General features: G+C 43.3%; 2 protein-coding genes across 5 annotated transcripts; one reads left to right on the top strand and one right to left on the bottom strand.

Moving 5' to 3' along the window:
- Positions 1–5,094: 5,094 nt before the first annotated feature.
- LOC147881887 (cyclin-A1-4-like) lies at positions 5,095–9,270 on the bottom strand. 3 transcript variants are annotated; one of them, XM_087402120.1, is made up of 12 exons: positions 9,119–9,270; positions 8,248–8,673; positions 7,821–8,121; positions 7,547–7,683; positions 7,361–7,453; positions 7,145–7,278; positions 6,935–7,010; positions 6,717–6,793; positions 6,570–6,603; positions 6,328–6,486; positions 6,004–6,138; positions 5,095–5,871 (listed from the first exon to the last, which is right to left on the bottom strand). In XM_087402120.1, exons 2-12 carry the CDS (start codon positions 8,530–8,532, stop codon positions 5,794–5,796), a joined length of 1,509 nt encoding a protein of 502 aa, XP_087258246.1. In that variant the 5' UTR covers positions 8,533–8,673; positions 9,119–9,270; the 3' UTR covers positions 5,095–5,793. The 3 variants fall into 3 exon arrangements, with proteins under 3 accessions (XP_087258246.1, XP_087258247.1, XP_087258248.1); XM_087402121.1 differs by lacking the exon at positions 9,119–9,270 and adding an exon at positions 8,897–9,107; XM_087402122.1 differs by having other exon boundaries at positions 5,096–5,871; positions 6,328–6,477; positions 9,119–9,269.
- Positions 9,271–63,208: 53,938 nt separating this feature from the next.
- Positions 63,209–138,436, top strand: LOC147881886 (MBOAT (membrane bound O-acyl transferase) family protein). 2 transcript variants are annotated; one of them, XM_087401548.1, is made up of 20 exons: positions 63,209–63,428; positions 63,519–63,589; positions 64,156–64,337; positions 71,170–71,218; positions 71,351–71,454; positions 71,593–71,657; positions 75,988–76,064; positions 76,183–76,242; positions 88,704–88,817; positions 89,051–89,175; positions 94,878–94,929; positions 95,179–95,241; positions 95,342–95,451; positions 99,606–99,698; positions 100,475–100,556; positions 100,638–100,715; positions 122,625–122,700; positions 123,676–123,725; positions 123,831–123,895; positions 138,305–138,436. In XM_087401548.1, exons 1-19 carry the CDS (start codon positions 63,278–63,280, stop codon positions 123,888–123,890), a joined length of 1,662 nt encoding a protein of 553 aa, XP_087257674.1. In that variant the 5' UTR covers positions 63,209–63,277; the 3' UTR covers positions 123,891–123,895; positions 138,305–138,436. The 2 variants fall into 2 exon arrangements, with proteins under 2 accessions (XP_087257674.1, XP_087257675.1); XM_087401549.1 differs by having other exon boundaries at positions 123,831–123,936.
- The last annotated feature ends 5,743 nt before the right edge of the window (positions 138,437–144,179 follow it).

Below are 144,179 nucleotides of genomic sequence, written 5' to 3'. Positions count from 1 at the left end.
ACAAGGATTGAATTTCATTCAAGAATGATAGCTAAAGAGATATAATGTGAGAAAAGTAACACAACTATTTTAAAATCACCAAAGGATATTTTATGAGCCAAAAAATAGTCAATGTGTGACTTTACATGGGTGGCATGTGTGTGCAAGAAATGTGCAACAATCCTGAATCTGAGGAGGAAGATCACTCCACCAAGTATCATTGATGTACGGAACTACCAAATCCAAGAGTATTGAGCTAGTCTCAGATGTACGAATATGGATACCAATGATAGAATTGCATGGACTGATGCTAATGGGAACTAATCAGGTGATATGGCAATGGCTTACTTGGCTTGGTGGAGTTTAATCTCCTCTATGGTTGTGCTAGTCTACAGCTAGACTACAAGTTGAAGTGCAAAATGCAGCAAATGTATTTTATCTAGATTCATTTTATGTGATAAGTGGTTGTAATGGATCAGGAGGTAGTTTTGATGATGAGTACTTAATGATGCTAACCTTTGAAAATGTCAAGTAGCACATCTACGATGCTCAACGTGCAGAGCACAATCTTGTGATGAATTTTTCCTTTTGAATCACCTCCAAATTCCACCTGGGTTAAAAGTTATGGCTCCCGAAAGGATGGCCAAACTTTGATCCCTAAAGAGTGGTCAAAAATGATGATGTGGTGTTCACTCTCTGGCAACAAGGGACAAAAGTACAATCTAGAACAACGAAGAGGAGATCATTGTGTGTGTAGAATAGCAACAAAGTTGCAGTTGTAATATCTTGAGCCTAAAAGATATGGGAAATCGTGAAGGATGAGGATAGCAAAAAATCTTGAAGGATGAGGATAGCCAAAATCCTCTCTGGAAAAGATCCAATCATACTTGCAAAATTAGGATCTAGAGAGAGAAATATTAAAACTAGAGAGAGAAATACTAAAAGCCTATACTTTTTTAGGTCCCCCCACTTTGTGTAGAGACCCAAAAGGTTCCCCCAATTTTCATGATGTTTGCCCACTTTGTGAGAGAGCCAAGAGGTCCCCCCACTTTGTGTAGAGGCCCAAGGGGGCCCCCTAAAAAGTGGAGGGACTCTTGTCCCAAAAGTTCCCCTACAAAAGAGGTTCCACCTAGGTACCTACAAATTGTGTAGAGACCAACATGTATAAATCTCTCTCAATGGAATGAATCTCCACTCTTGGGGTTCAGTGTTCACGTTCACTTTAGTGTTCATGTGCTTGGGTCCATGCTCCCTCAATGTGATAGCATGCTCTAACCTTGCAATCTCCCATCCTCCCCCCTTCCTCTCCTCTCCCTCCTCCTCCTCCTCCTCCTACTATCTCCTATCTCCCATCTCCTCCTCTTCCTCCACCCTTCTACTCCTCCCCCCTCCTCCTTCTCCCTTTATCTCCTTCTTCCTCCCTTAATCCTCCTTCTCAACCCTTTACCCCTTGAAGTCACGAAGGAGACTAGCTCCCCACTCCTCAACCCTACACTCCTCCTAAACCCTGCAACCCTCTCTGACCCATGGAACTCCTAATTAGTTATCTCAACCTGATTCCCCTTCTGAACCGCCGTGCACCCCCTTTATAAACCCTTGAACTCCCATGGAGTCGGGAGGCTCCACCCATCATTGTGATTTGATATAGCCCTCTTTCTCACCTATGCGAGTACAAAACATGCCTTCCACACTTCATCCTACACCTCTCACCAAATTACAACCCGACCGAGGACCTATGCTACACTTGTGAACATCTATACTACAACAAGCAACGACACAACTATAGGTGATCAACACCCTCGAAACTTGGACTTGGGAGAGAGAATGACAGCATGTGAATAGAGAGATGTGGCAGTCTGACATGGCATTGGTGGTCATATACTACTTAAAAAGTTGTCTATGTGGCATTGTGCAATGACATGGCATCGTGACGTGGTAGGTGATTGGGCACTACTGATGTGGACTGCCTACATGGCTGACTATACACAGTGCCGATGTTGCTTGGCTATTGTTGCTTGAATGTTGGCAAGCTGCTTGTTGTGGAGTCATAGGTCGCCAATCGTTGTCTTGTTGCTTTCTAGAGTTGGAGGGATTTGCAAAGTCTCAGTGAAGACTTTGAGTGGTCATCATCTATAGTAGAAGGTCGTTTGGACGGTTCAATCTATGGCTGAGAAGATCTATTGGAGTCAACGATGCTCCGCTTAGTCATCTCTGTGTTATGGGTAGTAGTGGACCTCTAGTTGAGATGTGGCTTCATCCAAGAGTTTGGAAAGGTATGTTGGCCATGTGAGGCTATAGTAGGAGCCTCTAACTTTTGAGGTGCTATAGCTACCATGGAGCTTGGAGGTCATAGCTTGCAACTAAAGTCGTGAACATTGGCTTTGAAGATAGCACACTCGAGTTGCACTTTTTGCAAGTCATCGAAGCCATGCAGTCTATGTTGGCTCCATAGTTGAATGAGGGTCAACGAGTCTTCCACAAAAACATTTGAGAGGAAAGTCTTAGCTTGAATCTTCTCCCTCTCACACTAGACTCTATTTACATATGTAATATTGGGATTTTCCTATTCCAATATCCAATTTGCATAAAAAAGCATTGGCTTATTAATGTACTAAGCGGTAGGCAACACCCACACGCACTAGTGTACTTTTTTTAATTCTTACCTTCTTCTCGAGCCCTTCTCAAACCCTTATACAACCTTGTTATCTAAGGAGGGAAAAGAGATGGCTAGTTTCTTTGCATTTAGACCTATTTATTTCCTCTCCAAACTCATAGGACATGCTAGCAATTTTGCTACGTCAAAACAAGTAAGAAATTCTTCTATATTTCTCCCTCTTTATTTCCTCTTTTTGCTCTTATATGCTCTTATTTTCTCTTTTCCTATTCCAATATCCAATTTGCATAAAAAAGCATTGGCTTATTAATGTACTAAGAGGTAGGCAACACCCACATGCACTAGTGTACTTTTCTTAATTTCTTCTCGAACCCTTCTCACACCCTTATACAACCTTCTTTGTTATCTAAGGAGGGAAAAGAGATGGCTAGATTCTTTGCATTTAGACCTATTTATTTCCTCTCCAAACTCATAGGACATGCTAGCAATTGCTAGATCAAAACAAGTAAGAAATTCTTTTATATTTCTCCCTCTTTATTTCCTCTTTTTACTCTTATATGCTCTTTTCGCCCTTCTACTAGCATCCTCTCTAGTCTCCCTCATTCTTTGTCCTCTTCTCACTACAAGGGGTGCATATTAAAGCAATAGTAATCAAAAAATTTCAACAATTACATTGCTCATATCCAATGTTGAGTGTTCAAACAATTAGAACCCTCTTTTGAGGTAAAGGAAAGTGAAGGTTACTTAGTTTGCAAAAGGGAATGTAATTGACATCTACACCATAAAGGTTGAGGATGTGAAAGGACAAATTGAGAGTGTATGGCAAGTAGCAACAACTAGAAGAGGCTACTTTGATTGTTTTCCATGGAAGTACTTGGCTTGTTGTAATAGAAAGATAAAGTCCCACAATATGTAGTAATGTTTTTTCTTGGTGAAGTAATATTTGCTCTTATTGCATGCTTTGGTCAATAAATATGGATGATCTAGCTCAAAATCATTGAACATGGTCTTCAACATACTTATCTAGCATGACCCCCATGCATGATCCATAGGGAAGGTTCCAAGAGATCAAGAGAATAAGAGAAATTACAACTAAATTTATTGTACTCAGAAGCTAGATCTAATTAAGGCAATAGACATGGATGATCTAGCACAAAGCCTCCAACAAGAACTTCAACATACCTATCTAGCATCATACACAAGGTCTACTATGAAGGTTACAAGAGATCAAGAGAATAAGAGTTATTCTACCAACTTTGGTGTACTTCAAGTAAGTTAAATCTATCCAAGTTAGCATCATACACATGATCTACTACGAAGGTTACAAGAGATCAAGAGAATAAGAGTTATTCTACCAACTTTGGTGTACTTCAAGTAAGTTAGATCTATCCAAGTATAATGTGAGCTTGACACAACCATGAGGGATTTCAAAGTTTCTACAGAAGAACCACTTTGTGGAAACTTATGTGGAGCAGTTATAAGGGTTTCATGATATAGGTTCCAAAGATTATTGTTGTGGTTGGTAGTGGATGTTGAATAGATTCAAATAATGTTGGCGGATGTTAAACAGGTTGAAATAGGACCATCATGCTTGCAAAGTACATTGTATAATCTAGTATTTTCCTAGCTTGAAAGGTGCATGAATGACTCACTACATGGACTTATTAATGGTTCATGGATGCCTTGAATATGCCTACAAGTTGGTTGCATGGATTGGCAAAGACACTAGTATGCAAGTGATGTAATGCTACAAGCGTCCAAGTTTCTTTTGATTATGTTCAAGATGATGCAAGTGGATGGGGTAGATCATCCCATACCTTAATGCTACTTAATAGAAATAGGAAATTTTGTTGAAGGGGAATTTGTTGGAACTTATTCACAAACATTCCTAGTCTATCCATATAATCAAGCATCACATGTATAGAAGCAATTGTGTTGAGTGAATCATGGGGAATTGGTGAGATTTTAGAGATGGTGTGACTTGAGATAATTGAGGAGAAATTTCTTGATCATGATTCTCAAGACGTATATTAGAGATGATGTGTAAGGATTGTATCTTGAGCTTATTTAAAGGGCTTTTCATTGGAATAAACTTTCTTGCTTTTATTTCAACCTTCTCTCTCACTCCTAGCCGTGTTCAAATTTTATCCTCCATAGCTACTAGTTGTGTTTCAAATTCACCTATGTTCATGATAACCCTATAAGTATGAATGCAAGCAATCAGCAGAGAAGAAAATGCCCTGAAATTGGCCATCCAATGCAAAGCATAGCACACTCTTTTAAGAAATGGTTTCTACATAATGAGCAAGCAAGGAAGGGAACACGGAAAAGAGCCATAGTAGATTGTCAACCAACATGAGGCAATTATGGACCTATTATATCAGCAAGTATCCTACAAGACAGGCGAACAGATAAATGTTATTTGCACAACCTTCAAGATCACATTGCACACATGAATGAAGGGCATAGTCTGAATGTCACTCCAAGTGAAATCTTATTATGCATCCCAGGAGTGGTAAAGTTAGAAAAACCTATCAGACGGTCGAAGTGTAGCCATGGCTGAGATTAAGATCATGTTGCATATGAGGGTCAAAGTCCTCTGATAATATTGAAGGACATGATTCTTGAGTAATCGCATCTCTCTTCAGGAAAACAAATCAAAGCTCATTCAAGCATTCAGCATTAGTCAAGCTAAGCAGAATTTTTTGCAAGGTGGAGAACTTGTTAGCTGATTAATGCTCAGAGTCAGATACCCCCCAGGCACGTACGCGTGCGCACAATCACTCACATAGAAGAGTTTTTCAGAGCATTCTGTAAGCTCAGTTTTGTAAATAAGAACATAGAGAAATGACAAACAGAAAGATTGTAAGGCTGCTTCCGAATTTCTTAAAAGCACATTAAAAGAAAACCGAGGGTAAGCAGCACTCCTTGAACTGCCATAAATATATGTTTTGAATGAAAGGGCTGCAAGCAAATACTACTCACCCTACTTGGGTGCTGATACTTGTTTGTCTTCTTGCACCACCGTTACTTCTGGGAATAAAAATAAGATAAGCTGTTAAATTTGACCCTTAAGGAGGTGACCATCGCAAATTGCCAGCCAGAGGTCTGACACCCCTGTTCTTACGAAACGGCAGGTGAGCATCAGGTTTTCATGCTCTGTGGGTGATCATCCAATGTTGAATTCCCTGCTCTAAAAGTTATGTTGTTCCCTCAAGGTCAACAAAAAATTCAGGTGGAATGAAAGCTGGAGCTTCAAGGGTTGCAACACATTTGAACTGTAAAGCCATCACACACTGCATATATTAAAATTTGTAAAAAATGAATTAAGAAAAGCTGTCAGAGCGTAGTCGACCTGAAATACCATAAACTTAGAACAAAGACCATGTGATGTTTAAGGGAAGGCAAACCTTGTGCTGTCTGTACTTTTCTCGGATTGCAGGCAAGGTACAGTTCTTCTTGTTACACTGTAATTCATGAATGGCTTTCACACATTCCTTCAATTCTGAGGGCCTGTAGCCTGAATAATGTTGCAAGGTTGAATTCTGTAACAAGACACAGTTAAACATGCTTTATAATGTAACACACAGCAGGATATCAGCACTCCTTACAAAAGATCATGATATTTTTCTTGGGGTTCAAATTTGATGTATAAACATTTCATCATAGGCTAAATGTGTAACTTTCTAATCGTTGCTCTTTTGATTCAACTCAACTCGTTAAAGGGTTCTTACCCAAGGCTTGCTTGCAGGTTCGAGTGTGGCTTTTGCCATAAATACCGTAGATCCAGCAATCATTGATGGCGGATACTTAAGGAAACTGTACTCCACTAAAGTCAACTCAGCTAGATAATTCCCAAGAAACTCCAGCTGTAGAGTAGGGGTCTGCACCAGCTAATCAGCATATTCATAAGAGTCAATTTACAAAGCACCAACATGCGAGGGAACCATAACATGAGAGATACATAAGAGACTACCTTATGCCCTGCTTGTGCAGCCCGAATGAAACGCCTGTACATCATAACAAGGACCGGATAATACGATTATATGATTTCAACGCAACGTCTTGATGCAGAAATTGAACCAACTCATGACTTGTTTGTGCACCAACAAAGAAACCATACCGCAAAAAGCTTTTGGTTGTTGGTCCTGTGAGTTCGAAGTGTAGATGGTTCAAAACCCGCCTTTCCATCTCCAGCACCTTCATTAAAACATCAAGAAATTGTGAAAGGTCACATGCTTGCACAGAGTGCAGTACATATCTTTTTATCATCTCGTTTGCTACAGCTTCTCTATGGGTATTCAGAAATGATGAAGGATGGGACAGTCGTATTTGAACTACCTCCTCTCGGTTGTACGTGTTGTCTGTGATATAGCAAAACTCCTCAACTTGTGGGGCACAAATCTCCTCGTATTTCCTGCAGAAGAAAATATTATGGATGCAAAAAGTCTTACTCAACCTTTAAAGATTGATACGGAATCATAATCCGATACATAGAGACAAATAAGCCGAGAGCGTGCAAATAACGTGGTTCCAGCAGAGTAGACCTACGATGCTATGAGCATGCATGAGACACCCAATAGCTGCAATCTCTGCCGAGTTACAACGTTCCCAGAGAGAAATCGGTCAATGTAGGAGACAGTTAGGTAAAGAGTATCTGGCACAAGCTTGTATTCCTCTGCAACCTGCACAGCTAGCCTACATTACGACCTTGTCAAATGGAACTGTGAAATAATCACTAAAGAAGGGACTTGCGCTCATAATCACCTCAACCAGCCAATCCACAAGAATCCCCCGCATGCTTGAGTTGATGTCCTGTTGAACAACTTCCATGAAATCCGTGCCAGGTCTTCGCTTCAACTGCAAAATAAAATCGCCCCCACAAGACGTAAGTCGTTCCCAATATTTTTACATGAAAGCTCAAAAAGAGGCTAAAAATACCCCTGTACGTACTTCTGCCATACGCAGGTGATGATAGATGTCTGTGGCATAAGAACTACACATTTGGGGGTCTTTGTGATCGTTGTCAATATCTGTGTAGTTCTGGCTGGACCATCCTTCACGTTCCACATGTTTCTCAAATAAATAGCCTGATGCAGACTTTGAATTAGAAAAATGGCGTTGCTTTCAGGACCTCATCGCTACAGGTTGAAGAAACAAATACTTGACTCTTTCACGACCCAATCATGGACATCCCCAGGGAAAGGAAAACCACGTTGGCAATCACCTTGCCTAATTCGAGGCTTTGAATCTTTCGAGATGTAAAGGTTGTCCTGCGTTTTCCGCTCCAATGATGCAAGCGTCTTGTTTTCATTGCAGCCCGTTTGGACAAGAGCGAATGTTTCAGATTTAGCTTCTAGAGCAGTTGGTATAGTCCCGGGACAAACATTTTCGTCGTTTTGAAGTGTGATGGAGTTATTTACTTCAGTCCCAGGATTTGGTTCAAATTTCACATGAACCGCTTCGACTTCCTTCACATGAGCAGCCGTTCGAGTTTTGCCTTTCACGGCACCAACTTGAGCCACAGCCTTCCCCAACAAGAACAGTTAGCGGGAAGCCTTCAGACTTCGACAACCATGTAGATAAGCTCAGATGTTGCAACATTTACGTGCATGATGGGCACTTCAAACAGCGAAATTCTTGAGGGAGCTGACCTGGGCTTTACAAATTTGACTGTTGTTGCGATTGGAACAAGCGTTTGAGTAGTTGGTCAAGTTCGCAAGAGCCGCACGTTTCTTAGCATGTTGAGCTGGAGCGGCGCTTGTCATTTTACTGTGATCGTCGATGGCGGCTCGTTTAGGTGCTGTCTTGGTGCGTCGGGGATTCTCTAGCTGACCTGCATTGCACGTAGCAGCAGCGAGAGCGGCGGAACGAGTCACGGGAGGTGCGGGAACTTCCCTTCCACGAAGCCTCCTCCCTTGATCGCCAACTCCTGCCATGGGCTTCTGGCCCGAGACCCAGATCCACCAAATTGCTAAGCAGCAATCAAAAGAAGCCAGCGCGGAGGCGCATGGCGCGGGCTGAGGGGTGCAGCTGCGGGTTGGGGGCAGGGGAGATGCGAGATTGGGAAGCTACATTTTCTGCAGGAGCAAAGAAAGTGTGTGAGCAAGCAGAAACGAAACGGAATGCAGGGAAAACGGGAAGCAAAGGGGAGGCGCGAAAAGAGGGAGGGAGAGGAGCAAGCAATGCGGTCCGGCGCGGATCATCATGCTATGCGGAGCTTCTGGGGTAAGCAAAGGATGCAATCCCTGGCGCTCACCGTCTACACGATCGCCACCTGCGGAGTTCCTACAAAGCTCCTACCTCTGGGACTGCAGAGAAAGGAGCTGCAAAGCGGGTCTGGATCACGACGCCCTGCGGAGCTCCTGCAAGCAAATGGTCTCCCTGGTGCTCCCCGTCCAAAGGATCGCTCGCTGCGAAGGGACTAAAGCTGGGGCTAAAGAGAGAGGAGCTTACGATTCCAGGAGACGGAGGGAGCGATGATGCAAGGGGTGGGGGGGGGAGGGAAGGGGAGGGGAGACGAACCTGGGGGAGGAAGAAGGAAGGGAAAGCACCATAGCCGAGCTCGGGGAACCCTAAAATGCAAAATGCAGAAAACGAAGAAGAAGAAGGTGATCAAGATGATGATACAACACCAAAAATTGAAGCAGAAAATGAAGAAGAAGAAGAACTAGAAAGAGAGAGAAAGCTTCTTCTTTTTTTCCCCTAGAGAGAGATTGCCCGTTTGAATTTCTCCTCCCGCCCGCCACGTTTGCCCCTTTTTCCCCTTTTTATCAACGGCCCTTTTTTTTTTTTCCCAAATAATAATCCGTCGAATGTGCCGATTTTTCATTCTCACCCCTTCTTGGGTGGTTTCAACCTTCCATCGTCTTCGGCTTGAGCATGGAAAGTTCCTCTTGTTACCATCGGGGACCTCCGTCGAAATAAGCATTCGAAAACTCGCAATTGTTGAAAATTTTGGAAAGCCCTGAAAATGTATTTCGTTCCCGACTTCAAAGGCCTGAGAATCATCAGCTTTGCATTTAGCATCGTGCGAATGTCCTCTAATATATATATATATAGGGGTCAATGAGGAGTTGGGAGCTTGCCATTAGGTTGTTTCTTTCTCATTCAGAGCCTCTTCACACCTACGACTAGCAACCGATTCCAAGCCCAGAGCCCCTCTCCGACCCATTCCAAGCCATTGCGACCTCATTATCAGATACACCCAATCAGATACACCCAATATATCATATGTTAATGCATCCACAGACTCTGATCCAACAAGGGTGCAAAAGGCGCAAGGTCCAACCCTAATCATGGATCATGGTGAAATAGAAGACTTATAGGCCATTTTGATGCACAAAGACCACCCAAACCAATTCAGAGCAAACATAATTTACTTGTGCAACTAGAGTGCATAGCCTCCTAGTGATAGCAATGAAACATCCCTATGGTGGTTTTGAGAGTAAGTCATCATATATAACTCCTCCCATCTGTTCCCCGGGACATGCAGAGGTCATAAATTGAGAGCGGTGTGTAATGGGGATCTTCCCATTGACAAGGGATTCCCTGACAAGGGGGGGAATTCGGCTTAGCACCCACATCATCCCACAAATTGTAGGCGTGGCGGCCAAGGGCACACGCATGCAAGGAAGCATGTATCTAGCCCCAATTGGCTGTTTGTGAGGACACATGGCCAATTGGCCTCGAGAACTCTCTTGTTTATTCCATTGTCATTAAGTATTTATCAAACCATAGTTGTACATCTAGAAGTGAACCGGGATACATTATTTGATTATGAATGTAGAAGATGAGGTCATGAACAAGAACTCTTGTTCCATTAAGCTACGCACTATGCCCCGATGATTGTTTAGATAAGTATCCTCATGTTTTTCTCTTTGATACAGCAAGAGCGAGCATACAATATTTCTCATTAGCACCTCTGGCTCTAGTTCAATAGATTTAAAAACTTGGAGTGAGAATACTCCGATCAATTGCATGCCATCACACCTAGAGGAGTAGATGCTGTGGTGTAATAGTCAGCCATCACCCTTTATGGGCTACTATCCTCTACAACTTTTAGGTATAACAAGCATATTGGTATGGATATAGGAGGTTGTCGGCTAGATACAAATTTTTAATCTATTATAAATTTTGTGAATGTATGAAATGGTGTGGGATATATTATCAAAAGGGTCAAAAGCTTACAACAATTCCATAGTCATGTGGATCCTTTTTAAAAGTTTTAGAATGGCATATTTTGGTATTCCCTTGACCACTTAAATATTTTATTAGTTTAATCTACAATAGAACATTTCTAAGTCTTTTGGTTATATTGTACTACTCTTTTAAGCCTCTTTTCAAAAATAAGTTAAGATGCCTTTCCTCATTATTTATGTTAGATTGTTTTACTTGAAAGCATGAGTATATATAATTTTTCTACCCTTAATGGTGAGAAATTATAGTGTTATAGGCCTTGAATTGTTATAGGTTTAAGCAGCAACTTCACTTTAAGGAAATAGAGTGATTTCAAATTTTTAACTATACTTCACTTAGAATTGCTCTTTTGTAACTCATTATGTTTTTAAGTTATCCATAATCCTTTCTACATAGCGGGGTCTTTAGTAAGTTTGCTATAACACTTTCCATGCTAGAATAGGATAAGATGAAAGTATAAAAGGAGTTAAATATTATGGTCACACACATTTGATACAACTAAACTATGGCAAAATGCTTTAAGTAATTAAGTACCTTTGAATTACTCCTTGAGAAAAAAAAGAGAGGATTCTTGATCTTAGAATTATAACACAACATTTCTAATTTTCTAGAAGCTTCTATGGTATTAGAAAGCCTGATTACCAAAGAAAAGAGACTTCATATGCCAAGATTGAAAATCGCTGACTATAGGGAATGTATAATTTATGTATGATGTTATGATTCCTACAATACTTTTTTATAGATTTGACAGGAGGTGTAAGAATGGTGCTCCAAGTTTGAAGGTTTAGTAGATTTATGTTTAGTGGAAATGTTACCAAGAATGGTATCTTAATTTTGAATTATTTTTTACCTTCAATAGTTTGCACCATTACCCTACCTTGCCCTTATTTGAAAAATAAGAGGCTTAAGGAAAAGAATATTCTTTTGGATTTTTATGCACTTGTGAACTTTCTTTTGGATTAGTTGAACTACCCCAATAATATTGGGAATTTGTAAATACAAAGATGTGATTATTGTATATATAATGGAAGGACATGGATAACAACTATGCATTGGTGATGAAGGTTGTTATCCCACATGACATGGTCTACATGTTCTAACGTGTCTATGTATGTGGGTGCAGGTGTGTCGATGCACTTTCACGGTACGTTTGCAATACAAAATTTTGGTATGAGGTTGGTAATAAAGGAAACATCATATTTGATCCAAAAGAGTATTACCTTTGATAGACTTTTTATGAACATATTATAAAAATTTATTTTGTAATTTCATGTATTTTCAATTAAGAATTATTTTATCCTAGAAATAAAGATCATGGGAAAATGGAAACACCATGTACTTTGAAGTCTAAACAAGATTTTGGTTTTGTTAAAATCAAAGAAGGAAGATGGAAATATTTTTTGATGAATTCAATCTTTCATACTTAAGTGTAAGGCTTTTCTAGACCCATGTTATTGACTTAGATCATGGAAGGAAGACTTTGCATAATGAAGATAACTGGTGCATATTATTAGAGACTATTCTTTTATCATTTTTAAGTAGTATTATTGACAATAAGTTAATGAGTTGGACTTTATATTGAAATCAAGATTGAAAGGAGGACGACTCTCATTTTGAATAATGTGAGAAGGGCAATTCCAAATGTTTGTACTTTGATTTACTTGGATATCGATTGTGAATAAGAAGAATTTGTGCAATTAGTATAGCTATAGAAGTAGTTAGATAGGAAAAACACACATTGGTAACCCTGTTGTAAGATAACAAAAGTTTTAGAACTAATGGACTTACCCAATTTTGTGACCAAGGATTTATTTGGCACCAAGAGCTTAGGGTTATGGATTATGCAAACCCTCTACCATCCCCTTCCCTTGGTTGCCAGGATTTAATCACTTCATTCAACAAGAAGGTACAAAAAGATGTCATTGCCCTCGTCCCACGGTGGCACCCCGGGCCCCTCAGTTCGGTCATGATGCGTGGTGCCCCGAATGCTGCTGCGCCTCGGCCATGCCCTGTGCAGTCGCACCTCCAACCCGACGCTGCCATGCCCTCGGCGATGCCTCGCGTAGCCACGCCTCCGACCCGATGGCACCGCGCCCCCGTCCCACGGTGGTACCTCGAGCTCCCGTGTCGAGTTGGAACGCGAGGAAAGGCCTCGAGCACCCGCGATACTGCCACATCCCTAGCCACGTCCTGTACGCCCACGCCTCCAACCCGACGTTGCCGTACCCTACCATAAGAAGTAAGGACTTCAACTTATACAATTTACAATATCCTCCACCAATTGATCTGAGAAATTTAACACTTTAACGTAATTTTTGGACTATTGGTGTGCTCACCCAATGGGTTAGAGAAATTTAACGCTTTAACTTAAATTTTGGACTATTGATGTGCTCACCCAACCGGTTAGAGATTATAGTAACATTGTGACCAACACAACTGGCTAGAGAGATTTCACATTTCAACTTAAATTTTAACATTGGCTCTTATTCACCATATGTGTGTGTGTGTGTGTGTGTGTGTGTCTGTGTGTCTGTGTGTCTGTGTGTGTGTGTGTTTTCCTTAGATAACTACATCCCTAACTTTCCCAAATGACAAAATCCTTCAAAGTTCAAACCAATCCCCAAGTGCAGTAGAGTAGAAAATCATATTGTTGCCCTTTTTTTAATGAAACACGAGTCATCCAATTATTAGAATGAATCCATATGCAGTTCATAACAAGACATAAATGATAGTGACATCTCAATCCATAGTGGAGGCCATAAGTACAAAAGGGATAAGAGTCTCCATTAGAGTGCTCAACTATACCCCATAAATTTCACTGGTAGTGCATTTCAATAGAGGTACTTCCTTACTTCCAAAAAATGGATTGACATATTCAAAATGCTCTCGTATAGTGCGGTTATGTCAAAGTTAACATTACTTCCAAATAAAATTTCTTACAAGGATTATGGATACACATGATCCTTCCTAAGCCATCATGTACAAAGTCGAGAAGTAGTTATTGGAGAAACCAACTCCCTTTTCTTTCCACTAGCAAAAAATATGCCAAAGACCTATCATTGCAAAACTGTTAGAGAGATGGGTCAACTCACCTACATCCATCCACAAACATAGCATGTTAGAACATGTACACTACGTACTATGGGACTGCAAGCTTCAATGCCGACCCATAATTGTTATCTATGTCACTCCCTCAGCTAAAAGCAACAATAAAGTCTTTTGGTTCTCTAATTTTTGCATGTAAATAGTAAAAAATGTGTGAGCCAAGCAACTTTGAATCATTGTTATTCCAAAAAGCGTTCTCTTTGCAAAAAGAGAATCGCAAATCAAATTCCAAATTTCAAAGATTATATGTCACAACAATTCCCTTTAATAAATCTGCAAGAAAATAGTAAAGAAGATACTGAGACGCAAGAGACAAAATTCATCCCTAACCCTTGGACGAGGTAATGGCCCTATAAGCCATAAATTTTGCTGCTCCTACGAGCCCTCTCCCTCCCTCCCGTAGCCTCTACCTCCCTTGCTCACCCCCGCCTCGGCCACCCTCACCCCCTCGCCTCTCTGCCCTCGACCCTCGCCTCTCCTCTCACCCCGCCCCTCGCCTCACCCCCCCGCCTTCTGTCTCACTCCTCGCTGTGCCCTTTGCCCCCCTGCCTTGCCCCTCCGCCTCACCTCGCCCCCTCACTACACCCCTCCCTCGCCCCTCGCCACGCTCCCCACCCGCCCCTCGCCACGCTACACCCTCCCCTGCCCCTCGCCATGCTACGCCCTCCCCACCTTGCCCCCTCGCTACGCCCTCCCCCGCCCCTCGCCACGCTACGCCCTCCGCCCTCCCCTCGCCCCCTCGCTACGCCCTCCCTCGCCCCTCGTAATGCCTTCCCTGCCCCTCGCCACGCTCCCCGCCCGCCCGCCCCTCGCCCCTCGCGCCCTTCTGCCCCCCCCTCGCCCCTCCCGCCTTTTCGCCCTGCCCCCTCCCGCCCTTCCGCCCCGCCCCACCCCACCCCAGCCGTCCCCCGCCCTCGCCTCTTCACGCCCCCCCCGCCCTCCATCCTCCGCCCCCACCCTCGCTCTCCACTCCCGCCCCCTCCGCCTCCCGCCCTCGCTTCCACCGCCATCCCTCCCCCTCACCTTCGACCCCCGCCTCCACTCCCGACTCCGCCCTCCGCCCTCCATCCTTCCCGCCCTCCGCCTCCGCCCTCGCCTGTGCCTCCGCTTCCCCCACCCGACTCGCTTCGTTTCGTATCGCCTCACCCTTCTTCATCACACCCAAGCTCCACCCCCTCGTCCATCCCCCCCCTTTTTTGGGTGGCTGCCTCTTCTTCATCGGAGGTCTCGCAGTTTGTCTTGGCGGTATGGCGGCTCCCTGCCCCCGGAGGCCCAGTCGGACCCTCCCTCTCCAGATGCCTACCGCGTTATCTTGACAGAGCAACAATCGTCTTGGGTTCAGGAGGTTGCCAATGACTTTGCCCTTACTCTGTCTATGGCAGAGTCATTGGACATTCCCCCTCCAGATCAGCCATCAGGGACTGCCACTCTCATGCTAGAGGACAGCCACATTGAGGAGGTGGCCCTTATGGGAAGGGGCATCTTCTAGCTTAAACTCTCCACTGCGAAAGCTGCGAGCAACCTGATTTCTGGTTCCCCCACATCTGTGGATGGAAAGATCATTATGATAGTCCCTTGGTACCGTGGATTCAGTGCAGCGGATTTTGATGCTCGTTTTCGCATACCTCGCCACCCAGTGACGCTAGTTTTTCCAGGCCTTGCTGTTGAGCTGCGGCCGATTGTCAGGGATCTGGGCTCCCACTTTGGCTGGGTTATGCATGACACTTTCGCCGACGCGGTTAGTACGGCAGGAGCCCCTCAGTCTATGTGGTTGTGGCAGACCCTACGACTCTCCCTGCAGTGATTGAGATCGTGACAGATGCTGGCAGCATTACCCAGAGCATGGTAGTCACAGGACAGCCAGGCCAGTGCCTGAGGTGTCACAGCTTTGGGCACCTGGCTGCTATTTGTCCACGATTCTCCAGTTCCTCTTAGCCCCCCCCGCCCCCTCCCCCTCCGCCCCCTCCCCCCCCTCCGAGCAGCCACGTCAGGAGGAGCGGAGGCAGCCGGAGTCCGGTCCAGAGATAGCTGGCGGTTGGACTGAGGTCAGAAGGAAAAGAGGAAAGAATAAGAAGATTTCCGAAAAAGGCAAGGAGGTAGAGGTTACCCAACCTGCAGCAGCGCCTCAGAGACCTGACAAGCAGCCGCCCCAGGGTCCTGGGAGAGCTTCTTCTTCGACGGTAGCCCGCCCTCCACAGCCTCAGGTCCCCCTCTCTTCCACTCCCTAGCCCCCTTCCACTCAGTCCCAGCCCCTTCCCCAATCGCACCCCCCTCTTCCCGACCCGCAGCGTCAGCCCCCGCCTCTTCCTCTTCAGTCTCCTCCTCTTCCTTCTCAGCCCCAGTCCCAGGTGCAGCCCCATCCCCCCCCCCGCCTCTCTCAGCTCTCCTACAGTGTCAGTTGTACCGATGGTTCCTCAGCCGCGGGCAGCCCCCACTCCCCCTCCTCCACCCCCCCCGCTAGTCGCCTCCATGGAGTCTGAGTTGTCTACCCCCCAGCCACCTCCCCCTTCCCCTCCACAGGCAGGACACCCTGAATCTACACCACCCCTGGAGCAGTCTTCCCTGTCTGTCAGTTGCAGACTCTGGTGGGCCTCAGCTTCAGGAGAGAGAGCTTCCTCGCAACTTCTACAAATCTAGCCCTTGGGACTACTTGGATGTGGCTGACCTTGGGACCTTCCCTACTTGTCTCGAAATCAGTATCTTCCTGCTCCGTAAAGGGGCAGATGGGAAGATCGCAGCCTTGGCCCCGAGGGATGGCCCTAGCTTTGCTTTCACATTCCTCAACGATGGCACCGAGACTTGGACAGACGACTCGGTCTGGGAGGCTCTCAAAGAGCAGACGCACGCTCAGGTTTGCTCCTGGGATAGGCCCATCCGGTGGACAGCTTCTCGAGACTCAGTGGTCCGAGGGTGACGTGCGCCTGCGGTGGCGTTGTGCCGCCAAACGCTTCAGATTGATTGTGATCCTCAGGCCCCCTCTGTCGTGGCCCCTCCCCCAGGATGTCAGAGCCTGGACCCCTCAGAAACTCTGAGGCTTCTACGGGATGACTACTTCAGAGATCTCGAGTTGGCTCAAGAAAGCGTTTGTTCATGGCACTGAAGGCCTTACGCCTTTGCTAAAGGTGAAGGATCCCAGTATAGAGCGGGATCAGTTGCAGTTATGGCGACTCGCGGGCCTTGTCAGAGCTCGATTGGGACCCAGGAAAGTGGAGATGGCCAGAGATTGTGACAGGTCAGGGGCCGACCTCTTTCTTCGCCTACAGCACGACATTGGGCAGGAGAGTTCTCGGGAGGATGCAGAGCCGCCCTCCCACTCAGCGGCCTTGTTGGTATGCTCAGGGTATCTCCAGGCTATTTCTGCAGGCCTTTTGGAAGGCCTTGTGGGAGAGCTGGCGGCCGCGGAAGATCTCCTACTTCCTTTGGCTTCTCGCCCACAAAGGTCTTCCAGTGGGGAGCTGGTTGCGGCAGGTTGGTCAGGATGGACGTTGTCAGATCTGTCATGAGGACAAGGAGTCACCAAAACACTGCCTATGGAGCTGCACTCGCGCCCAGGAAGTGTGGAGGTGGACCTTCAGGATCCTTACTCGCGCAGCACCGGAGTTAGGTTTGATCATTGCTGGTGCAGCACCGCACCTGGTTTTCATCACTTGTTTGAGGCATGTCCGTAGGACCCCACGTTCCTTATCACACAAGGGACGTGGGGGCTGCTCGAGAGCATTCCGCCGCACCTGGCAAAGGCTGGCACAGGATCTCAGGAGAGGCAGCCAGTCTGGGAGATTATTAGCAGCATCGCAGGATGGCACATTTGGACCTCGCGCTACGCGCAGATCCTCGGTGGCACCTCCCTTTTGACTGCCCAGGTCATGACTGACATCTGGAGTGAGATTATACACACCCTCAGAGGCCAGTGGGACCAGATACAGGGAGACTCCCGGGCTGGCCGGGAGAAGCGGAGATGTTTCCTCCGTGATTGGGACACACAGGGCCTCTTCTTCGAGCATACTTCGCAGGGCCTTTAGTGGTGCTACTCACCACCTCTCTGGCTGTTCATTCACACTCACCTGATCCCTCCATGAGAGAGAGCTTACTTTTTGTTTCCTTTTTGGGCTGCGTCCGATTTGTGAACGCAGCCCCATCAGTTGCAAAGCTGACCTCATGTATCTTGTTTTTGAAGTAATATAATCAGCACTGTTTTTTCGGCAAAAAAAATAAGCCATAAATTTTTCCCAATGACTCTCTCAACATATGGAAAACTATGTCCTTCATAACATACATATGTCTTGCAATATCTTTCTAAAAGAACATGATATAAACATATTTTTCCATTTTCTTTGGGCTAGAGAGAGGTTCTAGCACTTAGACTTGCATACAACTACATGCCAAAGCTTTTATTCTTAATCATGTGGAGCTAGATCAATAATGGAAAAAGAACTATATCCATCACAAAATGTCTTGCCAAATCGTTCTTAAGGAAAAATTAGTCAACATCCATCAATGCCCATCTATGTGCATCAAAACAAATCCTACAATAGCATGGTAAGAATCATCTCCCTTGTAATAGAAGGGTTTCACATCAAGTATTCCTACTCCTTGCTGAAGAAAGCTAAGCAATGGATGTAAATACAATCGTGGACAACACAAAACCATGATTGAAACTTTCATCTCTATACAAATGCGTGTCTCATGTAAAAGGGAGCATCAAAAGTTCATCTTGCTAGTAATCTACAACTCGTATGTAAAGAAAGGGAGATTTTGTTTTGAATGGCTCACATATAGTGTGACTAAGTAAATTTACAAAGGGCATCATTATGGTTACAAGTTAGCCAGCTACTCCCACAATCATCGACTTCAATACATAGCATGCAATATTCTGTCCGAGAGTTAAAATATAGTCTAGGAATAGAGCAGGTTATAGATTGCTAGTGCTATAGTGATGGCTCTCTCTTCCCCACAGGATCCACTATTAACAACCTTTCTATGAGTAGAGGTTAGTCTGGTAACTCTGCAAAGCTTCATAGAAACAATCATCCATTTATGATTTTAGGGAAGTTGGAAAGATGGTTTTTACCTCTAAAACCTATAGTGAAGGCAACGCTGAAAGCTAGCCTGGAGTGGGGTGAAACATACATTGAAAATTGATTCACTAGGTTGAGAAGCTGAGAAACTATAGAACCAAAAACACTATATGGAGCCTCCCCAAGTTGACAATAGATAGAGACTCTCTCGTTCAACAAGGTCTTGTAAGTGGAACTCAAGAACAAGTGCAACACCAAGTTTGTGTTGAGATATCGAGCTCCACTCGTGATATGCAGGGTGATCATTGTGCATTTTTGTCATCGACTTGTTAGCTGTAGATGCGGTTGGTACATCGCCCATGAATAATAGCTGGATGACAACTATCTTTATGTACTCTAGTTAGTGGCTCAGTTAGTATGCCACCTTAGTTAGCTAAGTTTGGTTTGAGACCCACATATAGGATTCACCTATTCTTTTGTACTTAGAGTTCTTTTGGCTTTCACAACTAAGAAGAGGAAAACTGTTTTCAGCCTCCACCTTTGTGTATATTCTCCCATTGTGTATGTAAGAAAGCTGCAAGTGAGACTCCTTCCTTCTCTCCCACTCTCTTCACATGGTATTAGAGCTTGATTCGTGGTAAGGAGCTTGAGAAAGCAGTGTCCTAGTAAGAGGATCAATGTTGCTTTCCTTTTTTTTCGAGTTTGGGAGTAAATCTCTGCAGGTAGCATAGCCAAAAAGTGCAAGAGTGCACTGTCTCAAATTGGGATGCCCTTTGCGGTGTGGCGAGAGGGCAGTATATGCTACGTGTGAAATTATTTTTTTGATTCGAGGCCATTTCGAGGCTCGTTTTGGTGGCGGAAGTTTTTCGCATGCACTTAGGAGCCCTGTTTTTGCTGTGCGACCACTGTTCTATAGGTCGGTGAAAAGTTATCGTAGAAATTACATCGTATGCCTGTGCACAAAGATATTGGGAGTGACAGAATCATTCTTATTGCATATTGATGGATAATCGTCACTAGGAAGTGACTGTGGTCAAATATCACTCTCGTCAATTTTGCAGATTTGCCCTTATGAGGCAGAAGTTGTGTCTTTTTGCAGTGGCAGAATATTTTGCAGTGTTCTGTAATGGCATTTGATGCTCTTTCACAGATTGTCACTGAAAAGCTTGCCAAGAACAACTTCCAAGCATGGAAGTTTAGAATGGCGAATTTCCTTAAGGGAAAAGGCTATTGGGAGTTCATTACTAGAGCTGAACAAGAACCAGTTATTCCTAATGTTCCCAATCAACAGGAGTTGCAGGCATTTAAAGGCAAGCATGAGAGAGCCAGAAAAGTTATGTACTGGCTGTCTATCAGTATTTCAGATTCTATGATTGTGCATATTCAGGATGCAAGCATGCCAAAGGAGGCATGGGATACTTTGACAAAAATGTATAGCACAAATACGCAAGCCAAGAAAATGCAACTTAAGCAGGAGTTGCATAATGTGTAGAGAGAAAATATGAGCATCAATGACTACCACATGAAGGTGAAGAAGATTGCAGGTGCACTTGCTTCCATTGGGTCGCCAGTGGAAGATGATGATTTAGTTTCTGTGACCTTGAATGGTCTAACAAAGGATTATGCAGGATTTGTGGAGACTGATGATGATACTGCACATCCTATTGTGCAAATTTAAAATTCCTTTGTCTATGCAAGATGGGAAAAAGAAATCTTGGTTTCTTATGTATCTTGGGTTTTTCTTGGTAAATTGACTAAGGGTATAGACTTAGGACCTAGACATCTTTAAAAAACTCAAAACCCAATACAATCATTTTAGGAGGACTATACATGGCGGTGTACCATTATTGACTAACACACACCACAATTTGTTTCATTCTTTTTATGCATAATGCAAGGGCAGAGCACCCAATGACTCACATATAGGAAATAAAATGTAGATCTCCCCAAGTAACCACCTGCACACAAGTGTGCACATTCCCCCGTGTCGGTGATGTGTCAATGAAGTGCATGGCAAGAATGCCCCAAAAGATATGTCCGTGAAGTCCATGGAAGCAATTACCAAGGGCACTCAGCCCATGCCTCTCAACGTGGCAAAGTGAGAGTCACCAAATGTCAGATAGAAGCCCAAATTTGAGTGAATGTTGCTTAGTGTAGCAAAATTCCCAAATAGCGGTTGAGTGAGTTGTCACAGGCAGAGCTTCTACTCAATCTTATGGAGAGCAAAACCTTGAGCTGCTAGAACTGGTTGTCCTTAGCTAGAGATAGACGTATCATGCAGATCCGGAGAGGTAGTTGGGGGCAAGAAAAGAGAGATGGAGTAGCAAACCCGTGGACAGATGGATCAACAAAGCATGGTAGCTCAACTTAGCTTCGTGGGCACCAACTGGAGCATCAAAAGATGGTGGAGTCGTGATAAAATTTGCAATAGTAGTTGGCATGCATCTCGAGGATAGGAGTAGAAGAAGTAGGCGGCAAAGGGTTGGTAGCTGGCGATAGTCCTGAGGGCAGAAGCGTGAGGCATAGTAGCAACAATCCCAAGGTGAGTAAATAGATGGCGACCAGTCCCGAGGGTAGCAGCTCCAAGGTGAAAAGAATGGAGATGTAGCAACAGCTCTCGTTCATGAAGATCAACTCCTTTTCACGTGGTGAGGCTTGGGTAGGAGAGAGGTTGAACTCAAGGTGGGATTGGAGAAGAAACTCCTCCAAGGGGAATGAGGGAGAGAGGCTTCAATGTCCTCAATCTCTTGCCTCAACCTCTTGGAAGGTAGCCTAGCTCTGATACCAAAATGAAGAGACATGGTGGTTGGGAGAGCACCAATCTAGCACTAGAAACTAGGAATAGAATGGAAAGATGGAAAGCATAATGGAAAAGGCAAGAAAGTACAAGGGCAAGGCAATAACCAAAATACTCACATATAGATGAAGCTTGATGTTGATTAATGTTTTAGCAATTACATAGGGCCTCACTTATAGGCTAGGTAACCTTCTCTTTTGACATCATAGGTGAGATCACTAGACCTCCACCTCACACACCTAGCTCACCTAACTCTAGGACTCTAGGACACCTTCACACCCTCACAACTATAGGACACCCTAGGACTCTAGGACACCTACTCTCACACACTCCTAGCATAGGACTCCTAGCCCTTAGGCACGCACACCCATACATCAATTTGACTCTACAAAATGTACTGAGAATGGTACCTTAATTTTTAAAATTTCTTTACAATCCATGGATTTTGCACCATTAACCTTCAAAGGTATCCACCCTATAAATATTTCCTTACCCTTCTTTGAAAAGAAGAGGGTTAATGGAAATAATTTAGTTTGGAATTCTCTTTTGGATCGTTTGAATTACCCACATAATCTTGGGACTTGTAAATAGAAAGATCTAATTATTTCATATCAAATGGAAGGACATGGATAACAATTGTGCATTGATGTTAAGGCCTGCTATCGCACATGACATAGTTTGCATGTTCTAACATGTCTATGTATGTGGATGGATTCTAGTGAGCCAACACACTTTTCTTGTACATTTGGAATATGAAGATTTTGGTATGAGGTTGCTAAAAGAGGAAGGGTTATATCCGATCCAAAGGAATATTACCTTTGATGGACTTTTGATGGACAAAATATAGAAAGCCTTTGTTTACTTCAATGTATTTTTGGTTAAGATTTATCTTATCCTAGAGAAAAAGATCATGGAGAAATGGAAACACCATGTACTTGAAGTCTAAACAAGATTCAAATTTGTTAATTAAAGAGTGAAGATGGGAATCTTTATTATGAATTCAATCTTTCATAGTCATGTGTAATGGTTTTCTTGACCCATGTTATTTGACTTAGATCATGGAATGAAGTCCTTGCATAATGAAGGTAATTGATGCAAATAATTAGAGACTATTCTCTTATCGTTTTCAAGTAATCTATTTGTTAATATTTTAGTGAGCTACAAGGATGAATCTCATTTCAAATAATGAGAGAAGGGCAATTCAACATGTTTATACTTTGTTTCACTTGGATATTGTTTGTGAATAAGAAGAATCTATGGAGTTAGTATAGTTACGGAAGTAGTTGGATACAATAACACACCCATTGTAAGATAACAAAAATCTTATAACTAATGCACTTACCTATTTTTGTGACCAAGCCTCTATTTGGCAGTAATAGCTTAGGAGTTATGGGTTCATGAATAAGAAGAATTTTCTGTGGAGATTTCTTTTGGAAAATTTCCCACTTTGGAATTTCCATTGATTTTTCTTTTGGGGAAATTTTTGCACTTTGGAACTTCCTTTTTGAAAAATTTTACACTTAAAAATTTCCTTTGGAGTTCTCTTTTAGATCAATGGAACTACCCACATAATATTAGAAACTATAAATACATCGATTTTATTATTTTATATCTAATAGAAGGAAGGATAACAATTGTGCATTGATTTTGAAGCCTATTGTCCCACATGACATAGTCTATAGGTTCTAACATGTCTATGTATGTGGATGGATGCAAGTGAGTCAATGCACTTTTCCAGTACATTTACAATATAAAGAGAGACATGTACCTTTGTAAGACTATAATATATCCAATCATACAAATTTAGATCTTTGTTCTAGAGTCCACAACCTACAATGAAAGAGAAGAAAATGAGCCAACAAGTTTTTTTGGAAAAAAAAAAGGTAGACATACCTAGCAAGCCAAGCAATGGGGACATCTTTAAGGGCTTATACAAGATGGACAACTCAATGAAGATCCTCTGCCTCCACTGTTTAGCTTTAGAGTTGGTAATAGAGGAAGGATTATATTTGATCCAAAAGAATATTACCTTTGATGGATTGGACATAGTATAGACAACCTTTTTGTACTTTGATGTATTTTTGGTTAATACATTTTTTATTCTAGAAAAAAAATCATGGAAAAATGGAAACACTGACAAGATTTTGGGATCATGCTAAGCTACTCTAATGCATGAAGAGCAAGATGATCAAGGTAGATCGAAGCACTATGAGAGAGACATAAGGTAGACAATACTCAATCTATTGCAATGTGTATTCAACAATACAAGAAGGCTACTTATATAGAGAGAGCCTCTAGAATAGTCAACACTTGTGGGATCCTCTAATCCACATCTCTCCTTATGGATGTCCTTGATCCACATCTTCACATCATGTAGTTCACATCCTAGGGTGGCCACTTTAATGCATTCCTACACCATACCTTTGCCTCTAATTATGTGCTCATAGCACCAAATTCCTCAACACCTCCCCTTGGTGCCATGATCAATGCATTCGCTATTTCAAGGCGGTCAAATGTGAGTTTACATTCCATCACCTCCCCTTAGTGCATACCTTGCTACTTAAGGTGGTCAGATGTGGGTATTACAAGATTAAATTCTCACCTAGATGCTTTCATAGCTGCACTTAGATGATCAGGTTTGATTTACAAACATGTGGGCTAAAGGTGGAAAGGCTTTTGCTTCTCAATACATGTTGTCGATGGCATTCTCTTCCTTGCTTGATGTAGCTTGATGCATGATGCTTTGTTCTTCCTATGCCTTTATAGATTTATGTGTGGATGCCATGCTTTGTTCTATGGTCATCTCATGCTTTTGTGCTTTTGGCATGATTTTTGCATTCATGCATTGCTTTACCATTTGTTACAAAGGTCTTACCATGAGCTTTGCTTTTCTTCAATGCTAGTGTCTAATTGCATGCAACAAAACTGACTTGACAGGCACTTAGAGCTAAAAAAGGTGATCACTTTTCCTTTTTAGAGTGAGTGCAAATTCTTTATGGATTGTAAGTTATGGCTTATTGAAGTTTTAATCAAGAAGCCATGTGGTAGTCTTCTAACCAAATTGAGTTAACAGAAGGCTAAACAAACTTGACCATGGTAAAATTGAGCTATCCTATCCTCCACGTGGCATTTTCTAAGGTCTAAGACCTTGGTGTGGGAAGGCCTGCAGCAGCAGAACAATGATGGGGCATTGCTCTTCTTCAATGATAGCACGGTGGAGTCTTCTTGGTCGAAGATGATCATTTTGCAGGAGTCTACTGCATGCACACTGGCTGGCTTGTTAATGTCAATTGTGCACAAAGGCATGTAGTTCATAGAGGCAGATGTAGATGGCCGGTTGGTTCCCACACAGCCTAGTTGAGGCGTTAGTTCATCGATTGTTGGCTGCTAATCATGTAAGTCGGCTGGTCGCTCTTGACTACTTGTGTGAGCCAAGCTTCTCAGGTCTCTTGTGCTTTGGAGTCAGCTCAGAAACTCTTCAATGTCGCTATGTCCTCCTTTGGTTGAGAGTTGTTGGAGGTCGATGGAGGTGTGCTAAGCTTGGAGGGTCAAAGCTGGTCGGTGAGCTACTAAGGATAAGTGTCGATCATTGCTGAAGGTCTGCATATTAGAAGTTGTTGCTATTTTGCTTCATGGTGGTTAGTATCTATCATGTTCAGTGCCTTTGCTATGTCCATTGGTCATTTGTGTGTTGTAGTTGCATTGGAGTCTACATGGCTAGTTGTAGTTGCTCATTGTTGGTGGCGTTGGAGTGTTGAAGTGCATCTGAATGGCTTGTTGGAGGAGGCACAATCAATTGTGCTGCTAGAGCTGGCCGCCTTAGAGTTTGCTTGAGCGAGTCGGGGGCTAGCATGAGTCTTTGGGTTGCTGCTATCTGTTGCTTTGTATGTTGTGGTTGCTTGGCAAGGTCTTCTACAAAACACTTGGAGTGCTACGTTCGTGGGCACTGCTTGTTGTACCTAACAACTTGGAGTGCTACGTTCGTGGGCACTGCTTGTTGTACCTTCCTTATTCTCCTTCGTAGTGTTTTGCAAACTTGCCAGCTCTCTCCTCTATGCCTTCGTCTAATTGTCTTGGCTCTTTGCTTTTGCCAGTCCTTTGGTGTTTGAACCGCAGGTTGTAAGTGAGAAACTACAAGTAGTGGTGAATGATTCATAGTTGCAAAAAGTGATATAATCCAAAAGACAGTCATAGTTGTAGTGCGTAGCTTGCTACTGGGGAGGGCCTAAGCTAGAAGGAGGTGTAAAAACTCGAAGAGTAGCCTTTCTCTCTCAAATTAGGATAGGATAGGCTTATCTCTCTCTCTCCTTAAGGATACAGTGGACTCTAAGATCTCTTTCTACCATGAATGGAAATGATCAGAACTCTCATGAATCTCTCAAGAAGAATGCTCACAAAGGACTCTCAATCACCCTAAAACTAGTCTAGGCTTAGCTAAACCTACTTTGATACCATGACAAGAGTTTGGGATCATGCGAAGCCTACTCTAATTCATGAAGAGCAAGATGATCAAGACGGAAGCACCATGAGAGAGACATAAGGAAGACAATACTCAATCTATTGCAATGTGTATTCAACAATACAAGAAGGCTTCTTATATAGAGAGAGCCTTTAGAATAGTCAACACTTGTGGGATCCTTTGATCCACATCTCTCCCTATGGATGTCCTTGATCCACATCTTCACATCATGTAGTCCACATCCTAGGGTGGCTACTTTAATACATTCCTACACCATATCTTTGCCTCTAATTATGTGCTCATGGCACCATATTCCTTGACAAACACCATGTACTTTGAAGTCTAAAAAAGATTATAGTTTTGCTAATTGAAGAAAGAAGATGGGAATCTTTTTTATAAGTTCATATTTCATAGATATGTAAGGGTTTTCTTGACCCATATTATTGACTTAGTTATGGATGGAAAGCCTTACATAATGAAGGTAACTGATGCGGATTATTAGAGACTATTTGTTTATCATTTTTAAGTAATCTTTTTGAGCTACAAGAGAGAGAAAAAGGTTTTTATTATGGACTTTATAAGTGAGATTGTAAAGAACGATGACTCTCATTTTGAATAGTGTGAGAAAGGCAATTTCACATGTTTATACTTTGATTCACTAGGATATTGGTCATGAATAAAAAGAATTTGTGGAGTTAGTATAGATAGATTAGATAAATAGGAACAACACACACACACACACACACACACAATTCTCCTTTTTCTTTTGCATCCACTTAATTTCTTAATTTTCCCTTTTCCTATTTTTTCTAATTCCTTTTCCTTCTATATCACAAACACTCCCTATTTTTTCCTAATTCCTCCTAATATTTTTTCCCCAGTTTCTTTCTTAAAGCTCTAAACTTTCCTCTCCCTCCCGCCCCCTCTTTAACCAATTTTCTCCTACTTTCTTCCCTATTTTTTCCACTTCCTTCCCCATAATTTTTCTTGATTTCACTTGATTTCCCCCCAATTGTTTTTATTAATTTTTAAAAACTAACTTTTTCCTTTTTTTCAAATTCTCTCTAGGCCCCTTCTTTTACACCTTTAAAGTCCACATCGAGATGTTTAAGTCTGTGTTTAAGCTACTATTTTATTGTGACCCTAATAATAAGGGAGGGGTGTTTATGACACCTATCTTCCCAATTAAAGTTAAGCTATTTCTTACCATGTTTTCTTGTTGGATGGTGGCAAGTATGCAGACTATCCTCTTCAATAAAAGAGATGCTTATCAAGACTTCACCAAGCTCCTCTTTTTTTTTTTTTGGCAAAAACATTATTGTCATTTCTTATCAAAGCTCTTATATACTTTTTATGCAGTTTCCTAGGTACTTTACCTACATACTCAAACTCTTCCTTAATTCTATAACGTTCTCTTTTTATCCTTTACTCTGACTCTTTTGTCTTTTCACTATGCAAAAGGGGTTGTTGTCTTGTCTTCCACACACATGTACTTTCCCCTGCAACTCTAGACGGTTGCACATAGTACACTTAAGTCATTTAGGCCTTTTTTGGCTTCTTGACTCCTTTCTCTAACTTGTGTCCTATTTTCCTTTCAGAATTTTTCATGGGAAGTTTTGTTCCAATCAAAAGCTCTCAGCAACCACCTTCCATCTCCTTCTCCCTCATCCCAAGCATCTTTGGATGGTTGCACTTATTACATTTAAGTCATCATGGCGTTGTCTTTTGACTCACGTCATTGCTCATCGAGCAACTTTCTCTTTCTTTTGGTTTTTTCTTCTTTCTAAGAAGCCTTCCACTCCAAACAATTCCAAGATTAGCCCACTCCATCCCTGTTATGGCTATCACATAAACTCTTTTTTCCCCTGGTTACTTGCAAAACCAATAGCTCCCATTGCTCCAAAATCGCATGTCTTACTCAAGCACTTCTCTTACTCTTTTTCCACTGCTTATTTGACACTTCTAAAACATTACTAGTCCTTTTTGGGTAGATAGTAGGTCATCACACTAGGTGATGACCTACTCTCTCACCTAATGTGTTGTATCCTACTGGCGCAAAGGTAAGTACACACACACACACACACACACACACACACACACACATACACACACACTATTCTCCTTTTTCTTTTGCATCCACTTAATTTCTTAATTTTCCATTTTCCTATTTTTTCTAATTCCTTTTTCTTCTATCTCACAAACACTCCTTAATTATTCTTGATTTCCTCCTAAATTTTTTTTCCCGGTTTCTTTCTTAAAGCTCTAAATTTCTCTCTCTCCCCTGCTCTCTTTAACCAATTTTCTTCCGTATTTTTTTCTCTTCCTTCCCCATAATTTTCCCTAATTTCACTTGATTTCCCCCAATTATTTTTATTAATTTTTTAAAACTAACTTTTTAAATCCTTTTTCCTTTTTTTCAAATTCTCTCTAGGCCCCTGTTTTTACACATTTAAAGTCCACATCGAGCTTTCTAAGTCTGTGTTTAAGCCACTATTTTATTGTGACCCTAATAACAAGGGAGGGGTGTTTATGACACCTATCTTCCCAATTAAAGTTAAGCTAGTTCTTACCATGTTTTCTTATTGGATGGTGGTACGTATGTAGACTCCCCTCTTCAATAAAAGAGATGCTTATCAGGACTTCACCAAGCTCCTTTTTTTTTTTGTTGCAAAAATGTTTTTTGAAAAACATTAATGTCATTCCTTATCAAAGCTCTTATATATATTTTTATGCAATTTTGTAGGTGCTTTACCTACATACTCAAACTCTTCCTTAATTCTATAATATTCTCTTTTTATCCTTACCTTGACTCTTTTGTCTTTTCACTATGCAAAAGGGGTTGTTGTCTTGTCTTCCCTCCCCACACACACACACCCCTCCCATTGTTCATAGTTTGTCCATCCCACCAATGCTAGGCTAATTCTGCTATCTATGCAACCCACATGGCAATCTACATGCTACCTATGTGGCAACCCTACCTTTTTGAGACCCATATGGTGCAGCTTCCCCATGGTCTCCTCATTTGGGGGCTCACAAATGGGGAGATGAACTTTAAACTCCAACACACATGTGCACACGTTAGCATGCATGGATTCCCACACACAATTTTTTATATAGTGAAACCATTGATTCAATTAATTAATGCAATTTGCAGTCGCCATCTTGAAGTGTCATAGCTAGAAGCACTGGGAAAACAATTCTAAAAGATGCAGAGAAATGTCACCCATATGATAAGCATCGTATAGGGATGTATGCAAAGAGTGCCTGAAGAATGCATAGGTTCTATCATGCCAAATGATCCAATATGCTATAAATCTAAGCCACAAAGACAAAGGGTTATAGTTAGCAAAATCACTCAAATATTTAGAAGTGCTTGGACAAACTATGCGAAGGGAGCCAAATCCAAAGGCCGACTAATAGGGTCATAAGGAGATCCTTGGTATAGTTGAACAAGTCCACAAGAGATGTAGAGTTGTTTCTCTAGGAAAAGAGCAATGCAGACAATGTGCAATTACAATATACGATGTAGAGCCATTGGCAAAACCCTGAGTAGACACTGCCACATCAAGACCAGGTACTTTAGAGAAAGTCCCAGGCATCTTGCCCGCCATTTGAGAGGTTTATTTAATCACCAAGCTCATTGGCATGATGATGTATCCACGGTGGGGGACTAAGAGCTGATAAGCTCTCATAGAGCAGCAATAGTCAATTTCATTAGCGGAAGGTTTTGGCAACCCTAGTCTCTGATCTTTCAAGTTTCCAATCCTCGAGTTGATCTTGCATCTAAAGACAATGAATTGGGAGGAAAGGCTAAATTAAGTCCCATAGCTTATGCCATATAGGCCTAGAGTGCATGCCCAAAGCATAATGCCTATTTGCTAAGGAAAAGGGCATGAAAGTACCATCATTTTGAATGATGTCCTACATATATTTGACACCTTTGCATGCATGCCTTCGAGACTCTACCACAACAAGAGGAGTAGGAAAGATTCTACTATAGTGTATACTTTCCAATGCCATATTCTTACCCATATCTAGTGAACGACCAGACCAACATAGATATTGCAGGATTACTTGCCAATCAGTGATCAGTTAGCCAAAGGAAGTGCTACCAAGGATGTTTCCTTGAAATAAAATACTAAAAAGTTGTCTCCTTGCTCCCAAAATCAAGTGTGCAAACCTTAATGCACATTCAAGCCAATATTTGTGTCCATGGCTCCTTTTGAGTCACAAAAGTAAGTAGCATGGTAGCTTTTCAAGCAGTCAAATGATATGTATGTTTAAAATGTGAGCCTCCGTGCATTTTTGGAGAGCAAACAAGCCCAACTTTCAAGAGACGGAGAGATTTCTTGTCTTTTCTTGTTTTCCAGACATATTCCATTACTTTGTGACATGAAGCCATCCCATGTTTTCTTATCCCATGCTATGAGTGGCAAGTAGAACTATATATAAGCCATAATGATTGCTTGTATGATTTGTAGACACACATGGAGCAACCAAGTAGAGAGTTCCTAGTAATCTAGTTTTTGTTGTATGTGTTGCATCACCCAAGAGGTTTCCTCCTTTAAAAATATACACCGACCAATCGGATAACCCAAGTGTTGTACTATTTTTCCTGGTTTCAAAATGTGACCCAGCCTCAATAGCTCATGCCTATCTTTTGCAATTAGAGGTAGAAGCTTTGACTTTAGAAAATTAATATGTAACCGAGAGGCCAACCCATATAATTCATGATGGAGCACGTGTCCACTTGAGTGTTATGCAAAAAGAAGAAAGGGTCATCTACATATGCATAAGCCACAAAATATTTGCCATTTGGTAGTTGCAGCCCATGCAAACTTCCCTCATTTATAAGTTTGTCCATGTATAACACTAATGGATTGGTAGCAATGCCATAACATGAACCACTGAGAGGGCATACTTTTCTCATTGATCTACCCAACATCCACAGGTGCCACCAATCATGTAGCAAGCAGTTCTATTTCGATGTAACCAAAAGATAGCATTGCATATTTTTGAACAAAAACCCAATCTGTGCATCACCTAAGCAATGTAATCCCTCTCCATACTATCAAAATCTTTAGCAATATCAACGTACATAATTAGCACATCTTGCTTTGTATATTTGGTGTGCTTGATGCCAATATATGCATTAGCAATGTTGTCATGTATTTGCCTTTGTGGCACAAAACCATATTGCCCTAGATGTAGATTCGTCTATTGACCAACACTTTTGTAACGAGCTTGTCGGCGATAACATGAATTATAGAGATGGGTCTTCACACTTTTTTTGGGGGGGACTAACTTAACTAGTCTCTCTTTCCATGTGGATGGAAGGAGTTGAATCTCCTAGCAATGATTGACCTTCGGGCCCTTAATTTTACCCCAATATGCATGAAATAATTCCATTGTAAAGGTGCCATGAGCACATAGATTAAAGGCTAAGGTATGGTATAGGAAAGAATTAAAGTAGCCACCCTAGGATGTGGATTACATGATGTGGAGATGCGGATTGAGGATATCCACAAGGAGAGATGTGGACCAGAGGATCCCACAAGTGTTGACTATTCAAAGGGCACTCTCTATAAGAGGCCTATCATGTATTGTTGATATAGCACATTTGGAATAGATTGAGTATTGCTTACCATATGTCTCTCTCATGGAGTTTCTTCTATGGTTTGATCTCCCTTGATCTTTTGCTAATTCCACAGCTCTGACAGTGCCAAAGCTCCTCTACGACAAAAACACACGACGGCTTCAGAATTGGCGACTCCCATAAATTGACGACGGCTTCAGAATTGGCGACTCCCATAAATTTGCAACCACAAACAGCAACAGACTCTACTAAGGCTCTTAAGCTAGTCGCCAACCAATGGGTTCCTCGCTGCCAACAGCTCCTCGTAGCCTACACAAGCAATGGCCCTCCAAGGCGCCATCCTCTGTTGCTCTAAACAGCCGACAGCAGGCTGTAAGTCCATCTCCAAGGCACCGGGCCTTCTATAACTTTGTAGCTCCCAACACTCCAATGCTTCTAGCCTCTAGCGTGCTCTCGCTCCATGCAAAGTAGCCTTCAACTACAACGACCAACCTTCTACAAGGCCATAGTGCCCAACGACTGGCCTCTCCAACAAAACAACCGACTCTAACCAGTGTGGCTTTTATAGCCTCCTATGCAATGGGCAACAAAGGCACAGTACACTCACTCTATCTATAAGAATGACCTGTAGCATCGACTTCAGCCCAACAACATGCTCTATAGCTAAAACAAAACGAGCAGTCTAGCACCGATACCAGTGACTCCTTAGCTAGGGAGGAAAGGAGGAACGAATCCTACCAAGGTCGCTCTCTAGCAGCAGCTCTCTACGACCTCCAGCAGCAGCTCTCTACGACCATCGCGTTGACCACCATCTGCCTGCAGAATTCTCTAAGAGAGAATTGCCACGTGGAAGATAAGGCCACATGGCTCTCCACAAACCACACCCAGGGGAGAAGTTAAGGCAGGATAGGATTTAACTGTGGTTAGATTGCAAGACAACCATGCTTAGGGGTGGTTCAGTTAATGAGGTCTGGGTTTAGTTACTTGAACCATAGTTAAGTTTGATAACCTTGGGTTAACTCATTTGGCTCATAAGATTGACACGTGGTAGAGTGCCACATACGAATGCACAGTCAGTAGTGCCACCTAAGCACATAGCCCTTATTACTAAGCACAGTCTGGAATTCAGCATATGAATCCATGTGCCACATCATCAAAGACCACCTCTTCTTCATAAAACTTCGACAAGCCATAACTTCCAATCCAGGAAGAATTTGCACGCACTCTAAAAAGGAAAAGTGATTGTCTTTTCGAGCTCTATGCGGCTGTCAAGTAGAAATCATTGTTAGCAATTAGACACTACCAATATTGAAAGAAATCAATTGGTAAGACCTTTGGAACAAATGACAAATCAAAGCATGAATGCACACATTGCTGTCATAATAATCATGCCAAAAGCACAAGTGTATGAGATGACCATGGCATCGACACATAAAGCATTAAGGCACATGGAAGAACAAAGCATCATGCATCAAGTTACATCAAGCCATGAGCAGAATGATAAGAACAACATGTATTGAGAAGCGACATCCTTGCCACCTTCAACCCATACGTTTGTAATCAAACCTAACCACACAAGAATAGCCATGTAAGCATCTAGGGGAGGATTTGATCTTGTAAAAAACCACACTGACCACCATAAGTAGCAATGCATGCACTAAGGGGAGGTGATGGAATGTAACTCACATCTGACCACCTTATAGTAGACAATGGATCATGGCACCAAGGGGAGGTGTTGAGATATGGTGCCATGAGCACATAGATTAAAGGCTAAGGTATGGTATAGGAAAGAATTAAAGTAGCCACCCTAGGATGTGGACTAGATGATGTGGAGATGTGGATTGAGGATATCCACAAGGAGAGATTTGGACCAAAGGACCCCACAAGTGTTGACTATTCAAAAAGCACTCTCTACAAGAGGCCTATCATGTATTGTTGATTTAGCACATTTGGAATAGATTGAGTATTGCCTACCATATGTCTCTCTCATGGAGCTTCTTCTATGGTTTGATCCCCCTTGATCTTTTGCTAATTCCACATTGCACTAGGAGAGCACGATCCGCACTTTAACATGGTATTAAATCGTAGGTCTAGAGCCTAGGTCTTGCTCTCATAGCTTAGTTTTTTAGTTCATTGTATCTTCATCAGGATTGCTCATGTTCTTCTCCTTCTTAGAGATGAAAATCTTGCGATTTGTATGAGAGTATAAGAGAAAGAGAGGAAATCCTGTCTCTGAGGGAATTGAGAGAGATAATGCATTGCCTTGAGCTTTCTTTAGTGTGAGAAAGAGTTGTGAGAGAGAAGCTAACATAGAGCGACCTAAGGCAAGCTTAGCTTGTCCTACCTCTATGACCTACTACAAGCAAAGCCTGCACACAGCTCCAGCCACCACGATAATTGATGGATGGCCATAGCAGTCAACCTTACAAGCAAAGGAAGGAAGCTACCACTTATCCACAGAGCTGCCTACACCCATTGATAGTAGCACCCGCTCAGCGACTCCAAGCTCCAATGGCGAGCTCCTACAGCACACAACTAGCTCCTAAGGTAGCCTATCAAACTATAACATCTACAAGTAGCTTCAAATGGGATAAGGTAACCCATAGTGCTCCACAACTCTGATAGCACCAAAGCTCCTCTACAGCAGAAACACACAACGGCTTTAGAATTGGCAACTTCGACAAGTCTGCAACCACAAGCGGCAACCAACTCTACTAAGGCTCTTAAGCCAGTCACCAACCAATGGGTTCCTCACTACCAACACCTCCTCATAGCCTACACGAGCAGCGGCCCTCCAAGGCGCCATCCTCTATGGCTCTGGATAGCTGACAACAAGCAACAAGTCCATCTCCAAGGCACTCGTCCTTCTGTAACTCTGTATCTCCCAGCACTACAATGCTTCTAGCCTCTAGTGTCCTCTCGCTCCATGCAAAGCAACCTTCAACTACAACGATCGACCTTCCTCAAGGCCATAGTGCTCGACGATGGGCCTCTCCAATAGAACAGCCCGACTCTACCAGCGTGGCTTTTACAACCTCCTACGTAATGGGCAACAAAGGCACAGTAGACTCACTCCAGCCATAAGAATAACCTAGAGCATTGACTTTAGCCCGACAGCATGCTCCATAGCTAAAACAAAATGAGCAGTTTAGCACCGATACCAGTGACTCCACGGCTAGGGAAGAAAGAAGGAAGGAATCCTGCCAATGTCGCCTCCTCCAACGAGTTGCACTACAAGTAGCTCATCTCCGTCAGCATCTCAATGAGCTTCTATGATGAATCCACCGAAGACCTCTAGCAGTAGCTCTCTGCAACCATTGTGTTGACCATCATCTACCTGCAGAACTCTCGAAGAGAGAATTGCCACGTGGCAGATAAGGCCACATGGCTCTCCACAAACCACACCCAGGGGAGAAGTTAAGGCAAGATAGGATTTAACTGTGGTTAGATTGCAAGATAACCATGCTTAGGGGTCGTTCAGTTAATGAGGTCTAGGTTCAGTTACTTGAACAATAGTTGAGTTTGATAACCTCATTTGGCTCATAAGATTGACACGTGGTAGAGTGCCACATACGAATGCACAGTCAGTAGTGCCACCTACGCACATAGCCCTTACCAAGCACAGTTTGGAATTCATCATATGAATCCATGTGCCACATCATCAAAGACCATCTCTTCTTCATAAAACTTCGACAAGCCGTAACTTCCAATCCAGGAAGAATTTGCATGCACTCTGAAAAGGAAAAGTGATTGTCTTTTTTAGCCCTATGCGGCTGTCAAGTCAGAATCATTGTTATCAATTAGACACTACCAATATTGAAAGAAATAAATTGGTAAGACCTTTGGAACAAATGACAAATCAATGCACACATCGCTGTCATAATAAGCATGCCAAAAGCATAAGTGTATGAGATGACCATAGCACAAAACATGGTATCCACACATAAAGCATTAAGGCACATGGAAGAACAAAGCATCATGCATCAAGCTACATCAACCCATGAGCAGAATGATAAGAACAACATGTATTGAGAAGCAACATCCTTGCCACCTTCAGCCCATACATTTGTAATCAAACCTAACCAGCTAAGAATAGCAATGTAAGCATCTAGGGGAGGATTTGATCTTGTAAAAAACCACACTTGACCACCTTAAGTAGCAATGCATGCACTAAGGGGAGGTGATGGAATGTAACTCACATCTGACCACCTTGTAGTAGCCAATGGATCATGGCACCAAGGGGAGGTGTTGAGATATGGTGCCATGAGCACATAGATTAAAGGCTAAGGTATGGTATAGGAAAGAATTAAAGTAGCCACCATAGGATGTGGACTACATGATGTGGAGATGTGGATTGAGGATATCCACAAGGAGAGATGTGGACCAGAGGATCCCACAAGTGTTGACTATTCAAAGCGCACTCTCTATAAGAGGCCTATCATGTATTATTGATATAGCACATTTGAAATAGATTGAGTATTGCCTACCGTATGTCTCTCTCATGGAGTTTCTTCTATGGTTGATCCCCCTTGATCTTTTGCTAATTCCACGTTTGAGTATTGTACATAACTGGGTTTAAGGCACAATGGCCTTTAACCCCTGCAACCTCCGACCTAAAGTCCAATGTGCCTTTAAGGGAGAAAAACTAGTGGACATACTATCCAATGCCCATCAATACACAACAATACTCAAACCTCTAACTATGTAGACTCTTTGTTAGCATATTTGCAAAGTTATCATCTGTATAGACCTTGACAAGCTCTATGTGCTTGTCCTCAAGTACCTCCCTAATGAAATGGTACTTGACCTCAATGTGTTTGGTCTTTGTAGGAAAGACCGGATTCCGTGCTAGCTGAATAGCACTGATGGAATCACTATGCAATGTCGGTACACTTGTATGAATCCTCAAATATCCCACTAGCCGATCAAGCCATATAGCCTCCTTACAACCCTCTATGGCTACAACATACTCGGCCTCTATAGTAGACAAAGCAATGAACTTTTGTCATGAGACATCCATGACATGGAGCCACCTGCAAAGGTGAACACATAATCAAAAGTGGATCTCCTGCTATCCACATGCCCTGCATAGTCTAAATCTGTGTACCAAAGTACGTGCATCTCTCCTCTACCAAGGCAGATGCACATCTCCTTAGTACCCTTCATGTACCTCATGATGCACTTAATGGCCTCCCAAGGCCTCTTTCCTAGATTAGACATATACCGGCCAACTCCCACTGCAAATGCAATGTCTGCTCTAGTAGTTATCATAGCATACATAAGACTCCCAACCGCTAATGCATAAGGAACCTTGGCCATCATGGCCCTCTTCTCATCTTATTTGGGACTATCAGCCTAACTCAGTTTCACATATGGAGGCAATGGAGTACTTAGTGCCTTCCCCCCCTCCATATTGAAATGTTGCAATACTTTTGTAACATACTCTTTATGTGAAAGCCAAAGAAGTTTCCTACTCTAGTCACATGTGATGCGCATACCAAGTATATGACCTGCATCTCCCAAATCCTTCATGTCAAAGGCCTCATGCAACTTGGCCTTCAATGCATCTAGCTCATAAGTGTTCTTGCTAGCCAATAGCATATCATCCACATAAACTGCCAGGAGTATTAGGCTATTATCCTTAGCCCTTTTAGTGTAGAGGTAGTGATCAATCTCACTTCTTTTGAAACCTTGAGACTGAATGAAAGCATCAAACTTCTGATTCCATTCTCTAGGTGCTTGCTTAAGGCCATAGAGACTCTTTATCAGCTTTCAAACCAAATGCTCTTTGCCCTTTTCTTCAAAGCCTTTAGGTTATACCATGTAAATTTCCTCATGCAGATCCCCACGCAAGAAAGGTGTCTTGACACCAATATGCATAAGTTCCATATCCTCTGCTACCACAAGTCCAAGTATGCATGTAAGTGTGGTCATCTTCACAACTGGAGATAAAATCTCATCAAAATATGCACCCTTCTCTTGCTTGAATCCTTTAGCAACCAAACGGGCCTTATACTTAGGCACATCATCACCTATGATCTTCATCTTGTAGACCCATTTACATGGCAATGCTTTCTTTCCATGTGGCAAAGAAACCAAGTCCTAAGTCTTATGAAGAAGCGAACTCATCTCTGATTGCATAGCATACTCCCACTTGCGCTGATCCTCATGCATCATAGCCTCTCTGTAGCAAGAAGGCTCATTAGTAATAAGCATCACATAGTCTGCCCCTGGAACAAATCTATCAAGCAGCCTAAACATTCTAGTTGATCTTCTCAAGGGCATTTCAACTAGTTGTCCTGCTTGCATATCAGCCACATTTGGTTGGGCTTCTTGCCACTCCATGCCTCTTCAAGAATACCACCATCCAAACTCTTATTAGGTGATCTATTGATCACATACACTGCAGTCTTCATTGCCTGAACCCAAAAACCACCAGAAAGACTTGCATTAGAAAGCATACATTGCAACCTTTCCTGAATGGTGCGGTTCATCTATTCTACAACTAGATATTGCTCTAGATACGAGGGGGCATAAGCTCCCTCTTGATCCCATGTGTATCATAGAAATGTTGAAAGTCATGAGAGAGATACTCTCTACCATTGTCAGTCCATAGGCATTTAAGTGTTCTACTTGACTGATTTTCAACCAAAGCCAACCATTTCTCAAATACCTAGAATACATCACTCTTTTGAGCTATAGCATAAGCCCACACTTTCCTAGTTGCATCATCAATGAATGTTACATAGTATTCAGCCCTGCCTAATGACCATGTAGGCATGGGACCACATACGTTCGAATGCACCAAATCAAGCTTTTCAAGCTTTCTCTTTCCCCTTCTTTTATGGGATGATTTAGTCTACTTCCCATAGAGACAATGCTCACAAAATTCAAAGTAAAAAATACTCAAATGCAGTACATAACCCAAACGGCATAAGAGTTTCAATCCATTTTTGCTCATGTGCCCCAACTAAAAATGCCATAAAGAAGTACTTGGTTGCTCGGTTATTGCTAAAATTTCCAACTCTAAGAGCCAAAGGTGGTTTGAAAACCAGCATCATTGCATCCCATGTTACAGAGGCTCTTGGTAGTAAGGCAACCCATAACCTTAGACACTAGCACACACATACAAAATGTTCAACTTGAGGAGGTCACACAACAATTAGTTTTGGTTTCTTCTTATGCTAACCTATATGTTAATAAGTGAAATATCAAGTATGTTGTGGTTGTCATTTATGTGGATGACATGATCATCACAAGAGATCATGAGCAAATGTTGCAGAACATGAGGAAGTTGCTAAGTGTTATTGGGCAAGACCATAGTGGGACAAATTGGACAAGGGATCATGATTCCTAGAAATTAAATTCTGGATATTGTTTATCATTTGGATTAAGAGTATTCTCTTGGATATCCAGGAACAATTTCATGGAACCATGTGGTTATTATTATTCTCATTGTTGATGTGTCTACATGATGCGACATAGTGCATCTCTTTAATTTTAGTCATATTTTTGCATAATGGGCATACCCCATGCTTGATTCGCCAAGAACGGCAAATGGTTTTGTGATGGGGCAACGAGGAAAGAGCCCAAGACATTGCAACATGTCAAGAAGAAGCAGATCCAAATGCAAAGGTAACCTGGAGTGTTGGCATTGTGGGAAGAAAGGACACCTAAAGAAATGAAGGAGATGGACAACAAGCAAATATGTCAAAAGCAAATGTAGTAGGTATTGTGTTGCAAGATGCCTTAATTATTTCATTGCATACTATCACTATTGCATGGGTAGTGGACTTAGGGACTTCATTCCATGCCACACCTCATTCCATGGGTAGTGGACTTAGGGACTTCATTCCATGATCTTGAAGAAGTTCATTTAGGTGATGATGAAGCATTGAAGGTTGCTGGGGGAAGTGCAAGGTGTTGATAAAATTGCCAAATAGAAAGCAATGGTTACTGAAGGACTCTAAGGCATGTTCTTGATTTAGGAAGACTTAATTTTAGTAAAACAATTTGATGATGAAGGCTGCACAACCATATTTGTGATAAATTTGTGGAAGGTCACTAAAGGGTTGATGGTAATAACAAAAGGACTCAAGGTAGCTATCTTGTATTTATGTACTAGTAATGCTTACTCCTTCATTTCTTTAGATTCTACAGGAGTGGATATAGCTCTATGGCATCATAGGCTTGGACACATGAGTGAGAAGGGGATGCATATCTTTTGCTCAAGAAAACAGTTGCTAGGTTTGAAGTGGGTTGATTCAGACTTTTGTGAGAACTATGTTTATGAAAAACAAAAGAGAAAAAGATTTCTACGAGTAGGGAAACAAAAGAAGAAATAAAAGTTACAGGTTGTGCATATAGATGTATGGGGTTGATGTACTTTTATTGATGATGCAACTATAAAAACTTGGGTTTATTACATTCAAAGAAAATCTGACGTCTTTGAAACTTTTAAGAAATGGAAAGCTTTGGCTGAGAATGAGGCAATAAAGAAATTGAAGAGTCTCAAATTTGATAATGGAGGCAATAACTGTAGCAAAGAGATTGATAGTTATAGTTCACACAATGCAATTCATAGAGAGAAAACTCGACGAATGACACAAGAAGATCTTGTGTCACAGAGGATGAATAGAACAATCATGGAGCATGCAAGGAGCATGATAATACATGCATAATTTCCCTTACAACTTTGAGATGAAGTAATGAATATAGTTGTTTACTTAATAAACAAATTGCCTTCAAATTCCTTAGATTGTAGCATTTCAAAAAAGGCATGAGCATGTAAAAGGTTAACTATTCTTTTCTAAAGGTTTTTGGTTTGTGAAGCATTTGCCTGTGTTGATAAGGAATTGAGAACAAAGCTTGAGGCAAAATCTAAGAAATGTATCTTTATTAGCATGCGGATATTGCAAAGTCATCAGCACAAAATTGAAAGATGTCAGAAGCCTTATTTTGGTTGAGAGTCAAGGATTCAAATATCATGTTGAAGTAGGAATGCTTTGCACTCCAGATGGGTGATGGAGACTCCTTGGGGACTCACCTCAATAGGATGCAGCCGGTTGTCAAACGGTTTCAAGCCTTGGGAGTGCGAGTGGATGATGACGATAATGCCGCAGTGATTCTATTGACTAGGCTTCCACCAAGGTACAATGAGTTGGTTAGAATATTGTTGGTAAATTTAGGTGCTCTTAGCTTTCAAGATATTGCTGCTGTGTTGCTTAGTGAGGAGAAAAGAGTGGAATTGAGCAATAGAGAACATGTTTATGCAATCAAAGGAAAAGGAAGAACAAAGACAATGGCAAGAAGGTCATGATAGTCTATGAATGTAGTTATGAAGGACATGAGGAGAAAAATTGTTACAAGAAAGCCTATAACATGAAGAACAAAGAAGCCAATAGCAATTGGAATGCTTGCATAAATGGTGAAGATTAGGGAGAAACATTATAGCTTTTACTGACAAGATCTTACCTAAAAATTATTTCCCATTATCTTGATTTGATCTATCATCTATACTCTTTTGAACTTATTTCCTCTTATAGAATTTTCTTCCTTTTTGGAGGAGCAAATGAGATTTCTAGCTTTGTGACTGAGCACCTCCCATGGCTTCTTTAAAAAAAACCCTTATTCTAGATTGGCATGTGAAGTTTTATTGGGCAAGTCATGCATGGTTTGATTCCTTGCCCTACATTTCATCTTTTGTGGCACCGCTGTGTTGCACTCCTTGAGTTTCCTTTTCATTAACACCTCCACTTCCTTCGAGTTCTTGTTGTTTCACCTACTAGAAACCTTGGTGTCTTTTTGTTGGCTTCATCTCTATTCCCTCTATTGGAATCCATCTTGATCTTCCTTTCTAGGCCAAGTAGTCTCTTGTGTTGGAACACTGAAAGGAAAGAGTAGAGTTGACACAAAATCAGAATACTTGCATATAGAATGAAGAAGAAAGAGGTCCTTAAGTAGGCACCTCATACAAGGTCACTAACATCACTGATGACCTCAAAGCTCCACAATCATCTCCTCAATCTGCTCCTAGATTCACTCAATCATCCTATGTGGCTTTTCCACCACCTAACTGTGCTTGTGGGCACCTAACTGTGCCTCTAGCACTCACACATAGAAACATAAGGTGTGCCTGAGGCATACACCTTGAGATATCCCAACAAACCCCCCCTCAAGGAAATGCCTCAGGCTATGTCAAGGATACATCTAGTCTCATAGTTTCTCATGCCATCTCATGGTGGTCAAGGATAAATCTATGGCTAGGTTCTCATGCTAGCAAGGGTTTCCTTGGGTGTAAGGTAAATAGAAAGGGATACAAACAGACCTTCCAATGGTTATCTCCCCTACATGTACATGCACACAATGTCTGTAGGAGGTACCATAGAACAAACATACACATGGCCTACATCATAAGGTGACCAGAGGTGTTTACAAAACACACAACACACAATAATTTATTTTCATTCATTTTGGAGGACTATCCAGGCTGAGTACCTTGACATAAAAAGAGAGATCTGGAGCATACATAGAGATGATTTAAAATGCATAATCTTCATGGGATGCCTCATCTTGTGGAGGCAAATTCACTGTAAGTAGATTTGCATTTTCTATCTTTGCTTTGTCTCTACAAAACTTCTCACTATGGTTGTTTTTGCCACAGTGCTTGCATGGATTAACTTTGAAGCAGTCCTTTGAAAGGTGATTTGTCTTTCCACAGTGATTGCAAGGAGAATACTTGCCCTTCTGGAATTTCATAACATAAGCAGTGTCATTGCCTTTCCTTAACTCCATATGTCTTTCTTCTTCTTGGAGAGCTGAGATAATGCCTTCAAGGTTTGGATTGGGAAGATTCTTCAAAGTGCTTACAATGTGATCAAAACTTTCAGGCATACTCTTAAGTAGTACTGCCATAGCATCATCAGGGGTGATAGGAGAGTTGATAGAAGCTAACTGAGTCAAGCTAACTGAGTCATAAGACTCCGCATATAGTTGACATGAGCAGCTAAAGTAGTATCACTTGCCATCTTTAATTCAAAGAAAGAGATTTTAAGTGATAGTTTAGATATGTGTGAGCTTGCACCAAAAATCAAATCTAGCTTCTGCCATGCTTCCGATGGAGACTCCAAGTCAGATATATGATGTATGTAATCATCACCCAAAGCTAAAGCAATTATACGATATGCTTTTTCTTCTCTTGCTGGATCCCTTGCCGGTCATGTCGGAGCTGAAGATTCTCCAGCATTTGAGGCCGTAGAAGAAGCAGTAGGAGTAGGTTTGACAAGTCCCCATAAGTTCTCCCGCATCAATGCAAATTTTACCTTCATTTGCCATGTATGGAAGCCCTTTCCATTGAACTTCCCAAGATTATATAAAGTAGCCATGAGAGGGTCTAACCCAGATATTGGGCAGTGTCTATCTCTCTTACAAGGCAAAAAGAACTGAAATACTTCCAAAGTATAGGCACTTGTTGTAGCAAATAGTAGTGACTAGTTTTCAAACAATGATGCTACTTTTGCATGCTTCATAGGAGTGAATGAAATAAACACTTTCCAATCACAACCAGGTCTAGCAAGTCAAAACAAAACTGAAGCAACACTTGTAGTGAAGTTATTAAAAACTTCAAAAGACCAGAAATGCTAGAGTAGCATTTTATGTAGCATCATTTTCAAAAGTATGTCAAAACTGTCAAAACTAGAGAGCTGAACTTGGAGGGCTCATATCACACTCTTCAAAGCAAAAGAAAGAGGGCTTTCTGAGGCAAAAGAAAGCTGGTATACCACAGTAGATCCTCTGGGAAGAAGAGGTGAAAATATGCGTCAGGTTGCCTTCACCTTCTTGAACAAAGTCGACTGGTTTTTCTCTGTTTTCTCCTTCAATATATAGCCATTGCTGCTCAGATTTCAGCACAAAGTAGCTCTAGGTATGGAGAAGCTTGCCCTAAAAGGAATTAGACAAAGACAAAGCAGGCGCAGAGAACTTGCAGGAAGAATATTCGACGAAGTTCGCGCAATGACGACCAGCAGAGCAGGTTATTCTCCAATTGCTTGCAGCCCGAAATTCGCCCTAATAGGAGGGATCTCCAGCTAGAAGGGCGTGGGAAATGGGTGAGAATCAGAGGAGAACAAGCTCAAGCAAATTTTTGGAAGAAGAGGGAGAGATGGTGAAGAAGAAGAAGAGGAAGAAGATGATGATGTGGCAAAAATGGGCTCAAGGGGGATCAAATGGCTCTGATACCATGTTGGAACACTGAAAGGAAAGAGTAGAGTTGACACAAAATCAGAATACTTGCATATAGAATGAAGAAGAAAGAGGTCCTTAAGTAGGCACCTCATACAAGGTCACTGACATCACTGATGACCTCAAAGCTCCACAATCATCTCCTCAATCTGCTCCTAGATTCACTCAATCATCCTATGTGGCTTTTCCACCACCTAACTGTGCTTGTGGGCACCTAACTGTGCCTCTAACACTCACACATAGAAACATAAGGTGTGCTTGAGGCATACACCTTGAGATATCCCAACATCTTCGAGGAAAGACTATGTTCATGATGTTGTAGGCCTATTTAGCTTTTGTCCAGGAAGCCTCAAATAGTAACTAGCTTCTTTCATTTCCTACAAAGTTCCTTCTCCTCCAAGTGTAAGGTGAACCTTGGGAAGAATATGAACTACCTTAGCATATCACCTTGTTCCCCCATTACATCTCTGTAATAAATATCTTCTGGCACTTATTATATAATTCTAGGTCCTAAAATAGCTATACATTTTGACATCAAAGATCTAAAATTGGTGCTCTCTTTCACATTCAGCCTCTTCTCTACCCATCCTATCACTTACACCCCTATCACTCACGGTCGTATTACTCACAACTCCCTTACCCTTCTTATTACTAAGCTTGCTATCATCCATCTTACCAATAATAACAATCCCATTGCTCAATGAGGCTGCTATCCCTCTCAGCTCTTAAGAATCATAACATGATAATGATGGCATGCCTTTGATAATATATATCTTGTGAAAATTAACATATTTCACACACAATTTATTTTTCAGTTCATCTTGTATGTGCATATATGCAAGAGGGTAAAATCCTCTCAAATGACTGACTGCAGCCTTATTCCCATGAAATCTTGTATTGGATTTATCTTTTACAAGATTATCATTCTCAGACTATGGCTCATTAAATAAATGGATATTAGACATGCTTCTCCCCACTAACGAGAAGAATTCCCTTCTCATTAAGCTTGCATTTGGCTAACTTTGGAATAACTTTGTTTATGCAAATCAAAGAACACCTTTAAATTGTTATCTGATAAATACAAGTCTTGTCCATATCTGTTCCTCATATTATAAGCTTGGTTAAGGTCGTGGAGGTGACTCAAAGATTCAATACTTTTGGCACATTCACATCTCTAAATTTTCTTAATTAGCTTCCCAATTATAGTTGCACTGTGCTTTGCATTGATGGCAAGAATCACAATGGACCCCATCAATTAGTCAAGCTAGGCACTTATGAGTAGGCAATAGTGTGTATTAGTTGACTTCTATAGAGAATTCAAGAGAGCAACACCCTAGTCAATGTTTTTCCTATCATCAATTAGGTCTTGTTGTAGATGTTAGGAAATAGTGCATGACTTAATCTTGTAGACTCAAGGTCAATAGGTTCTATGGAAATCCTAAAGATATTGCAAATTCAAAATATAAAATCCATTTTACAAAGCCCATGTATGATGTTGAGATGGATGTATCTGAAATGTATTAGACATTCCCACCTACCTGGAAACATCAAAAACTTCATGTGAGTCTTCTATAAACTTGATCTTGCACTTGCGTTATGGTGAGTTATTGGATTGAAGTAAAACTCGAGAATGTATTATAAATTCCCATCTACTTGGAAATATAAAAAATTTCATGTGAGTCTTCTATAAACTTGATCTTGCACTCGCATTATGGTGAGTTATTAGATTGAAATACAAGTCTTGTCCATATATGTCCATCATATTTATAAACTTGGTTAAGGTTGTGGAGATGACTCAAAGAATAAGTTTGACACATTCATATTTTTAATTTTTCTTGATTATCTTCCCAATCATAGTTGCACTATGCTTTGCATTGATGACAAGAATCCCAATGGACCCCATCAATTAGTCAAGCTAGGCACTTATGAGTAGACAACGGTGTGTATGAGTTGACTTCTATAGAGCATTCAAGAGAGTAGCAGCCAGGTCAATGTCTTTCCTATCATCAATTAGGTCTTGTTGTGAGATGTTTGGAAATAGAGCATAGCTTAATCTTACAGCCTCAAGATCAATAGGTTCTATGGAAGTCCTAAAGATCTTGGAAAGTCAAAATATAAAATCCATTTAAAAAAAACCATGTATGATGTTGAGATGGATGTATCCAAAATATATTGGACATTCTTATCTACCTGGAAACATCAAAAACTTCATGTGAGTCTTCTATAAACTTGATCTTGCATGTGTGTTATGGTGAGTTATTGGATTGTAATACAACTCAACAAGCAAAAAGAAAGGGTCAAGATGAGATTACAAATGATAGGATTGAGGACCATTAGGGAACTAAAGGATGACAGAAGGACATCACAGAAGGGCATGTGAGAAGAGACACAGATATGTTTGGCATACTATGAGGTATTACAAAACTATAAGGATTCTTTGATGTTTTCTAGTAGCTTACTAATGGGCATAAAAGTCTTGAGAGCTACCATATGAAGTGAACTAACCTTTAATTTGGAACCTTAATTGATATTAACTAATTTAAGACCTTAATAAAAATTTTGATAGAATAGCTAGTGGCCATCATAAAAGTGCCAAAAAAGTGCTCCATTGTTAACCCTACATCAGCAAGGACTTAAGCAGCACAAAATGTGTGTGTAGAGTAGTAGCAAAGCTTTGCTTGTACTTACATGTGCCTAGAAAAACATATCAAGTACCTCTCTTATAAATCCTATATGTCCATCCTATATGTGATTCCTACATGCAATTCCTATATGCACAGCCTACATGTGATTCATATATATGTGCATGCTACATACAATTCCTCCATGTGCCTCCTACATGCAATTCATATATGTAGAGAGAGACAGTCCTACAGTTCCTACATGCAGAGAGATAAGATCTCCAAACTTATATAAATACCTCATAATGGAATGAAGCCTACACTCTTTGGGGCAATGTGTTCAATTCAACTTTGACGTTCTTGTGCGATTGTCTCCAAGTGCCCGTGCTCCCTTGCGCTATCAACATCTAATAGCATGTCCTATCCTTGTCTCCCACTCCCCCCTTCTCCAACCTTGCAACTCCTCTTCTCCACTCTCCTCCTCACTTCTTCTTCTTTCTCTCCCCAAACCCCTTTGCTCTTACACATTCCATCTCTCCCACTCCTACCCTTCCACAGAACCCCTATGCTTCTAGGCTATTTTCTCAACCCTTATCCTCCAACATATATGAGGGAGATGATTCTCCACCATGTACCTTATCCTAAACCTTGAAACTTCCTTCTAAACCCTAGAACCTCCTTCTAGCCATGGAATCTCCTTTTGGAACCTCAAAACTCCTTTTGAATCTTAAACTCTGAAATGGAGTTGAAATCCTTCATTACCCTAACCAAGTCGATGAATGAGTCTTTTAGACTTGAGTCTACTGTCTCTTATCAAACCACAACTTGAGGTCCTAAGCTAGGAATATACCACAACGGAAAAACCATTACATTTGCAGGTGACAAAGAGCGTCAAAACCATCCAAATGACGTAGAGAAGTGGCAACATTTTAGCACCATTGCTAGGGAGACTAGCATCTTAAGTAAAAATAGACATGTGCAAGCATGTGTGACAAGAACAAAACTCAAATAAACCATCACTATCATACCACTCAAGGGTTAGGACACTTAAAATAATTTCCAACTATAGTAAATAATAATAACCCTAGCTGCAACCTTAGGTTTGCTAGCTTAGGAATTTTATCTTTTATGATAAAAAATCCAATCAAAAAATAAATGAGGCCATGACATTGCTATCAATGTGTAGAGCTTTAACTTCTTAACATCTTTTGTTTTTACAAGTCTATGTTATTTTCACTTAGTCTTAAAATCCAAAGTCTCTTTACACCTAGCCATAAAAGACCAAACAAACTTAAGTTTCACCTTAACTTTGATGAACCATAACATACTCAATTGGCCTCCAAATTGAAGACCATTTAAACATAAACTTCACACATTGAAACATCATGCTATAGGGTATCCTTCTAGCCTATTATGCACACTTGAGCATCCAAAGCAATTGATTAACTCACACTCCCATGTGGGTTACTTTTTGTACTAATTTGCTCATAACTTTTGCCTACGATCCATTTGCCTAAGTGTGTTTCCATTCTCAACTGGACAATCGTAGGCACATTCCATAGCATGATGGTCTCTAATACACTAACACAACTCTAACCCACCTTGACACACAAATTGTGAATGAAATAAACTTTAATCAACTTTCAGACTTGAGGAGGACACACCCATTTGACTTATCAACATTTGTGCATGCAACTATGATCCAAAAAGTGTCTACAGGAATCCTCTTTTCTGAATAGCCTGTGTGAAATCGACCCAATCCATAAATATTCTCTGATCCACAACATGGCCAAGCATTATGGTGATGATGGTGACCATGTCTTGAAATAAATGGAGATTTCTTATTTAACCATAGTAGCTTTAATGATTGACAACATAACAATCATGAAAGGTGACCGCTTGGCAAGCTTCAACTTCCAAAGTACAATAGGCATCGTGATGTAGAAAGATTCCTCCTACAATTTGATGCAACTTGTAGAGCAAGAGGAGATCAATCCTATGATACCAAATTAGCTTGGTTCCCCATGGCCTTGGTGGATGAAGCCTCAAAATGGTACCTTAATCTTTTGGTAGCTGCTTGGCCATGCTCAACTGACCCAAGAGGAAGAAACAAAGCTCCACACACATTTAATGGAATATCAAGATCGCCTCATGCAGTTTTATAAGGAATTGAAATGAATTGCACCAAAATTGGTAGTGCACACCATACATATGGGGGAGGGTGCTCACTTGAAGGTATGTGGACCACACAAAACAAATCCAACCTTTGGCACTATGATCTATGAAGAACTAGAGAAACTCTTAGATCCAAATTTCATCTATGAGATAGAGCATACCAATTGATTTCCCCCCATCATCATTGTGCCTAAATGGAACACAAAGCTATGATTATGTGTCAACTTAAAGAATGTGAATAATGCCACAATAAAAAATCGTTATCCCCTACCCCTAATAGAAACAATATTAGAAAGGGTGGTTGGATCAAGGATATACAGCTTCTTAGATGGATTCAGTGCCTATAATCAAGTGCAAATTGCTTCTAAAGATCAATCCAAGATAGCATTTGCCACATAGTGGTGAATAAAGGCCTATAGAGTCATGCCATTTGGACTATGCAATGCCCCTACCACATTCCAAATAGTCATGTTCACCACTTTCAAATTGATTCTCAATAAGTTTCTACAGGTATTCTTGGATGACTTGTGCATCCAAGCATGACCACATAAAATGCCTTAAATTAGTTCTACTCAAATCTAAGGAGTATGGAATCTCCCTGAATCCAAATAAATGCCAATTCATGGTCACCATCGAGTTGTTTTGGGTCACATTATCTATCAACCTGGGATTGCAACCAATAAAATCAAGATCATCATGGAATTTCACCTCTGTAAAATTCCAAAGGCATGCAAATCTTAAAGGGACATTCTTGTTGCTACTATAAGAGATCCATCTTGTAGTATGCCATGATAGTCTGTCCTCTAGATAAACTATTGGTGGTATTCTTATGGATGGCAAAGTGTGACCAAGCCTTTGAAATTCTAAAGTGGTGCCTACTCACACAACCATCCTAATAGTTCCCAATCGGGATATTTATTTTCATGTCCATACTGATGGTTCCAAGTATGCAATTGGGAGTGTAGTTTACCAACCTAGTGATCACAAGAAAGATTAGTTGATCTACTTTGCTAGTCAAAAACTTAATGAGGCAAAAATTAACTACACCACCATAAAAAGAGAAGCCCTAAATGGTTTATAATGTCAAGAAATAGGGGGTTTCCACTTTTTGAGCAAAAACCCCCGAGCGACGAGCAGACAAAAGGTAGGAGGGGTCAAAATATATAGGCTCAAGTCATTTTTGGGGAGCAAAAAAATCCAAATTATTTCAAGGAATATGTAAGTAAATATGAAATACTAATAAATAGATATAGATATAAATATACCTTTATATAATATACATATATAATGTCCAAGTGGTGACTTATTTTATCACTTTCAAAAATCCTTTCTTTTCCTTTCACCATTGGTTGGATCATGAAATTTTGAGCAAATATCCTCTTTATAGTTCCTCAGAATGACCTAAGAAAATAATATAATACTTTTTTAATAGACCCTCTAACTGTATTTTTCCAGAGGAATATGGTTTGAAGAGCTTGCCCCCCAACCCTATTCTGCCGGCGGAATACCCTTGGAGAGCCTACACAGAAGGGGTCATAACTTTTGCTCCTTATCTCAGATTGAGGAGCTGTAAATAGGAAAAATGTTTAAAATTTCATGATCTATGCAATGGTAGGCTTAAAATTATACTTTTGATAGTTATAAAAGATAAAAAGTAAAAATTTCAAGATGTATATGAGAGTTACAACTTCTCCCTAATTCATATTATGGTAGGAAGGAGTTCAATAAATACCACATTTCCTTAAAAGTACTTAGGTTTGGAGAATTGGGAATATTTTAAAAATTCATTCCTTGCCTTCCCATATTTGATAATGTATTAGAGATTAATTTATGATCGATTATAATGGCCTCAAGTATGAGGTTTCCAATATCTTTTTCCTACTCATTCAAGGAATATGGTATACATTGTTATATGAGAGCTTCAAATATGGGATTGCTAAAGATTAGGGAAAATCTTTTAAATTGATTTAATTACCATAATCCTCAAAAGAGAGTATGGTAGGGAGGTATTTATAGGAGTTTCTAAAGTGTTCACTATTTGTTCATATATAGATGATGTTCTCTAAAATGAGGGTTATAATGAAAAATAAGTAAGTATATGATTCCATAAATGAGAAATTAAGAAAGAATTGTATATTCCTTTGAGAAATATACAAGCATGGTTGGTGTCAAAAATTATCGCTCGGACTTTTCTGCTCATAGGTTTTTGCTCAGAAAGTGTGCACATCCCAACAAATACCAACACTATTTATTGGCAAAATATTCATTACACTAACCATCAAGCATTCTCTATCTTGTGAATCATCCATGTACAATACAAAGAATAACTAGATGCCTCTTCTTGCTTCAAGAATTCAACTTCAAAATAGTGGTCCACAAAGGTGCTCAACATTACATTGCTGATCACTTGTCTCATGTCAGGAATAGAGAATAACCCACTGGAGTTGATGATGATTTGCTTGATATAACATTGTTCTAGATAGAGGCTATACTAGGTTGGTGTATGGACATCATTGGATACTTAATGACCAAAAAGGCCCCCACCAGAGTTGCAACCAATGGAAGCCAAAAAGCTCGTGATCAAAGCTACATCATACCAACTCATAGCGAGCCAACTCTACAAAATAGGAAGAGAACAAATCTTGCGTTAATGCATCATGCCACCCACTTGGCATATGTGAAGTGTTGTAGGAGGACACTTTTTTAGAGAAGCCACTGCTTGAAAAAATCTTTGACCTGGCTATTAGTGACCCACATTATGGCAAGATGCCTACTATGAATTTGTCAAACATTGTGATGCATGCCAAAGAACTACCAAACCCCAACACAAAGTCTTCAATACCCTAATGATTGTAATGGTGCAACAACCCTTTGAAAAATGGGAGATTGAATTTGTGGGACCCATACATCTTGTTGCTAAAGGAACACAAGCTCATTACATAATTATAGCCATGGACTATTTTGCTAAATGGGCTGAGGCGAAAGGAGTATGCAAATCCGATGCTTGAAGTGCTACCAAGTTCCTTTCTAAAAATATGATCATCGGTTATGGCTCACCCCTAGAAATAGTCTCTGATCGTGGTAGCATTTCATAAATGAAGTGATCCAATAACTTCTCTCAGGATTCATGGTCCTACATAGAAAAAGTATTGCCTACTATCCCCAATGCAATGGACAAGAAGAGTTTGCCATTAAAAAATTTTGTGCAATATTCTTATAAAGGTAGTGGAACCCAAATGCTCTGATTGGATGAAGAAATTAAACTCTACCTTATGGGTCTACAAAACCAATTTTAATGTCAGCATTAGTTTTACCCCATTTCAACTAGTGTATCATTTGGAGGTAGTAGTCCCATTGGAATGCATTATCCCAGTCTACGAGTGGCAGTATAGTAGCACCTTGGCAACAAAAAATCATTGGTTTTACCCCATTCTAGCTAGTGTATGGTCTGGAGGTAGTAACAATGTCTCAACGAGGTGCAAAAATTGGTATGCAACTACTAAGAGGAATGTGAGTAGAGGCTCAAGCCAAGCAAGAGTTCTGATACAATTCATCCAAGACATGAGATAACCACTCGAGCCTCAAAATCCTTGCAAATTCCTGAAAGGGTAGATGAAGAATGTGTGTCATGACCTTCAACAGAGGGATCAACCATAAGGCAGCAGATGTTTGAAGAAGACCCTGCCCTACAACACTTAAAAGAGGATAATGATAGGTCCTTTATGGTTTTGAGGAGCCATAATCAATTGGATTGGAGCCAACCATGGGGCCATGAGATAGTGCTAGTTTAGCCTCATTTTTATCCACAGAGGTGAATATGCCTATTGCAACATTGCTCCAAGGCAACCCAACCCTTTGGAGAGACCTTTGTGATTGGATGAATGGGCAAATAGTGACACCATAGTCCACTAAACTTGAGAATGTTGAATCAAGCTGAAGACCTTCCAAGGGTGCGATTCAACAAACAAAACAAAATAGGCCAATAGTTTTGTCTCAAACACTCACACCAAAAACATGATTAAGAGCCTACCATGCCATAGCAGTATATAAAAGTTGATGGAAGGCATGGTTTGATAGGAATCTAAAGGATAAGGAAATAAATCAAGGCAACCTTATCTTGCTTTACAAGACCAAAGTTCACAAAATAAAATTTTAGGGCCTTATAAGGTAGATCACCCAAATTGGCACCATGTTATTAGAAACCTTGGATGGAGTGCAATTCACCTCAATGATTAATGATAGTAGATTCAAGTGCTACTAAACAACCCTTACCTCATCCGTGGCAGCTTGCAAGCCATCCCTGTCAAAAATAGATATTTGGGAGTCCCAAATATCCACTAGTTAGCACTAGATTGTCACACGAGAGCTCACTTGCATATGTATGATTTAGCACATATAGGTAGCCCAAATCGATTTCAACCTGAGATCCTAGTTATAAGTCCTAGCTACCCATATATAGATAGTCCTTGCTTACTTGTTAGGTCAAATGCAATCACACGATTTTGCATACACACATATAATGAAGTGATTGTACATCTTTCACACCACACACATTCTCTGCATGGACTATCATCACACTTGCATATACACTTATCTACAACTTCAATGATATAAGATATTATAGTCCTTTCAACAATGGAAGTAGGTTGTTAAACAATGCCAAAGCTAAAGAAGATTTGACTTAAGTGTCCACAACCTCTTCATCGAGAAGACTCCTCAATTTTACAACCATCTACATTTTCTTGACCAAAGCAACCCAAAGCATTTGTGGTACATAGTGATAGTTTTGAAGAAGAGTCAATGCATACTCATTAAAGTGACATGGAGCCAAGAGAAGTACCAGTGCATACTCATTAAAGTGACATGGAACCAAAGGAAGTACCAAATTGACAGTTCTTAAGCAGAGTCAATGCATACTCATTAAAGTGACATGGAGCCAAGAGAAGTACCAGTGCACTCCAGGCCTTCTCCAAGCTATAATACCATTGATGTAGCTAAGTCCCTCGAGCTTGTGTGGCCACTCCCCTCGACATATGCTATTTCCAACATCGCACAAGCTTTTCTAGGGCAAGGGGTACTTGAAATTTTGTTCAAACGCCTATAGTCCCTGCAAGAAACTCCTACCCTGAAGGCATATAGCTAGCAATTCCTCCACTCATGTGATTCCAATGATGAATAGGATGGGAAATATGGCACCATCATTGCAAGTTAGAAACCACTCAATATTTATCTCAGTAATGCAGTGATCTAGGAGGCTTTGTCACTTCCACTTCAAGGGGAACAATATCCATCAAGGCCTTTTAATGCCAAGTTTCAAGCAATTCAATATTTCCTTTCTCTTGACACCAAGCCACATAGGGATGGGATCATGCTTCATACAATCATATGACTTAACCTCAAGGAAGTAGCTAGATTTTTATTCAGTCTTGGAAGGCAAGAATGGAAAGAATCACACCCTTCCACTGCAAACATCTTTTTATTGAGTAGAAAGCTAAAACAAGATTGGATCTAGCATCTTTCTCTCTTGCATGGTGATGCTGTTTATGTTCTATGATTCTTTCCTTTTATATGCTAACATGAGAACTTTTAGTAAGTTGATGTCATTGTTTAATGCTTTTCTAATATAATATCAAAGCCTTGAACAATAAGGAGAAAAAGATGCATTTTGCTAGTTCCAGCACCAATCATAGGATATTTTTTGAGTGATTGAATCCTTTTGCATAAAATTTCATCAAAATTTCTATTTGTTCTTTATTGAGCAATTTCAATTGTTGGAAGTGCTCTTCATCATTTTGGAGTATTGAGCGATCTCAAATGTTTAAAGTGTTCTTCATTATTCTTTATTGAGCGATCCTTATGTTTGAAGTGTTCTTCATTATTTGGAGTATGTGTTATAGAATGGGCATATCTAATCCAATATCATAGTTGTCTTCATTTTTTACAAAAGGTTATACAACTTTGTTCGTCTTATTGATTGTCATTGTCATTGTTCAAAATTTGTATATTCTCGTTAGGTTTCATAAGTTTGTCGTAGTCGGTATAAACTTCTATTTTTTGTTATAATGGATTCTCATGCAACAAAAGCATTTTCCCAATAGCAGTGAATGAGTTGTTCTTCGTGAGATGGATAATACAAAATTAATTGCTCCCTAAAGTAATTCTCAGTATCCTCTCCTTTGTTGAACTTTACAAATCTTAGGATTTCAGCTTTGCATTTTTTAAAAACTTGATCCATTTTTGTGGTTCTACTCAACTAAAAATGCTACAAAGAAAATATCTTCCATATTTTGTCTCTTTATATACTTGTCAATAATGATTGTTTCAAGCTCTGAAAGAGCTATCATAGAGATTTATGCAAATATGTCTATTGTGCGATACTGATCACATGCAATGGAGAACTATGATGGAGGCATTAAGCGAAATAGCGAGTGAAAGAGTGAATCATAGGGAGCAAAGAATGATGATGGAGGTGCTAAGCGCTACAAATCTCATGTAGTAATGGAGTGTAGGAGACTAACGCAAGTGGGAACGAAGAAGAGAGAAGAGTGAAGTGGCAGCCATACAAAATGACAAAATCCACATATTACAAACCTTTAATACTATAGGACTAACCTTTAAAAATAAAAACTTTAGGACTAACCTTTTAAAAAAAAACTTTAATACTTTAGTAGGGTACACTAACCTAAAAACCTTAAGCTAAATCACACCATTCAACGTGGTCATTTTGAAAAAGAACACAAATTCAAACATAACTTCATAATTAGCATTTTTCAACCCATCCCATAGATCCCTTGCATTCTAAAAAGCACACACACTTACACACATAAAGATGCGTTTGGGTGAGTGCAGTGACTAGGTGGGGATTCTTTATGTAGGGTTCACAATCATCTGCAAACATGCACAAAAATGGGATCTTATGCACAGACGAGAAATGCATTTTTCATGAATGACCTCCCTAGGTTGCCTGAGAACTTGTGCGCCAGCAAAAAGATGAAACTATTTGATCCAGCAAGAATTCATGTTCTTAACATCATTAATGCAGACCAGAGACCCTACCACCTTGCCATCATTGAGTGGTGGATTTCTTATAGTGCATTCATTATTTATTGCAAACTCGTTTGCTGCATTGAATCAAAGGGTGGACAAACGTCTCCATTTTCAAAATGGGGTGGGCATGCACAACATCAACTTTATTTATCCGCGAGGGGATGTTGCCTCACACACATAGGTAGATGGTTTTTGGCCTACCCCACAAGATCATCGATAAGAAACGAAAAATCAATTCGAATGGATTTGTAGACTATCTCAATCGTCCATTTTGTTGATTCATCCATGTGTCTGCTCACCCAATTTGATTGGTCCGCCTACCTTGATAGTTTGTTGCATGCACGTGGCGTCCATCTTTCTGGCATCCAAACCCTGTTTGTGACCTCCTCTTTGGTTAGCCTGTGTGTTTTCCTTGCATGCAGAGCTTCTCCTCGTCTCCTTTCGCAGCAGTGCCTTCCCCACAATAGTTCCTGGTGCACACATGGAGTCCATCAATCCACAAAGTAGGGTATGGGCTCTGCGTTTTCCCGCATGTAGATCTTGTTTGCAAGTCCTTTTGGTTCCGAGTGCCTTTCTTGCATACCATATTAAGTACCATGAAGCTGCATTACTTGATCTCTTTGCAGAGATTTGGTGAGGTATTTGAGGGAGGTATTGCGTGCGAAATCGATTATAAAACATTGGATATACATTGTGGAGGTCATTCGAGATTCGTAGTTTGGTTGTGTTTGTATGCAATGGCAAATTGTGAAGGAAGCAGTAATTTGATGGGTGGTCGTGTGGGCTCTATTGAATTGATGGGCACTGACGACAATGCTTTCCACCATGGTGCAATATCACGATTCTATTTCATTTCTTTTTCAATGTTCATTTCTTTGCTGGTTTGCATCACTATCTAACAATTGTCGAACCTATTGTAGAGATGGTCAAGAGAGTCTCTACAAATAATCTGGACGAGACAACAGATGATGTAATGTCCACGATGAATCATGAGAATTTGTCCCTCTACAAACAATGTTACTATTTCGCCTAAACTTTCTTGCTAGTGTACTGATTATGTGTACATGTAGAATATCAAAGTACCGGTGCACTGACAGGCGAGAAGCTCAAAGGGAAATCTTCCAGCTTCATAAGTTCTCCTGTCATGCTTACATGTGCTGCCGCACCTCCCAAGCAAGGTTTGCTAATGAATAATACTACAATTAACAAGGGTACGAAGAGAGATTTGTGTAAATCATTTGAGTTGGCTACATGGCAAGTCTACGCAGAAGGTGGACGTTCATACTGTTTAGTGTAAAATTTGCAGCATCATGATGAACTAGCGTATTTAGGACATTCAAGATTTGCACTAATCATATCTCTACATGCGTATAGAGATGAAACAATTCTTTCTTTCATAGTTTAGTTTGTTGTGAATAATGAATTTGGCATCTACTATTGGGCGTATATTGAAAGTACATTGGTAGCAAATTGTAGATGCCCATGCACGCTCATCAAACCCTTTCATTATATCCCAAACCTTGGGTATATGTCCACCCTCCTACACAACAACATATGCATAAAGACAACTAACTGACAGAGTACACGTTAGCCTCTCTATTTTGGACCGAGTCACATAAAAAGCTTTGCCTTTCTCTCTCTTAGAAATGCCATGTGCTATGGTTGTGGCAAGCAATAAGCTCTCTCTTTCTCTGTCTTTGTTTTGATTGCACTCTCCCTCTCTCTCTCTCTCTCTCTCCCTCTCTCTGACAATACTTCTAAGTTTCACACATCCTTTACCATTCACTACAGTTTGCACTTTCAATTGGTTGCATCTGTCAATGCTTTTAGTCAGATGTTGACGTTTGTTATAAATACACTCTCTCAACGATTCTCAAGTGGTCGTCTTGGTTGACTATACCTTCAGAGGTATTTGTTTGTGTTTTGGGTGTTGTCTTCCTTAAGATTCGTCCGTTATCAGCTTCTACTTTACATGCAGCATCATTGAGTGGGCACTTGCTCCTTTATTTAGCAGCTTTATAATGAAATCATGGATGTTACTGTTGATTGTTCTGTTATTTTTAGATAAGATCTAAGTCTATCGATTCGTAGATGCATTTTATGCCGTTCTTATTAATTCAAATTTGATTTATTCCTTTCATTGAACTTGAAGGCATGCTTTGAAACACACAAGAGCCTACTATTATGCAATAACTAAAATGAAATATGCACAACATTAATCTCAATGGAATGACATTGTAAGTTAGGTACATCCTGAACGTAATCTAACAATTGAAAATCCATTATTCACTCATGCAGCAACCATGTCTTCATCACATAAAGAAGGCCAAGACAATGAGGGCGACAATGTTCTTCCCAAAATGAATATGAGCAAGTGAAAGGTGATTTTGAGCCTTGTTAGTTGAAAGGCCTAGTTCCAATTGAGCCCCAATGTCTAGGAACAAATGGCTTGCCTTTGCTCAACATCGAGATGATTATAGATGTTAAATCTCATAGGTTTGCATTTGAGAAAAAATTGCTAATCACATATGGAACCTTCAAAGCAAAGAATCCAAAGTATACAACAAAATTGCTAGGAGATTTCACTGATTGTCCACAATTGTCAAACCATAACGTCGGTTGTGCCACACGCCCTTATGGACCAATACAAGGACGTTCTTCTCCCTGAGTGCTACTACTGAGTTGAGGGCGCCGTTGCAAGATAGAGAGCATTTGGCAAGGGAGGTAGTTCATCTATTTTATTGCATGTTGATGCAACCACCACAATCTTGAAAGCAAAGCCGTTCGAAGGAACCATATGCTTCATCAATGAACACCACATAGCCGACTTTGTGTCGAAAGCAATTGAGATGTTCGCTCTTAAGAAGGACACAATATCCACTGTTGTTGCAACCATAAGCTTCATTGGAATTAAAGTTGATCCTAATGGTAGCACCGACCAGCTAGTGATTGTTGCTGATGGGCCACGCAATGAGGATCATGCAATTGTAAGCACTCACGCACTTGATTTATGTTGCGCTTCTAGATGCATTGCTCTTATTTCCTAAATGTGTACCTCTTGCAGCATTCATTCGTGGGTGAGCACAAACAAGTCTTGACTCGTTTAGTCCAAGAATACAATGACAAAGGACTTGTTATGTACACCATGCACAATTGTTCCTACATGACACAACGAAGAACACATTGGGCTTCTATGACTTCACTATCCTGGAGGACGTCTCGCACAGAGATCAACGAGAGGAGCTCAAGGATGCTTTCGTATGCCAAGTTCAAACCTTGGCTATGGCTAGAAGGTATGTTGAACCAAGCTCCCGAGTTTAAATCTACAAACGCTAGCAAGCTAACTTTGTTGTTGTGTTCTTAATAGGTATCAGGTGTGCTACAGTTCATGAACTTGAATGCCCAGCTAGTAGAGTATGTGTGCACAGTATACGGTGGGCAAAACTAATTTGAAACCAGGTTTCAAACCAAGTTCTCTGTGTGAGCAAGCTCTAAGACAAAGTAGTTTTGTGAGCAGTAACCAGGGCAACTTGGTGGTCTGCCCAGATGTCGTCCACATCCTCCAACCCCACAGAAATGCGAAGAAGGCCGTCACCAATGCCCAACTGATTGTGGAGTAGTGCACCCAAGCATGTGTGTGATGATGTTGTTAGGTGAGACATTGTTGTCGATGTTCTAGCAAAGCTCGGTGACAACTTCACCAACTTCAACGCTGGATGAGTGTTCAAAAATCCATAGATTCTAAGACAAATTAGAAGCATAATATATACTTTGAATTGAGATTGCTGCACAAATCATATCAGCCTTGGTTTTTCCTAAAACTTTCCTAGTTTTAAGGCAAAAATATAACTAAAATATCAAAAAATTTGTGATTTAAAAAAAAAAAAAACAAAAAGAGACTTCGATTGAGTATTAAAGAAAATCATTAGAGCAAGCTCCATACAGGATACACCATGCAATGTATAAAAAGCTCAAGAGCCAAAAAGAAAGGATTGGGGTTGATAGTGCCATCTCAATCTGGTAGAAACCTCTGAGAAAAAGGGAGAATCCCTCCAAACTCGAAGAAATAGTCCTCCTAGAATAGGCTGCCCGTCGTGAAAGGCCCTGCATGCTAGCCCATATGGCTATCAAAGTGTGAACTGTGTTAGTCCAAATACCTATGAACACCTGTGATGGGTGTATTTGGGTGCCATCTAAGGCCTCTGTACATCTGGTTCTCCAAATGTGCCAAGAGGAAATGTTAGCCAAAATCTCCCAAGAGGTGTCCACTGAAGCATGAGAAGCTCTGCAGGGAGTAAGTAGTACATCCTGAAGAGAGTAGGGCTCTATCACCTGTCAGCGGACCGAGAGTGCCCAAGAAGAAGGCTCACCCTCATATAACACCTGGGGCCCAGTAAGGGATAACCATGCGACTGAGCCCCAAGTCATGAAGAAAGTGGAAGTATGAAAAATGTTGAGTATCCGAGCAACCCCTTTCCAAATAGTCCTTGCCTGACTGCACTCCCAAAGGCAAGTCGCATTGACTCCTCTGTAGAATGACAGCGAGGGCAAGTGGGATCAGCCCCAAATCGTGATCTCCACAGGTTCACTGCAATCCCTCCATGAATAGAAAGCCAAAAGAAAAGAGTGATCTTGCCACCCTTGCTGCTGTAACATTTGCCGTGCCATTAAGTCCACTCCATAAAAAATTCTTGACTGGTCTAATGAGTTGAGTGATGCAACCCCTAGACCGGCACCAGCAAGAACACACAAACCAGGCAGTGGCCAAAAGAACCTGGTTCACTACCACAACTCTAGATGCAAGGTCGAGTTTGGCTGAGCTTCAAAAATGAGCTTTTTCCTTATACTCTCAAAAAAAAATTGCAAATTTAAAGATATATCTCTCATTAAATTTGAAAACTTAAAAGTTTCCTCAATTTTGGTGAACACTAGCACAGGGAAAACATTCACATTGTTGCTGCTAGTCCAAGCACTTCTATGGCATTATTCTCACCATGAAACAACCGATACAACATTGCCAAAGGTGCTACTGCTAGCCTACACACAGGCAAGGCAACATACAATATAGGTGGCATGGCTATACATTCCGCGCTGCACTTGCCTTTACTACTAGCTTGTCAACAGACTTGTTGCAAACCTTGTCTCGCAAGCATACAAAGAAGTCAAGCTCATCGTTATTGACGAGATATCTTTGGTAGGAATCAACACATTCATAGCATTCATAGCATGCGAGAGATCAAGCATAACCATATGCAGCCCTTTGGAGGTGTCGACGTAATCTTCAATGGGGACCTTTGCCAAGCTAGCCCAGCAAAAGACGCATGGGTTTTCTTTAACAAATCAGCATCACTAGCGCTTGCACCATCTGTTTGGATAGAAAACGTCATGTACGATGAATTGATTAAACCAATGCGACAAACAAACACAAACTTTTTATAGATTCTTAATCGTATTCGAGTAAGCCAACAAACCGAGACCGACATTGTGCACCTAAACGCGCTTTACTGCAAGCAACCACCAATAAGAGAAAAAACACCCCACCTCTTTTACACAAATGCGTCAAAGGATAAGCACAATCATGCAATTTTTGAAGCACTCATGACAACAGCTTTCACCATCAAAGCAGAAGACACAAGACATCGCACATGCAGCAAAACAATACAAATACCAACGGACGCGAAGCTAACAAGAGGACTACACTCAGACCTCAATCTGAAACAAGGAATCATTGTTCAAATTCCCTCGAGGAATTTGGACATAGCCGACGACCTTGTCAATAGTGCGGATGCAATTTTCAAAAGAGTTGACATGGCCAGAAAACCTCCTATGCTCTGGGTCCATTTCACCAACACAAATGTTGGTAAACGCACAAGAGCTTCATAGCTCACACTTTTCACTTCCAACATTGACAAACAATGGACACCAATCAAGCAAATAACAAGGGAATTCCAAATAGGGAAAAATCATCTTAACACTGTCTGCAGAAAACAGTTTCCAATCCAACTAGTAGCCGCATGAACAATCCATTGCGCACAAAGCCTTTTAATGGACTCCCTTGCCTTCGATCCAACGCACGGGCTCGTCTACATAACTCTTTCTAGAATTCGTGATCCAGGATCCCTTTACTTACTTTGCCCTCTAGAAAACAAGCACATCAAGGTGGACTTGTTTGTCCAATCCGAAATTCATCGACTATCTTCCACTAGGTCATGGGAGACAACCCATAAATATTTTCACGAGGAATCTCTTGGGGAGCAGTCATTGCAATCCCTCAACACAAGATCGTTTCACGCACACAAAGACGACATCATTGCCTACTAGAGTATGCTTAACGCCACTATTCTTTGCCTTCAAGAGCTTCATGTATCGCCACATCACAACACAAATATACATGGATTCAACAACTCTCGTAGTATAGAAGGTTTCGGCCTTGCAACATACTACAAAAAAAACATAACACTTGTGCATGAGGTTTTTCTATCAGACAATGGTGCCGAGTGCTTGTTGACTATCCTTCGTGCACCATGCCACACACAAATGGCTGTTATCAATGTCTACAAGCCACCACGAACTCCGACAATATCATTGGTACAAGCCCTTCGCAAGCTATTCGTAGAAATAGAAACAACAATCCCTACAATTATCGTAGGTGACTTCAACATATGCTTCCATAAACAAGGCCCATCACAAAACAATCTCAATGCATTCATGCAAACAAGAAACATGGAGCAATTGATCAAAGATCCAACAACAATCAACGGTCGACCATAGACCACATAAGGATACAGAAACAATCCCTCGTTCCCCTTGCACATGGTACAAATTACATACATTGGTCCGACCACTCTCTCATGTACACAACATTATACACAAGAACTTGTGGGCAGGCCACTTGAATGTAATTCATTTTGTTCATATTTCTCTGCCGCGTTGCCTATTATGATCAGAGTGCATTCTCGTGAAGCAACGTGAAAATAGTTCTCCACCTGCTCGTGGGAACGTCTTTGCAGCGTCGGAGTCTTAGCTACAAATCATTAATTTAGGTTGGCTGCGGGAAAATTGAAGGAACGCATTGGCTGCAATCTCTCTGAAACTCCCTCCCTCTTTTCACGCTTAACATCGCTCGAATTCCCGATGTTAACGGGAGCGAAGTTGCGACCGGCGAAATTACTATTCTTTGCCTGTCCTGACATGTCGAGAGTGCGATTCCACTATGTGCGAATGCCCTCTCACGCGAACGAGATTGTCGTGTCCGGGCATCCGCATTAATGTGGGGACGTATGGGATCTTGCCACGTGAGCAGGCTGCAGGACGCCCTGCAAGAGACAGTGGTACGGCCGCCGGTCGATCTTGTCTACTATTAGTGGAGCATTCAATTCTAAAATGAAGTAGAACGCTTTGAGCAATCGAAGCTTTCGAATTTTGCATGCATGACGATGGGAGCACATCCCGCAACCAAAAGCAGGAGCTCCAGCACCATGGCCTCCACCCTCTGGCATCGATTGGAACTCTCACTCGTCCTCGCATACGCTGCATACTTCTACTTCCTCGTCATACAGCGATCGGTTCGGCTCGCTGCTGGTACGCAGGCTAGCTTCAACTTCCTTATTTTCTTACTCGCCTTGCACATATTGTCCGCGCTTACAGAAGTCGGTGGTTTGATTTGAACAGACTATGGAACTGGCAGCCAGAGCGGAAGCCTGTGGGGTCTGAGACAAGAGGGCATTTGGAGACGTCTCAACGTAAACAACTTTGCATTATCCTTCTGAACGTTGTTTGCCATCTTCAACTTTTTTCCCCCCCCCAAAGAATTGCCATCTTCTACTTAAAACGAGGTTACGTAATTGTATGTAAGTTGGTATGTCTAAGTTTAACATTTTAGTGGAGGTCTTCAGTAGATTAAGCAAATGTAGGTAAGTGTACTTAATGCAGATTTTGGAGGCCTATTGGGCATGTTCTATCTTTCCATCTGCTTGTATGTATAGCTTGTTTAAAGTTATGCTATGTCTATGCATCATCCTGCAAGAATTTCACTAATATGCATGAATCTATCTAGGTTCCTTTTCTTGTTATATTAAGCACATGAAAACAGATAGGAAAAGGAACAGATAAAAATAATGGTTGAATTCTCTACTTTTAGCCTTTCTATCGTTCTGGCTTCTGCAAATAGAGGGAGCACAAAGATTGTGAGCCAGGTTCCGTAAAGCAGGAAGCCAATTATTGTAAAATTTAAATGCATGTCTTGTTGCAGTCTATTCTTTTGGTTTTGAGTGTTTTCTGAAGAGTGTTTGAATTTTGATGGATGCAGGACGTATCTGATACCCAATGGCGCACTTTTCGTGGGAACCTACCTGTACTTACAGTAGTCATGGCCATTTTTGTTCTAACAGGAAATGCTATTAGGCGACGGATGTCATTACGTGGCAAAGGAATGTCCCGTCTGTTTCTTGTTTTGTCATTCGCTTACATTATTCACCTGCATGGGCTATGGTACGTTCTTGAAAATATGGTATAGCTTCCCTTCACGTGGCTTTGCCAATGTGTGTTTTTTTGTAGTAAATACTCTTATAGTTTCGTTGGGTGTGAGCAAGATAGATATTGATGAGTATATTCTGAAATACTCTCTACTTTAGTGGGAATCAATTATTAATATCTCAATCTTTGGTCTCGACTCTCAACCCATTCGGTCAGCAAACCTAGTTATATACGTGTTGGCATGTTTACTGTCTGAGCCCACCATGGGCATGCCCAAGGATCATGGACGGGCAAGATTGCCTGCCCACATCCAACCAATGGTCCAGATGCATTCAATGCACCATGGGCAGGACATAGTCTGTAAACACCCTTACCTTGATCAGGGAGGCTAACTACTCTCCAAGTTCACTTTTGTGTGCTCAAGTCATAAGATGAAAACTTGATTCGTCAAAGGTTTGTTCAGGGCCCAAGCCATTGTGATTGCAGTTAATCCTCGAGCATTCTTTTTCGGACAGACGTATTTAAAGTGTTGATTATGGATTACCATGGTTGGCATTGACTTTAACTTCCTTCAGTCATGCACAAAGACAATCTCAGAGAATTTGACAAACAAGCTCAAACTTTAGAAAGCTCCCAAAATATAAAACCAGCTCATCAATGAATTATGCAAAGGGTGTAGGGTTACCTTGGAGGGGTCATATAGGGCTCCCAGGGTGTTAAGATACAAATTGTCAGAAATCAATGCTTTTTTGGTGGAATCTATGTGCTTGAAGGCTAAATTGTGAATTAGGCTACTTAATGTGAACCCTTATAGGAGTGTATATATACTTATCCTGGATAATGTTAACTAGGCAGATAGTATCTGGTTGTTTCCTCTCTTGCTCAGTCACTGTGCATGCTCACTTGTACTTTACTTCTGATTCAGTTGACTTAGTATCAGAGCTCAATTGCTTTACCCTGGCTTCACATGCGGGAAGAGCTGGTAGTTAGCTACATGAACGTTCAGATGGCTTCTTGTTTGGTGTATTGGAGAGGGAGGAATCCTGTCTCAAAGGTCTTGGAGCAGTGCTGTGATCACTGTTGGCTCATCATTTCGGAATGCGTGGTGGCTGAAAAGACACATATTTATGAGAAGGAACTAGAATAGAAATATCACACTATCAGTTGCCTTCTTCATGCCAGGCAATGAATAAATGCATGACAACAATACTGTAGGAAATAGCCCATAAATGCTTTGCAAAAAGCAAGGGGATGAGCATAGGCTTGCACTGCAACAACTGGTACGACCAGGAACACAAAATAGCAAATAATGCGTGGAAAACAGCACACATTTAGGAAAGCGTGCAAAGCTAGAGCATACAGATGGGTGGTAAGAAACAAGAAAAGAAGATTTCTCAGGAGCAAACAGCTTCAAAATTTTGAGGAGCTTAAAAGAACCCTAGAAAGTTTTTCCAGAAGCTTTATGGCAGCAAACATTAGGAGGGGAAAGCATCATGGGAAGACATGATATAGTTTGTCAAGGACCTCTACGAAGGAGATGAGAAAGAGAGGGACAACCTTGAATTCTCTATGAAAGTAGCAAAATGACACCATACTAGAAGATGATGTGGGAGAGGTCCGAAGAAGCTTTCAAACGAGAAGGCCCTAGACACACATGGGCTAGTGGTTGAGATGTTGACATGGGGAGGAGACAAGACAAAGAGAATGCTCACCAAGCTCATGAATAAAGCTTTAGACAAGGGATTCCCCTCAAAATGGCAGCCCTACAATTGCTCATTTACGCAGATGATGTAGGCTTGTTCGCAAAAGACAAGCAGGACATGCAAGCACAAGTGGATGCACTAGGCAAATTCTGCAGACACTTGGGCATGCAGGTCAACATAGCCAAGAACAAGTAATGGTAATTGGCAATTGAAATAAATAGATAGACTTCACATTCAAAGGGGAGCCTTAGATAGACTTCACATTCGAATGGGAGCCTTTGGACACAGTCACCACATACAAATACCTAGGGTTGGAATTTGAACATAACTACAAGTGGAATGCATTCATGGAAAGTGATGGCTCTATACAAATTCCAAAATAAGTGCAAGCATAGTTGCAAACATACTCGTTTGCATGCTGAGGCAAACGTTTGTATAAAATGCGTTTGCAAACCTTCAATTTTTTGGAACTTGCAAATTTGGGGCTTTTTGTCAAAACCCCTAAAAACCTTCTGAGGTGTTATTTCTAGGAAAACCAGCAGCCTGCAGCTTGTACAGCAGGAAAATGCAGGTAGTTAGGAAAATAGCAAGTAGTCCATATGTCAGGAGAAAGACACGTATTTTATAGGGTCCACGTTTGTTTCAACCTCCCTTTTGATGCAAACGTTTGCAAGCCTTTGCAAACTGCAAACATTTGCTTGCAACTATGAGTGCAAGAAGGCACACATATGGAGCTGGGAAATGAGAAAGTTCCTATACACCATGCTTGTGCAAACAGTGATCCTCCATGGATGTCCGGGCTGGGTGCCTGGGCTCTCCAGAGTTATTGGACAAGAATAGAAACATTACATATACGCTCTAGGGGCCAAGGTACAGACTCCTTATCCCATTCTACTGCTGAGACTGGTATGATACCTCTCGAAGGGGAAGCATAATGCAAATACATGGTCTACCTCAACAAGCTTGAGAAGATGGATGCAAGCAGGATAGTGCACAAAGCAATGGATGCTACAAAGGCCACTGGATGGCACAGAGAGGGGGGAGGGGAAGGGATGGAGTTATGGGGCATACAGGCTGCTGATATCCTAGAGGATATGGGACAAATCAGGAATTTGGTAATGTAGAAAATGCTACAGAAACTATGGCAAGACCTGAGGGTGAAAATGCGGTTCTACAAACAGGAAATTAATCCAATGGACAGATATGAAATGCAAAAATACCTTGGGGGAGGATATATCAATGCTCAAAAGGCATTTAATTTGCAAAATAAGGACTAGCTCCCATGACCTAGAATTGGACAGGATCCCAAGAGACGGAAGAAGCTACAAAATCTGCCCCACAAGGGAGATAGAGAATGAGCAACACGTGCTCCTGTAGTGTCGAGCCCATGTACACATCAGGGAAGAAAATAGCGACAGCACTCACAACCTAAAAACCTTTTGGAACAAGCAGCCAAAAACATGGGGGGCTACATAAAGGAAGCCTTGGAATACTGCAGCAAAGTCCTGGGCCAGCACAGAAGTTAGCCAATCAAATACTCATAACATAGCAAGTTCTGTAAGATTTTCTTTTCACTTGTTGGATGTAAAAGAACCACTATTAGTTGATAGTGGTTATCAGTCCCATAGATCCCGAAGTGTCTCAAGCAGAATTTAATATAATTAATGATATCATATCACATTGCTTCCATGCATTGCACCAGCTTTGGGACAAGTACACAAATTGTAACGTGCAGCAATGAGCAGAATAGCTTTTTCTTTCCTTTCATGATGACACTTACTCTCATTAAGTAGTGCATTTCGCTTACTCTGGCTTCGGCAAGTTGATGAGTTCCTGTAGTTAGAAACGAGAGTGAGTAGAAACTTGTGGGGAAAGAAGCCTGCCAACAAGAAGATGTTGTTAAACGGATTTGTGTTATTTAGTCATTGTATGGAAAGAATATGTAAACAGATGATGACTTGCGTATCAAATTACATTTTGGACTGTCGGTTGAGAGTTTGGTATTATTTGGCTTTAGAAGTGTTTTGGATTTGTGACAAGGCCGGTGGTCATGTACTATCTGTGGTTCTTTTGCACATAATTAGCGCCGCCACACGAACCCCCCCCCGCGTCATCGCCGCCAGGGAGCCCACTGTATTTTAAAAAAAAAACCCTAACCTAATCCTAGGATTAGCCTAACCTAGGTTAGGTTAGTCACATTAAGGTTAGGTTAGTCTAACCTAGGCTTAGTTTACCTTAGGTTAGATAACGAACCTTCAGTTAGTCACTAACTGTAGTTAGTGCATTCAGTTAGGTTAGTTTTAACCTGAGCTCAGTTAGTATAAACCCTAACTAGGTTAGTTGTACTAACTGTGGTCAGTTAACATTAACTAGGTTAGGTTAGTCTAACTGTTAGGCATCTAACTAGACAAATAGGTTAGTTAACCTAACTGGATTAACTTGGTTTCAACCCCTCAGTTGGAATTCAAGTCCATTCACACCAACCTTTAGGACCCCCCCCCAAGGCTAATTTTACTCCTACTTTAACCCCTCATAACTCATCCATTTGGGACCCAAACTAAATCCCGTTTGAACCCAGATTTCACACACAGAAACACCACGCTATGGGGTATTTTTCCAGCCCATTGCACACCATTTCGGCATCCCTAGCACTCATTCATTCGCGCCCCCGTGTGGGTCCCGTTTCGCACAAATTCGCTCATATCTTCACGCCGTGACCTCCGATTAAAGATCCGTCTGCACCTGCACATTTTCCTACACACGTAGGACAATCTTAGGCACATGATTAACACGACGGTGCCTAAACTAACACCACTCTAACCCTCCTAACAAAGCTACATCCACACCCGCACTTGTGACAGAGACACCCTTGGCAAATCTCGCACAATTTGCATGCAGCTACGTTCTGGCCAACGCCTCCGACTCCAACGCTTGCCACATCGACATATAACTCCGCTGCAACACCCGCCCGTGCCACTCCTCTATCCCGAATCCTCCCCTGAGATTCAACCCCTCCCTTTAACTCCTCCACACCCCAACATGGCTGGACGCCATCATGACAATGATGGGGATATCGAGCTCGATGCAGAGGCTGTCAACTTCTTCAATCGACGAAATAACAACAATCAAGGCCGACGCCCCTTGGGAAAACTGGAACTTTTCAAATATAATGGTAGGGGAGACCTAGCCCGATTCCTCCAACATTTTGATGCCGCATGTCGAGTAGGTGGCGATCAATCCCATGAAACCAAGGTGGCTTGGTTTCCAATGGCCTTAATTGATGAAGCGTCAGTGCAAAAGAGTAGACGATTATGCAGGGACAACGAAGTAAGGGGAGGGGAAGGTTGAGAAAGGAGACACAAGTGAGGGGAAGAGGGGGAGGAGAAGGTTGAGAAGGGACAATGAAGTAAGGGAAAGAGGGGCAGGTGAAGGTTAAGAAGGGAGACGCAAGTGGCGAATGATGGTTTAGGTGGATGGATGAGCATGGGGCATGCCATGACAGGGAAGGGACTTGGGAGGGAGAAGCAAGGAAGAAGGTGATAAGGTGCGCAAGTGCTGGGAGTTGCTGCCGTTCTATGACTTCTTCTTGCAATTGATCACCAGCTGCCGATTCTCACCCTATGCCACTGGCAAGTTAGACGAGGCAAGCTCTTCAAAGCAACCAAATTGTACTCAAGCAACGTATCATCCAAAAAGCAGAGATTTTTATCCGTTGCTATCGAAAGGTAATGTGTACAATGGGATGGATTAGAGGATCTTATTCAGATTAAGGCCCGAGACACAAACTTTATGACAATATCACTCCGCATTATTACTATTGCTATCCCAAGTTAGGGTTTCTTTTATCACAATAAAGAAACTGCAAAGTTTGTGGTGGAAGTCAAGTTGTATATCAAAAGCATGGGACGTGATTAGAATCCCAAAGTTTTGTTTGAATTTGTCGAGAATCTCCCTTCGATGGGTGAGCATTTTTATGATGTAACATCTTACAATTTATGACATTTTGGGTTGCTCATTGCATCACAGCCTCAGGAGAGCTTTAGGGGATGCAGACATATGGCGGATGGAGAAGAAAAACAAGCATCCTCAAGAGTGACGAAGTTAAATGTCCAGCAAGGATAAAGACGAAGAAAGGGCAGGGAGAAGGGTGGAGGTAGCAAGGAGAGCGACAAGTGACTGAGAAGAGTGGGAGGGATGGGCAGCTAGAAGGTAGGAGAAGGAGCAGCCGAGGAGGAGCTGTTGCTTTTTTGTTTGTATGTAAGATGTAAGATGCCTTAACTCTAGCCAATAGCCTAACCATGTGGATCTCCCTAATTTTGGTTACGTATGGAGGACCCTTGGCCGTTCTCAAAACTTAAGTCTTTTTAGAAATGCAGCTAGGAAGTCCTTTCTTCAGCTTAACAATCCTTTTTCATGTTGGATCTTCGTCAGCTCTTCCCTCTGCAAAATCGTTGAAGCATGCATAAGTGGTTTTATTCTGAAGTTTTTCTCGTTGACTGTGAGCTGTTTTGTTTCTTATCTGCATTGTAGTTTAAGCCTTCTGGCTCTTTGTCTATGTTTATTAAGAAAATAGGTAAATTCACCTAACTTTCCATATAATAGTTGAAGACTTTATGAAGGTTAGACAAAAGCCCATAGTAATTGCTTCACTTGTTGACATGGATGCTGAAGTTGTTCCTGATGAAGCAGAAGTAAAAGCTGGCTAATTTGTTGAATGTGTATACTGCACTCGTCACCTTCCTTAGATGCACCTGCTTTGATATGTTTGATTGCGAGCTAGATTGTCTCTGTTTCTTTTTCTTGATGACTGTTGCAGTATAGTTAAAACAAATTCTTCTTGTACATCCACGCTCAATCCTGAGGAAAATAAAGGAAATAAAGTCACATATTACCCATATTAAAGTAGATAAGCTGGGTTAGCAGGTGGCTCAACCTTTTGCTATCGTTTTTTTATTTTTTCTGATAGTATTAATGCGCATTGACATAATTGTTGGTACCACATTATCCTTAGTATTTTCTCTTGGTTTCGCTGAATGTTCATATCCCTATTACTTTTTAAATTTGAATTTCTGTGAAGTAGCCATGTTGGCCTTGTTCTATTTTATGTTTTGTGTTTGTTCTCATAACGTCCCGAAAATGTGCAGCTCTCTATTCCTGCTTGGCATTGCTGGAGGCAATTATGTGATAGTGAAGGTCAGTGAATTGTTTCTTGAATCTATAAGAAGGACCAAGGTTTCTGTAAACTTTTTGTTTTTTTTTTCCACTGTTTCTTAAATCCATTTAAGATTTTTGGAACTCACTTGATATTGTTGTCTAAAAATGCAGTTATTGGCTGGTACTCGTATTTTGCCGGTTACTTTATGGTCTTATAACTTGATTTTCCTTGTCAGCAACCGTGTATATGAGGGCTACTCTTTTTCGTATTTGGGGTAACAGAATTCAAGGCTCATATCTTTCAAATTTGTTTCAATGATTGAATGAGATCCTTTTGTCAACTTTCTGGTGTGCTATGCTTAGCCTTATCCCATCCAGCACAATGAATGTTTGTCGTTTTTTTTTCAAACCAGGGAGGCCTTTACCCACCTGGACAAGTATAGGGGAGTGCTCCGTTGGCATATTAACTTCAACTTTGGTACTTTCTCTACTCTCTGATATGAATGTGTCACTTAAAAGCCTGTGTTGTATTGCCCCTTTTGCAATTTACCATCTGTTGAGGCTTTGGGAGTTCATACCTATGCTTAAAGAAAATGTTTGTACATTGATGGGAGGAAGGGGAGTGGTGCGGTAGATGCAGATGAGTCCTAAGATATAACCATTCATTATGTGCAAATTTTCAGCCACGAGAAATTATTTTCAGTTGCATTACATGGTTTGGGCACTGCAAACGGAAACAGAAATACGTGGTTACTAAGAAACTGAATCTTGGCACAAGGGAGGCGATAAATTGATGCTGTGGAAAATGGTTAAAGTAAAAAGAAACCATCAAAGCTCTTTAAGACCAGAAATAAGAGGACGGTGCAATGTGAAGAGTCCCCGTCATGAGAAACAACCCTGAGGCCTTCACCTCTGCTCTTCTCCGTTCCCTGCCCTTCAGCCTGTTTGGACCTCCTCTTCAGCCTTGGATTGATCGTGATTGTTCGGTCGCTCCGTTGTTGGGGTTCGCACAGGTTGCAGCGGCTGGCCCAAGCATGGAGCTGCTCGCGGGCTCCTCTCCCAGACCGCATGTGCGCCAGTAGCAGGTGCCTTTGTTTCACCAGCAGCCTTGCTGCTGCTCAAGCAGCCAGTGCTGCTCTTGAAGAGCTTCTTGCAGTGGGCACGCTGCTCACTGTGGGAACGGACAGCACTCCCCCCTTCTACGCTTTGGAGCTGGTCGTGACTGGCTGGCAGGTTTTGGGGGAGGCCCGATTGCGAAGGTGGTCCTCAAAGCTGTTCGATAGTCTACCAAGGGGCTAGCAGCTTTTGCTGCTGGCAGCCCTTAGACGTTTGAGCTTGGGTGGAGAGGCGTACTGGCTTCACCTTTGCTTGTACAGCTTTCGAGCCTCTTTCATTTGTCTGCTGCGGGTTCCTTTGGGCCTGAGGTTGCCTGTTGATATTTTGGACAACCCTTTCTTGAAGATATTGGTGACAAGCGCCTTTGCATTTTGTCCTCTTCGAGGGTCAATGGTACAAGACACTTGTTCACAGCCTTTGGGTGTATTTTGGAGATGTTCGTGGGGCTACATGTGTGATCCTTGTCATTGGAACAGCCCGCAGCTAGACTCTTCTCTTGGCTGGTTGTGGTCCTTTTTTAGAGTTTTTGGCACTGGTTTCAAAGAGCCCGTGCCTTTGTACCCTTTCTGAGTGGTCTTTCCTCCCCCCTCGTTTTCTTCCTTTTCTTTTCTTTTCAATTCCCTTCTGGCAGCACAGCGTGTGCGTTTTTCTTCTCGAGAATGAATCTTGGTGGTGACTTTTGGTCCGGCCAGAGGGGCTCACATGGCAGCACCCCTCGACTTCCAAAGCCGTTTTCTCGAGAGGACAAACACTAGGTGAAGAAAGCCAGACAGTCACTTCAGGATAGGGCGATGGTAGGCAAGATAGTTGGCCTCACACCAACTAGGAGCCAGGTATGGGATTGGATTCAGGCGAGCTTAGCATTGGATGGGGACCACATACAGGAGGTTACCATGTATGGCAGAGGGCATCTTGTTTATCTTATTCCCATGGTTTCATGGTTGATGATATGAATTTGACTCATCATGTGCCGAGCGCTTCCCAGTGACGCTCCGATTCTTGGGGCTCCCCAAGGAGTATAGATCCATCCTCCACTTCATTGGTGGAGCCTTTGGCATGGTGGTGGAGTTGCCACCTTAGACGGCGGTGACAATGGTTGCAGATGATGGAATCCCAAGCTCAGGTTGAAAGCGGAGTGCTCGGAGACTCTTCCAGAGGAGACTTTTTAGAGAGTCTAGATGGTGGCGAGTTCAGACAATGTATTGAGATCTTAGGCTTGCCAGGGCAGTGCTTACTGTGTAGGTAGATGGGACACTTGGCCAGGGATTTAGGAGAAATCAAAGCAGGGATTTCACTCAGTTGCGCCCGGAGCAGCGGCTTGCTCGGTTTGTCGAAGCCGTCAGAGGAGCGGGGGAAGGAACCACTAGATCGGCGGCCGCTGAGGCTAATGGACCCCCTTGCGCCGGTCGACTCTTGTGGACCCTGTCCCACTGTCACCGGTCGGTCTGGCTAAGCGTCAGAGGAGGTCTCACCCTTTTGTGTATGGGAGCCGTCCGTTGAGGCATCCATTCCCTATTTCCCCTGATGGGGGGGTGCATCGCGCTTTGTCCTCCTACGCTCTCGAAGCTTGGCACATCGTCTTCATTGCTTTAAGGCATTCTTGCTGGGGCTTCTTCCGCTTTACCTTAGTCCAAGCCCCTCTAGAAGGCTCTACCCAAGGAGTTTGGGACTCCATCTACAGATCCTTCTTCTATTCTCCCCCCCCTCCGTCTTCACCCCTCCCTCCCCCCCGCCCCCCTTCCCAACCTCCTGTTGTTGTCACCCTCACCCTCTGTCCCCCTGCCATTATTCCTCCCATCCCCCTCTTCCCCTTCTCTCGCTACGGCAAGGTTAGCCGCTTCTTCTTCTTCTTCTCGCCTCCCCTGCCTAAGCCTCCGAGCAGGTGTGCAGCAAAGTCCCCTCCCTCTTCTTAGGCAACAACTTCCTTGTTGCAGCCTCAGTCCTCCGCCCATCTTGAGGACATCTTCAAGAGACTCCTCATCTCAGCTTCCTGGCCCGAAGCCCTGCCTTTGGCAACCTTTACCTAGGGAGTTCTAGAGGATCGGCCCTTGGAACTACGTGGAGATACCCGATGCGTACCCTATTGCCTTGGAGATGATGATTATGATTTTGCAGCCTTGTAAAGGGGGCTTGATTGGAGTGGTCGGCTTTTGTATTCACCCCTTGTAGGGGTTCAACTTTGCCTCCACGGGGAAGGAAAAGTGGACCCCCTCTGTGTTTGATCGTATGATGAAGGACCAGATTTATAGCATGATGGAGGAGTGGATGGGCCCCCAGGGATGTTGGAATGGTCACCTCCCCATTTGTAAGCCCCCATATGAGGAGAGCATGGGGGAGGTAGACCTGGAAATATTGGGGCTGCCACATGGGCAGCACATGAAAAGCTGTCAAGACAATGGGCAGGCCATGGACCTGCAATTGGAGGCGCAGCATGGCGATCTGTTTGGGCAGGCTTGTGCGCAGGGTTATTGCCTGCAGCAGGCCCTGAACAAGGCGTGGCTGCAAGGCGGGGGTCTATGGGCAGGCATAAGGCCTGCAAACAGGCCTGCAATAGGCGCAGGAAGGGGCAAAGGAAGCAGCCCAAAAGGGGCTGCCAAAGGCCCTTTTATAGGGCTGGTTGGACCAGCCAACCAAGTCAGGTCGGCCCAAACAGACCTAGGGGTCGGCCCTCCCAGGTCGGTCCATTTCAAGGCCCCTTGGGGCCTATAAAAGGAGGGCCTCCAGCCCTCATTTGATCATCACTTGGAGCAGCAGATCAGCCACTTGTGGGCCTCTATCCAGAAGGAGACAAGTGAGCTGTAGAGCTGCAGATCTAGCTCAGAGTGCTGCCCACCTAGGCTGGTGCAAAGACAGCAAGGTGGAAGGGATCTAGACGGAATGTCTACTTACGCTCAAGGTGGAGCACACGGGCTCGAGTCTAGAGAGAGCCAGCAGATAGGAGAAGTACCTTGTGGTAAGATCAGAGGACCACACCATTGGTGGGACTCTGGATCTCTCTCTTTTGTATTGTGTCCATAGCTTTGGACGGAAATAGCTTTTGGGCATAGGTTACACCATGGGCATCGTCCACCTTGGGCCAGAGCTACTTTATTCATAGGTCACGCATTGGTCCTTACATCAGTGTGTTGCCAAGTTGGGGGTCGAGGTGTCATTTATGATTCAGTGGGCCCTCAAGATAGGCGTGGAACCTGTCATGCCTTTGGTACGGAGACACACAAATGCTTATTACTCCCATTTCAAACTCCCTCGAGGTCTTAAAGATCAGATGCAGTGGCGTAGGCTCCCACTGACAAGAGAGCTTTGTTTTCTCAAGCCTCTTCTTCATGAGCTGGACACTAGTAAGTTGGAACGTGCATGGGCTCCATGATTGTGCACGTGCACATTAGCAGCCGCAGTACCTGATTCTCCACCGGGATCTTCAAACGGCAGTGGTTGGAAGATCGGTGGATTTTATTCTGATTCAGGAGCATATGTTTTCAGCAGCAGATATCAGCCTACGACATCATCTCTTATTAGGGAGAGGAACAACCCTTGTTTGAGGTTATTGATGGGTCTTTAACAGTTCCTGCTTTTGAATGATTATTGAGAAGCACAGCCATAAGAAATTACCCCTGACATATCATATTCATTGATCTTGTTATTTCAATTCCCTTGCAGTTCATGAATGGTTAACCTGATCATGGCTTTTACAGTTATGTTGCGGATGATCAGCTTTGGGCTGGATTATCACTGGGCTTGCATATCTCGAATGTCAACAGTCAATTTTGAGGTCTGGTCAATGAAGGAATTTTTGAAAAGACTTCATTTGTGTTTGTTCTAGTGTTTGCCAATGTTCTAGTCTGCTCAACCTGTTTGAAGCTGTTCTGAAGAATCTGTTGTAAATACAGAAGCATACTGGAAGCTGTAATACTTGCCGCTCAGGGGTCGCATGCTACCTAACCAGGCAGGTAACCATTCATGTGGGATGTATTTGATGCTATTGATATGCTTATGCTTGTGGCAAGGAATAGTATCATCATGCCAAAAAGGTTGGGCAAATCTGTTCTTTCTTGTACAGCAATATCAGTGTAATTTCATCTTGCCAGTGTACTCTTAAATTGCTGTCCTGTGACATGTAGTCTGTCTTGATTCATCGATGATAGGTTAAAGGGATATCACATAGTGGATACCCTTCCTGTGTTCACAACCTGGCCCAAGGAGACAGTAGTTCACTTTGCTCTACTCTCCGTTTCTGTGATTTGGAGACTAAGAACACTGCTCCTGGGTGCAATGGCTATAGCTACTGTCAAGGAGGTTTTTTGATGCAATAGGCTTCCATTTGCAATGTAGGAAGGCACTTCATCTCAGAAATTGAAAATGAAAGATATTCTATCACAAACTTGAATTAATCTTTTAGTCGTTTTTAATTGCTGGGCTGATCGAGAATGAGCGAAGAATTACAGGAAAGTGTGAAGGATGTAGAGTACAGCTTTTAATGGGGCCGATGAAGGACCCTAGCTCAACATTCCAAAGAGACTGCCACTTTGCTATGTAAGGCACCTCTGAGTTGTATTTTTAAAGGATTATAGGAGTCCTTGGAGAACGAGGAAAGGTTTAAGTTAGGTTCTTCCCATAGCTATAAGCTATCTTGACTGCAGTATTACCTTCAGCATGACTGATAAGTCTTTCTTCATATTGGAGGTCTGAGAGAAACTCACCTCAAAGACCGCAATATAATTTGTGCTCATGTGTGTGCACGTATAGATGTGGGAGACCAGATATTTTAACAATGCTTGTACCCACTGTTGGAAACTGAGTCATCTATACGACTAGCCAAGAGTGGGGTTAGCACGGCTTGGTATGCATGCATATCCAGGTGGTTTGCCAGCCAGGGTATTCAGATGGACCGTCTCCACCCACTTTTAGTACAGCTTGGATGCCCCTGATCCCTTGGTCCCACCTGATGAGATCAACCGTATCAGACGGTTGGCCCTACTTCAGCTCTATATGTCACGGAATTTGGGGGGGGGGCGAGGAGTTCCCCACCAAGATCCAATTGTACCGTGACCACTTCTTGAGGGTATCGGGGGAATCGGGGGATGGAGTGATTATCATATTTGGAGTACAAGCAAGTCTCGCATGCCCTAAGGATTGCCGTTAGAAGATTCGGGTCTTGTTCCATCAGTTGAGCATTGAGGCAGGAGGAGCCATAGGTATGCCTAGAGAGTAGTGGCGGAGGTGGAGACAGAGGAGCACTGAGAAGAGACGGTACGGAGCAGTGGAGCCAGTGACACAGAGACCATGCACGACGCAGAGGTTGACCAGAGCACACACAATAGATGTTCAGCCCATCGTTGCTCTACTCAAAGGAGACGCACGAGCCGAGGTGTCACTCTTGATATGGCCCACCGAATAGACCATGCCCCCCCGTTAGCAAGAGATGGCTCGATAGGTGTAGATACAAGACATGTTCGCATCTCATCAGAGAGCCACCATGGCCCTCGGATATGTATTTGGAGCACTAGCTTTGCATATCTGAGTTTTGAGAGTATTAGGTTAGTACTTAGTAAGGGCCTTAGCGATTATTAGGTTAGTACTTAGTAAGTGCCTTAGTACTTGAGATTATTAGGTTAATACTTAGTAAGGGCCTTAGCGAGCCCTTTGCTTTAGCCCACAGTGGCTTGTATGAGTTACTTTTTTGATTTGTACTTTGTGTCATAGGCCCGCGAGGCCTTCCAAAGACGTTAATGCAACTCTGTCTCTGTCTGTCTCTCTCCCCCCCCCTCACTCTCTCATCCAATCCCTTGAGCTCCCTCAAAGCTCTCCCTGTCCCTATCCCTCTCCCTCTCTCAGACCCTTGCTCACCTTAGCTCCACTCAGCTTCAACCCCTCTCGGAGGCCATGGCTCAACCTCGCTCCCAACCCCTTTGAGCCCCCTTGGAGTTCTCTCTCTCTCTCACTCTCTCTCTTCTCCCATCTCCACTCTTCTCCTCTCCGTCTTCTAATCTACTCTTCAACTTCCTCCTCTCCTTAACTTGCAACGTGCTCCCAACCCCTTCGAGCCCCCTTGGAGTTCTCTCTCTCTTTCTCTCACTCTCTCTCTTCTCTCATCTCCACTCTTCTCCTTTCCGTCTTCTAATCTACTCTTCAACTTCCTTCTCTCCTTAACTTGCAACGTGCATCAATGCTTGATTCTGAGGTCAGTCGATGCGCGGGCTTAGAGCATATGGACAGGCCGGATTCCGACACGATCATGGGACTATGGATCACATTCTCACGCTCATATGTATTATTGAGGAGGCGAGGGCACGGAGGCAGAGGGTTTATTGTTGCTTTGTGGATTTCTGCAAAGCCTTTGATGCAGTGCCGAGAGCCCGCCTCATTAGGCGCTTGCAGGACTTGGGGTTATGAATCATGATCAGGAGATTATCTGGGCTGTCATGGCACTTCACGCGAGTCTTAGGCAGAGGTCGGACGGGTTTGGATGGACAGATGAGATCTTGAGTACGATTGGGGTCAAACAAGGGTGTCTTCTATCACCCACCTTGTTTGGCCTCTACATCGATGAGCTTGAGACAGTTATGCAGACACTAGGGAGGGCTGGTTGTTTTCTTGTTGGCACTCTAATTCAGATATTGCTATACGCAGATGATGTATTCCTATCGTCCTCATCAGAGGGCCTCCAGAGGAACTTGGATGCACTACAACCTTTTTGTGAGTCGCATGATTTGAAGGTCAACCTTGGTAAAACCAAGGTTATGATCTTCAATACATCTTGGGTCGCGATGCATCGGGAGTAGTTTAGTTTTGATGGGTCACCGGTCGAGATTGTCTCGTCATACACATCCTTGGGGGTTATCTTTTTCGGACCTATTTTCACCATGAGACCGGCGATGCAAGCTCGCTTGAGCAGAGGATGCTCCTTGTTGGCGAGGTTAGAGAGGCAGTGCTTCCACTCACATTTTCAAGACCCTTGGACGAAATGCTTACTTTTTGACTCCCTAGTCCGACCAGCGGGGATGTAGGGCAGCCCTTGTTGGGGGCCGGATTTGTTAGATACTGAGTGGGCTTCTGTGGAGCGACTATAGATTCTCATGCAATCACAGATGATTCGCAGTAAGCCGCTAGTTCCTCACCATATCATCCAGTCTGAGTTTGGATCTTCACCATTACAGCTCGATGCGACATTTCAGGTCATCACTTACCTATATCGAGTCAGGGCATATGGGGATCACACCTCTAGACGTAGGTTGTTTGACTACGGTTCTAAGGTTAGACTGTGAGTGTGAAGGTACTTAATGGTAGGGTCAAGAGTCACTTGACCTTGAGTGATTATAGGAGATGAGGTGTCATAGGGTGTCACTAGGCTACATGTGATTGGTTAGTGGTATGTCACTAGGTTATGTGTGATTGGTCAGTAGATACAAGAAAAGGTTGCCCTCAGCCTACAAAATGAGGCAGTTGTAATCAATTCATTTACCACGCATGAATAGGATTTCAGTGTGCCTCGCATCTTCCTCTCTTCTTCTCTCTCCCACCATCTGATTCCAACGATTGGTATTAGAGCCATGGCCTTAGAGGACTTGTGAGAAGTCTGAATATTACTTCCAAGAATGGACTGCTCGAAATGACTGTGGAAGAGTTTGACGACCACCTATATAGCTTACCTGAAGACTTTAAGAGCATCGACCTATTTCTCTAAGAAATGCCGTCATATTCCTCTTGCATCGACTTGCTGTTTGGAAGGCTATATTTTGCTGTCTGTATGCCGCCTTAACTTCTCTCCATACACGAAGTTTTTACTGCTATTATCATCGGCTTTTCGTACTTGGCAAGAAGACACGATTGACTTCTATCACCGTCGACATATATTATGGCTTCGTATATTACTCCTATCTCTTTTACAGCAGCTGAAAAGTTTTCTGGAAAAGGATTCCTAACGTGGCAAACGAAGATGCAATTGATTCTTATGCGGGAAGGCCTATGGGAGTTGGTTTCTGGTGATGATGAATCACCCTCTTCAAATCACGCTAAATATAAAACCTGGAAGCAGAAAAATCAAAAGGCGATTGCTATTATCAGGCTTGGTTTGGCTGACACTCTTATCAGATCTGGGATAATCTCGAAGGCATTTGTGGTAACAAGATTACTAGTTCTAAAGTGTTTCTAAAGCTTAAGTTTTATGATCTGAAAATGGCTGAAACAGATGAATTCAGTGATCATGCACTACTATGTATTCCCTTATTACTCAGCTAGCAGGCCTTAAATGTGAACCAGATGATCAAGACAAAATGCCAGTTCTCATGAGGAGCATGTGGGATATTTCACGCTTTGAATCTACTCTTGAAGTACTTCGTGTGGCTAGTACTACTTTTGAAGTTATGGTTGCCTTACTTCTTGAGAAAGACCGTTGTAATAAGGACGAGAAGGACAAGAACACCATCTCCCTTGATCAAGCTCTTGCCTCTTCATCTCAGTGGAAGAAAGCAAAGAAGATTCAGTGCCGCTTTTGCAAGTGTCTTGGCCATAAAGAAGCCTTTAGCTTCAAGAAGAAAGAACAAGAAGAACAAGCGCATCATGCTAATCTCATAGGAGTCGACGAAGCACTTGAAGACCGAGCACTAGAAGGCGACATATCTGCTGCAATTGTGGAAGATCACCTCGACGCTGAGATCGAGGATGTGTGGGCTTTCTAGATAATGTTTGAGCCGAGTACTTTGCCATGGGTAGCCCCCCATAAATGATTTTATTTTTTGTTGTGTCAGTCTCAGTTTTAGGCATTCGAATTATCTTGTACCCAGTTCAGAGTAAGGGGGGGTGACAGATAGAGTGATATATTCAGCCACTGGTCGCAAACTGATTGGGAGATATGCTATCATACAAGAGGTGTTGGATAGTAGTATTTGCTCTCTGCAGCATTGAGGTAGGGTGTGAATATGGTCATCAGTATTGGATCTCACCACCTTTTCTCCTAAGGGGGGTATGTTGGATAAATCAGAGCCTAAGGTGTGTGACTAAGGTTGTGTGTGACAGGTTCTATGGTTAGAGTGTGAGTGTGAAGGTACTTAATGGTAGGGTCAAGAGTCACTTGATCTTGGGAGATGACGTGTCACTAGCTTGCGTGATTGGTTAGTAGTGTGTCACTTGGCTGTATGTGATTGGTCAGTAGACACAAGAAAAGGTTGCCCTCAGCCTACAAAATGAGGTGGTTGTAATCAATTCATTTACCACGCATGAATACGATTTCAGTTTGCCTCGCATCTTCCTCTCTTCTTCTCTTCTTCCTCTCCACCACCCGATCCCTTGCATATTTCTCTCTTCTTCTCTCTCCACCATCTGATTCCAACACTCCTCTATGGCGCTATCAGCTACAGGGAACGATAGATGTTGGTTTGCACTTACAGTGAGATGGTTTTGAGCGACTTGGGGTACACATGGACAAACTTCCTCCCTTCTAGTACAGCATTGGTCATACGTGAGGATCTTTTGCAGCTACGCACATTCCGGGGAACCATTGAGGCTTCCAGTGAAGCTCAGCTTCTATAGAGATCATTGCCTACATATCTCAGATGAGGGGTTTTTTGACCCACCAGGATATACACGGAATCATCTACCCTATTCATTGAGGATCTCTATTGGGCAGTTTCGGGTCTCTTCACATAGACTCCGTATTGAGAGTGGCTGGGTAGAGGGTCTACCCAGGGAGAGACGCATATGCACTTTATGTGGCCTACAAGAGGTTGAGTCGGAGGAACATTTCATCTTCAGATGCCCAGATACTATGAGATTAGAGGGCGCTTCTATTGTCTGTTGAGAGATAGCTCCGGGTTGTTATCCTGATTTCTCTCTTTTTCGAATCAGAGATGCCCGGCCGTGTTCATTCACGAGGCAATTAGACATCGTGAGCACTTACTCCGTTCACAGAGACAAGAGGAGCGTACCTTGGTAGACTCTTCTCAGAGCATGATCACAGAGTTCTTCTAATCGGACCACACAGGCTCCCTTCCTATAGGCCCTAGACATGATTGGGACCCATAGCCAGTGACACGACAACTCAGGCAAAGGGTTGATGCACATAATGCTTGGGGACATTCCTCCATCTTTAGAGTAGGAGTGCGACTGACAGGGGCCACGGTCGCCCTTGTTCGACGCAGAGCTGTGATCAAGAGACAGCGTAGGACTGTACCCACAAGCAGTCGGCAGCATTCTATCTCTGATTTTATGCTATCGCTCCCTCCCCCTTGACGAGGGGGACCACAGTGACCTTGGAGCATATTTCATTTTGTATTCTGATGTCAGTTGCTTTGATGTTGATGTTGATGATAGTGATGATGTTGAAGACTATTATTTTGACATGACTTTGTAGCATGTAGTTTTTTGCTTTTTGTATGGGTGTTGATGCTCGGTTAGTGGTTCCACGCTTTCAGCTGGCTTGTGTCAGGTTTCTTACAGTCTCATAGACCCATCGGTCTTCCGAATACTTTAATAAACTCTCTCTCTCTCTCTCTCTTGTGAGACTAGGGTTTCACATCGATAGGATACCTCCTTTTCAGTACAGTTTAGATGCCCCTCCGGTACTCCCACCCACCATCCTGATCGGGCCACACACCAATCAGGTCATTCGAGAGGATCTCCTGCAGCTACACACCTTTAGGACCTGGTTGGAGCCGAGGGAGCTTCCAGTGAAGCTGAGTTTCTATAGAGATTACTGTCTTCGTATTTCGGAGGAGAGATTCATCACACCACAGGGGTACACTGAGATTCATATGCCTCACTCACTACGGATCTCCATCGGACAGTTTCGGGTATCATCACACCGCCTCCGGATAGAGAGCGGCAAAGCAGAGGGGATTCCTAGGGAGCATCGCTTATGCATATTGTGCGACTGTCAGGAGGTTGAGTCGGAGGAGCATTTTATTTTCAGGTGCCCAGTGTACTACGAGATCCGAGGTCGCTACCACTATCTCTTCAGAGACGGCTCCGGGCCCCTTTCCAAATTCCTCGTCTACCCAGATCAAAGATGCCTCGCGGCCTTCATTCATGAGCGGGTCCGACACAGAGAGTATTTACTCAGGCGACGGGGCTTGGCCACATCATCAGACACCTCTCAGAGCAGTATCACAGAGTTCTTCCCATCGAGTGACTTTGATCGTCTAGTCTCTAGCCGCAGACGTGACAGAGACCCCGACCCGACGATCGTAGCACGACACACGAGACATCGAGGGGACACACAGATCACTTTGGGGAACCTCCCGTCATCGTTTAGACCTGGGATACGTCCCACGTGAGTCACGGTGGCTTTGGTCTTGCGTCGAGCCTCGTCCAGGAGATCAAGACGCACGACATCCCTTGACGGGGGCCAGCGTCCCATCATCGGCTATGCACCAGCCAGGGCGACATGACATACGGAGGATTCCGCTCCGCTCTAGTCTTTTTCTTTTCATTGTTACATCCAGATGTATTTGATTATGAATGATTAGACTTAGGATTCAGCACGGGTGATGATGCTCGTTTCAGTAGCTCCACACGTATTGTGCTTTGTATCAGGTTTTCTTTCAGTCTCATAGACCCATCGGTCTTCCGAAGACTCTAGTAAAATTTCTCTCTCTCTCTCTCTCTCTCTCTCTCTCTCTCTCTCTCTCTCTCTCTGTGACTAGCAGAGAGAGGGGTTAGCATAGCGTGGTATGCATGTGTATCTAGATGGCTTGTAGGCATTGTATCTAGATTGATCGACTCCCTCCCTTCCAAATGTCCTCTTTGATTCCATGAGATGAGATCAATACGTATCATACGATTGGACCTACTCCAGCTCTATACGTCACAGACTTGGGGTGGAGATAAGGAGTTTCCTACCAAGATCCAGTTCTATTGCGATCACTCTGAGAGGGATGATTATGAGACCCCAGTACCTAGAGACATACGAGCCTCACGTGCACTCAGGATCGCCGTTGGACTGATGCAGGTCTCGTCACATCAATTGAGGATCGAGACAGGGAGAGCTGTAGGCACACCTAAGAGCAGCCTAAAGAGCAGCGGATCTGCAAACCATGCACACTGGAGGTGGTAGAGATACAGGAGCATTCCTATATACTGACCTCGTCTATTATGAGATTCGTGAACAATCCATTGTCTCTATCAAGAGGGGCATGGTTTTGGGCCACTCAGTTGATCCACTTTCATGACCAGGTTTGTGTCGGTCTCTATTTGATAGATGAGTTGACATAGAGAGACCCTTCCGAGACATATTATACAACAGGAGGTGACAGTGTCATAGGAGACATAGATTGATAGAGCACAGAGACATGTCACAGATTTTAACGCATTTGAGTCAGACCTAGGACCCAATGGAGTGGAGGATGATGACTAATTGACATGGGGGTAGACTAGATTAGTGTGAAAGGAGATGATGCGGAGCCAGAGACATAGAGACCACATACGATGCAAAGGATGATGAGAGCATGCATGATGAAGGTCCAGCCCATCTCAACCTACTCAGAGGGGACCACCAGATTTGAGGTTGTCACTCTGGACATGGCTCACTGAATACAGAGATCATGGAGACCACGCTTCCCACTGTACTGTGAGCCGACCCGCCAGAGGGAGATGCAATATCTTTGCATGCCACTAGAGAGCCACCATGGCAATAGGGTCATAGATGATACTTGATCCACCATCTTAGGATTTTTGAGTTTTGCGTCCTTTTGTATTTTGAGTACTACTTTTGAGTTTCTTAGTATAGTACTCAGCAAGGGCCTTAGCGAGCCCTTTGCCTTAGCCCATAGCGGCTTGTATGAGTTTCTTTTCTTATTGTACCTTGTCTCATAGGTCCACGAGGCCTCCCGAAGATGTTAATACATCTCTCTCTCTCTCTCTCTCTCTCTCTCTCTCACATTGGGAGACCTTCCTTCCATGCTCACCAGACCGGGTGCACGGCCCACCGAAGTGAGTACAGCACTTGTTCGCCACAGGGTTACAGCTAGGAGACTACAACGGAGATTGCACATATCGACAACTGCCAGCGCTCTATCACTAGGTTTATGCTACCACATCAGCCTCACACGTTGACGCCCTCCCTCCTAGGGTGGTTGGCGCTCCCATTGGCCTCCATGACATGAGCTCAGAGAGTTCTTCTCTTTATGTATCGATTCTTTTATGATTAAGATTATGGGCTTTCTTTTGTATTTTCTCTGGGTGTTGATGCCCACTTAGGGGCTCCACCCCTTAGATCATTGTATCAACTCTTTTTTAGTCTCATACACCCTTTTTGGTCTTCTAAAGACTTTAATAAACTTTCTTTCTTTCTTCCTTTCTCTTAGAGATGCTTGGTGCCTTTCATGAATGAAAGGCTGTTTGACATAGAGACCATCTACTTTAGGCACATAGATGAGATCATGGTGTGTGGCTAGGTTCCACTCAAAGCGTGATCAATGAGTTTTTCTAGCCAGATAGCAGAGACTAGCAAGCCCCCAAGGAGAGGGCGGAGCTGAGGCCCAAAGCGATAGAATGACAGACTTGCCAGCAGTTCGATGCATAGATTAGTTTCAGGGATCTTCCCTCCATGCTCACCAGACCAAAGACTCAATCGGGTGGTGTGACAGTGGTACTTGTCCGACGCAAGGCCACAACTAGAATACCACTTCGGACCACACACACTGATTGTCGTTAGGGCTCTATCACAATTTCTCTGCTATCGCAGCCTCGTACATCACCAAGGTCTCCAGTGGGCTTGACTGCTCCGCTAGCATCTACAGGACCATTGTAATGATGCCATAATACAGCTTCAATCCTCTCCATGTGTTCAACATTTATGTAGTAGTGTTTCTATGTTCATGTTGCACTTGTCTTGGGTGCAGATGCCCACTTAGAGGCTCCACCCATTGGGCTCATTGTATCTGGTTATTTCAGTCTCATAGACCTTTCGTTCTTTCAAAGACTTTTAATAAACTTTCTTTCTTTCTTTCTTTCTTCTGATCTTAGTAAAGCTTTTTCATGAAGCAGTTTGCACCGGTTTCACTCACACCTAGACCTTTAACACCATCATGTCCATTCACAAGGCACGGAATCCCATGAGCCTGCAAGCATCTGATGAGGCGTGCTCTCGACATTGTGTCAAAAGCTTTGCAAAAATCCACAAAGCAATAATACAGCCTTTGTCTCCGTGTTCTAGCCTCTTGATCTAGGGTCGTGTGATCTGCCTTAAATCTTGCTTGTCTCTCGGTTCGACCTCTACAAACAAACAAACTTCTGTATTGATTAGTGATAGCATAGATCTTGGACATAACATGCCCAATCATAATGGTCCTGTAGTTTTCTAGGATCTGGAGTATGGTCAGGAGATCATTTGGGTAGTCATGGCACTCTATGAGAGGGCCTATCTTGATCACAGATGCTTGGCGACTTTCATTCATGAGGCCGTCCAATATAGAGACCATTTGCTTATGACACATAGGTGAGATTAGGGTACCAAGCTCCACTCAGAGCATGATCATTGAGTTTTTTCAACCAGCGAGCATCGACTAACAGGTTCCACAAGGAGACTACGGAGTTGAGGCCTGAAGTGAGAGACACGATAGACTCGCCAGGGAGGTCGATGCATATATTAGGCTTGGGGGTCTCCCCTCTATGGTCACGAGACCGAAGACATGGCTGATCGGTGTGACAGTGGCACTTGTTCGACGTAGGCCTCATCTATGAGACCACAATAGACCACACACACCCACTATCACTAGCGCTCTATTATAGGTTTTATGCCATTGTAGCCTTGTACATCACCAAGCTGCCCCCTTGGCTTGACCCCTTTGCTATCTTTCAGAGGACCATTGCAGTGATGACATAGCACAGCTTCCATCCTCTCCATGGGCTCAAACCTTTTATGTACCATTATTTTTGTGATTATGTTGTATTTGTCTTGAGTGTAGATGCCAGCTTAGAGGCTCCACCCATTCCTTGTGAGCGTCTGTCGTGAGATTAAAACTACTCTATTGAACCTAGACTTAGGTTTTTGAGCAAATTTGCCATTCGGATGTTTGGTAAGACTATGCTGAAAGTAAGTCCTTGAACTATAATTGAAAGATATGGCTAAGCTTCATGATTTAAGAGTTCAGTGAATTGATTATCTTAAGATTAAGTCATATACCAGATCTTGCAAATAAGTTGCTAGCTCGTTGCTGCAAATTTTGCATGGCACAAGCATCAATAGATGCCATAGCAACTTTTGAGAATTAGCACACATACTAATGGGTTGATGCCTCCAACGGATTCAATAATATTCTCATGTGTACTAATCAGTGGATGTTAGGTTATGACGTATCACAAATGTACCGTCCTATTCTATGTTCAATCTAGAATGTGATTCCATGTAAGCAAAGGCATCTACGGTTCCTAGTGGCACTATGCCATAGTTCACCCTAGGTCTTAATCTTAGTCTAGGATTGAAGGTTTTCTACAAAATCCACAACTCCATTGTACTTGTTATTAGTATGTTCAATTCATTGGAGCCTTTTCAAGCTTAGTCTAACTTCGTATGTTCCCTATGTTCTCCCAAACTTTATAATTGGTAGTAGATAGTCTTGCACAAGTGCATGTATTTGTTAACCCTTGGAGTGGACTTGAATGAGCAACACAAGTATCAAAGTTTTATCTCAAAACTTTCTCCAAAGAGGAGGCACACTCTCTTGTTCCGTCAGGGGAGGAAGAGGGGGGAGGGGGAGGGAGGGAGGTGGTGAAGCAGAGGCAGGGGCAGGGGCAGAAGGAAGGGGCGGGGGAGGGGAAGGGAGGCGGGGTAGGAGTAGAGGGAGTAGAGGGAGAAGGGGGAGAGGAAGGATGGGCAGCAGGGGGGTAGGGAGAGGAGGGGAGAGGGCAGCGGGGGGGTAGGGAGATTAAAACTATGAAATCTCTAAGATGTACTTTTTTTTGGAGGTTTAAGCCAAGCAGGATCAAAGCAGATTGTGGGATGAGTTGGTTGTACAATCCAGCAATTTACTTCTTTCTTTGATTTTATGCTGTGTAGGGAGGAAGCCCCTTTTGGCTATACCTATCTTAATGTGGGGTCAGTTTTAATTGGAAAAATCGTTTTCCACTTAAGTTGTCTTGAGGTTTTTGTAAAATAGTTTCTTGGTGGGTTATGAAACAGTTTTGGTCACTTTTTTTTTTCTTTTGGTGGGCTATGAAACAGTTTTGGTTGCAAAACAGTTTTGGTCACATTTTGTTTCTCAAGACTTTTGCATCTTACTCTATAATGGGATTATGAATGTTTTGTTTACTGATTGTGTACGGATCCCCACTCACTAATGCACTGAAAATGAACTTGATGGTATTGGTTTGAGAAGTGTGTTTTTCAATCAGCGAGCATGTTGTCGAGGGATTTATGATGAAATCGATAATCACTTATTTGCATTTTCTGTCTCTGATGGATTTGTATGTGTTGCAGGAGAGGTCTTTGCCCCTGATCCATTATTCACCAGAAATGTACCTATGCTATCTCTTCTACCCACCTTTATACATTGCAGGACCAATCATATCTTTTAATGCTTTTGCCTCACAGGTTCAAATAACATAGCCTTCTATTGATTTACGTTTCTATAAAATCCTTAAGTTTTAAAAATAAATAGGAAAAGAAATTTCCTTGAATAATCTATACATTGCATTACTTTTAGATGGAAACCTAAGTATTCTAGCGGATAGGGACATGTACCGTCTCATTTTCATTTGCATGCATATGACTGGAAAACATTAAAGATGTAATGGAGTACTTGCTTCATGGTTTTGTTTCCTCAGATGGATTCTCCTCAAGAAAGTCTGAACAAAGTTGATATCAGTTTCTATGGTTTGCGATGGATTGGTTGCTTGGTCTTGATGGAGACATTGACCCATTATTTCTACTACAATAGTTTGGCAATCAGGTATGCACCCTTGCAATGCTTACTAGTGATGGATTTATTCCTAACATTTTCTCACAAGCCAGTTTGTGCTGACTAACTGAGTGCAGAAGGATGAAGACTAACTGACAGAAAAGAGAAAAACCCCCATGTAAATGCATCAGACCTGCTGTGTTGAACATATATATGTAGACTACTACTCATAAAGGAAGACTTGGGAATGGTAATTACTACTTTATTGGACCAAGTGGACAAAGAATACGTCTGTGGCTGAGGCTCAATTAAGAGGCTGAATACCTCTGGAGGTTGATCCTCAATGAAGATGTTGTAGAGTCTAGACTGCTGGCTGATGAACTGGGGAGGATTGAAGTCCTCACCCCTACTGAGTATAGAGGCTGATTGGAGGTGGACCATGAAGGAAGGGGCTATGGAGGCTGAGGACTGCTGCTGTGATGCTGAGGGCTGATGCTAGAATGGGGGGCAAATAGCCCCTTCATCTAGGCTGAGCCCTCTCCCAAATGCAGTCTGGCCTGGCCGAACCTGCGGATATGGCAGGCTTCTTGACTTTGCTAATGTGGCAATTTGTGCTTTGCTAGCTAACTGTTGACATGGCAGTGCTTACCACATGCGAGTGCTGCTGCTGCAATACGTTGGTGCCTGTATTGCCTGTTACTGACTGTATTGTTTCCATGTTAGATGGATACGCCAGCCTGCAGGGATGCCCATGTTTCAACTGTGCTTGCCATGTGGCAGTTGCTATGGTCCATATGGTCCGTGTAGAGGCTGCTTGCCTACGTAGTAGCCACATTCTTGCTGTGTCCTAGGGCTGTTATAGGCGGTTCTAGATGGCCATGGTTGTAGATTGACAACTCTCTCCTCATTATCAGCTTGTTGCTTCCTTCTCCGTATGTTATAATTTGCGTGCCTCCTGTTTCTCAGCAGAAATTTAAAAAATGCAATTGATGGACACAGGAATCGAGTTTTCTTATCTTTAGATCTGGTACATGAGGCATACTTCACTGTAGGCTTGACTTTTTGGAAGCCTCTTCTGTTGTCATATCTTGGACAAGCTTGGTACGTGCTCTATTAAACAACACAAAACAATATCAGCTCCAGCTCAAAATATCTTGTAATAATGGCCAAAATAGGAAGAAAAAGGGACTTTAATGTTAGGATGGGGATCCCCCTAAGGGTGACTAGTATTGTGAAGGCTACTTCCACACCTGCCTTTCAAATCTAAGGAATGCCTTATCAGAGTTAACATGGAACTCTACTCAAATAACCAGCTTTGAAAAGGTTGGTAAGTCTGTCATTGTTACTTCTGAATCATGGGAGGGGAAAATTGAGTTTCTCAAACAAGCCCAGAGATCTGGAGGCACATCGATTTGGATGTCAAATGACCTTACTCAAGATCAACTGAAGCTGGAAACCAAAGGAAGTCAAAGAAGCCAGGAAAGCAGGGAAAAGGCTGTTTACTGTGATGGAAGAGCAATCGTAAAGTTAAACCTGCTTTACCCAAAGACACTCAGTCTAAAATTTGGTTCTAGTATGTTGTCCTACCACACCTTATCAGCATTAGATGATAGGATTTTGTTAAGACTTTAGAGGTGAAATAGGTACCTCTAATCATCTCATGATGCATTGTTGACTTGGTCTCATAGTTCAATTTGGCCTCCTGGAGACTTTAAAGCATATTTCTTTCTTTCTTTTTCACTCCCAAGGGTGCGAACATTTCGTGCGAAGCAGGAATTCTACTTCCGTTATGAACCAAGGGAAGAGGAATTAGGGCAAGCGCGTACTATCTTTAGCAGGTCCTTCACACACTGATGTGACTAGCTTCCCTCGCATTGACTTGCTCTAGTACTTCAATGGACGGGAAACCCTAGGATCAAGAAATGTAGCAGGCCTACATATTTTGGACTACATTTATGGATTTTCCATGGGTATTTTATTTCCATTGATTTTTCTATGTGCATATGTTTACTGACTACACATGTGAGTTCTTGTGATAGGACTTTCCACCCTTTTTCTGTTGCAAGGCATGTGTGTAGGTTATCATCAGTTCAATAATTATCACTTATTATGGTTGATCACGATGCATTCTATCTTCAGTATAGCTCTGGCATCTCCAGTATAGCCTTCTCACCTTCAATGTGACCATATCAACTTTAGGGTGTCCTTGTCATCTTCATTATGATTTTACCATCTCCAGTATGGTTCTTTTGAGAAGGAGTGCAGCTTTTCTGAAACTGAAAACATAAATATTCTCGTGAAACGGGGTTGCCTCATTCTCAGGAGGAGCTCCTTCTTTCAGGGCTGAGGGATACTACCGAGAGTTGCTGACAAGGCTGTGATACCATGTCAGAATTTCAGGTGCTGAAGTATGCGCCTGTGCATACCGGAAAATGCAGACAACTCTCTCCTGAGACACAACAGTAAACTGAAGCCACAAGCTGTAAGTAAAAGAGGAAAATAGAGCAGCAACGGAACTTCCAAAATATACTCAGTTTAGGTCACCACGAACGTGGCTGAACTGCTTCAGAGTGAAGCGACAAATGTCCAGCAGGGTGCTGGACAAAAAACAGTCAGAGGAGACTGCAAAACTGAGGTACAGAGGTAGAGGGAAGGGAACCCTATTCTGCTACTGCATGCCTTGTGACAAAGGCTTTAGTAGGATGCAAAATAAGGGCTGCAGTGGTCCCTTTTTATAGGCATTCATCTGCCCTGACCAGGTCAGTAAAATCCACTGATTAGATCAGGCCAAACTGATCTGTGTCTGACCCGACCCAGCAGCAGGTCCTGCTGCCGTCCTCTTCTCTGCCCCGACTGTTGCTGCTCCAGGCCTATAAATATGTGGCTTTGTCAGTGCTGCAGTTCTGCAGCAATGGCATACCTACCTGCCTCAGTCTACCGTCTGCAGCCACTGCTACAGCCTATAGGGTACAGTGGGTTAGGGTGCTATACAGACTGCTGCGTGGAGGTCTAGCAGAGCATGGAAGGCTGCAACAGTGTCTGCAGGTCCTCGTCATATAGGGGCTCACAGGTGGGTCAGTGTAGTCACTAGTATATCATCCCTCTCCCTTTCCCTCTTATGCCTCCCTATCTCTCCCCTCCTCCCTACTTTGAGGAAAAAATAAACTGGTGCACTTACTGGTACTCGTGCTGTACATATGGTACCTGATGTATGGTACTACCCTGCTCACTGATGTGTATCGTTAAGATAGATCCATACCCCCTGGCCATCAAGTGTCCTATGATGACTGTATGATAGTACACCTTTGTAGAAGGATTCATCTAAAAGCTTGACCAAGGTCAAAACAAGTGTTTCCCAACTAGTATTGAGGAGTTTTTCTTGCAAGCTTGAGTGATCTTGGCTCCTTATGGTAGTTTCTTTAATTGCCTGCTTCAGGCGTGATGTATTGAAGATTGTGGATACTAGTGGGGCGAGTGATGTCATCTACATATGGTATAAGATTGTTAGGGACGCCAGAGAAATATCAATGTAGACCTTCCAAGTGTCCTTTTTGTTGCTTAGCAATGTCTTTTCCAAGAGTTTCATCCAGAATTATTGGAGTTAGTGCTGCAAACGATGCTTAAGAGATCCATTTGTATTACATAAGAAATTGTCGTGGCTTGTGGGGCGTTGGTGTAGGTACTCTTTTCTAGTTTTTAACTTGTATAGACGTCCTTGTTTGGTCTTGGAATGCTAATATTGCCCAAGATCTTTGCACTCTTCATCAAACCATGGCCATACATATCCTCTAGAATTCCACAAATAGCTATTGTAGATGTGATCTAGGAGTGGTCGAAGTTATAATGGTAATTTGTGGAAGGAGTGACTATGGGGTGATCTGGATGGGTTGGGACATTGCGAGATTAAATGATAAATGTAAGTGGTAAGCTCGTGGCATGAAGAGGATGGATTGTGAGATCAATTATCTGCGAGGCGAAAGCAAAAGACCCCATGACTTAGTCCACCACACTAAGCTGCCCATGTGGGTAGCATGTGTATCTCTTTGGTCTTGACCATCTTTGCAAGCCCTTATACATAATCATTCCGTGTGCAATGCACATGTCCACCAAGTATCTCCCATATTGTGTGACTCTAGATTTGGTGTGTGTATACTCTAATTGTGCTTGAACTCCACTGCTATTATGTCTGTTTGTTTGTGGATGCAATATGGCATCCTATTGAAGGTCCAAGATCTTAGTTTGCACGTCCCTAGTCTTGGCATTTCAGTCGGCAAGTAGCAGAACCTCACCTTGTTTTCCGTATTTATGACGCCCTCTCAAAATGCTAGAAAGGGTGATGTCTGTCCTTTTCCTATGGAAAGTTTGGCATAGTCGGGTGTGGGGTAAAGTCAGGTGCTGCGATGTAGACATCCAGATTCCATATTCAAGGGCTCTTGAGGAAGGCTTATACGTTGAAGCATGCCCATCTCTCCCTCGATGGTGAAACATGCCTGTAGGTGTGACAAAATAAAATTAACACTTCTCCTAATCCTTGTACATCTCCACCTATGCAAGTCTTTTGTCTTGTGTGTAGAATCTGTGTACCCATCTACTGTGGTACACCCCTTTCGAGGCTTTGGTGCATTTCTCCATGGATACAAGATCCTTACCTGAAAGGTCACATTAAAGCGCACCAAAGCCCCCATTATAGATTCTAGGAAGTGATAGGCAAAGATTTGATGTGCCTACAGGCCATGTACCCTTGTTTGGTGGGAGGTGGGGGCCTTCTTAAGCCTTCCAAATCCTCATTGACATAAATAGAGCTCCCCTTAAAGGGAGCCCTCTTTTGCCAGCTTGACTATTAGGTGCTTCTTCCTCGATTCATCTTCCCGTTTTAGTGCATTTCAAATCTATCCCAACGAAATCACCCCCTTTTGCCACTTGACTATTAGGTACTATTAGGTGCTTCTTCCTCGATTCATCTTTCCCGTCTCAGTGCATTTCCAATCTATACCAACGAAATCATCTATTCGTGTACAAAGGAGACCAGCAAGATGTCAAAGAATTGGCGGAGGCATACATGCTCACATTTGCACGCAGACACACACACGTGTTATGTTTACATCCAGATATATGCGTGCTTGCATAAAATTTCATTTGAACTTGTATGCTTTAGAGTAATAGGAGAATAGAGAAGAGCAATAATGTTGACAATTCCAAATAGACACCGAGAAAGGAAAATTTAGGACCTTATGGCAAAGAAAGCCTTTCCTTTGTGTCAATAACAGAGTTCTATTGGTGAATCGTCATTATGATTGGTCTGGGTGCATGTGCAAACACTTTAGTGGCCCTTTATGTGTTTTTGGCCTTGGTCCTTCATTTGTGGTCCAAATTATCACGTTTGATCAGATAGGGTTCCATTGGGGTGCTTCAAGGGGTCTAATTTTCTGGCTTTCTATTCCTCTATGGAGCAATGCTGCTGTTAGATATATACACTCAGGATCAGAAGGGCTTGTAAGTAAGGGATGGACTAGCTCCACTCAGTGGCTTGCCATGCACATGTTGTGATAAAGGACTATTTCTGCTACATCATTCTGAGTAGCTCTCTAGTGTTCCATGGGTATGCATTGTAAGCACAAAGCAATGCATATAATGACGACAGAGATTCCTGGCGAGAACTAAATTTGCATTGTTCTTGTACGGTACACCAGATGTTTAGTTTATGTTGGTGAAACCTTGGACAAGCGACTCATATACTTTTTTTAAATGTGCAGTGGAATTTGGCAATTGCTATCACCATGGGACATATTTGTTGTGGGGTATGGGGTGAGCTTACAAAACCATCTCTGCCTTGGAATTCCTTACATATAATTAAGGTTGTGCTGATGTACTTAGCGTCTGTAAAAAAGACAAGTGTAATTATAGTCTGTAATTTCATCTTATCTCACCCTTCTTCACATTTGATGGGCAGATATTAAGTGGAGTTATTACAGATCATCTATGGTGCTTGACTTTTACATTCAGATGCGATATTTTGCTATGCCATTGAATTCTTGATTGTGCTTTCTTCTTAAGGTGTTGAACTTTATGTGGCTCAAATTTCTCCTCATCTGGCGCTTCTTCAGGTTTTGGGCCTTGGTATGCATACATTCTTGCTTTATTGATGCCATTATTGAGATTTGATGAATCAATTTACAGCTACACATCATTGATATATAAAGCCTATGCCATTTTGTAGGTAGGTGGTGTTGAGGTTGTGGAGAACATGCCTCATTGTATTAACAATTGTTATGACCTTGAGGGTTTCTGGAAGAGTTGGCATGCATCTTACAATCGCTGGCTTGTGAGGTAGGGCAGGCCTCCTATCAATTGCATCAGTCCATGTGTGATTCCGCTAGGCTTGTGTGAGTTTGGGAAGGTGGAAGAAGAGAGATTACATATTATTTTGTTATTTACTGATTACAAAGGAATATATTTTTAAAAGTAAGGGCATTGCAACTAGTGCTGCGTGGTTTTGATTGCAGTAAAACTGACATGCACTTATTTGTGTCCTATCTTCCTCAAATTCTATTGATTTTTATTATAGCCTGTGTCTCATGCATGATCTTTATTCACTTTGCAGCAGTACCCAGCTTGTTGTTTGATTTTTAAGTGTAGCCTGTGTCTCCAGCATGATCCTGATTCACTTTGAAGCAGTGTCAACATCCTTGCTGTTTGATAATTTACCTTATGTGATCATCTGCGATGTATATTCGTTGGTTGCCTTGCCATCTGCTAAGATTTTACAACCTTATTCCCACCAATTCCAGACGATGATACAATATGACCGTGTTTTACCCATGCTCTTTTATCTAGTTATCTACTTTTGTGTTTGCATACATGTAGGAACATACATGCCTATGCTCATACCTACCTCAATATGTACGTGTTTCCACTTACGTATATGCATGTGTGCATATATGGACGCATATATTTATCCATGAAAGTGCACGTGCGTGCGTGTGCGGTAGATCGCCCCTGAAGGCTTTGTAGCATGCATGCCGTGAGTTGGGAGCATGTGTTATTGTAAGAGACACTTTTATATGTATACTCTGAACAAAATTAGGTTTATATCAAGATAGGCAAGCAAATGACCATATCAGAATAAGGGCACCTAGTGACATGATAAGAGCCTAGCAGAGATGGCTAAAGAGCATAGGGATACAACAGTTAGAAAAGAATCATACGGATGATGCCTAGTATGGGTATGGCAGCTCTTATATAAATCGAGCACCTGCCGGTCAATGGAGTTTTAATGTGGTGAGCTGGGAAACTAAGGCAAGTCCCGCATGCCTGGGTCCATCAGGGTCCTGGTATGTTGTCCGCTCTCTGGTTATTTATGGAGTAGGGAGTCCATACTTGGGGTGGCACTGAATACATGAGGTGAGGGGATTGAGTTCTCCATGAGATGTCTGGTGGATGTAATTGCCTCACACAGAAAAATCTGGCTGTTAAAACAAAACAAAGTACTGACAAAAAGGAGGAAAAGGATCATGCCATTTGCAATGCAAGTGTGTGTGGATCAGCTAAGTGAAGCAAAAGAAATCTTTGAACAAATGGAAAACCACAAAAGGAGCAACAATGTCTTACGTTGATAAGGAAAAAATGGAAAGACAACCAGGAATTATGCACTTCACCACGTCAGATAGGTGAGACTTCATAGGGATCAGCTGCAATGTGGGCTCGTAGATGATGAGCTTATGAACCAGGTTCCAGAGCAGATATCCAGAGCACACAAATAACAAGTCAATCTCCCACACAATCTGACTAGAACACACACAGACTCTTTGAAAGAGGGGAAAGACTACACAGCCCGAAACAGACTGAACTTAGAACTGAACTTTCCCCCAAAAAACTCAGAAAACAGTCAGCCTCAGAATACTAAGAACCCACAGCCCACATGAAGGTTATCTTTGAGACTTTTCAAGACATCAACCCACAATTAAAATTCCACAGCCACGACTCATAAGCCTCCATCAAGAGCAACAGCTTGTAACTCTTGACATGATCATAACTGCTCCTCAGCATCTCCTTCTCAAACACCAAGCTCCAGCATTCCTTAACTCTCCCAAAGCTGCAGTCAACAACCAAACAGTGAAAGGGACTGGCTAGCAGGTCGCATCAATCATCTCTGCTCTTACACAACTACATCCAGCGTCTGTATCTTTCTCTTACTCGTAGAGTACTCCACACTCATAGCTTCATGTCGCCAACAGTCCTCCAGCAGAAAATCATACCATAGCTATTCCTCAAGCTTTTACTAAGCAATAGCTCATAATCAATCATCTACAAGCCCACATGGAAGACACCTCAAGCAAAGACTTCGGCCTCTTAATCTCATGCAAGCCCACGTCCCCCTAGCAAGCATTCCCGAGCAAATTCCCTAAGTCTTCATCAATAGCAAAACTGGTAACACGGTGGATGATCGAAATCCCGTCATAGCCTCTCTCGCTCTGACGCCCAAGATCTATGGTCGTCATGGCCTCCTAGTTATCATCAACTGCTCTCAGAACCTCCCCACACCCGTCACGTACGCATAATCATCACCGTAGCTTCCTTTACTCACAAGCTCTCTTCATCGCACACAACGAATTGAGACGCTTAGACTCCTAGAATCCGTCACCTCACTTCTCCTTCAACCACACTTCTTCGTCAAGGCACACCGTCAACCAGTGCAATGTCATCCTCGACGCTTCTACGTGCTTTGGGCGTAGCCGTAGACTCTTCTCCAGCTCATCTATCACAGCTCTGCCACTTGCATGGATGCAGAAATGGTCGAAGGTCCTCTTGAAATCCGGCAAGTATGACTTTAGCTTCGGATTGATCAGCTTCTTGGCCACAGTGTGACAAACACAAATGTGAGCAGCTCTGACGATCAGCTTCTTGCAGTCGCGATCCTCCCAGCAAGCATGCTCTCCTCCACAAGCTCATCTTCATCCAGCCATCGTCTGGCTTCTACTACGCGATCCTTCCCTGCTCAACAGTTCCTGGACATCCATCACCCTTCATCTCCTTCAACCCCCGAGCTTGCGTACTCGTCCTTCATTACCCTCAGCGCATCCTCCAGCCCTCCAGCAAGCATTCTTTCTTGCACGATCCTGCTCACCTCAGCCACTCCCCCTGAACTTCCCTGTTCTCCTCCCCTTCTTTACGTGATCATCCTCCGTGTGCCCACGAACTCCTTCCCGAATCCTCCTGCAAGCTGTCACCTTCATCTACGTCCAGCTCGTCGACTAGAAGCATCCCTTCATCCATCACGTAGCCACCTTTGCATGAGCAAGATGCCTTCCTAATCAGTCCAGCCACCTCAGCCTAATTTGCCACCTCATCAGTGACATTTTACCACTCTCAAGACATTTCCCCCAAATCACGTTAAATGCACATTTTGGACCTTTAGTCACACAATTCCCACACACATTAGCATGCACATAAAAGCTTGCATGCACCCCCGTTCACACACATGAAAAGCCCCTTGACATGGACACCATAACATATCAAATTCCTGTAACATGCAAGTGCACATTGACTCAGGAAAACATAAAAAAACCCTTCATGACTTGACTTTACATGACCCTAAAAACATTCCATTTGACCACACACTGGACACCCTTGCTCTGGAAGTCTGGTACAACCACATTGCATTTCATCATTTCCCGTGAAGTCCCTGCAAAACATACTTTATTATCTCAAAAAAATATACATCAGTCCATCATGCTTGTGAAAGAAAAATCCACAAATGCCAAAAGCCCACACCTACCCTAGATGTGTACAACTATGTGCCTACCCACAGCTATATACAGTGCTAAAAAACTTAATACAGATTTTGTCCTATCAACGTGTCCAACAACGAGGCAATTCTCCTATTGCCATTTGAACAAGGCAAGAGGCAAGAGGCAAGAGGCAAAGTTGCCCATAAGAGAAAAGACTATTACATTTTCATGCAAGACAAACAATGAGCAATAATAGAATGTACCAGCAATCATATGCATAGAGAGAGAGGTTTGAGTCATCCTAATTGGAGCCAATTTAGTGATTGTACAAAGACAGACAACCGAATGGAATATCAATGTGACAAGATATCATTCAAAATCCCATGCATAGTTTCAGTCATAAAGTGTTGAGATATGCAAGATAAAGTTCTTCAATACTAAGAAGTAATTTAGCTTCTTTGTGTATCTTAACGCTCATTTCCTTGTGAGTAGCCTCAACCATCTTTCCATGAACTGCATCTTGTACTTGTTGTTGGATTTGAGTAGCTTGTCTGTCAACTACTCAGTCAAGGTGGACATCAGCAGAGGTGTTGCAGAGGAAATGCACTCTTGAACCACCGCATGGGTCCTTCTTTGCTAGCGATAGTATTTGTCTGCTCCATTGTTTGCAGACGTGATTTGAGGTCTGCAACTTCTTGCTGTATTGAAAATATACGTTCATGTGACTGTTTATACCTGTTTGGTTTGTTTCAGATACTTGTATATTCCTCTTGGAGGAGCGCATTGGCGAGTTCTCAACATTTGGGTGGTCTTTACATTTGTTGCAATTTGGCACGATTTGGAATGGTAACAATTGTTCTGGAAGCCTCCTTTGTTTTTTGCGTCAGACATGTATTCTTGAAAGGACAGTCATTTAGGAACTTGAATCTATTTTTAAACTTCTTGTGCAGCATGGCTCTTTAGACTAGCAACCTAAGTGAATCTTTGTTTAAAAAAAGTGTGTTGGGGGAAGGGAGGGACGGGGCGGGGGGGGGGGGGGGGGGGGCACTTCTATTGACTCAAACAACGCAAGCAGTGCAGTGAAAATCCATCTTTGTGGGCACATAGATGGTTGGATATGCTATCGATTTGCTGTAAACCCACTGGGTGCTTTTGAGTACTGTACATCTCTTCAGAAATGATAAATGCTGCCGTGCGTGCTCCAAGAAAAGGTTGGAAGATTCAAGAAACAATTGGGTTCCAGTTGTGTTATCTATGGGGGACTGCAAACATGTCAAGGAATTGCGTCCCTCTTCATTTGCCTGAATGAACAATTATCTTGGACATGCTACGCTGTCATATGCTGATTAAATAAGGATTCATAATGGATATCCATACGATCCCAGAAATGGGCTTAAACTTTGCACTATGATTACAGGTTGCTAGTCACTCGTCTAGTTTTTGCATCAAACTAACACTTCCACCACGATTGTAATTTTAGGGTTCTTGTTCTAAATTCATATTTAGACTACAGACCTTTGTATTTTTTATTATGGTATTTGTAATGGTGTTGCTTCAATTTGTTTGATAAATTCCATTTTATTTTTTGTATGACAAGTTCTGCACAATCTGTTTCTTTGCAGGAAGCTTTTGTCATGGGCTTGGGTGACTTGTCTAATAATGGTACCAGAGTTCTCCATCAAATCGTTGATGCAATCAACCAAGGTAGTCTACTTTTGAGAAGTGAGTCAGGCCTTGTTTTGCAAACCATAGTAACTGATCTTAATCTTATTTTACTCTATGTAGTTGCAAGGACTGCGGGAGTCAGCCTTGTATCGTGAACTTTGTGCAATTGGTGGAGCATTGAATATCACTGGTCTCATGGTTTGCTATACAGTTCCCTAGTTCTTTTTATATTCATGCTGTTCAAGAGGGAATTTCTTGTTGCTCTTGACAAGTACACTCACACTTTTCTGATTAATAAAGTTAAATGAAAATAGTGAAGATGAATCAGGAAACATTTCTTTTCATTATCATTAATTGCATGTAATTCCAAAATTCATCAATTCATGAGCAGCATTAGATTAAAAGTGGGACTTGGCTTGAATATTTGCATTATGCAAGTTCAACTGCACATTCCTAATCATATGGGGGTGGGAGGTGGCCACTGAAGTTAGACATGAGTAGGGAATGGCCCTCTGTGATAGGTGCGATTGGTACAATTGCCCTTTCTTTTATTTGGGTTTGGGGGGGGAGGGGGGAGGAATTGGATTGATATCATTAAAAGACCAATATGGCTTATGAGACACAGTACAAAGCAGTGCATGAAATCAGAGGGAGACCCCGTCCCGCTCTTTAAGGAAAAACAACAGAGTGGAGAGGAGATCTCCAAGGAAATGCTCGGATCCAAGCAATTGTAGGAGCATGGTATTATATCACAATTAATTAATGAAATGTTGCTAGATCTCCTTTCATTTTTGGGATATTCAGTCATGTTTTTGTCTTAGATTTGCCTCTTCTTCCTTCTCACTTCTCTTTTATATTCACTCTCTTGTGCTCCCTCTTCTCTCTCTCTCTCTCTCTCTCTCTCTCTCTCTCTCTCTCTCTCTGGAGATAGATACACATTTTTTGCACCAGGACTAGACACACCGTCCTTCATAACTTTTTTGAAGAAACGGTTGGCCGGACCATTTTGAGACCGCCACCGTTATGCTCATTGTACTAGTTATCTTTAGTCTCATAGACCTTCACGGTCTCCCGAAGACTTTAATAAAATTTCTTTCTTTCTTTCTTTCTCACCTGCAGATATATTAATCTCACATGCATGAGGATTGCCATTGGCTAATTGCGGGTCTCATCCCACAAGTTGAGGATTGAGACAGGAAGAGCCATATGCACATCTAGAGAGTAGCAGATGTGCAGGCTATGCACACTAGAAGAGGTGGAGATAGAGGAGCAAGTTCTCTATACATGCATGACTATGAGATTTGTGGACGATATCACTACCTTTTCCAGGAGGGACACGGGTTTGGACCAGTTCCTCGGTGGATCCATTTTTGAGATCAGGTTCGCGGATTGGTCTATACTTGATTGAGATGTGATGACAGAGGCTAGACCCTACATAGAGGCATGCCACAGACTTCTACATGTTCGAGTCACAATGGAGTGAAGGAGCTGCTAGCCGAAATGAGGTAGAGTGGATTAGTAGGAAGAGGAGACCAGGAGCATTGGGGCCAGAGCCACAGAGATCGTGCATAGTACAAAGACATACCTGAACACGCGCGATGGAGGTCCCATCTATCTCGGCTCTACTCAGAGGGAACCATCAGAGTCAAGGTATCACTCTTGAGATGCCCCACCAGATATAGAGATCATGGAGGCCATGCCCCCACCACAACGAGAGACGATCCCATAGATGCAAATACGACATATCCTCATATTGCATTAGAGGACTACCGAGGCTCAAGATTGTAGTTGATCACATCTTCTGTTTTCTCTCAGGATTTCTAAGTTTTTAGTTTGGTTTTTGAGTCACTTAGTATAGCACTCAGCAACGGCCTTAGCGAGCTCTTGCATCATTAACCCATGGTGTCTTATATGAGATTCTACTTTTGAGTGTGTACTTCCCCTCAGCCCCCTCCCGTGACCCTCAGCCCCTACTCAAGCCCCGCGACCTTAGGTCCCTCCTGCGACCTTAGCCTCCTGCGGGCTACCTCTCAGGCCGTCGTGGGGTGGCCTTGCTGTCTCTTCAGCCCTAGCCCCCTTTCGCAACCCATAGCACTCATGGGCTACCTCACAAGCCGCTATGGGGCGGCCTTGCTGCCACGTGCTGCCCGCATCACCAGAGGAGGCTGCTGCACCTCCCCCTAGGCATAGTCACAAGAATCATTTTGACAAGTTTCCTTTCGTCTCGTTTCGACTTTTTGGACGAAATAGATAGGTTTTGAATTTATACTTAATATACACCCTTTTAGGGATATTTAAGTCAGAGTGAACGAAGAGAAATACAAGTCAAGATACTAAAAAGGAAATTCAGAACACAAATACATTGGATGTGGGCGAAACAAAGGTTTCGTTGAGAGCGTTTTGTCCTATTTCGGAACGTTTCGTCTGTTTCGTGTTTTGAGGTTTCGAACAGGACGAAACGGGTTTCCATGTGACTATGCCCATACACCGCCACCCAGGGCCCTGGGCCCATGTTCTACTGTTCTGCTGTGCCGCGTAGTTGCCAGCCCACCATGGGTTGCTGCTGCCAAAGGACCACAGTTCGGGCTGCTACCTATCTCCTCCATCGGGTCACGGGAAGGTTGTTTCCTAGCCTCAGCCCACTCTATCGGTGCTCCAGCCAGATCCAAACCTGCAAGAGACATCAAGAACTACAAGAAACTCAAGAACTGAGCCAAGAAAGTACAGAAAAGGAGACTTCACCAACAAATCTACAAAAGGCAATCTGAAAAGACAAAGGAAGGACAGAAAGATTGCCAGCATGCTTGAAGACCACCCAGGGCAGGAAATATGTGAACAATCTCTCTATTTCTGCACCTTTGCTTCTGCCAAAAACAGGGACAAAAAAGTGATCTTGCACAATGCCTACACGAGGATGTGTAGAGGATACTTGGGGGAAACAAGCACTCGAAAATACCATGACAGCATACTCAGCAAGGACAACTCCAAACAATACGTCTAATGTCCTCGCTTGCTTTTAGAAGATATGCCTTGCATTGATTGAGAAAATTGACAATCTGGAAGCTACAAATGTAGCCCTCCTCACAGAGAAGGCACATGTAGATAAAACACTAGTTGAGGTGAAGAAAGTAGGAAGGAAAATTCAAGAGGAATGGAGAAAGGAAAAGGTCAAATGAGATGAATGGGAGAAAGAAAAGGCTGGGTGGATATCTGAAAAAACTAAGCTCCAATACAAGTTACATTCTCTGGAGATCGAAGTGCAGCAACTGAAGGACATGAAGGTGACTCCGGAGGGGAACTGCAAAGCCATGAAGGAGCTTAAAACAGAGAATGCCATTCTTAAGAAGGATATTGCAGCCATGCAAGCAACAATGCAAGGCACACATGCTGAACTTAAACAACAAATCAGCAAGGGAGAGGCTAAGATGTGGGAGTGGAAAGGTGTGGTTAAAAAAGGCACAACAGCCTCGAAGAAAGAGTTTATCTTTGAAGCTTTAGAGAAGGAAAAGAGAAGGGCCGGCAAGGCACTAAATGTTCTGGTAAGGGGCCTAACTATAGGAGACACCCCAATGGCGGATGCCAAGGTCTTGTTCACTAAAATTGGGGTCAATATCATGAGACAGCTTGGAGAGTAGGCAAGGCGGAAGCATTAGTAAAGCCATTAGTGATGAAGCTCAGGACTACATTGGACAGGTCCACCCTCATGACTAGGAATACTGGAGGGAGGGCATGGTACATGTAATGACAGCTAGAGATGCAAGGAAATGGGCTGCATACAGGGATGGTAAAGTGATCATCTGAGAGAGAGGGGACATGGAGGATAAGGAAGATGGGGAGTTATGATGGTGTCGGGCCCATGGGATGAGTGCATGCAGTGGACTGAAAATCTACACAAAGATACATGAGAGCCCAGAGAGAGGACTGCCACAGTGACGTGATTGCACATGGGAGTTAGCTCATAGGAGGGAATTGAGGAGAGATAGTGGGGTACGAGGCTCTAGGGGACTGGCTGTCCTCTACACTTGAGACCACTGATATTAGTGATATGGAGAGAGGAGCATGCACGACATATGCGGATATGAGTCTAGCTACCAGACGCCCGACCCAATCTTCATTATTGCGGTGTGCTACTTTCCCCCAAACATGTCATCCTATGCATGTGAGGTCAATACAGAGGGACACAACCCATATGAGACGATAAATGATGACATCACAGAGTTCTCCAAGCAAAGAGACATCCTGCACGGACAAGAGATAGACATGTGGGCCTCATAGACTTTGCATATGAGAGAGATCCCCACATAGTCCTACAGCTAGATTAGCAGAGCTCGGGATACTAAGACACTCTGCAGATGCCTCACATGTGGACCTCCTAGACTTTGCATATGAGAGAGATCCCCACATAGTCCCGGAGCTAGATTAGCAAAGCTCGGGATACTGAGACATCTTGCAGATGCCTCACATGTGACATGATATGGGTGACATCTACTCGAGTTGAAGGCAGTCCATGACGTAATCATCTATAATGGTCTCCAGAGATGGCCATGATGTGGGCGACTCACTTGCTTCCCACATGGCGGTGGGACAAGCACAGTGGACTACCTACTGGGCGCTTTAGCCTTTGCTCCACGAATACACGGCTTCACTGTATCCCCCCCTCCATCGGAGCTGACCATTCATACTTGCCTTTCGTATCTCTATTATTGTGCCAGCTACAGGGGATCTCCTCCCACGCCCACTCGTGTCTAGATCCGCTTTGATCGTGCCCTCAACCCAGTATATCTGAGTCACTTACCTAGAGAGATTCTGGCCCTACTTGGAGATGATATAGACCTTGCCCACCCCTTGGGGACACCCGTGTCTCGATTGTACAAGACACAGCTACCAGATCCTTTCCATGACCCGACCCCCACACGCCCGAGATGGAAAGATGCCTCAAAACCCTTGCTTCGGCGACGAGTATAGAGAGGCAAGGGCACGCCTCACACGGGAGCGAGATCTGGGCCATTTGACGTCATTTGAGGCACAACGGATCTTCCTGCGATTGACACGCCGTAAGAGGCGTGCCTTCCTCACACACAGGATGGATGAGATTATTAGATCATTCCGAGGAGGAGGTTCAACCATTGGATGGGGGCTTCTATCGGAGGGGAAGCCGCCTATTCCCATCACTAGAACAGATGTTTAACCATGCTATATGCCACGGCTTCCCACCTGCTTGGAGCACTACCACTATTGTACCGATACACAAAGCAAGAGACCCCATGGATACTGGGAACTATTGCACCCTCATGATTGGCTATACATTGGCTAAGATCTATGGATCAGTACTAGAGAGAGAGCTCAGAGGCTCGGGGGCAGTTGGCACTAGGACAGGCAAGATTATGGAGGCAGCATTCCACTCTAGATCACATCTTCACTTTGAGGGCTATCATTGAAGAGGCGAGGTCCAAACACTAGAAATCTACAGAGGCTCGGGGGCAGCAGGCACTAGGATAGGCAAGATTATGGAGGCAGCATTCCACTCTAGATCACATCTTCACTTTGAGGGCTATCATTGAGGAGGCGAGGTCCAGACACTAGAAATCTATGCCTGCTTTGTAGACTTTCGGAAGGCCTTTGACACTGTCTAGCGGTTCCGCATCTCAGGATATTACATGAGATGTGAATCCTAGAGACATTGATTTGGGTGTGATGAGCCTATATGAGTCCGTCAGAGGGAGAGTTCGTGCCCTTGGAGGTTTATTGGATTGGGTCGAGAGCACGATAGGCGTGAAGTAGGGCTGCCCCCTCTCACCGACCCTCTTCGGACTCTACATTGATGAGATAACATCCTTCATAGACCGCCTAGGGGGCGAGGGATCACTACTGGCTGACCTCATGACACAGATATTGCTACTATATGCTGATGGCTTTGTCCTCATATCATCTTTAGAGGAGGGGCTGCATATGCATTTGGAGGCCCTGGAGGTGTTCTGCAGAGAAAGAAAGAAAGAAAGATATAGTAATGTCTGCGAGAGGCCTCGCGGGCCTATGGGACAAAGTGCAAAGTACACCTAAAGGAAAAATAAGTCATACAAGCCGCAAAGGGCACGCTAAGACCCTTGCTGAGTACTAAGCTGAAATAAAGAGCTCAATAGCTCAAGCAGAATCAAGTACAAAACATATCATATGCCGATTTGAAGTAGGCTGAGAGCTGGAGCTGGAACTCACAATACGAAACTGGGCACTTTGGTGACTCGTTTATGAGCCGTGAAAATGACTCGGATCTGTGTCTGTCGGGCTGTCTCATGCTGTAGTGGCGCACGGGGACATGGTCTCCTCCATCTCTGAACTCAATGAGCTATGTGTCCTCTGAGGAAGCTGTGATAGGTCGGACCCAGAGAGTAGCAGATCATGCTATGCACACTGGGAATGATTGAGACAAAGGAGCACTTTCTCTATGCCTGCCCAACCTACTACAAGATACGGGGGCGATACCACTGTCTCTATCATGATGGAAGCGGCTTTGGTCCACCATCACGATTGATCCACTGCCATGACCAAGTCTACATTGGCCTCTATTTGTTGGAGATGCCCCGACACAAGGAGACCTTGCTACGACAGATCACAGAGCAGCAAGAGGCAATCACACCACAAGATTCGGAGGCTGACCAGACACAATGGTGAGTCACAGATTTCTATGCATTTGAGTCAGCTCCAAGACACAGCAAGATGGAGGAGGAGGAGCAGCCAGCTGATATGTGGGCAGTCTGGATTACCGAGAGAGGATGCAAAGGCCACCCACGACACAGAGAGCGACCAGAGCACACTCTATTGAGGTGCTCTCCTTGTCTCAATCCTCAGCTGATGGGATTAAACCGGCATCTATCCAATAGCTAACCTCAGTGCTTATGAGACTCCTTTGTCCTCGAGATACTGGGGGTCTGATGATGAATCCCTCCTTCGAGACGCTCAGGAAGTGGTCGCGATAGAACTGGTCGTGGTGGGGAGCTCCTGATCTCCCCCCCCAAGTCCGAGACTTGTGGAGCTAGAGGAGATCTAACTGCATGATACGGTTAATCTCATCTCGCGGGATCAACTCAGGGGGTGTATCCATACTGTGGGAGCTTGTCCATGATGACTCTAGGGCTAGCCTCGGTAGTCTCTAGTGGGGTAAGTTCCAGAATCTATGAATGAATGTCATTGTCTGGAAGATGTCATCAGTCTGTAGTGGTGTCATGGCGAACTCTGCCTTTACTATCTCATGCGGGACTGAGGGCTTGCTCCGAATCATCCTAGATCCCATAGTCACTTGTAGCCGCTCAAATCTCCTCCACTCTGCTATCGGTAGATCACAACCCTAGAAGGGTGCTGCATACATGGCAGTTGGTTGCACTAGCATATCGAAGAACCAACACTTCATCGGTGGATCTTGAAAGTGTGCCTGGAAGCACTCTCTCTCCAATCGTGCCAGAGCACCCCATCCCCGTGTGAGTCGTGCATGGGCTGCATGTGTCATAGTGAAAAGGGGTCCTGTGAAGATTGCTCCCAAATATGTGTAGGACTGCACTATCTCCACTGGCTTGTCTCAGTAAGTAAAGCTGAGTCAAGAAGCACTGCATGTGAGGTGTTGAAGACCATAAACTTGGTCTTTCCAAGGTTGACTGTCAGGTCTCTCTCTCTACAAAATACCTCGAGCCAAATGTCTTTGTAGCCCCTCCATTGAGGATGAGATAAGGACTATGTCATCAGTGTATAGCAATATCTGTATCATGAGATCGGCTAGTAGTGATCCTTCGCCTCCTAGGCAGTCTATGAAGGAAGTGATCTCATCAATGTGAAGCCCAAAAAGGGTCGCTGAGAGGGGGCAGCCCTGCTTTACTCCGATCGTACTCTTGACCCAATCCGATAGACCACCTGGAGCATGAACTGTGCCTCTGATTGACTCATATAGTTGCATACCCCCATATTAGTGTCTTTAGAATCTGCAGCTCTTGTAGTCTCTTGATCATGTGGGATCGTGGGATGGTGTCAAAAGCCTTTCGAAAGTCTACAAAGCATGTGTAGACCTTCTGGTGTCTAGATCTCGCCTCCTCAATGATAGCCCTCAGAGTGAAGATGTGATGTAGGGTAGAATGTTGTCTCCGGAATCTTGCCTCAATATCCCGAGCTCAGCTGCATCTAGCTCCGGGACTATGTGTGGACCTCTGTCATCTGCAAAGTCAAGTAAGCCCACCTGTCTATTTCCTGTGTGTGCATTGAAATGTTGGGGTAAAGGCACATTGCCACCCTTTAAAAGTTATGACCCCTATGACTGTCTTAAGACAGTCATAGGGTGAATCCCTAATCCTAATAAAACCTTTGAGTTTGTGGTGTCACACCCACAAACTCCTGGTGTTTCTCTCTCCTAACGTTCCACCCCTCTCTCTTTCCCTCACAAGTGGTATCAGAGCCACTCTCACTCTGGTCTACCCCTCCCTCTACCCCTTCCTCTCCCCTCGGGCCTCGTGCCCTCAACAACGAGCAGGGCGCGGCAGCAGCGAGCAGGGCAGTAGCAAGCCAGGGCACCCGCCGCGCGCAGCAGGCGTGCGAGCAGCTATAGCTGCAGCAGCAGCTAGCTGCTGCTAGCTGCTACCCGCCTACCGGCGGCCGCAGCCAGCGCGTGCAGCGCGCAGCACCGGCCGCGCGCAACCAGGCTGCACAGGCAGCTGGCGTGATCGCGACAGGTACAGCTAGCCGTACCGGCTGTACGGAAGCCGTACCGGCTGTAGGACGCGTGCACGTACAGGCAGCCGTACCGGCTGTACCCTCAGCCAGAATTTCGACGATTTTTTTTGGGATCCGTGCCCTTGCAGGTACAGGGTACAGCAGGTACCCTTCGCAGGTACAGAAGGTACAGCAGGCACATATTTTTTTTTGGGGAAGAAGGAAAAGAGTGAGAGCACTCTGCCCTTTTGCGTGATACTTGCAAGTACACGCAGGTACAGAAGTACAACGAGGTTTTTCTTGATGCATTCCCGGAATTTTTCAGTTCTAAAACTGTGTGTTTGAGGTACAGCAAGTACACTCGTGTCCCTCGTGCTTGAGGTGACTAGTGCCACAGTGTGTGGTGGTTGCACAGTTATTTTGTTTCGGGAAGGTCAGATGCCTTAATTTGCAGAGGGCTTTTATGCTTTTGCTGAGTGCAAATCTCAGTTTTCGGGTGACTATTACAAAGGGCTTTTGCCTGGAAGTGTATGCAGTGTATGCCTTGAGGCAGTGTGGAGCTAGGGTACCCACATTGGTCTTGTTTCCGCAGTGTACTCAGTGACATTTCTTGCAGGTCACATTCTGTGTACGACACTTTGAAAATCTCAGTTGAGCCACGCTTGGCCAGGGCGCATCGAGTTTACTCGGTCCCTAACTGTCCATCGTTGACAGTGCTCAAAAGATTCTCTTCAGTGTTTGTAGGTTGGGATCTGTGTTGTTACTGTGTACACAGGGCAGTTTATGCATTACTTTGTCAGGTGAAAGTGCCAGGAGAGCGCTTTATTTTGTATGCTACCTCAGTGTTGAGGGTGTTTATCACTTGGTATAGGTATCAAATCAAGGGGCTTTTGCCCAGATTTTGCTTGTGAGCACTTGAGTTACTGTTTGAGAACTTCAGATGCCTTTTATCCCCTTGGCAGAAGGGTGATTGGTTGGGATTGGTCCCATACTTTGTTGCAGGTTTGTGACAGGCTGAGGTGTTTGGATCTTGTTTTCAGTGGACAAAACAGTGTATGACAAGTGGTTTATGCATATAAAATCAGTGCAATACCTCATCTGAGGTGGGAGAAGTGATCAGGACAGCAGTGTTTTGTGCTTCGTCAGATGATGATGCACTGATAAAACACTTGTGGAACTGCTGCAGCAATTCTGTAGTTACTGGTTTATGCCTATTTGAGCACGGTACAGTGTGTCAGAAGGTACAGTGACTGGAGGGAAAATTTTCTGTTTTGCTGCAGGATTTTTTGACAGTAAAAAACAGCACTATTGTGAGTGCTCCTGGCTCTTGATAGAGCAGGTTTTCTGAGAAATCAGAATTTTATTTAGTCATTTTTTGACTTACAGGGAGTCAGGCACTTTCCTTGTCTGATATGGCATCAGGGGGAAGTGAATCCTCAATACTGAACATAAAGAAATTGGAAGGGGCACACAATTATGCATTATGGGCAGAACAGTGTTTGAATGTACTTCTGCTAAAGAAGATTTCTAAGCCCATAAGGGTGAAGGGTGTCAAGCCATCTGGGATGGCAGATGATGAGTGGGAGGAGCTTGATTTGTCCGCAAGGGCAGCTATCATGCTTACTCTCACTGATTCTCTTGTGTTCAATGTTCAGGCAGAATGGTGCTGTAGGACAGCCAAATATGGTGGTACAGCCACCCGTCATGCATGATGAACAGGCTAGATAGCAGCCTAATACAGAACATTTTGTTAGGAGGAGCACCCGTGTACAACGGCCTCCTGACAGGTTTGTTCTAGGAGCCAATAATGTGGCTGATTTTATCATGCTGACAGATTGTGGTGAGCCTTCCAGCTTCAGGGAAGCTATGGGAAGAACAGAGAAAAGGAAGTGGGAGAAAGCCATGCAGTCAGAAATGGACTCCCTACTTCAAAATGATACTTGGGACTTGGTGCAGCTACCTGCAGGCAGAAAGGTTTTGCCATGCAAGTGGGTTTACAAAGTCAAAGTGGATTCAAATGCTTTACCGAGGTATAAGGCCAGATTGGTTGCCAAGGGATTTAAGCAGGAGAAGGGCATTGACTTTGATGAGATCTTTTCCCCTGTAGTCAAGATGACTACTTTGAGAGCAGTGTTAGCTCTTGTTGCTCATGAGGACATGGATTTATGTCAGATGGATGTGAAGACTGCTTTTCTTCACGGAGATCTCCATGATGAGATCTACATGAGTCAGCCAGAGGGATATGCTGTTAAAGGGAAAGAGCAGCTTGTGTGTAAGCTCAAGAGGAGCTTGTATGGACTCAAGCAGGCGCCAAGAGAATGGTACAAGAAGTTTGATGCCTTCATGCAGTCCCAAGGGTATCATAGGTGTGAGACCGATCACTGTTTGTACACCAAACGGGCAAAGGATGGCAGTTTGATGCTACTCATTCTATATGTGGATGACATGCTAATTGCCAGCAAATCTCAGCAGGAGATTAGTGCTTTGCAGAAGCAACTGCATAAGTCTTTTGACATGAAAGACTTGGGTGATGCAAACCATATTCTTGGTATGCGGATTATTCGTGACAGGTCCAAGGGACTTTTGTTCCTGTCACAGAAGGAGTACATTGACAAAGTACTGCAGAGGTTTAAAATGGAGGGGGGGAAGTCTATTAGTACCCCGTTGCCTCCACATTTAAAACTCAGCAGTAAGGACAGCCCCAGATCAGATGATGATAAGGCTGAGATGGCCAAGGTTCCGTATGCATCTGCAGTTGGTTCTTTGATGTATGCCATGGTTGCCACTCGTTCGGATATTGCTTTTGCGGTGGGAGTCATCAGCAGGTATATGGCAAATCCAGGCAAGCGGCACTGGGAAGCAGTGAAAGGCGTCTTGAGGTATCTCAAGGGTACCAAAGACTTGTGCATATGCTATGGTAGGCAGAATGCATTGGTGCATGGTTTTACCAAACCAATTCTAGAATTGGAATGGAATTGGAACACTCAACTCAGATAGAGGGGGAGAGTACATGTCACATGCATTCCAGGGGGGGCTCTGAGGGTGGCGGGGGCCTGATACAATATCGAGGTGATAACTTAGCACACCCTCCTGCAGTCAAAGACTTAGAGTGCGAAGGAACTCTGAGAAAAACTTTTTCTCCTTAAATTCTCTAGCGGATCGGTTTTCATCCGCATACGCCTTAGCTCTATCCTTAGCTTGGCGGATGTTAGCTCTCGCAAGTCCTAGCATCTCCCGCATCTGAACCACAAAGTTCGCGGCACTGGGCACTTTCTGAGGTATTACAACTATAGTTGGATTCACTGGCCTATAACCATAGTTCAGCTCAAACGGACTGAACCCTGTAGAGGAATGTTTTCTATCATTGTAGGCAAATTCTAACAATGGCAACCACTTGTTGCCTCAATGACACATATGCTCTAAGCATATCCTCTAAAATTTGGTCGATTCTTTCCGTCTGACCATCCGTTTCTGGATGATCCCCACTACTCATTCCCAACTCAGTCCTTAGTGTCTCAAATACCGCAGTCCAAAAATGACTGGTAAATTTGACATCTCGGTCTGACATTATGGATTTGGGTAATCCATGCAAATGAAATATATGTCTAATAAACAAATCTGTCACTTGCGGTGCACTAACAGACTCTCTAGTTGGAATGAAGTGAGCCATCTTGGTAAGACGATCAACCACCACAAGGATAGAATCATATCCACCTTGTGTCGTAGGCAGACCTACAATAAAGTCCATGGAAATGCTCTCCCACTTACCTAGTGGTATCTCCAAGGGCTGTCAAAGTCTGGGTGGCTTCACCCGTTCTGCCTTACTTACTTGACACGAAAAACAATCTGTCACATATTCATGAATATGCTTTTTCATCTTTGGCCAAAAGAAATCTCGTATCATGAGATCATATGTCTTCTCGACTCCTGGATGTCCCGCACATGGGCTATCATTGTCATGACAAGAGAAATGATTATTTAGTTAATTAATAGTCATTAGAACTTTATTATTGTTAGGCGCCAATTTGATGGTGCGGTTATATGTTTGTATTTATGATCGATCAAGCGGTGTAAATAGTACCGCCAAAACTATGTAACATTGGCCAATGATTAGTAATAAAGATGTGCACACACGTGTCTAGGTCCTAGGGGCAATAGGAAAGGGAAAGGGTGCATTAGAGTGCATTGAATGGTAGGTGCATGGGTCATAGGCTAAGGGTAGGTGTAAATGGGAAGATGGGTGATCTCAAGGGACATTAATGAAAGGGTATCACCCTTTCATTGTGAATCTCACGTAGCATTCTTTCTACCACATTGCATTCATCCATCATCTCTCTCCCACCTTGCATGTAGGTCGAAAAAGAAACAAGTACTCTCACGAGGGCACTCTTCCCCATTGGAGGGCCAATCGGCATTGAAATTCTGCATGCATTGCACACATTTGCATTTTCGAAAAGTGCGGCATTGTCGTATGACTCTCTGCCTGAGATCATTCTGATTAGGTACTACTACCTTGCCATTTCTTTTCAACATACCATCCCTTATGGCATATCTTGTATAAGTCTGGCCTTTTTTGGATGCCAGGTCATCCTTTTCCCCAGGTTTTAATACATGAACCTTAGGCCAAAGGCTCTGGACGAACTCGTCCACCTTTTGAGTTTCTCTAATCTCGGTCATTAGAGCACTCTCTAATACCGTGAAACTCATATTATGCATAATGCGTGACAACGCATCGGCCACTTTATTATCCTTCCCTCTTCGGTACCGAATCGACAAGTTAAACTCCTGCATGAGTTCTGCCCACCTAGCTTGGCGGCCTCTCAAGTCAGGTTGTTTACAAAAATGTTTCAGAGTATCATGATCAACATCAACATAAAACTCTGATCCATACAAATAATGTCTCCATGTTTTCAGAGCATGGACAACCGCATACAACTCTAATTCATGAGTTGGCCAATTTCGTTGAGAGGGAGAAAGCTTCTTGCTTTCAAAGGCTACTGGCCTTCCCTCTTGGAGGAGAACTGCTCCTACCGCAATGCCACTTGTATCGGTTTCAAGGAAAAACAGTTTCTGGGGATCAACTATTTTTAACACCGGTCTTGGGACCACAGCTTGTTTGATGGTGTTAAAACTTTCTTGTTGATTCTGTCCCCATATAAAAGGTACTTTATTTGAGGTTAGATCAATCAATGGCGATACTATTTCGGAATATCCTTTGATATGCTTTCGATAAAATTGGACAAATCCCAAGAATGATCGCAAAGTGGTTAGACTCTGAGGGGTTGGCCAAGTCAGTATCGCAGCCTATGTCTGTTGAGTTGAAAGACTATATCTATGGACTGAACGACAAGATTAAAATGGAAGCTCGAGCTAAATATGTGACTACATTAGATGAATCTATTGCAGTAGCCCTGAACTATGAGGATGCCAGAGGCAGATCTAGTGGATTTGGGCAGGCAGGGACTCAGCATGAGTACCCGAGGAAAGGGAATTTCAGAGGAATTGGACTTCAAAGACAAGTGTCTCGCAGCCAAGTGGCCAAACCAAGCAGGTGAAGCCGGTTGAGTGACCAGCAAAGACAAGTACCACCGTTGGGGTGAAGGAAAGTAACTCCAATGGCAGCCCGGGCTTGGTCAAAGTCCTCGTTGACCCTTGAGCAAAAACAAAAAGCTAGAAAAGAAGGATTGTGCTTTGGCTGCCTTCAGCGACATCAGTGGAAAGATTGTCCACTAAACAAAGACCGTCGCATGGCCAATATGATAATATCTGAATGCGACGCGGAAATGCAGGAGAGTCCCAATGCGGAACATATGCAGATGCGATTGGCGGGACCTTCTCAGAGGTTAGTATTTGTGTTGTTAAGTGTGTCTGTTACTAAGTTAGTAAGCGGTGCACCTGATAATATTCTTTCAAAGCCCGCAGCAACGGGGTATACGGTTTTCGATGAGCTCAAGTTGATTAAAATGAAAGGGCAAGTAGCCAATCATGATGTGATTGTGTTGTTTGACTCAGCGTCAACGCACAATGTAATCAACTCGAAGCTTATTAAGAGACTCAAGTTGAAAACTAGTCCGTCTGACTATGCTTATACTGTCAAGATGACGGACGGAAGTTCAACTGAAGTATGGGACCAGAGGGTTACCCAGTTGGAACTTCGAATACAGGACTATGTTGAGAAGCTGGACTTTGAGTCGACCAGGCTAGCTCACGCAGATATAGCCCTAGGCATGGCTTGGCATTTTTGGAAAAATCTAGCCATTGATTGGAAAAAGCATATTTGCCAGTTCCAAGATGAACAGAGTAGAATATGTTTTGCAAGGTGAAAAGGATTTACCTCGAGGACCATTGATTTCAGCCATGGAAATTCGAAAGACTCCGAAAGAGTTTCTGTGTTTGTGTATAGCATCGGTAGAGTCGATTGATGATGCGTCGACCAGCACTGAGGCTACCCAAGATGGGAAAATGGCTGAGTTGGCTAAAGAGATATCGGAGAAGTTCTCTGATTGTTTTAGGGATGAGTTACCTTATGGGTTATCTCAAGATCGGAATGTTCAACATAAAATTGAGCTCATCCCGGGGGCAGAACCTGTAAATAGACCTCCATATAGATTAAGCTTTACAGAAGAAGCTGAGGTGCGAAGACAACTGGAAGAATACCTCAAGTTGGGGCAGATTCAACCAAGTTTTTCACCTTTTGCTTTGCCAGTGATATTAAAGAGGGAGAAAGATGATACTTTTCGCCTCTATATAGATTACAAAGCATTGAATAATATCACTATTAAGCATAGGCATCCGATGGCTCGGATCGATGATTTGCTAGATGCATTGCATGGGGCCGTAATTTTCAGTAAGATAGATCTTAAGCGTGGCTACCATCAGATCTGTATTAGAGCCGATTATGTGCATAAAACCGCTTTTAGAAGCAGGTTTGGTCATTATGAGTTTTTGGTAATGCCCTTTGGACTTACCAATGCTCCCAATGCTCCAGCTATATTCGTCATGCTTATGAACGATTTACTACGTTCGTATATCGGAAAGTTTGTAGTACATTTTATTGACGATATTCTGGTATTCAGTAAAAGTATTACTGAGCATCGCGAACACTTAAGAATAGTGTTCAGTACTTTGAGGAAAGCCAGTCTTTATTTAAATAATAAGAAGAAAACTATACTGTGTATGGTTAGACTTGAATACTTAGGATTCATAATTACTCCAGAGGGGGTAGAAATGGATCCAAAGAAAGTGGCTGCGATACTGACTTGGCCAATCCCTCAGAGTTTGACTGCTTTGCGATCATTCTTAGGATTTGTCCAATTTTATCGAAGGCATATCAAGGGATATTCCGAATTAGTATCGCCATTGACTGATCTGACCTCAGATAAAGTACCTTTTATATGGGGATAGAATCAACAGGAAAGTTTTAACACCATAAAACAAGCTGTGGTCACAGGACCGGTGTTAAAAATAGTTGATCCCCAGAAACCGTTGTTCCTGGAAACCGATGCAAGTGGCATTGCGGTAGGAGCAGTTCTCCTTCAAGAGGGAAGGCCAGTAGCCTTTGAAAGCAAGAAGCTTTCTCCCTCTCAAAGAAATTAGCCAACTCATGAATTAGAGTTGTATGCTGTTGTCCATGCTTTGAAAACATGGTGACATTATTTGTATGGATCAGAGTTTTATGTGGATGTTGATCATGATACTCTGAAACATTTTTGTAAACAACCTGACTTGAGAGGCCGCCAAGCTAGGTGGGCAGAACTCATGCAGGAGTTTAATTTGACGATTCGGTACCGAAGAGGAAAAGATAATAAAGTTGCTGATACGTTGTCACGCATTATGCATAACATGAGTTTCACGGTATTAGAGAGTGCTCTAATGGCCGAGATTAGAGAAACTCAAAAGGTGGACGAGTTCGTCCAGAGCCTATGGCCTAAGGCTCATGTGTTAAAACCCGGGGAAAAGGATAACCTGGTATCCAGAAAAGGCCAAACTTATGCAAGATATACCATAAGGGATGGTATGCTGAAAAGAAATGGCAAGGTAGTAGTACCTAATCAAAATGATCTCAGGCAGAGAGTCATTCGACAGTGCCATGATAGCCCATGTGCGGGACATCCAGGAGTCGAGAAGACATATGATCTCGTGAAGTGAGATTTGTTTTGGCCAAAGATGAAAAAGCATATTCATGAATATGTGACACGTTGTTTTTCGTGTCAGGTAAGTAAGGCAGAGCGGGGAAGCCACCTGGCCTTTTACAACCCTTGGAGATACCACTAAGTAAGTGGGAGAGCATTTCCATGGACTTTATTGTAGGGCTGCCTACGACACAAGGTGGATATGATTCTATCCTTGTGGTGGTTGATCGTCTTACCAAGATGGCTCACTTCATTCCAACTAGAGAGTCTGTTAGTGCCCGGCAAGTGGCGGATTTGTTTATTAGACATATATTTCGTCTACATGGATTACCCAGATCCATAGTGTCAGACAGGGATGTCAAATTTACCGGTCATTTTTGGACTGCGGTATTTGAGACACTAAGAACTGAGTTAGGAATGAGTAGTGGGGATCATCCAGAAACGGATGGTCAGACAAAAAGAATCAACCAGATTTTAGAGGATATGCTTAGAGCGTATGTGTCATTGAGGCAACATACATGGGACAAGTGGTTGCCATTGTTGGAGTTTGCTTACAATGATAGAAAACATTCCTCTACAAGATTCAGTCCGTTTGAACTGAACTATAATTATAGACCAGCGAATCCAACTATAGTTGGAATACCTCAGAAAGTGCCTAGTGCCGCGAACTTTGTGGTTCAGATGCGGGAGATGCTAGTACTTGCGAAAGCTAACATTCGCCAAGCTATGGATAGAGGTAAGACGTATGCGGATGAAAACCGATCAACTAGAGAATTTAAGGAAGGAGAAAAAGTTTTTCTCAGAGTTCCTTCGCACTCTAAGTCTTTGACTGCAGGAGAGTGTGCTAAGCTATCACCTCGATATTATGGGCCATGGTTAATTCTAAAAAGAATAGGCAAGATAGCCTATAAATTAGAATTACCACCGGGGTGTAAGGTGCACCTAGTGTTTCATGTTTCTTGTTTAAAGAAATTTTTGCATACTAGTGACTCACTAATCGAAGGTGTTGTTTTGTTTTAGGAGATAGAGGCTAATGCAAGACGCAAACCAACAAGAATCTTGGACCGAGGAACAATGCAAGTGCGCAATCGGAAGATACCCACGGTGTTGGTTGCATGGCATGGTCTACCTCTATCGGAAGCTACCTGGGAATCGGTATACCAGTTACGGAGAGTGTTCCCAGATTTCATCATCGAGGACGCTGATGCTTGAAGAGGAAAGGAATGTTATGCTCTAGCTGAGATAGCATGACCTCGGAAAGGTCGGTGGGCATTTTCCCTTAGAGGACGGACTTCTGTAATATTTTATGTGCGTAAATAAAATGGTCAAGGGAAGTAGCTGCCAAGGTCCTAGGTGAGGTTGTATTGGCATTGACTAGGTGGTTCTGAGTGCTAAGGCCTAGGTGCACCAAAATGTGTAAAAAATGCCAAGGGGCAAATGTTTTAATTGTGCCCCAAGACAGGGGTAAATGGTGTACCAAGTTAAAGGTCTAGAATGATGACATGTGGCAGAAGGAACCATCTAGGGAGTTGTGGGCTTGTGGATATGCATAAGGAATGAAAAATTACGTATCTTTAGATGATGCAATCTACAAGGAGGCTGGGAGGAAAAATATGATGCCAGCGCCTGTGATTGTGAGTTAGCCAGTGAATCAACGAGAATCAACGAAAACCAGAGAGTTAAGAAAGTGTACGTATCACTAGATTTTATCATAGAGGAGAACGCGGCTCAACCTTGTCTATAAAAAACTCCCGAATGCTCTTACAAGAGGGAACACGTTTTTCTAGCGTGTTGTTAAGGTTTTGGTGCACTGTATGTACCAATCCAATGATATATTCCACACTGTATGTACCAATCCAATGACATATTCCAGTGTTGCGTATTAGGTGCAAAAGACAAGTCACGTGCACCCTATTCTTGGAGGTTGTGTATTTGGATGTGGCTCTTAGTGAGAAGCAGAGATGGTAACAAAGATCAAGATGGCACATCCTTGTATGAGTGCTGCTCCAACAATGGATGACTGCTGTAATTGCAAAAATATGAAATGGTAGAGAAAGCACAGTTTCGGTTCTAGTTCTAGATTCTATGATGACGGTCAAAATCTATTCATGCAACACAATGTTGTTTAGGGTACCAAAAAAGAGATTTCTTTATGCATTCTATGTTTCCCACTTGCTTTCCTACTTTGTATATGATTCTGTTTTAAAGTGTAGATACAAAGATAAGGGGCCATTGCATAGTTCAATGAAACGTTTCAGAACGTTGAAACGTGAAACGTTTTGAAACGTTTCAAAACGTTTCAAAAAAATAGGTGAAGTTTCAAAAAACCAAATTGTATTTTTTTTGTCTAAAAAATATAAAATTTATGCATGCATACATTTGGTATGCCAAAACTGTGCAAAACTAGCTAAAAACATAGAACAGAAAGCCTATAATGGCCAGTGGTAGAATAGATTATAGACTCCAGATTAGAAAGCTCAATCAAGCCTTCAACTTTATCAACAAGCCTATAATGGCCAATGCTAGAAATTAGAATAGAGTGTAGATTACAAAGCTCAATTAAGCCTTTAAATTTTAGAAATTAGATTTCAGTTGAGTAGATACTAGAATCTAGATAGGTCGCCAAAAATCAGATTTCAGATTACAATTTACAAGCTCAAGCCTTAAACTTTATCATATTTCACTTTTCACACGTTCAGGAATCACAACCATGGAGTCTGGACATAAATCAAGTTCTCAGTTTCACTCTTGTAAATAGTCTGCTAGTCTATAGAGTCCGTTGGATGAACCCCAAGCTGAAAACTTTTTGAAAAACACTCTAGGATAGAAGGCTCTATATAAGACATAAATGTGAAGAGATGGAGTTCGTAAGATCGGACATTACGAGAAGAACTGATTAGGGAATTGACTCGGGAATAGCTTGCTGTTTTTTACTAACAAGAGGTATGTCAAATGGGATGCCTTGTGTTTGTTGGTTCTTGGTTCGATCATAAATAGCAAAATTGGGAGCGAGAAACTGATAATGGTAGCAAAAGAAGAGGAACGATAGAAAGAAAAACAGAAAGAAAGTCTATTTAATGTCCATGGGAGATCAACATGTCTATGAGACAGAAAGAAAAACCCCAGCTATACATCCGTTTAGGGATGGCACAAACTCTCTGGGCCCTCAGAATGGGAGCCAATACGGGCATCGACGCTAGGAGGGCGATGCCGGTGTACGAAGCTAATGTGATGGCATATAGCCTATGATAGGTCGCCGGCGATTATTGACATGTGTGGTCCGTTGTGGTCTCCGGGCTATAGCCATATGACAAACAAGTGCCACCGTCACTCATGTGGGTCGGGCCCTTGGTCTAGTGAGCATGGAGGGAAGGTCCCTAGTGGTTTTATTTCACGGAGTTGCTCCCACTTGCACAAAGATAGAGAGTTTGGGAGGATCTTAGACCATGATAAAGGAGATTGAGAGTATAGTCTCTAAGATTTTGAGAGTAGTTCAAGAGTGACGTGTTGCACATGCTTATTCATAGCTTGGGTATTTAACAAGACGTAAGATTGCTTTTGGTAGTGGGTACATCAAGTTAGTCCTCTTTCACATTTATGGTGCAGGGCTACAGTATGATGCAAAGACAAGAGGTCCGAATGGAGGACTTTGGAGGATGTATGCCTCTAAGAGTGAGGACAGTAGCTCAATATCAAAGGAGGTGGTACATTGATCCAAATCCATGCACAACAAAGGAGGAGGATTGGAGGTTTTGGTTTGGGAGAGGAGACCCTTGTAGAGGCTTTAGCAGGACCTGGGAGTGGTTTTGGAGAGACTCTTTCATTCATTCCTTTTTCCACTATTCAATGAGATTAGGATGGAGAATGCAGATGGGGAGGATTGATGGCATGCTAGCCGTAGTAGAGCATTGGCACGGACAACGACTCTCTCAGAGGTTTCTTGAGGATTTTTGGCATAGGCTCTTGGATAGTTATAGGCAAATGAAGATCTCCCACTTCCTTTGGTTCCTTTGGTTGCTGGCCGATAGAGGCCTTGCAATGGGCACATGGCTTGGGCTTGATCGGTTTCCAATTAAAGGCTTATGAGGTGGTTTCATAGAGGAGTCCCAGAGGAACTGCAGTTGGGATTGCCTGTTGGCACACGAGGTTTTGCGGAGAGCTTTGAGGATGGTGCTCGTTGGGATTTAGGACAGGATGGTGGTGACATGGGGAGTGGTGGCCTGGTTATAGACAGAGGACCTGCTTGTGGGTATGACGACATTAGGAGAGTTTGTCCTTAAGATTGGTAGGGCAGGAGTTGACCTTCATCCATACTCCAGACTTCACAGAGACGGTGTGGACATGTGGACACTATCATAGATGGGAGCTGATAGGGAGCATTAGGGGGAGCTAGGTGTAGGCAACCCATAGAGCAGTAGACCACATCAGCCTCGGAGACACTGGCCAGCATTAAGCTAGATATCATTCATGTTCTCAGAGGCAGATGGGATAGACTCCAAGAAGATTCGGATCGCGCTAGGCGTAGAAGGGTGGCTTTTATCAATATATGGGAGCCAGACCCTTTCCTTGATTCCACAGATGGTGTTATAATATGGCATTATAAACGGTTGGAGTGGCTAATTGTTGAGCCCCTTGTATGAGGTAATCCCCCATAGAGCGGCTAGCCCGGGGGTATCCTTGTATTGTTATATTGTACCCTTCATTGGGGAGTTGTATTGTCTTTTGGTGTCTGTGTCTATTAATAGAATGTTCTTTTCTCTGGAAAGAAGTGAGTATTGGGTTAGTAAGAGATTGGAAAATTCAATCCCATTCATTGGTAAAGCATATTTGATTATTGTGGATGGGGGTAGTCCCATGTTTGAGAGTCTTTTGCTGATTCTATGTGCTAAAGGAACATCATCTTTTTAAATTTTATTTATTGTTGTGTAGCAGCTAAGATTGAAATGATCTTGCAAATTTCTGGATGCAATTCAGAGGTTTGGCTCTGAAAAGTGTCTCATTATTCCACCGCTTCCCACCTGCTACTTGGACATTATAAAAAAATGTGTGAAGGTGGCTTTGTTGGTCTTTTCAAAGAGTTATTAACTATCTTGGAAGTATGGATATGGAATGAGGTCTTAGGTGTTTCATAATGCCTTAGCAGCCCACCTAAAGGCATAGAAATCAATACTAGGAATGTTCTTTGGTGAGTTATGGATGCACTGTATGCAATCAGAAAGGTGTCCAAGAGAGGTGTGTCTTTGGTACAAATACGTTTGTTAATTAAATTGCTCTTCGGGCACTGCAGACAGCGAATCTTATTGGTTTTGTGGTGGGCCCGGAAAGGATGCGTTGGCTCATAGAGAGTATGCTTGAACGAAAGAGTAAGATCTCTCCTTCATGTTTCTTTCATATTTGTCTTACTGGAGCTGGGATGATCTTTTGTATATGTTTTGCCCAAAAAAGGGAGTGAAGTGCAAGGATTACTTATGTTTCAAGCACCATAACATTAGAGGCAAGATTATCTTTTCAACTTTGAATCCATTTCAAAGTAGACAATATTTTTACATCATAGCCCTAACAAGTAGCTTTTTATTTGGGGTATGATATCCAGAGTCCACTAACGTTATTGTTTCATTTTGGAAACTAAAGATATAGGCTTTATTCTACCAAAGATTCGGGGTATGAAGGAGCTTATGAATTTCTTGAACACAAAAGCCAGTTTTTCTTCTAGCTCAACATGTGTTGTCATTTAAGGAAAGTAAAATGTATGTAAGGAAGATTCTAAAGGTCCCTCGAAGGAGTTCAATAGCAGTTGGTTTCGTTCTTGCATTGGGTTGGTTGGAACATGAGGTTTTATATCATAGCCCCTACAAGGAGCATGTTGCACTCCATTGATTTCCTTGGAGGTGTGATATTCACAGTCAGAAGGACTTCATATTTTATAGTGAAAAGTAAAGACAGGTGTTCTAATTGGGCTTCATTTTGTCGAGGGTTTCTTGGGTAATTATTTTTTCTTTGCATTGAGGTGATTGAAAGGTATGGTGTATATCTCGAAAGATTTTAACTGGTGTCTGTTTGCTGTGAGGAAAAAGGTAATCTGAATGTAAGTCCCTGTCCTTTTCTAGTCCCTTTGCAATGCAGTTCTATCTTCATATTGTAGCAAAGCTTATTTGACCTGAAACCCTTTCTATTTTTCATATGTGGTGTTGTATTTGAAGGTATTGTACTCATGCTTCATTCACATGGAAAGGGTGTAGCACAAACGTGATCATCATTGCTTGACATCTCTAGCAGTGGCCTTTGCTATTTCCGCATTCAGATTCAACATATGATTATCTTTCTTTGATAAAATGCAGATCTCCCCACTTCAATTGGCATCCTGTGTTCTTTTTATGTAGGGACAAAGGTATGATCAACAATAGGGAGCATACGCACATGCTTTTCATATATTATTACTTGCCCTTATTGTTATCAAGCTAAGTTGTTAATCAGGCCCTGCCTGTTTTTGTAGCTGATGTTTCACATAAAGGAGTATAAAATGGAACGCGAGACGTTGAAACAAGCTGATTGAAGGAGGTAATTTGGAGGATTTTTGGATAAATGATGTAATGAGGAAGGTATCACTGTCAATATATAGATGATCTGATCTTAAGAATGCGTCAACTTCTTCTTCATCTAAAATTACATAATATGTTCTTTTTTATACTGGCTATCTAAGTGCCTGTTAAAAGAAAGTGTTAGTGAATAATTGGTATGAGTACACAGAAAGAACACTATGATGAGAAAAGTGATGACATTGAGGTAGCCTTGGATAGCAGTTGGTGTTAGGATCTCTGACTGGATGTTTTAACACAATGAAACACCAGCCATGATCCCTGCAGAGGTTATAAGGGTGTCCAACGTCTGCTTCCTGAGGTCATGCTGTAGCCAACAACGAAGGCACTATGTACCATAGGAGTGAAAAAGGCTATGCGATACATTGTCCTTTCCATTCTTCTGTTTCAGGTTCTTGTCCAGGATGGTTCCTGGCTCTGAAGTATAGCCTGCATAGAGTATTTGCAATAGAGCTGTCTCCCATCATTCTGTCTAGCAATATTGAGAGGTCAGTGAAACTGAGATATCACAGTTGTTGAAACCATTTGAATAATTTTGTATGCCACATCCTCATGCCACATCTTCACATTTTGAATTAGGTTCACGATCTCTTATGTAACCCTGTCAGTGGCTCAATTGTAGAATGCACTCTTTCAGCTGTCTTCTACTTGTATGGAGCTCTCCTCTCACCTTCAGAGATGCCCTATTTAGTGATGCGATAAAAGAAAGTTTTATGAATGCAATAATGCCTAATACAATGCAGTGTGATAGCTTAGAAAAGGAGGCCAATCATAGTGATGCCTTCATACAAGCAGGAAAGAAAGAAAGAAAGAAAGAAAGTTTATTAAAGTCTTCGGAAGACCGATGGGTCTATGAGACTGTGAAAATCCTGATACAACGAGCTTGAAAGTGTGAGCAGAAGCACTGCCTCCCTAGCCTGGCCAATGAGGCATACCCTCTACTCAAGCGTGCCTGCATCGCGGGTCTCATAGTGAAGCTCGGTCCGGAGAAGATAACCCCAAGATAAGTGTATGATGAAACTATCTCAACAGATGACCCCGCAAATGTGAACTGCTCCTGACGCATGATGGCTCGAGATGTATTGAAGATCATGACCTTGGTTTTACCCAGGTTGACCTTCAAATCATGAGACTCACAAAAGGACTGTAGTGCGTCTAGGTGTCTCTGAAGCCCCTCTGCTGAGGAAGACAAGAGAGCCACGTCGTCTGCATAGAGCAAAATCTGCATCAGCGTGTCCGCAAGAGAGCAACCTACACCCCCCTGTGTCTGCATCACTGTCTCAAGCTCGTCAATGTAGAGGCGAAACAAGGTAGGCGACAAAGGACACCCTTGTTTGACCCCGATGGTACTCATGATCTCGTCTGTCCACTCGGATCCTACCCGAACTCTGCCAGAAACTCTCTCATAAAGTGCCATGACAGCCCAAATGATCTCCTGGTCATAACCCAAGTCCTGTAGGCGCCGTATGAGGCGGGCTCTCGGGACCGTGTCAAATGCCTTGCGAAAATCCATAAAGCAACAATAAACCCTCTGCTTCCGTGATCTCGCCTCCTCGATGATACATCTGAGCGTCAGAATGTGGTCCATGGTTCCATGATCACGCCGGAATCCGGCCTGTCCTGCTGCTCTGAGTTCTCAACACTCTGCAAGTCTGCTAACCTCGGAGTCAAGTACTGATGCATAAATCTTGGACATGTCCAATCATAATGGTCCTGTAGTTCTCCGGGCTCATGGGATCCCCTGTCTTGTGGATGGGTGAGATAGTGTTAATGGTCCAAGTGTGTGGAAATCCCAAACAAACCGCTTCATTAAAAAGCGTTGCTAAGATCGGGGCTAGGAGGTTAATCCCATATGCAATGAACTTAGTACATAGTCCCTCATGATCCTTCGCTCAGCCATTATGAAGTTTCATTACAGCATCCTTTACCCCTCCTCTAGTGAAGAGGGTGCAGGATGTGGGACGAGGCATGTGTGAGGCTAGGGATTGGCTGATTTGGGATGTCATAAAGTGTGCGTGCATAATCAAACCAGATCTGGGTGTCAGTGAGTGGCGGAGGGGACCGTCCTTCTAGAAATCTCCGCCAGAAGTCCTTAGAGTTGTTACTAAACAAAATGTTCAGTAGCTCCTCCTTGTTTCGACGAACGAAGTCTAGTTTCTTCCTTCGTACCAGTCTACGGTATTCACGTAGCGTATCTGGTGCGCTCGGAAGACTGCTTTTGGTTTCGAATCTGAGTTGACGGCGTAAGGCCTTACACTCATCATCGTACCAACTATTATAGGGTATGGTTCCAGGGGGTGGTGGGCGGGTGGAGTGGGTGGTGTGGGGAAAGGCGTGAATGGCAGCCTCGTGTAGTGAGCAGGTGACAAGGGCGGCACGATCCTCTAAAAGGGGTATGAAGTCAATATAAGCGAGAAGTATGTACAGACGGCCAGAGTAAGAAGGTGAGTGATCCCGATCAAAGCGTATATCGTGGTAGGTGGAGTAAGCATTGAGTGGGGTGGAAGGTGCTGTGCGAAGGGAGGTGGAGATGCGAAAGAAAAGGTATGTGTGATCAGCCCCTGGGGGGAGAGGTGCTACAATGAAGTCAGTAATGCGAGATGTGAAGACAGGGGATTCCATGATGTAATCAACAACACTGGAGCCCCCCCCATGTGGAAAGCATGTGAAACCACTTGAAGCTAGCCATCTGTCAAGACCATTATAGATAATAAGATCATGTATTCTGCCCAGGTCTAATCGGGCCTGCCCATAGGATGAAAGTGGACCTCGCCTGTCAGCCGAAACCCGTAGCATACCTGCCTCCTCAAGGTCAACATCTGCCAGTAGAGTGGAATCATCTCTGAAATCAAGAAGTGGTACCTGACGGGTCCTTGTCCTCGCGTTGAAGTCCCCCACTAGAAGGACTTCTCCGCGGCTAGAAAAGTCAACGATGGACTGATAAAGGGTAGAGGTGTGAGGCCCTCATCCATAGAGATCGCTGGCTGATCTCGAAGGACTGACCTGCGTCGTAGAGCTGAAAGTCGTGCGTGAGTGTCATGAAATCGTATGATCAGGGATTGCTCTCGGTTGGGATCTCTCCCCACCCGCCATGCCCTCTCTATCCCGTGCTTTGCCACACCCAGGGTAGCGGTCACGAATGCAGTCGCATCTACCATCGGTGTAGCCTCAGTGTGTGGGATCCCGCGTACTCTGATGTTGAGAGCCTTACTGGCTCTCTGCTGCTGCTCCATGAGGGTAGCCGAAACGGTGACCCTTGCGGGTTCCCGTTTGGCCACGTCAACCCATCTGGAAGTCTTCTCAATAGCAGATTGCATGCTCGCAATCTGTGCCTCGATCATCGGGGTACTCCTTGGGACAGTGTGTATGGCTGTGACCTCCTGTCGGAGCTGCATGATATCCTATCCGAGTCCTTGAATAAGACCCGCCTGCTCTCGAATGGCCCTAGCTTGCTCCTGTATGATGCGGCTCTGCTCCTGGTTGAAGCGGACCTGCTCTCGTGCGAAGCGAGCCAGCTCCATCTCATGCTCACGAAAATTATGTATCTCCGTGAGTAGGGTCTCACGGGCCTCTGGTGTGTCAGTCCACCCATGTCCATGCTGAAACTGTGGTGACTGTGGCATGAAAGAGTGGGATTGAGTCCGAAAACTGGACAGTGGCTGAGTGAGGAACGGAGATGACAGTGGAATGGGTGAGGCAGTCCCAACGGGGTGTGGGAGGATGGGCTGACTGAGAGGGAGAGGGGAGAGTGAAGCGTAATGCGGCACAGTGTATGACACCTCGGAAGTAGGTGTCATAAGCTGTGTGAGAGCTGTAATAGGAGAAGAGGGAAAGGGAACAACAACCGGCGCCATGGGCATGAGTATGTCACCGATCGTAGATGTAGATGGAGCTGAGACTGGAACTAGAGCTGGGCTTGAAGTGGGGAGACTGAAGTCGAAGTAGATATAGAGATAGAGATAGAGGGAGCTGAGGTTGGTGGAGCTGAAAACGAAACTGACACTGCAGCGGGAGTTGAGGTTGAGGTTGAGGTAGAGATAGATGCTGAAGAAGCTGAGGCGGGTCATAACTTTGCCTTGCTGTTTACCCTGAGTCCACTTCGGTTGTAACGTGTGTTCACATCCTCCAAATTCAGTTGTGTCGTTTGCTTTTTTTTTGTTGTTGTTATTTTCATCTTTCTTGGCTTTGTCCCCCATTCTCTTGGGGTGCGGGTGCAGATCGTAGTGTTAATGTTCAGCCGGGAGTGGGAGCACCAGTTCCCCCCCCATAATGGGAGGCACGTCCAGTGCGAGGTGGTGGAGAGGTAGTGCGGAAGCCTGAAGTGGAGAGGCAGCCAAGAGGTGGAGAAGGAGGAGAGGCTAGGTTTTTTTTTTTTTTTTTTTTCCACGGAAAAGAGACCTCCAAAAAAAAAAAAAAGAGAAAGAAAGAAAAAGGAGGGAGGGAGGGAGGTGGGTAGTGGCTGAGTGAAGGGGTAGCGGGGAGCGAAAGGGGGGGGGTGCGGTTAGCTGCAGCAGCGCCCAGGGAGGGCTGAGCGGGGGGTAGCGGGGGAGGGGGGGTTAGCGGAGGGCTGAGCGGGGGGGTAGCAGAGGGTAGTGGGGGCTTAGCGGGGGGGCTGAGCGAGGGTGGCGGAGGGGTAGCGGAGGGCTGAGCGGGGGGGGGGGGTAGCAGAGGGTAGCGGAGGGCTGAGCGGGGGGGCTGAGCGGGGGGTAGCGGAGGGCTGAGCGAGGGTAGCGGGGGGTAGCGGGAGGGCTGAGCGAGGGTAGCGGAGGTTAGTGGAGGGCTGAGCGGGGGGTAGCGGGGGGGCTGAGCGGGGGGGCTGAGAGCGGGGGGCTAGAGCTAGAGCGGGGGGGCTGAGCAGAGGGGTAGCGGGGGGTAGCGGGGGGGGCTGAGCGCGGGGCTGAGCAAGTGGAGCGAGGGGAAAGTGATATTCGATGCTAGCTTGGATGATGCCTTTCAAATGCAGACCTAGATTGGGGATCTGAGCCTCTAAACTGGCTACAAGAGCATTAAAGAATGGAGAGAATTATTTGGCAGAAACACAATATATGAGCGATAGGTCAATTAAGAAAACCAGAGTAATGAAGAACTTTATGGCCATGCACACAGCATCTTGTGAGAAGGGAAAAATGGAGGGGAGAGCAAAAGCATGGAGCAATCCTGAGTTGAATTTGCAAGAATGAAGTACAAAGGGGCCGTCAACATGACAAAACCCTAAAACCTTAGGCTAACCCTAGGTTGAGTTAAAACTCACCCAACCACCAACTGTGGCTAAGAGGAAAACCTCAGAAGGAAAAAGTGCCCCTAACCATCCAAACTCACAGCCTTTAATATTACAATATTTCCAACTTCCCCCAATAGTGACAATGTGTTAAGCTTCAAACTTTGCTTTGGATAGGGCCTAGGAAAACAGCAGATCAAACTGATCTCTCCTGCATGCAATCTCTCTTTGACATAATGATATTGAATCTCAATGTGTTTCATGCGTGGATGAACCTCAATGTGTTTCGTGCGCGCATGAAGCACATGATTTTGTGCGAATGCAATATCACTTTGGCTGTTAGTTTCTATGCGAGTAGATGGCTGCAAACCACCATGAAGATCTGCTGTCAATCTCTTGAGCCATACCCTTCAACTATAGTTGTGAAGGCTGGTCTGTACTCAGCTTCACAAGATGACGTTGTTTCTTGCTCAACCAAGAAATGCATGAATTGCCAATAAAGAACAATTTCCACTTGTGGAATATGTGGTATCCTAATCTCCAGCACAATCTAGATCATTGAAAGCATGCAAGTCAGAGTCATCCCCCCTTGGCATAAAACGGACGACGAGACTGAGTACCCTGTGGGTACTTGAAAACACGCTTTACAGCACACCAATGCTTTGTCTTTCGGCTGTGCATATACCTGCTCAACTGGGATACACTGTGAATATTTGGATGGGCATTGCAGAGATAAATAAGGCATCGAACAGCTTGACTGTATATGTCAGTATTAAAAGGCTCACATGCATCATGCATGGACAGCCTCAACCCTGGCTACATGGGAGTTGAAATAGGCTTCAATTCTGAAAGTTGAACCTTTGTAACAGTCCCTGAATGTATTTTGACTGTTTGAGCATAATCCCTTCATGTGTTTGCATAAACTGAATGCCCAAATAATAGTGTAAAAGCCCAGATCAAACATCTCAAATGAAGCTTTAAGATCCTTCTTGAATTTTACCATCTTTTCTTCACTTGGGCCTGTTAGAAATGAGCCTTGGTGTGTGGTCCTAACCCCTCTCATGGTGGCACCTTGGTAAAATATGTGAATATTAGAGGGGCTAAGAAGGCCCTTGGCAAGCGCAGGTGACACGTGGAAATGGGATAGAAATCCCATATATAATGGTGAAACTTGAGGAGCCTTAGATATAAAGAAGACTTGAGACTCTCCCCACAATCCCAGCTGGCTCTTTTTGGGGAGTGGGGAGATGTGTGTGGCTAGGGGGCAGGGGTGTAGGACCCCCGTACTGGGCGCTTCCCTTGAACACATGGCAGCCATGCAGAGGCTGCCTACAGTGGTATCAGAGCAGGCAATCGGCCTGTGGACTGTGGCAACGACATGTGGCAACGGCGACAGCGGCGACTGTTGGTGGAAAGCCGTGCGTGGCGATTCTACGGCGGCTGCACATGCGGGAGGTGATGACCTGTGTGTGCTGTCCGTGATTTGAAGACTGGCGTGGGAATTGATGGCTTGTGTCAGTGGACTGCGCAGTATTAATTGGCGGCCTGGGCTCTTAGTGGGTGGCCGCATGTGATTGGCTGTTCGGGCCCTGAGTGGGTGTGCAGCATTTGTGGACTGGCAGTTCGACATTCGTGGGGTTAGGCCTATGGGGGGGTGTTAAAAATGAGCCTTGGTGTGTGGTCCTAACCCCTCTCATGGTGGCAGCTTGCTAAAATATGTGAATATTAGAGGGGCTAAGAGGCCCTTGGCAAGTGCAGGTGACACGTGGAAATGGGATAGAAATCCCATATATAATGGTGACACTTGAGGAGCCTTGGTTGTAAAGAAGACTTGAGATTCTCCCCACAATCCCAGCTGGCTCTTTTTGGGGAGTGGGAAGATGTGCGTGGCTAGGAGGTGGGGGTGTGGGACCCCCCGTACTCGGTGCTTCCCTTGAACACATGGCAGCCATGCAGAGGCTGCCTACAGGGCCTGTGATCAGCAAATCATCCACATACAATATGACTATCAACAAATCCATTTTGTCCTTCTTGACATAAAGGGTACTCTCAGTTCAACTATTCTGTAGACCGTAATTGGTTAAAATCTGTGAATTTTCTCATACCAGCTTGTTTCAGCCCATAAAGTGCCTTATGGAGTCTGCATACTTATGTTGATGTGAAAACCAACAGGCAGGCTCACATACACTTCTTCCTGCAAGTCTCCATTGAGAAAGTCTATTTTTATATCCAACTGATGTACTTTCCACCCAAAATGAGCAACCAATGAACAAACACATCTGATGGTGGGGGCAAAGGTTTCATCATAGTCTATCCTCTTTTGTTGAGAGTAGCTCTTGGCAACCAAGCTTGCTTTGTACCTATCAATGGTACTATCAGATTTTCTTTTCATCTTGTACGTCAAATTGTCCCAATAGCTTACTTCCCTATGGGCAAGTTCCCATGTATTGTTCTTCCTGATAGAATCCAATTTTAACCTCATGGCCCTCATCCAATGCTCACTGTCTTGAGCATCCTCAAAACTGCTTGGTTCATCTGTATCATATAGTGAACTCATCCAAGCTGATTCAGCAAAGTTTGCTCCACCTGTCCTTCTTGAACCAGCCCTTGTCCTACTGGAGAGAGGGGTTGAAATTCTGTTGTCTTGCAGAGTTTGCAACAGCCATCTAGTCACAGTTCTAGCTTTCTGTGAGGCAGCTCTCTCCTGTCCAACAACCTCTTGCACATCCTCATGTGCGCATTCGAAGGTTGCTGTGCATCAGCATGCACAGGCCGAATATTCTTATCTTCTACCTTCTCTGAAGTGCCTTCAACTGCCAGTGGAAGTAACCCTTCAAACACATCCTGAGTATCTGTATGCAGCTGCCGATCAAACTCAATCATGGAGTGATCTGTATTTTCTGCAAGTCTCACATCTCTACGGACAAAAATCTTTCTTGTCTAAGGATTGTAGGGACGGAAAGCCTTGCTCTCAGTGTTGTAACTTGCAAAAATGCATTTAATTGCCTTATCGTTCAAGCTTGCTTCTCAAGTGCTAGGCATATGTGCATAGGCTATGCAGCCAAACACCTTGAGGTAGTCCACCTTGGATTTTCTGTTATACCAAGTCTCCAAAGGAGTCAGAGTTTTCAAGGCCTTGGTGGTATTTGCTCAAAATGTGTGCTACACACATTTTTGCCTCCATCCAAAAAATGTTTGCAACCTCTTCCCTTTGATCATGCATTTGACCATCTCCATCAAGGACCTGTTCTTCCTCTTAAAGCAAGACCATTTTGCTGAGGTGTGTGTATGTGGCTGTACACTGATGCATAATCCCTCTTTCCTTTTACAATTCTTTAAAGGCATTCGACATATATTCCGGCTTCTAGCAATAATGGCATGTACTCTCTTTCTTGCACTAACCTGCATTTTCTGAATTTTTCTTTGATGGATGAACTGAAACAATCATACCAAAATGAGGCTCATTTCCGGCTTTAAGCAACAAGGCTTGATTACCATCATGCACATCAATAGACAAAATTTTCCTTGTCTGTTCTTTCTGCAATAACACCCCCACAACTCTTCATTAATGCTTAGCAGTTGTTCTCTAGATCTTGGATCTTAGTGAAATGATTTGACATTCTCGAGCCTCGTGGCATTGTCAACTTGTCTCCTTCAAGAAAGAGACACTGACCTCATTCCTGTCTAGATACATATTCTCCAAGGTATCCTAAGCTCGCTTGGAAATCCTGGAGGAATGGATATCAGGTATAATGAACTTCTTGACAAGTAAGGCAATGGGTGACAAGGCCTGGGCACCTCTAGCATCCGATCACCTCTAATCCTGAGTAGCGGTAATAGGTGCAACTGGTCTCACCTAAGCTTGCTGTGTTTAATGGGTTTACCTCCTTGGTCAGGTGTACCAGGAGCAATGATGCATCTCCTAGACATCCATCTCCACCTGTAACAAAACCCCATAGACTCTTTGCAACCAACGGATTTTTTACGATAAAGCTCTATAGGGCATAATTAGTGCCATCCAATATCCTCCTGAGCCAAAACTCCAAAAACATCTCCCGGATTTTGATTATGATTGAGAGCCATCTTCAAAGACGAATGCACATGTAGTCCCAAAAAATCACGTGCTATGAATATATTGCACCAACAAAAGAACATTGTTGCACAAACCAATACTTGGGTAGGAAAATGCAACTTGAATATAGCAGCTTTGAACTGGAAAAGTGGACTGTTTGAACTACATAGACGCACATGAACACACGCACACGCACACGCACACATTTTTTTTTTGGGTGAAATTTTTTGAGACGTTATATTACAAAGTAATTATCCTAAAACGAGATGCGCCAAAGTACATCAGCAGAAGATCTCACTATATGACAAGTATACATTAGAGTCTGTGTAATGAGTTTGCAGACAATCATAGAGAGATTGCTGCAAGGAGCGCCTCTCTGTATGTGTGTGTGTGTGTGTGTGTGTGTGTGTATGTGTGTGTGTGTGTGTTTGTAAGTTTTTACTAGTAAAAAGTGTGTGTGTGTGAATTAACCTCTCTCTCTCTCTCTCTCTCTCTCTCACTTTTTTTTTGTGAAACTAATAACATTATATTATGAAACATCCATTTTACAACAGGGCAGTGCTCGAGAAATCTCTCTCTCTCTCTCTCTCTCACACACACACACACCTTTTTAGTGAAATCTTTTATTTCTGTGTGGGAAACCCCAAAAAGAGGTAAAAACCCACCATAAGTACAAAGAAAAAAATTTGCAAGTAAAGCCTCAGAGCAAAGTCATGAGGCAGCCGAGTAAAAAGTTACAAGATCAAACTGGAGGAGGATCAAACACAACATCCTCCAGTTTCAGATTGTTGCTTTGTAAAAATTGATGCAGTGAAGAAACTACACCATCAATAAAAACCACTTGTTTTTTGCCCTTGTGATTCTTCTTAATATAAGGTGAAAGCTGGAATTTTTGAATCATAGGGTCAAAAATTTGTTGCAACATAGGATGAAAAGACTCCAGAGAAAAAGAAACATCTGCATCCTGAACAGAAAGAGACTTTGACACAGTCTTCACAGACATGGGAAGTGGATCAATATCTGTACTCTCTGAAGAAGGAGCATATGACGAAAGAGCTGCATCAGATAAATCATGACTCATCATGTCAGCTTCAGTCGGGATAGCAACCTGAGAGAGCATGCAGATCATCTTGTAAAATCCGGATCCTCTGTTAAGCTTCATTGTAAAAATCCAAAAGCTGTGGATGATTAGACAACATGTCTTCATCCATCCACTTGGCATTCAATGCCGAATAGTTCTTGAATTTTACAAGGTACCTATAAAATTCCTTGCCCTGGGGGCCTTTGTGTACAGTATGATACACAATTTGTTCTCGTTGAAGGACCTCCTCCAGCTCATCCACTTTCAGTGGATCCTCTGTTATTGGCTCTATAGGCTCCGGTCCGTGATATTTCTTTAGAAGACTCACATGAAAGGCATTGTGAATCCTCCAATGCTCTGGTAGTGCCAATCTATTTATAATTTCATTAATCTCTTCTGTAACCCTGAAAGGGCCATAATACCTGGGAGATAACTTTGCATACACTTTTTCTTTGTCCTTAATCTTGGGGAGCCTAGCGTTTTCAAACTTCAAAGGTATCCGATCCATGTCAGTAACTATCACTACGAACATGGCCGTTGTGTGTTTGACCTGATACTGGAGCACTGCGAGGCTAAGCAGCAACAGGTGGTTACTCGTGCTCCAATATGTCTTCCACATGGTCTTATCTTCCACCAACTGGAGTGAATCTCATAGCATGTGGACCGGTTGGAGCATCCCGTCCATAGCTTGGTTTCTGCTCCACCTCTATACTCGGGCGGGTCTTCGATAAATTTTTGGGCACCGAGGCTTGTTTGCCCACAGAGATTGACTCACGCCTTTTAGGTCGATGGCCTTGCTTGTGGGCCGTGGCTCACAGCCCATGGACAGACTCATTGGAGGACTCGAAATCTTGGCCTTTTGTGGATAAACGCTCGGATTCTTTAAACCACCGCCTCGAGGACTCTCCCCTGTCAAGCTCCTCAAGACGTCTCGGATGAAGCTCAAGGACTGGTTCACTCTTGGTGTCGTGTAGTCGCCAATTTCCGCCTCATCATGTGCATGGCCTAGCCTTCTCCATTCTCAAGCTCTTCGCTGTTGGGTGGCCTTTGTTACTCCCACTCGTCGTCGTTGGCCGTCTATCCTTGATTCTGATTTCATTCAAACTTCCATAGTCAGATTTCGCCAGTTGCTTCTGCCTCGGTAGGTGTTGTTCTCTCCTGGCTTTGTTTCTTTGGTGTCTCTTCGAGCATGTGTCAGACATTGGTCAAAGCTTGAAGTAACCTACAGGCTATTTGGATGCACTCCTCTGTCCAAACAGGTCTTCACACACTGCAAATCATCCTCAAATACTCGGATGTATCTTCTATAGTAATATGCTAATCCAAGCAACTGTCGTAGCATGAACTACTGCTCTCAATGTCTATGTACTCAATTCTAAGACTGCTATGGTCAATCCTCTCAATTCCTTTCTCATTCTTTTCAGAAATCAGTTCTCGGCAAGATCGCCAAATGTTGTCGGTCTTTTTCCTCACCCCTCGGTTGATTGGTGAGAACCCTGTGCTCAGTTGCGAATAGTGTTAGTGCTTGGATGGAAGATGCCTTCTCTTGCACTCCCGGGTTTACTTGGTGCGTGGAGCGTACTCACTTCTTGGGTGTAGAAGTTAGATGTCAAGAAATCTATCATGGGGGCTTATGCTGCGTGGGCCAAACTGTATAAAGACGGGTGGAAGAGCAAGGGCGAATGTGTGCAAGGATTGCAATGATACCAAGTTACACACCAAATCACAACCAATACTTGTATTAAGGAAAGGCCTCGGCCTATTACAAACACCGTGGCTGCAACAGTGCTCGTGCAACAATCAGTGTGTGTAACTTACACTTAGGGCACAACACTCTCTCAGAGCAACATGAATCTCTTTTACACTCGGACAATGGACATACAAAAGTATAAACTAGAGCAAAGAGTGAGCCCGTTCTAATCGGATTCCAGACTTAAATAATCACTGGCTGTTCTATAAACCGACTTCCTAAATTCTACCTAGAATCTCCTGCGAACCGCTAGCACTGATTGGACTCCCTGTGTGGCCTTCTAGTGCTTTCCCTAGCCATTCGGGCACTCGCCACTTGGATACCTAGAGGGTTTGACCTGAGTGCTTGATCACTTGTTGACCCAAGGTCAATGTGTCCGGTCTGTCATGTCATGCACTTTGGCTCTCTGTGACCAGCAATCAGCATCTAGCTGGAGCTGCTTGCATACAGGGCAAAGAACCCTTGTACCCACTGCTTTGAGAAGCCTAATTTCCTCATGGTTCCCTCCTAGAAGGGCCAGTCGACCCTGTCATAGGCTGTGTCGATATCCAAGAGTAAACTCACAAGCGGTTGAGTGAAGGCAATAGTGAGATTATTTCCTCAAAGTGAGGCTGGTTGTGGGCCCTTATCTCCTGAATAAGTGAAAGGGGGATGTTACAGCATGGGAGTAGCTGGGTGAGAACCTGCAGATGAGTCTACATTTGCTTTGTATCACCGGCATATCTGAAACAGTCACTCCTATAGGGATATTCTCCACATATTGCTGTTTAGGATGTTGAATCTTCTCTTTATCTTTTGGCTCCAGAAATGTAGAATTAAAAGGATTCCGCAAAAGAGCATTGTAGACTCTAGAGAGAGCTTCTAATAGATTTCTATCTGGAAGAAATGTTGGTAAGAAATGTTTGCAAACGGGTTTAGCAATTGAGCTTCTAAGAGGGTTTGAGACGTCTTTGTTGGCCAAGTTATAGCAGGTTCATTCTAACAATAGATTCTGAAATATGACATGTAGAAGAGAGGAACTTGTAGACAATTGACAAGGAAGGCTGCATTAAACTTATAGAAGGCCCTCCCTTTATCTTAGTGTGAACTCCCTTACCCTTCAGTGCATGCAGACATATGGCAGAAGCATTTTGAGTGTCTCCCTTCACCTACCCCCCCTGAATGATATTCTGTGTTGTGTCCTTTGTACTTGTGGGATATGCCCTTGTGACTATTTAGTCTTTGTTTTTTTTTTTCAGGTCAACATTGGTTATTGTGCATCTGGAGTGTTTGGATGTTTGAATTGTGTATTAAAGGGCTAGTTTGTGCCTATCTTTTTTTTCAATTAATATGTTGTCCTTGTAATATTGCTTTCTTGCTCTGCGGTTCATCATCATCTCCGGCCTCTCATGGTCTCGGTCTCCCTTTTTTTTTTTGTGAGGAAGAGTGAAGGAGTGGTCTTCTCGCTTCCTCAACGGGTTTGAGCAAAAGGAAGTGAGAAAGTTGGGGTGGAGAGGCACTTTATTTGAGATGTGCTGGCAGTCCGTATTGTGGTGGCAAGATCAGTCTGCTAAATTTGTTGGATGGTGGAAAATCAAGCCCTGAGAATGTTTCTCGATCCATACAAGCACAATTTCCCTAGATAAAAAATCTCAAAACGAGTTAAGAATCTCATGTCCCAGATGCTGTCAGTGTCTCTACTTATAGTGTGGGATGGGCAATGTGGGTGTTGTATGTTGATGAAGAAACCATCATATACTCGTGTCTTTTAAATCAAGTCAATGCTAGTTGCTGCAGGGTTGTCGTTACAGAGGATTTGCCTCAGGGATGTGGTAAGGAAGTAGTTTGCTTGGCCTGAGCAGCTGGTGTAGCCTGCCCGATTCTGCTATCTGAGGAAGATGAATGGACTCGGTTCATGGAATCCTGTCTCTCAATCTAGCAAGCACAGTTGAATGCAGATACTTGGCATTGTAAAATGAAGCCTTTGTACTAATGTGCCTCAGTCCACCTATGTAGGTGAAAGTGTGTCACTACATTGGACTCCATGAAATTCAACCAAGGGAGCATCCCTCTTAGACCTTCAAATGCAGAAATTCTTTTGACTTTAAATGTTCTGATTGTTTATGTAACTTTGTATTCAAGCACTTAGCAAGCTGGCTATCTCCCATGTTAGCAAAATGTGCAGATAGTTGGAAGATCCTTGATTATTTAGAATTTTCTTTTAAAAGGAGGCCCGATACTGACTCTGATCTATGTTGTACTGTGCTATAGGAGCAAAGTTGAACCTCTGTGATGCTCTGATAGCATCACTCTATGCTTGCCAGGAACAAGCCGAGGATGACATCTGAGTGCTATGCAAGGTTACAACCACTCCTTACAGCCAAACAGATTAATCATGCAGGGGCTACTTATTCAAGCAACTGAGCAATTCCCAATTTACGGGGCAATCAAATAGCTCACAGGCCAGCCAAAAGGCCAGCTCTCTCAGCCAAACAAATGGCCAGAAAGTCCAGCTGGTCTGGCCGACCAGATCTGGCCGACCAGTTGGCCGACCAGCTGGCAGGCCCACCGACCAGCTGGCAGGCCCAACCGACCAGCTGGCCGACCAGCTGGCAGGCCCACCGACCAGCTGGCCGACCAGCTAGGTCTGGCCTATAAGAGGCCTCTGCCCTCACACTTCCTGTACAGGACAGGACCTGCAGCTGCTCCTCATCTCCTCCATCTTTTGCTGCAGGCCCGCCTGTTCCATCTACCTCTCCTCTCCACTTCTGCCTCCTCTGCTGCCTCCTCTTCTGCCTTTCCTTCATGCCTCCTGGCTGCTCCATCCTCTCCTCCAGATCTGTCACAACTTCTGCTCCTCTGCTCAGATCTGCTTCTCTACTTCAGCTCAGCTCCTTCTACTCCAGATCTGTCCCATCCTGCTCCAGATCTGTCCCCTTCTGCTCCTCTTCTCCAGATCAGATCCTTCTACTCCAGATCTGTCCCATCCTGCTCCAGATCTGTCCCCTTCTGCTCCTCTTCTCCAGATCAGCTCCTTCTACTCCATATCTGTCCCATCCTACTCCAGATCTGTCCCCTTCTGCTCCTCTGCTACAGAACAGCTCCTTCTGCCCCAGATCAGCTCCTTTTCTTCATCATATTGCTATTCCAGATAGCCTGAAGGTTCCTTCCTCAGAGCATGCTGGTTTCAGCCATTTCCTAGGGCAGCTCCAGCTCCCATCATCCTCGTCATCATTGAGCTACATGGAGGACTGCGTTACGCTCCCTCTGCTGCTATCTTTTCTACTGTCTCTCTACATGGAATCATCTTTCTGATTCACCTCAGCCACGGTCCTTCAGACACGACGGCTTGAGGTTCTTGTATTCAGTTTTTCATATTACCGACAGGCACTATGTTTTCTGAGTTCCGTTCTTCAGTTGTATCTGAGTATTGTCTATTTTCTGATCGCTCCACTGCAAACCCTATGGTGTTTCTATATGGTATCAGAGCCATGGTGATCTAAACACCCCAGATCTCGGGTGATCTAAAGATCCTGCTTCTTCATGGAGGTCATAGGTACAGGGAGCATCACTCCTATGAACATATCAGTTTCCTCTTCATTCCGCTGCGCACTAAGGGCGAGAACTCCATCTTCTACTCCCATCCCTCCCTCCCTTTCAGAACTCCATCTTCTACTGCCATCCCTCCCTCCCTTTCTTACCTCCATCTTCTACTACCATCCCTCCCTCCTTTTCTAGGTTTCTGGCTTGACACTTCCCATTCCTTCGAAAGAGGGGGTCATGACACTTCACCTCTACCTCCATCAGCATCGACTTCTAGGATCTACAAGTTCTCCCTAGGCGGGACCCTTTCTGTTCACATGTGTCTAGATGTTTGTTGTTTCGAATCTTCTACCTGCATGGAGGCGGGGATAGACTCCTCTCTCCCGAGGTCCAAGATCGGACACACACTGGCTCACTGTTCAGCTCCGATCTCTTTGGATTATCAGTACTGCTACGACAAATTTGTTCTTTCCCTTTGCACTTTCCTCCACCTTTTCGGCGGTGAGGGGGGGTGGCTTATTCTCTCAAGCTTCACAGTGTTCTTATTTCTATCTGGTATCATACGTGTAACTACGACACTTGAGGAAGTGAACAATTCCCTTGCAAGGGCACTCCTCTTGTGATCTTCTATTGGGCATTTCACAGGAATAGCCAGCACCACCATCGACATCCCTACACGAAGCTCCAAGCACACAATGTTTGCCCCTCAAAATTGGCAATTGAGAGGGGGTATTCAGCAACTGAGCAATTCCCAATTTACGGGGCAATCAAATAGCTCACAGGCCAGCCAAAAGGCCAGCTCTCTCAGCCAAACAAATGGCCAGAAAGTCCAGCTGGTTTGGCCGACCAGATCTGGCCGACCAGTTGGCCGACCAGCTGACAGGCCCACCGACCAGCTGGCAGGCCCACCGACCAGCTGGCCGACCAGCTAGGTCTGGCCTATAAGAGGCCTCTGCCCTCACACTTCCTGTACAGGACAGGACCTGTAGCTGCTCCTCATCTCCTCCATCTTTTGCTGCAGGCCCGCCTGCTCCATCTACCTCTCCTCTCCACTTCTGCCTCCTCTGCTGCCTCCTCTTCTGCCTTTCCTTCATGCCTCCTGGCTGCTCCATCCTCTCCTCCAGATCTGTCACAACTTCTGCTCCTCTGCTCAGATTTGCTTCTCTACTTCAGCTCAGCTCCTACTCCAGATCTGTCCCATCCTGCTCCAGATCTGTCCCCTTCTGCTCTTCTCCAGATCAGATCCTTCTACTCCAGATCTGTCCCATCCTGCTCCAGATCTGTCCCCTTCTGCTCCTCTTCTCCAGATCAGCTCCTTCTACTCCAGATCTGTCCCATCCTACTCCAGATCTGTCCCCTTCTGCTCCTCTGCTACAGAACAGCTCCTTCTGCCCCAGATCAGCTCCTTTTCTTCATCATATTGCTATTCCAGATAGCCTGAAGGTTCCTTCCTCAGAGCATGCTGGTTTCAGCCATTTCCTAGGGCAGCTCCAGCTCCCATCATCCTCCTCATCATCGAGCTACATGGAGGACTGCGTTACGCTCCCTCTGCTGCTATCTTTTCTACTGTCTCTCTACATGGAATCATCTTTCTGATTCACCTCAGCCACGGTCCTTCAGACACGACGGCTTGAGGTTCTTGTATTCAGTTTTTCATATTACCGACAGGCACTATGTTTTCTGAGTTCCGTTCTTCAGTTGTATCTGAGTATTGTCTATTTTCTGATCGCTCCACTGCAAACCCTATGGTTTCTCTATCGTTTCTCTATACTACTAACTTCTTTGAAGTTTAAAAAATAGCAAAATGCAGGCATCCTAAAAGAAAGCTTTATGCTAAGTCGAAAAAAAGGTTAACAGTGATGAAAGTAAAGCCATTGGCTTTGCAATACTGAATTGAAGCTGGAAAATTTTCTTCAGTGTCAGGATCTCTCATAACATTGTTGATTCGAATGTTGTGAAAGTCATCTTTTGTATCACTATACTATTCAATTGGTCAAATGAGCTGGCTACTCCACAATTGCCAAGATTTCAATGTGAATAAATTGCTACAAGTGCTCTTATTATTCCCGCACTTGACAGTAAGAAAATTTGACATATTTGCCCCTGTGAGGCTTCCCAACTAGCAGTACAAACAAGGAAAAAAGTGAGCTGCAAGAGCAAGATGTCATTGTGCATCTCTGATTGCAAAGGTACAGGGGCACATATTGTGAAGCATACATAATTGGGATGGCATTTGCTCAAAGCCATTCCATCTACACAAGCACATTAAGAAAAGCACTTGGATTTTTTAGGGAGGAAAAATCAATGCACCCTAGTGATTGTCGATTAACATTTGGGTTAAGACTTGACCTGGACAAACTCAACATCCAACAATCCCACTTTCCCTACCAAAGCATTAAATCACACGCTCAGATGAGACTATCCGCGTGTTTTCCATTTGTACATATGCTCACAACCTTTCATCGTCGACTTATGTATATTCGAAAAGTGCATGTGCAAGCTATGCATGTTGATTAGACACCCGATTTGCCATACACAAAAGAGCTAAGACATGACAAAGTGCAATTCTTTGTAGGAAAAGAGTTCTCATTTGTTCCAAGAAGTGTTCCTTGTCTCATTAGTTTATTCTTAATAATGAGCTATGTGAATCCGTGTTTGGAGCCAAGGCTCTTCTATGACAATGCAAGAGACAATGAACTGTTGTCTAGGAGTGACCATCCCTAGAAGTGGTTGATTGAGATTTAAGTTGACCTTGAGAGATGAAGGGCATGCTAGCAACAACAGCTCCAATTTGAGAAGAGGAAGTAAAAGGTCCTTTGGGAAGTATTTGACATGCAATCTTCCAACATCAAGCATCTACTTGCAAGCCTCTTGTTAAGTGTCCCTTCTTGTGATTGTTCACTCTATGCATGGACAATACATTTGTTCATGTATCGCACAATTGTATCGAAGCTTTTCTTATGACAAAAGATGCTTGTAGACACATGTTGCTTGCAACAAGCACTTGAACATCAAACTTTGGTCACAAGCAACACACTTGTGTAGAAACAATATGAAGATAAGGCCATAACAAAATGTTGAGTGAGAGCAAGCCTCCAAGCAATGGCCTACAAGCAATCAAATGAGTGAAGCTTACTCAAGTAGCAAGATTTGATAGGGTTCCCTCCAAAAATCAAGTAATCAAAGTAGTCATTGATGTGCATCTTTTGCTCCACATATGCCCATGTCTTGGGTTTAGTGGCATGTGAGCAAAGGGGTTCGAGCAATTGAAGAATGTGTGGGTTAATTGAGGTGATATGGCTATAACTTGCTTAGGGATTGCCTCTTCTATTTCAACCACAATCATACTCTGTGCTACAAATACGTTGCAAGAGTTAAACATAGGGAGATAATATATTGACAAGCTTTTAGTCAAACTTAAGCAAGTCTATTTTGGGAGAAAGGTACTCCTCTAAGCCAACCTAATCTCTAATATTGAAATTTTCCATTTAGATAGTACTTTCTCATTGACCATCATTGTGGGACATAATGCCTTATCATCGTTATTTCTAGAGTTCTTACATAAAAAAATCCCTCTTGGAGATGACCTTTTCCTTAATGTGTTGGAATTCTTCTTTGTATGATTCTAGACAAGCACGGAAGAACTTGGTTGACTAGGACCCAATAAATTTCTATACATACATGCGAAGGACCATGGAGGATAAGCACAACCATATTCATCAGGAAGATGCTAAACAAAATGGAAAAACTTTGGAGCCTTACGCAATGGGGGAGTCATCCATTTATAGATTTTTATAGTGGCAACATGAAGCGGAAAATGACATATTACTGCTCTCAATACTAGAAACTTGACAATAGCAATGCTTTTATCTCAGTGTTTTCGCACTATTACTTAAGAGTGAGGTTATATTTAGACAGGGATCCTACTTGGTTTGCTATTGTTGCAATTTATAGATTGTGTTCAAAATAAAGAAGACAATTCAATGCAAATGTTTGGCTAGACCCTACATTTTAAATTTTCATTTTAGTTCAAAATTGTAGCTGTTTTTCAAATTACTAATAATCTATGAGGTGCAAGGTTGACCATGAATAAAAGAGATCTAAAAAATAACATAAGAAAGAGAAGCTAACACATGAGAGGGGAGAGAGAAGCTAACACATGAGAGGGGAGAGAGAGAGAGAGAGAGAGAGAGAGAGAGAGAGAGAGAGAGTTTATCACAAGTCATCGAATGACCGAGAGAGAGAGAGAGAGAGAGTTTATCACAAGTCATCGAATGACCAAAGTGTCTATGAGACTAAAAGAACCTGATACAACGAACTGAGGGGTGGAGCCTCTGAGCGGGCATCAAAACCCATGACGAATACAAAAAACTTTCATAACTAGAATGATGTTAATACATAAAGAGAATTCTCTAAGCTCATGGAGAGGATGAGGGGTTGGTGGCACTATGGTGATCATCTAGAAACTAGTGAAGATGTTAAGCGAGAGAGAGAGAGAGACTTATGAAGGCAAAAGAGGCCTAAGAGACCAAGAAAGATGAAATCAACATGAGGGTACAACCTTGGTAGTGCCACGAACTAGAGGTGCCTATCCAAGAAAGCC

Source organism: Dipteris shenzhenensis, chromosome 30, assembly GCF_047967505.1.
Source record: "Dipteris shenzhenensis isolate YYH24624 ecotype China chromosome 30, Dip_SZ_1.0, whole genome shotgun sequence".
NCBI classification, from domain to species: domain Eukaryota; kingdom Viridiplantae; phylum Streptophyta; class Polypodiopsida; order Gleicheniales; family Dipteridaceae; genus Dipteris; species Dipteris shenzhenensis.
This window is presented reverse-complemented; position numbering and strand designations above follow the sequence as displayed.

Bases quoted from the DNA above. Each gene is read 5' to 3' on its own strand.
- LOC147881887 (XM_087402120.1), bottom strand. From the start codon at position 8,532: ATGGCAGGAGTTGGCGATCAAGGGAGGAGGCTTCGTGGAAGGGAAGTT. The intron at 7,011-7,144 runs GTAGGTCTACTC...TTTCTTCTGCAG, and splicing joins TCATGCATGCTCATAGCATC to GAAATACGAGGAGATTTGTG. The intron at 6,139-6,327 runs GTAAGAACCCTT...GTCTTGTTACAG, and splicing joins AACCTGCAAGCAAGCCTTGG to AATTCAACCTTGCAACATTA.
- LOC147881886 (XM_087401548.1), top strand. From the start codon at position 63,278: ATGACGATGGGAGCACATCCCGCAACCAAAAGCAGGAGCTCCAGCACC. The intron at 76,065-76,182 runs GTCTGGTCAATG...TTGTAAATACAG, and splicing joins TGTCAACAGTCAATTTTGAG to AAGCATACTGGAAGCTGTAA. The intron at 122,701-123,675 runs GTAAGATCTCTC...GATAAAATGCAG, and splicing joins GAGTATGCTTGAACGAAAGA to ATCTCCCCACTTCAATTGGC.